The 144,179-nt window shown below is 37.7% G+C and overlaps 1 long non-coding RNA gene across 1 annotated transcript; it reads left to right on the plus strand.

Annotated features, from left to right (window-relative positions):
- The first annotated feature begins 30,776 nt into the window (after positions 1-30,776).
- Positions 30,777-114,173, plus strand: LOC129137122 (uncharacterized). The gene is made up of 3 exons (XR_008539290.2): positions 30,777-31,548; positions 32,970-33,028; positions 112,008-114,173. It is a non-coding gene; the product is annotated as an uncharacterized LOC129137122 (long non-coding RNA).
- Positions 114,174-144,179: the final 30,006 nt, after the last annotated feature.

The following is a 144,179-nucleotide window of genomic DNA, read 5'->3' on the forward strand; positions in this document are numbered from 1 at the left end:
GTGATTGCATTCCAGCCGACTTCCTGCTCTGCCCAATCCTATTGCTTTCACTCTTCCACAGGTGTTGGGAATATCATTTCAACCTCCTTGCATGCAAATCTCCAACTCGGAGTCGGCTTCCTAGGACACCTGACTGGTGATATCTCTATCACTATCACGGTACTTAGAGGGGAGCATCTTAAAATGATTGAAGGCTAACTGCCCTAACAGCACAGGCAGATGGTGGCTTAAAATAGAATTTAAGTGGATTTTAAAAAACATGAAAAAAGTTGACATTGCACGCTCATATGAGCTTATGGATCAAACCATGTGTATGATTTCTAAGATCCCTCGTGCAGTATATATTTGCACTGTTTATAAATGACATCCCCTTGAATTGAATTCAGTGCAATTCAAAACAGTAATTTGTGGGAAAAATTAGATATGCAGATAGCCTGGACTCTAGAGAGGGACACATCATTTGGAGAATAATAGTGAACCGGCTGGTCTATGAGGGAAGAAAACAGAGTGAATATAGACTATTAGTGAACAACGATATTTTCCCATGTATATTCAAATTAAGGTGAACTTCTTTAGAGAATTGTGCCTTAGAAAGAACAAGTATTTCCCTATATTTGAGTCCTCACAAGTTTTCCTACGATGAGTGCTTTTGTGATTATTTTGAATAACAAAGTAATATTTAAAGAAACTCTCTTGCCCTGAATGTACTTTACATCAATTGATGTTGCATATAGAGAGCATCAGAGTCAAGCCACAAGAAAAGGAAGAACATAACTTAGCAAAGACTTAGAGGATTAGTCCTAATAGTGTGAAATCAAAAGTTCAAGTGAGGGAATAAATGCAGCTTTTAATGATTACTTAAATGAAGTTTAACTCTAGCAGGATCTACAAGAAATTGGCAACCTTTGGCTTCAGTAACAGAAACTCAGGATATATGCCCTTCAGTGCCTTTGGATTCCACATCATATTGAGAGCGACTCCTTTAAACAAGCAATAAGAAACTTCCTGTGACAACATAATAAATTCAAAAAGTTCTGTAACTCAGACAATTTAGATAGAAGTGAGGACTTTGGTCTAGACAGCCCTGTTCACTCTAAAGATGGATTAAACGAGGAAAAAGATATTGATATCAAAAATTCAATCAGGAATTTGATTAAAGCATTTCATTAAATGTGATAATTTCTTAGTATATTATCTTACATATGCAATATTCATGTGTAACAAATTAAATACAAGTAAACATTTGAGCATATTATCTGCAGCATAATTCACATATCAATTTACATATTCAGTTTTGCTCACATGAAAACTTCGATCTTCTCAATAAGAAAATTTGTGAAATCTTTAATTCCTCATCCCCAGGAATGTAAATAAATAAATATAAATATTGTAAGTCAGTGATTTTTTCCTAGGAAGACAGTAAAATTACTTTACACGCCTTCTCATTGTAAACCTAAATAACAAACAGAGAAAGGTTCTCTAAAGGAAAAAGACACATCTTAGGGAGGAGGGCACTGCAATGGGAATATGCATGACAAAGCAAACTGTGTAGATTCAAATGGTAAAGGAAGACAACTCTTTAAAAGAAAAGCGATCAACCTGGAATTATGGGGGAGTAGAAAAAATAAATAAAGGAAAAATGAAGAGGCTTCTATAATTGTTTTGTTATAGTTATCTTTGACTATAAAGATCAACAACAAGGTCGATGTCAGTTGAAGTTTGAGCAGGTGGTTGCTGGATAGATGTCCTCACAGAAGCGTATTTTGTGTAAGGTTGCTATGGCCTTTGTGCAAGGTTGTGGATTTTGTAGTATTTTGTGATAGTTTCTATCAGACCTAGAAGCATGAGAACCCTCTCTTCAAGGCCTTCTCTGAATCTATTTGTCCAGGTTTTTTCTTTTCTTTTTAAAGATTAGTGACAGTTTTGATTCTGATAACTTTTATATCATGATCCCTAATTTCAAAAAAAAATTAAACGTGTAACTTTTTTATGATGTATTTGATAGGCTTGGATTTATGAATCACCTCTACTATCTATAGTGGTAGATATATCTGAGCCTACTTACACAGCACTTCCATCAGATTTTCTCTTCAGTGGAAGTGGAAGAGGGGAATTTTGGAGAACGGGATGAAGGAATTGTGCTGCATCAGAGGTCCCCACCTAACAGCACAGGGACTTTTTCTGCGCTCTTGCCAGGCCGTTGTATTAGGCTGATACAAAAGTAATTTTGGTTTTGTCATTGAAAGTAATGAGACCATCTGACTTACAATGTCTGTGCCGTAACCAACTCCTAATAGCCTCCTAGGACAGCTTTGCCCTGACATACACTGTCCTGGAACCACGTCTGCTTTGTAACTCCTGAGGTAGCTGCCACCATGACCAATACCTTCTCATCTTTACTCTACATGCAGGTAACAGTTATAATTATATCTCTGTGTATTCACAGAACATTTAGTACATCTGGGACTTCTACAAAATTTCCCTAGCTGATTTTGGTGTTCTAGTGTCCTGGCAGCTCTAGCCAGGAAGGGATGATGCTTTATCAGCATTACTGTTGAGTTTTTTGCTTTTTCTCACAAACTGATTCCACTTTTCCCACATACGTTTGACAATTCATTTGAACTCATTTATTCTAAACCCATTATTTTTTGTCTATTATTTAATAGGGTGGGGGGCGAGGGATAAAAGATAACAAATAAGGCGCAGTGTACACTGTTCGGGTGATAGGTGCACCCAAATCTCACAAATAACCAGTAAAGAAGTTATTCATGGAACCAAATACCACCGTACCCCAATAACCTATGGGAAAAAAAATAAAAAATACAATAAAAAAGAGTCAGAAAAAAAGAAAATAATCACTGTACTTACCATGACACTTAGAAATGGTAGCTAGCATTATTTGTGTCACCTAATAATATTATTATTTTTTCTTTATGCAACAAACTAGCTCTGCTATTACAATCACTACTATTTGAAGTGTTACTAAATTAAATTAAATTTATTGTATCCTTCTGGACTCAGAAATGGGGGTAAATGCTAAGACAATTTCAGAATATTATCACATATTAAAAGCATATTATATGGGGAAAATGTGATTTAAAAAAAATAGAAATTGGTAGAGAAACAGTTTTTGGGTCTCTTTAATTTCAGCACATTTTGCAAGTATGGACGCTGACTTTCTTGTTCCAAATGATTGTTTTCGAACATGTTTGTATAGAAAACAGCCTTGGAATAGAAAACCAGTACCTCCTTCTGGAACAAAGGAAAAGTTTATTTACTGTCTAGTATAATGCAGATAATTTCTCCCTCTTGGGAAGGGTACAGCCAAGTGAACTTCCCATAATACAAGTTGGGGTTTCTTGAGCTTGGGTTTTTCTTCCACAGTGTAATGTGCAGGTGCCACTTGGCTCTCTTCGTGTTATCCTGGGAAAGCTGATGGCTGTAGGTGCATGTTTATTTTGGGGTTCTCTATTCTGTTTCATTGGTCTTTGTGTCTGTTTTCATATCGCTACCATGCTATTTTGTCTATTGTGGCCTTAGGGTATAGTATGAAGTCAAGTAATGTGATGTCTCCAGCTTTGTTCTTCTTGCTTAGGTTTCCTTTGGTTGTCTGGGCTCTTTAAAAATCCATATGAAATTTAGAATATTTTTTTTTCTAATTCTGTGAAAAACGACATTGGTTGTTTCATAGGAATAGTGTTGAATATGTAGATTGCTTTTGACAGTATAGCCATTTTAACAATATTGATCTTTCTAATCCATGAGCATGGAATAGTTTTCCATTTGCTTTGTCATCTATGATTTCTTTCTGCAGTGTTTTGTAGTTCTCCTTTTAGATATCCTTTACCTCCTTGCTTAGACATATTCTTCTTTTCTTTTATTTTGGGGGTTGCTGTTGTAAACAGGATTGCACTCTTGATTTACCTCTCAGTTTAAACATTTTTGGTGTACAGAAATGATACTTCTTTCTATATGTTGATTTTTTTTAATCCTGAAAGTTTGCTGAAGTTTTTTTTTTATCAGTTCTAGGAGCCTTTTGGCACAGTCTTTAGGGATTTCTAGGTGTAGAATCATATCATCAGTGAAGAGAGATAATTTGACTTCATTTCCTATTTGGATGCCTTTTATCGCTTTCTCTTGCCTGATTGCTCTGGCTAGGACTTGTTAAACAGGAGTAGTGAGAACAGGCATCCCTATTTTATTCCTGTTCATAAGGGGAATGTGTTGGGAGAAAAGTTGAGTGTTGGAAGAGAAGCTGAGGCAGGGCCATATGTTTCTCATTCACTTGATACACCATTTCCTTTCAACCCCTAAATCCTCACCACCTGTTTGTTTGAGCACCAACAAATAGCGTGGGCTCCCAGAGCTTGGGGACTTTGCAGACTCCACACTCGTGATGGTCTCCTGATCCCACTTTCTCTCTCAAACTGTCTTTTTCTCATTCCTTTGACTCTGCTGGACTTCATCACCCCCATGACCTAGTGTTGGGTCTGATCACCCCAACATTCCTGGCACCCAACATGGGGTGACAAAGACCCGGTGAAGGAAGGCTGGAGCATGTGAAAGCAGAGGACACAACATCAAAAGACACCCGAGGACATACAAAGGTGGGGAATGAAATTTAGTACTTAGAATTTGTTATCACTCTTTAGTACAGTAAAGCAGTTTTGCCCATGGTTTCCAGAACAAAGGACTATGAAGTTGGATGAATGGGAGAGAATTGGAAGAGATTTTTTAAAAGGCATATAAAGATGGAGCAGAAATTCCAGTTTCTGTATGGTCAATGTGGGCACTAATAAAGGCAGCCCTTGAGCCATTTCAAACAGATGATGAGGCAGACTCAGATGAGGAAGAGGAGGATGAGTGTAAAAAACTAACTTCAAATTCTGAGTGTGGGGAGCAGCTACCAGAGGAGATTAAAGAAAAGAAAGAAAAACTTTAAAAAGTATGTTTTACTAGCCTGTTGGCTCCACCTGCTGAATTAAGTGAATGGCCACCTCCTCTCTCTCCTCTAAATGGGTGAGAAAATAAATTAGCTGAAAAACTTACTGCTCCTGTAGTTACAACATTAAAACCTGGAGCAATTGGTGGTGGTAGACAAAATTCTATTCAAAAAGCTAAGGCCAAGGGAGACCTTGAAACATGGCAATTTCCCGTTACTATAATCCAGCAAGTAGGACAGAATATAGCTAATTAGGCTGCTTTCTGTTGTAAGTTACTAAAGAATTTAAGCAAGCCATTAGTCAATATGGACTGAACTCTCTTTTTGTGCAAACTTTATTTAAAAATATGGCTCTTGATAATAGATTACTACCATATAATTAGGATACTTTGACAAAACCTGTTCTCACTCCATCTCAGTACTTGCAGTTTAAAACTTGGTAGGCTGATGAAGCTCAAACTCAGGCAAAAGAAAACACACAAGTGCAGCCACCTGTACCTGTTTTCTTTGATCAGTTAATATGAGTTGGCCCTAACTGGGGTTGATTAGAGAATCAAGCACTAATGGAAGATGTTGCCATTGTTCAGCTGTGCTTCATGTGCTTACATGCATAGAAAAGGATAAATGTTACAGGGGAAAAGTATCCTTATTTCAGTTCTGTCTGACAAGGACCTAAAGAACCATATATTAATTTTATTGCTCAGCTCCAAGAGGCTGTGTATAAAGCCGTAAATGATCAAAACAGTTCAGGATGTTGTAATACAGCTTCTTGCATACAATAATGCTAATGCAGAGTGTCAAACTGCTATTAGATCCCAGACAGAGAGGGCCCATTTAGCTAAATATATTAAGGCTTGCGATGGCATTGGAGATAACTTACATAAGGTTATTCTTTTAGCTCAGGCTGTGGCTAGATTAAGAGTAAGAAAAAATATGCTTCATTTCTCAGGCTCTTGCCTTAATTGTGGGCAAATTGGACACAAGAAAGGAATGTAGAAAGGAATTCAAATGACGAAAACTACTACCATCAATCAACAGAAAAGTCCCAATGTACGTCCCTGGTGTAAGAAAGGCAATCACTGGGCAAGTCCGTGTCATTCTAAATTTAGCAAAGATGGACAGCCTCTTTCAGGAAATAGGAAGAGGGACCCGCCTCAAGCCCCTCAACAAACTGAGGCATACCCAGCACAGCCACTGCCCTTACAGCAATTGTCCCCCGCCTCAGCAAGCAGTGCTGCTGTAGACCTCTACAGCACAATTCCCATCTCCTTACTTCCTGGGGAGCCACCAAAGAAGGTCCCCACAGGAGTTAGGGCACCCTTACCCTGAGGAACTGTTGGGAACAAGCCTCCCCAAATCTGGCCATAAACTGGCCCCAAAACTGGCCATAAACAAAATCTCTGCAGCACTGTGACATGTTCATGATGGCCATAACACCCACGCTGGAAGGTTGTGGGTTTACTGGAATGAGGACAAGGAATACCTGGCCCGTCCAGGGTGGAAAACCACTTAAAGGCATTCTTAAGCCACAAACAATAGCATGAGTGATCTGTGCCTTAAGAATAAGGAATACTTTTAGTTAATCTAATATCTATAGAAACAATGCTAATGACTGGCTTGCTGTTAATAAATACCTGGGTAAATCTCTGTTCAGGGCTCTGCTCTGAAGGCTGTAAGACCCCCCACTCCCCTATTTCCCACTTCACACCTCTATATTTCTGTGTGTGTGTCTTTAATTCCTCTAGTGCTTCTGGGTTAGGGTCTCTCCAACCGACCTGGTCTCAGCAAGTGGTGCCCATTCATGGGGGCTCGAATACAGGTCAAAGGATCGCTGGAGCAACGATTGGAGAATGTGGAACTAGCTGGAGGACACCCGAGTACTCTTAAAGCAATCCCCGTGGTGAGTAAGAAGGGGAGCTCGGAAGCATCAGGGTAGCAATAGGACAAGTGTGGGCTGTGGTTCATTCTACCTTGGAACTTTTTCACACTGATGATGAGGAGGAAGGAGAGTATAACAAAGTAACAGTAGAGGTTACAGACCAGGTTTATTTGTCACCTAAAGCTAAAGCAGAAAAGGAGGGAGAGGTTCATCCCTATCCTTCTGCACACCCTCATTATTATTTTGTAAAAACGACCCTCCAGATCTTTCTTTTCTGGAGGACACTGGGTGAAAAGTAGTTGCCCTGGTGACTGTTCAAGCAGCGCCTTGAGCGACTGCTCTTAGTTCTATTCAGGCAGGAATACAGCAAGCTAGACAAAAGTGGGATTTAGAAGCTTGGCAGTTCCCTGTTTGAATACACCCCCCAGATCAACAGGGAAATAGTATAGCTACATTTGAGCCTTTTCCTTTTAAATTACTCAAAAAAATTAAACAAGCTATAAATCAGTATGGACCAGGTTCTCCTTTTGAAATGGGACTGTTAAAGAATGTTGCTGTTTCCAGTCGGATGATTCCTACTGACTGGGACACTCTTACTCTAGCTTGTCTAACTCCTGCTCAGTTCTTACAATTTAAAACTTAGTGGGCAGATGAAGCTTCCATTCAGGCTGCTCACAATGCCTGGGCCCAACCTCAAATTAATATAACTGCAGACCAACTTTTGGGGGTTGGTGGCTGGGCTGGTTTACATGCACAAGTGGTCATGCAGGATGATGCCATAGAACAGCTTAGAGGAGTGTGCATTAGAGCTTGGAATAAATCACTTCATGTGGAGAACAATACCCTTCCTTTAGTGCTGTAAAACAGGGACCAAGAGAACCATATGTGGATTTTATAGCTTGGTTACAGGAGTCTCTTAAAAAGATGATTGAAGATTTGGCTGCTTAGGATATAGTGTTGCAGTTATTGGTTTTGACAATGCTAATCCCTATTGCCAGGCTGCTCTGCGACCTATCAGAGGGAAAGCACATTTAGTTGATTATAACAAGGCCTGTGATGATATCAGAGATAATCTACATAAAGCTACTTTGTTGGCACAGGCGATGGCAGGACTGAGAGTGGATAAAGGAAATACTCCATTTCCTGGAGCTTGTTTTAAGTGTGGGAAGCATGGTCATACTAAAAAGAATGTAAAAAAAAAAAAAATCACCGAGTCAGGCCACCAGATAGGGGAAAAAACAAAACTGCTCATCCTGAAATATGTCCAAAATGTAAAAAAGGAAAACTTTGGACTAATCAGTGTCACTCTAAGTTTGATAAAGAAGGGAACCCGATTTTGGGAAACTCCCCGAGGGGCCCATCCCAGGCCCTGTTCTAAACCAGGGCATTTCCAGCTCAGGCCATTCCCTCACCCCCATACGTTATCTGTCCCCCACCACAGCCCATAGTGCTGCAGTAGATTTATGCTGCACAAAAGCTGTGAGCCTTCTGCCTGGGGAACCCCCGCAAAACGTCCCAACAGGAGTCTGTGGACCGTTGCCAGCAGGGACAATGGGATTACTTTTAGGAATGTCTAGTTTAAGTTTAAAAGGGGTACAAATACACACTGGAGTCATTGATTCAGATTACAATGAGGAAATTCAAATTGTGATATTTAGTTCTGTTCCCTGGAAAGCACAGCCAGGAGTGCGCATAGCACAGCTCCTGAGTGAGCCGTATGTGGGAATGGGAAAAAGTGAAATTAAATGAACTGGAGGATTTGGAAGCACAAATAAAAAAGGCAAGGCAGCTTATTGGGTAAATCAAATTACTGATAAACATCCTACCTGTGAAATAACTATCCAAGGAAAGAACTTTAAAGGTTTGGTAGATACTATTTTTTTTTTTTTGGTAGGAGTGGACATTTCAATTATTTCTCTACAGCACTGGCCGTCCATGTGGCCAATTCAGCTCACTCAATTTAACACAGTGGAAACTGCTAAAGCTCTAGAAGTGTATCAAAGTAGCTATACTTTGCATTGTGAAGGGTCCGATGGACAACCTGGGACTCTTCAACCAATTGCAACTTCTGTACCTATAAAATTATGGGGGAGAGATTTATTATGACAATGGGGAGCACAAGTTCTAATTCCATAACAATTATACAGCCCTCAAAGTCAACATATGATGCACGAAATGGGGCATGTCCCTGGTATAGGAGTAGAAAAAAAATTGCAAGATTTGAAAGAACTGCTTCAAACGGAAAGACAAAGTTCCTGCCAAAGATTAGGATACCATTTTTGATGGTGGCCATAGTTAAGCCTCCAGAACATATACCTTTAAAATGGTTAACAGATAAGCCAATTTGGATAGAATAATGGCTGTTAAGCAAAGAGAAACTGGATGCTTTAGAGAAATTAGTTACTGAACAATTAGAAAATGGGCACATAGCTCCAACATTTTCCCCTTGGAATTCTCCAGTTTTCATAATTAAGAAAAAATCAGGTAAATGGAGAATGTTAACTGACTTAAGAGCCATCAATTCAGTTATACAACCAATGGAAATATAACAGCCAGGATTGCCTTCTCCTACTATAATTCCAAAAAATTGGCCTTTAATAGTCACAGATTTAAAAGACTGTTTCTTTACTACCCTTTTAGCTGAGCAAGACTGTGAACGGTTTGCATTTACAATTCCTGCAGTAAACAACCTGCAGCCTGCTAAGCGTTTTCATTGTTTCACAGATGGGTCTAGTAATGGTAAAGCTTCTTATTGTGGATCAAAAGGTAAAGTTTTCCAGACACCCTATACTTCAGCTCAAAAGGCGGAGCTTGTAGCTGTAATTGAGGTGTTGACTGCTTTTGATATGCCTGTTAATGTGATTTCTGATTCTTCATACATGGGTCATTCCACACAGTTAATTGAAAATGCTCAGTTAAGATTTCATACAGATGAACAACTGATAATAAAAACAAAAAAGGGGGAGAAACAGGGATTATGGTATAGCCCATACACAATTGAATCTTGCATTATTAACTTTCAAATTTTTGAGCCTGCCCAAAGGCCAGATGTGACCAGCAGCTGAACAGCATCTACAGAAACCAGCTGCAAAGACAGAAGCAGAACAACTGGTTTGGTGGAGAGATCCAATAACAAAAAGCTGGGAAATAGGTAAAATTATAACTTGGCATAGAGGTTATGCTTGTGTTTCTCCAGGACCGAATCAACAACTGATTTAGATACCATCAAGACACCTGAAATTTTATCATAAGCCAGATGCTGAGGAAGAGAGAAAAAGCACAATCATCATTGAAATTAGAGCTTCTGGCTGGGCGTGGTGGCTCACGCCTGTAATCCCAGCACTCTGGGAGGCCGAGGTGGGTGGATCACAAGGTCAGGAGATCGAGACCATCCTGGCTAACACGGTGAAACCCCGTCTCTACTAAAAATACAAAAAATTAGCTGGGTGAGGTGGCGGGCGCCTATAGTCCCAGCTACTCAGGAGGCTGAGGCAGGAGAATGGCATGAACCCGGGAGGCAAAACTTCAGGTTTTGCCAAGAATGACACTGTAAATGTAACAAAGCTTCTGTGCTTGTTAGTGAACACCAAATCAGCTACTCTCCTGTATTCGGAGATCAGGATGAAATGAAAAGAACAAGCAGGCCTGGCGCAGTGGCTCATGCCTGTAATGCCAACACTTTGGGAGGCTTAGGTGTGCGGATCACCCGAGGTTGGGAGTTCGAGACCAGCCTGACCAACATGGAGAAACCCCATCTCTACTAAAAGTGCAAAATGAGCTGGGCGTGGTGGCACAAGCCTGTAATCCCAGCTTGGGAGGCTGAGGCAGGATAAGTGCTTAAATCTGAGAGGCGGAGGTTGCAGTGAGGCAATATTGCACCATTGCACTCCAGCCTGGGCAACAAGAGTGAAACTCCATCTCAAAAAAAAAAATAAAATAAAAAATGACCCCCAACCTTGTCTAGACTGTGGGGTTTCAGTTTCACCCCAGGGGGGTCCTGTTTGGGTTAGAACCCTGAATCTGGTTTGAGTTCATATCCTAAAGAATAAAGGGAATAAAGGCTGTAGCCACTGAGCTACTCAATCTGGTCTCGTTCTGGCTTTTGTGTGTCTGTCTGTATTTTTGGTCTAAATATTTGGCCCAATAGAGGTTAAAGGCTTTGATGTTCTCAGCAAAAGCCTTGTGAGATCTCTAGTTTATCTGTGTGCTCAACTGGAACAAACAGACTCCATAAACTAGAAAAACCTAAAGAAAATGGCACGCGTGAAAAAATGAGAGCCAATTCCTGTTTCTTGTTCTGTCCACCTCCCTCTCTCACTCCTCCTTCTGCCTTTGCTGTGGTCCCATGGTGTTTCTGTCTTTCTGGGGACCTGAGATTCAGTGTAGGAGTGAAGTCCATGATTTTAAAGCCTTCATGTCTCTGCTTTTTAACTCTGCCTGCTTTGCTGAGCTCTTATAATTAGAAATAAACCATTCAGAACAGAAACAACAGGGCATCAGAAAACCAACTTCAGGCAGCGCTCCGGCAAGTACCTCCCTAGAAGGGAAGGGCCTACTAAAGGAGATTTAATCTTGAAAAGGTCAAAATGAGAAGCTCTAACCTTAAGCTTGCTAGGTTTTCTGGGTCTCGAGCTGGCTATATATTATGGACCATTCTAGCCACACACATACACACACACACACACACACACTTTTTTGAGACAGAGTCTTGCTCTGTTGCCCATGCTGGAGTGCAGTGGTGTGATCTTGGCTCACTGCAACCTCCACTTCCCAGATTCGAGCAATTCTCCTGTCTCAGCCTCCTGAGTAGCTGCGATTACAGGTGTGCACCATTATACCCGGCTAATTTTTGTGGTTTTAGTAGAGATGAGGTTTCACCATGTTGGACAGTCTGGTCTCAAACTCCTGATCTCAAGTGATCCACCTGCCTTGGCCTCCCAAACTGCTGGGATTACAGGCATGAGCCACTGTGCCCAGCCTATACATATATATATATACTTTTTTTTCTTTTTCTTTTTGACACAGTGTCTTGCTCTGTTGCCCAGGATGGAGTATGGTGGTACAATCGCGGCTCACTGCAACCTCCTCCTCCCAGGTTTGAGCGGTTATCCTGCCTCAGCCTCTTGAATAGCTGGGACTACAGGTGCACACCACCACACCCAGTTAATTTTTGTATTTTCAGTAGAGATGGGGTTTTGTCACGTTGGCCAGGCTGGTCTCAAACTCCTGGCCTCAAGTGATCCACCTGCCTCAGCCTCCCATAGTGTTGGGATTACACGCACACTTTAAACCTGATGGCCAAATTACATGAAAGAAAATTCAGAACTCAAATAGTTACTATTTTTAAAAACCCTAAAATGAAAAATTCTCAGTTCTTTTGCCTATCTATTTTTTTTCCCTGCCTGCTTTGAATCTGCTGATTTGTCTACTGGTGTTGAGATAAGACTTACTGTCTGTGGTGTTACCAATTCAAGGTTACTTGGCTGAAGAAAAACAAAAGAATGAAACAATTCTTTATTTTTTTTTCTCTTTTCAAAACAAGGTCTCACTCTAAGGTCTCACTCTGTTCCCCAGACTGGAGTGCAGTAGTGGGATCATAGCTCACTGTTATCTCAACCTCCCAGGCTCAAGCAATCCTCCTGTCTCATCCTCTCTAGTAGCTGGGACAATAGGCATGCACTACCATGCCTGGCAATTTTTTATCTTATTCTTAGTAGAGATTGGGTCTCACTATGTTGCCCAGGCTGGTCTCAAACTCCTGAGCTCAATGATCCTCTTGCCTCAGCCTCTCAAAGTGCTGGGATACAGTCATGAACCACTGTGCCCAGATAAAAGAGAGTTCTTTTATAAATACAAATAATTTAAAAAGTATTGATAAAATAAAAATAGAAATGTCTTCAGAATTGTCAGCATACATTTTTGACTGTGTTTTATATTTACATTTGCTAGATATTTTAAGGTGCTAGGGTTTGGCATGAAGGTTATAAAACTATAAGCACAGGAAAAAAAAGAATATTTGTTTATGTGATTTTTTAAATACATAAGACCAATTTAATACGGTTTGTTGAACAAAAATAATGGAATTTTCTGAGTTATTGGTAAAATACCCATGTATTTAACTTTGAAGTCCTCACTTATGTGAACACCTGATATTCACAGGCTATAACATGGTTAACAAGAAAAAAACCTAGAAATGATGACTAGCTTTGTCTAATACCTCAGTTCTCACAAATACTCTAGATAAACTGTCAAAAATAAATAAATGTAAATGGATAAATGTCTATACAAGACATCTTAATGTATTTTTGAAATTTTTTTGAGACAGTGTCTCTGTCTGTCACCCAGGCTGAAGTGCAGTGGCATGATCACAGCTCACTGCAACCTTGACCTCCTGCGCTCAAGGGATCCTCCCACCTCAGCCTCCCAAGTAGCTGTTAATTACAGGTATGCACCACCATGGTCAGCTAACTTTTATTTTTTTTTGTAGAGTCAGCATCTCACTATTTTGCTCAGGCTGGTCTCATGATACTCCTGCCTTGGCCTCCTAAAGTGTTGGGATTACAGGTGTGAGCCACCACGCCCAGCCTATTTTTGAAATTTTAGTTAGGTTAAATTAAATAATAGATATTCATTAAATATCTGGGTTATTTCCAATTTAAAACTTATGTTTTAGCCCAGGCACTGTGGATCATGCCTGTAATCCCTGCACTTTGGGAGGCCAAGGCGGGCGGCTCACCCGAGGTCAGGAGCTCAAGACCAGCCTGATCAACATAGTGAAACCCCATCTCTACTAAAAAATACAAAAAATTAGCCAGGTGTGGTGATGGGTTCCTGTAATCCCAGCTACTTGGGAGGCTGAGGCAGGAGAATTGCCTGAACCTGGGGGACGGAGGTTGCAGTGAGATGAGATCACACCATTGCACTCCAGCCTGGGCAACAAGAGTGAAAATCCATCTTAAAAAATATGTTTTAGGAACACATAATTCTAAATTATAAAATTATTCTCATATGTAAGATACTGCTATATGACAATTCAAGATTTCTTGCTTCCTAGGTTTTTTATTAAAATAAGGGTTACTAAGTGTTAATATGGTGGTAGATATATGTGATTAAGACTACTAGATACAAGAGAAACAATTCTGTATGCAAAATGTATACGGGTTTTTGTTTCAGAAAAAGTAAATTCGCTTAGAGATTTTTAAGGATTATTTTAAATTGAAGGAATAAAAAGATAGATAAAACTAAATGTGTATAAAAAGTTGGGAAAGATGAAAAAATTATACAAGGTTATTAAAAGTTTATGTAAATCTTACATCGAGGTCAAAACTGATTGAGATCAGATAGATTGTTTATAAAGTTTATTTAAATTAGCTGTAATATTAAAAACATAGTGATAAAAAACTAAAAATTTTGGTTAAAACAACAAGGTTTTCTTAAGGTATTTATTTGCTCATAATAAGAGGTAAAAAATATTGACTTTTAATCCTGAAAACTGTTACTATAAAAACTTTTCAGATTTGTATATCAGAAGTTCAACTTTTCCTGTACTTTCATGTTACACATGACTCACAGATCACATCATTTTCTCCTGTTCCTTCTTGAGAAGGAATAAAAGGCTTGGGTTTCCTGCTTGGCTGCGATGATAACTCCTTCAGGTTTTTCATCAGGTCTAATTTTGTACTCTTGGCTTTTAAATATGTCTTAATTACTTCATGTAACCAGGAAACTTCCATGCTATCATTGTGAGCTATGGATCCCCACTGCTCTATGCTCTGGTTTTCCTGTTTACATTCCTTTGTAATATTATGCTCACTCATGACCATGGACACACTCTTTCTATGTCTAATTAAATTCAAGTCTCCTTATCATCGGAATTGACTTCCAAGTGATTTAAATTAGCTTCCTGTAAGAAGACACAGTTATGCCACAGGAGTTTTACCCTTTAAATGACTGGCCTGTAATAAAGATTTTAGGTTTTATCAAGATAATCCATGTGTTGCCTTTATTTTTTTTAATTACTTGGGAAAACTGAGGGTTTTCAGTTTTCACGTCCATGTAACATTCTATGTTGCTTTTGATGTCTTTTGGTTGTCATGCTAATTAAATGAATGACTGTTACTTAAAAATGACATGTGGCTGTGTGCAGCGGCTCATGTCTGTAATTCCAGCCCTTTGGGAGGCCAAGGTGGGTGGATCACTTGAGCCCAGGAGTTCAAGTCCAGCCTAGGCAAAATGGCAAAACCCCATCTCTACTAAAAATACAAAAGCTAGCTAGGTGTGGTAGCAAGTGCTCATAGTCCTGGCTACTTGGGAGGCTAAGGTGGAGGATCACCTGAGCCTGGGAGGTTGAGGCTGCATTGAGCCATGATTTCACCACTGCACTCCAGCCTGGGCAACAGGGTGAGACCCTGTCTCAAAAAAATAATAAAATAAAAAACAATAAACTGTCATTCTGTTTTGGTCAAATGTTTTCAATTTTTTTAAATCTTTGCTAAAACTTAGTTGATAACATTGTATGGGAAGCATTGCCAAAAGATACGTCTAAATCTTCTTTTTTTTTTCTCTGAGACAGAATCTTGCTTTGTCACCCAGGCTGGAGTGCAGTGGCGTGATCTAGGTTCACTGCAACCTCTGCCCCAAGGTTCAAGCGATTCTCCTGCCTCAACCTCCCAAGTAGCTGGGACTACAGACACATTCCACCACGCCCGGCTAATTTTGTATTTTTAGTAGAGACAAGATTTCTCCATGTTGGCCAGGCTGGTGTCGAAGTCCTGACCTCTGAAGATCTGTCGAACTTGGCCTCCCAAAGTGTTGGGATTACAGGCATGAGCCACTGTGCCTGGTCTAAATCTTCTTTTGGTTACATTTATAGGTATATTATTAATATAAATATTTTAAATGTTATATAAATTATAAGAATCTAATATGGTATCAGTCATAATTTTGATGATGTTAAATATTCTCTAAAGTTGTATATGTATAGATATATTATTAATATAAATATTCTAAAGATTATATAAAATTTGTGGAAGTCTGATGGATCTGATGTGTTGCCGTCAGTCATGATTCTGGCTGTTATCTTAAAATGCTACATATAATAGAAATAACTAAATTTTCTCTCCAGTTGAGAACTTCCACTGGATTTTAACCAAAGGATATTCTAAGTTTTTGTCATCCATGGTGATTGTTTAAAGTTCTTCTCTAAAACCCTTTACAGGCCGGGCACACTGCTGGAGGCTGTGCAGGGTACGGTGCTGGGCATGGTGCAGGGCATGGTGGCTCACGCGTGTAAAAATCCCAGCACTTTGCAAGGCCGAGGTGGGTGAATTGCTTGAACTCAGAAGTTTGAAAGCATCCTGGGCAACATGGTAAAACCCTGTCTCTACAAAAATACAGAAATTAGCCAGCATGATGGTGCATGCCTATGGTCCCAGCTACTTTGGAGGCTGAGGTAGGAGGATGGCTTGAGTTTAGGAGGGAGAGATTGCGGTGAGACAAGGTCATGCCACTGCACTCCATCCTGAGTGATAGAGCCAGACAATGTCTCAAAAAAAAAAGCCTTTACAATCAGCTATCATCTAAATTACTTTTAATGGAAAGGACTCTGACAAGTTCTCTTAAATATGGTTTCAGATAAATTTGGGGATCATACTGTTGGACTAGGAAAATCTTCCAGGACTCTAAAAAGCCGAATGAGAATTTCCAATTGAAATCAAGAAAAACATAAAAAACTGAATGAGAATTGCTATTTGAAATCAAGCAGAACAAGATTTAGTTACATGGGACTGAACTTATAAGAGAAGGAAAATATTTTATTCATGGCCCTTCCATTGGAAACATTGTTGATTCTCTTTATGTTTTGTTTTCCAAAGTCAAGAATTTTTTTTCTTTTCAGCTATTTTTAACTTACCATACATTAGATAAACTACATTGTGAACAAAAATTTGAGCCATTTATCTGTCTCTCTAACTGATTTCTCCAGAATTCAGAAGCCATTCGTGAGCATTCCTAAATTATGGCAATATAATTATTTGCATAATTTCAATAAGAATCTATTTTTGGTAACAGGATTCAATTGGAGACACTGTTTGTTTTATCAAGGCTTTAACTCGAACGGCAGATACAACCAGACCACTTTAAGGAATTGAGGTTGACTTTATAGCACCAATACAAAGCCCCTTAGAATGACTGGTTTGGTGTCCTGTCTACAAGGGTCCTTTAGAAAGTTCCTGTCCTTGTGGTAAGAAGCAAAGAATGTCACTTTCTGATGGGCCCAGGAACCTCAAGTTATTTGGGGACCTTGAGAAGAGAGGACTACACCCATTCATAAAAGTATTACAGGAGAGCTGGCAAGATGTCTGAATAGGAACAGCTCCGGCCTGCAGCACCCAATGAGATCAACACAGAAGGCAGGTGGTTCATGCATTTCCAACAGCTTCCACTGGGATAGCCATGCAAACAGTGTCTGGAGTGGACCTCCAGCAAACTCGAGCAAACCTGCAGCAGAGGGACCTGACTGTTAGAAGGAAAACTAACAAACAGAAAGGAATAGTATCAATATCACCAATATCAAAGAGAAAAGGTAGATAAATCCACAAAGATGGGGAGAAACCAGTGCAAAAAGGCTGAAAACTCCAAAACCCAGAATGCCTCTTCTCCTCCAGAAGATCACAACTCCCCACCAGCAAGGGAACAAAACTGGACAGACAATGAGTTTGATGAATTGACAGAAGTAGGCTTTAGAAGGCGGGTAATAACAAACTCCTCCGAGCTAAAGGAGCATGTTGTAACCCAATGCAAGGAAGCTAAGAGCCTGAAAAAAAAGGTAGGACGAATTGTTAACTAGAATAACCGGCTTAGAGGAGAATATAAATGACCTGATGTAGCTGAAAAACCCAGCACAAGAACTTCATGAAGCATACACAAGTATCAATAGCTGAATCAATCAAGCAGGAGAAAGGATATCAGAGATTGAAGATCAACTCAATGAAATAAAGCAAGAAGACAAGATTAGAGAAAAAAGAGTGAGAGAAATGAACAAAGCCTCCAAGAAATAGAGGACTATGTTAAAAGACTGAATCTATGTTTGATTCGTGTACCTGAAAGTGACAGAGAGAATGGAACCAAGTTGGAAAACACTCTCAAGTATATTATCCAGGAGAACTTCCCCAACCTAGCAAGACAGGCCAACATTCAAATTCAGGAAATACAGAGAACACCACTAAGATACTCCTCAAGAAGAGCAACCCCAAGACACAAAATCATAAGATTCAGCAAGGTTGAAATGAAGGAAAAAAATATAAAGGGCAGCCAGAGAGAAAGGTTGAGTTACCCACAAAGGGAAGCCCATCAGACTAACAGTGGATCTCTTGGCAGAAAGCCTACAAGCCAGAAGACAGTGGGAGCCAATATACAACATTCCTAAAGAAAAGAATTTTCAAGCCAGAATTTCATATCCAGCCAAACTAAGCTTCATAATTGAAGGAGAAATAAAATCCTTTACAAGCAAATGCTGAGAGATATTGTCACCACCAGGCCTGCCTTACAAGAGCTTCTGAAGGAAGCACTAAACACGGAAAGGAACAACTGGTAACAGCCACTGCAAAAACATACCAAATTATAAAGACCATTGACACTATGAAAAAATTGCATCAACTAATGAGCAAAATAAGCAGCTAGTATCATAATGACAGGATCAAATTCATACATAACAATATAAACCTTAAATGTAAATGAGCTAAATGCCCCCAATTGAAAGACACAGACTGGCAAATTGGATAAAGAGTCAAGACCCATCAATGTGCTGTACTCAGGAGACCCATCTCATACACATAGGCTTAAAATAAATGGATGGAGGAACATTTACCAAGCAAGTGGAAAGCAACAAAAGGCAGGGGTTGCAATCCTAGCTTCTGATAAAACAGATCTTAAGCCAGCAAAGATCAAAAGAGACAAAGAAGGGCGTTACATAATGGTAAAGGGATCAATGCAACAAGAAGAGCTAACTATCCTAGACATATATGCACCCAATACAGGAGCACTCAGATTCATAAAGCAAGTTCTTAAAGACCTACAAAGAGACTTAGACTCCCACACAATAATAGTGGGAGACTTTAACACTCCACTGTCAATATTAGATCAATGAGACAGAAAATTAACAATAATATCCAGGACTTGAACTCAGTTCTGGACCAAGTGGACCTAAAAGATATCTACAGAGCTCTCCACCCCAAATCAACAGAATATACCTTATTCTCAGCACCACATTGCACTTATTCTAAAATTGACCACATAATTGGAAGTAAAACTCTCCTCAAGAAATGCAAAAGAATTGAAATCATAACAAATAGTCTCTCAGACCACAATGCATTCAAATTACTATGCAGGGTTAAGAAACTCACTCAAAACCTCACAACTACATGGAAACTGGGTGACCTGCTCCTGAATAACTACTGGGTAAATAACGAAATGAAGGCAGAAATAAAGATGTTCTTCAAAACCAATGAAAACAAAGACACAACGTCCCAGAATCTCTGGGACACATTTAAAGCAGTGTGTAGAGGGAAATTTATAGCACTAAATGTCCACAAGAGAAAGCAGGAAAGATCTAAAATTGACACCTTAACATCAAAATTAAAAGAACTGGAGAAGCAAGAACAAACAAATTCAAAAGCTAACAGGAGACAAGACACAAATAAGATCAGAGCAGAATTGAAGGAGATAGAGACACGAAAAACCCTTCAAAAAATCAATGAATCCAGGAGCTGATTTTTTGAAAAGATCAACAAAACAGACCACTAGCCAGACTAATAAAGAAGAAAAGAGAGAAGAATCAAATAGATGCAAGAAAACATGATTAAGGGGATATCACCACTGATCCCACAGAAATACAAATTATCATCAGAGAATACTACCAAGACTAAACCGGGAAGAAGTGAAATTCCTGAATAGACCAATAACAAGTTCTGAAATTGAGGCATTAATTATAGCCTACCAACCAAAAAAATTCCAGGACCAGACGGATTCACAGCTGAATTCTATGAGAGATACAAAGAGGAGCTGGTACCATTCCTTCTGAAACTATTCCAAACAATAGAAAAAGAGAGAATCCTCCCTAACTCATTTTATGAGGTCAGCATCACCTTGATACCAAAACCTCACAGGGACACAACAAAAAAAGAAAATTTTAGGCCAATATCCCTGATGAACATCGATGCAGAAATCCTGGATAAAATACTGGAAAACTGAATCCAGCAGCACATCAAAAAGCTTGTCCACCATGATCAAGTCGGCTTCACCCCTGGGATGCAAGGATTGTTCAACATATGCAAATCAATAAATGTAATCCATCACATAAAGGGAACCAATGACAAAAACTGCATGATTAGCTCAATAGATGCAGAAAGGGCCTTTGACAAAATTCAACAGCCCTTCATGATAAAAACTCTCAATAAACTGGTATTGATGGAACGTATCTCAAAATAGTAAGTGCTATTTATGACAAGCCCACAGCCAATAACATACTGAATGTGCAAAAACTGGAAGCATTCCCTTTGAAAATCAGCACAAGACAAGGATGCCCTCTCTCACTACTCCTATTCAACATAGTATTGGAAGTTCTGGCCAGGGCAATCAGGCAAGAGAAAGAAATAAAGGGTATTCAAATAGGAAAAGAGGAAGTCAAATGGTCTCTGTTTGCAGATGACATGATTGTATATTTAGAAAACCCCATCATCTCAGCCCAAAATCTCCTTAAGCTGATAAGCAACTTCAGCAAAGTTTCAAGATACAAAATCAATGTGCAAAAATCACAAGCATTCCTATACAGCAATAACAGACAAACAGAGAGCCAAACTGTGAGTGAACTCCCATTCACCATTGTTATAAAAAGAATGAAATACCTAGGAATACAACTTACAAGGATGTGAAGGACCTCTTCAAGGAGAACTACATATCACTCCTCAAGGAAATAAGAGAGGACACAAACAAATGGAAAATCATTCCATGCTCATAGATAGGAAGAATCAGTATCGTGAAAGTGGCCATACTGCCCAAAGTAATTTATAGATTCACTGCTATCCCCATTAAACTACCAATGACTTTCTCCACGGAATTGGAAAAATATACTTTAAATTTCATATGGAATCAAAAAAGAGCCCGAATAGCCAAGACAATCCTAACCAAAAAGAACAAAGCTGGAAGCATCATGGTACCTGACTTCAAACTATACTACAAGCTATGGTAACCAAAACAGCATGGTACTGGTACCAAAACAAATATATAGATCAAAGGAACAGAACAGAGGCCTCAGAAATAACACCACACATCTACAACCATCTGATCTTTGACAAACCTCAGAAAAACAATCACTGGGGAAAGGATTCCCTATTTAATAAATGATGTTGGGAAAACTGGCTAGCCATAGGCAGAAAGCTGAAACTGGATCCCTTCCTTACACCTTATACAAAAATTAACTCAAGATGGGTTAAAGACTTAAACATAAGACCTAAAGCCATAAAAACTATAGAGGAAAACCTAGGCAATACCATTCCGGACATAGGCATGGGCAAAGACTTCATGACTAAAACACCAAAAACAAAGGCAACAAAAGCCAAAATTGACAAATGGGACCTAATTAAACTAAAGAGCTTCTGGACAGAAAAAGAAACTATCAGAGTGAACGGGCAACCTACAAAATGGGAGAAAACTTTTGCAATCTATCTATCCATCTGACAAAGGGCTAATATCCAGAATCTACAAAGAACTTAAACAAATTTACAAGATAAAACAACCCCATTGAAAAGTGGGCGAAGGATGTGAACAGACACTTCTCAAAAGAGGACAATTATGCAACCAACAAACTTATGAAAAAAAAGCTCATCATCACTAGTCATTAGAGAAATGCAAATCAAAACCACAATGAGATACCATCTCATGCCAGTTAGAATGGCGATCATTAAAGAGTCAGGAAACAACAAATACTGGAGAGGGTGTGGAGAAATAGGAATGCTTTTACACTGTTGGTGGGAGTGTAAATTAGTTCAACCATTGTGGAAGACAGTGTGGCTATTCCTCAAGGATCTAGAACTAGAAATACCATTTGGTCCAGCAATCCCATTACTGGGTATATACCCAAAGGATTATAAATCATTCTACTATAAAGACACATGCACATGTATGTTTATTGCAGGACTGTTCACAATAACAAAGACTTGGAACCAACCCAAATGCCCATCAATGATAGACTGAATAAAGAAAATGTGGCACATATACACCATGGAATACTATGCAGCCATAAAAAAGGATGAGTTCATGTCCTTTGCAGGGACATGGAAGAAGCTGGAAACCATCATTCTCGGCAAACTAACACAAGAACAGAAAACCAAACACCACATGTTCTCACTCATAAGTGGGAGTTGAACAATGAGAACACATGGACACAGGGAGGGGAACATCACACACTGGGGCCTGTTGGGGGGTGGGGGAAGGGGGACGAATAGCATTAGGAGAAATGCCTAATATACGTAATGGGTTGATGGGTGCAGCAAACCACCACAGAATATATATACCTATGTAACAAACCTGCACTTTCTGCACATGTACCCCAGAACTTAAAGTATAATTTTAAAAAGTAGCTTAAAAAAGTATTACAGACACAGTCTGATGCAAATCTTTGACTTGGCTAGCTTCAAGGCTCTTAAAAGTCTAAGATTCCTTATTTAAAATTTCCAACAAAGCCAATTTTAAGAAGCCTATATGGCCAATAAATATTCTTGCTGCACTTTATGGAAATAATCAGGCCAGGTATGATAAGACTAAAATTTATTTTGCATACAAAATTGGTCCTACTATGATTTGTCTTTGATAAAATGATGGACTAGAGAGAAAATTTATGTTCCAAAAGAAAACTATGACATATGCTATTAGATTCCAACCCTGATCATTGTTTAAGAGTTTTTATTATTTGCCTATAATATGGGCTGAATCCTGAATTATTTCCTGGCTCCAAGTGTTCCCTAGTGAATCTGAATATAATATATTTTTTAAAACTTGTTTTATCCTGTTAGGAATGAGATGTATTTTCTGAAGGACTACTTAAACTAGCAATTACAATTCGATTGTTATGATTATAGAATCTCGGGATTTCTCTTCCTTCTTGTCAAGGTCTTTACCTGATGTTTGTCTCATTAAAAAAAAAATGAGACTGATTACACTCTACTCAAGACTGAAGACATGTACTTTAACCTGTCTCTGTTACCAGTAAACCAAAGCCTTAACTTTCAGAATATGTCAGGGACCCTGTGTGGTCCCTGGATCAACCACCCATGGGTTTATGAATATGTTGACCGCTGGCATATGAGAAGTAATTGTCTATTAGGTTATGTGACTCTTCCTTTTTCTATTTATAACTCCAATGTTTCTGAACACTGAAGTAATTCATCGAAATTACTTTCCAGGATTAGACAAACCATACCTGCACACCAAGGAGATGAATTTTGGCCTATGTTTGGCAGAAGTCACTTGCAATGGTGGGGAGTAACCTCTCATGAACGTATAATTAGAAATCTGTCAACCACTCTAGGGAACTTAGCAAATGAACTAGCTGAAGCCATAGCTACCAAACAAAGATCTTTAGACTCTTTAGCCAGGATAGTCATGGATGACGGAATAACTTTAGGCTACATAGTGGTGAAACAGGGAGAAATTCATATGGCAGCTTGCTAACACATCATGTTGTGTTTAGATCCATGCATCTTCTGAAGTTGAAACACATGTAAAAAAATAAGACAATATGAGAATTAATTATGACAAATCCTAGGGAAGAGGCTGAAAGAGCTGTAACACAAACAGGGCTGAGACATGCCCCTTGCTAGCCACATTGTGGGCAAAGAGAAGGAAAGAAGAGCTGTGACCCTTTGGGAAGCCCAGACCTGGGAGCTCCCCGTGCCAGGGCTGTGATTCCCTCTTTGGGGCCCTGTGGTTCCTGGTATCTCCAAGCTTCTGGGTGCCACTGTGTTCCCAGTGTGCCAGGTGTGGAAGCTGCTTGCGGTGCCCGTGGTCCAGCCACAGCCTTGTGGAGAGCTGGTACCCATGTTGGCACCTGGAGTTACCTGCCCCACTGCAGCAGCCAGGAAGTCTGACTGCACAGTGGCCACACCCCATGCTCGCTCACACACCCCTTGCCACTCCGCGCAGTCTCCCTTGGCAAACATGGGATCCAACCTGGTAGCATGAGCTGAGCACAGCCTGCCAGGCTGAGTGGGTGGGGCCCAAGCAAAACTGAGGTAAAGGTGCCACCAGCCATAGAGTTTTCTGTCCAGAAAAGTGACACTCCAAAGATCCCGTAACACCGCTACTCTTCCCAACCTCTGGAAACTCTCAGTCTACTCTCTATATTGATGAGTTCAATTGTTTTAATTTTTAGCTCCCACAAATGAGTGAGAACATGCAAAGTCTTTCTGTGCCTGGCTCATTGTACTTAACATAATGTCCCCTAGTTCCATCCACGTTGTTGCAAATGACAGAATCTTATTCTTTTTCATGGCCGAAGGGTACTCCATTGTGTACATGTACTACATTTTCTTTATCCCTTCATCTGTTGATGCACACTTAGGTTGCTTCCAAATCTTGGCTATTATGAATAGTGCTGAAATAAATATGGGAATGCAGATAAATCTTTGATATACTAATTTTCCCTCCCTTGGGTATATACCCAGCATTGCTGGGTTGCTGCATTGCAGGATTGCTGTATCATATGATAGTTCTATTTTTAATTTTTTGAGGGACCTCCATATTGTTCTCCATAGTGAATGTACTAATTTACATTCCCACCAACAGATGAAGAGGGTTCTCTTTTCCCCACATTCTTGCAAGCATTTGTTATTGCCTCTCTTTTGCATAAAAGCCATTTTAATGGGGGTAAGATGATATCTTATTGTAGTTTTGATTTGAAATGCTCTGATGATCAGTGATATTAAGCATCTTTTCATATACCTATTTGACATTTATATATCTTCGTTTTTGTTTTTGCTCATTTTTTGAGACAGGGTCTCACTCTGTCACCCAGGCTGGAGTGCAGTGGTATGATGATGGCTTACTGTAGTTTTGACTACCAGGGTTCAAGCAATCCTCCCACCTCAGCCTCCTGAGTAGCTGGGACCACAGGCATGCATCACCATGCCCAGATAGTTTTTAAAATTAGTTGCTATGTTTTTCAGTTTGGTCTTGAATTCCTGGGCTCAAGTGGTCCACCTGTCTTGGCTCCCCAAAATGCTGGAATTACAGGTGAGAGCCACTGCGCCTGACCTGTGTGCCTTCTTTTGAGAAATGTCTGTTCAGATTTTTTGCCCATTTAAATAATTGGATTATTAGTTTTTTTCTTATAGAGTTGTTTGAACTCCTTATATATTCTGGTTATTAATCCCTTGTCAGATATATAGTTTGCAAATATTTTTTTCCATTCTGTGGATTGTCCTTTCACTTTGTCCATTGTTTTCTTTACTATGCAGAAACTTTTGAACTTCATATGATACCATTTGTTCATTTCTGCTTTGGTTGCCTGGGCTTTTGGAGTATTACTCAAGAAATCTGTGCCCAGACCAATTTTCTGGAGAGTTTCCCTAATGTTTTCTTTCACTAGTTTCTTGTCCTTGATTTAAGTCTTTAACCCATTTGGATTTGATTTTTGTATATAGCGCAAGAGAGGGTTCTAGTTTAATTATTCTGCCAATGACTTTTGGAGGCTGAGGTGGGCAGATCATGAGGGCAGGATATCGAGACCATCCTGGCTAACACAGTGAAACTCCGTCTCTACTAAAAATACCAAAAAAAAAAATTAGCTGGGTGTGGTGGGGACACCTGTACTCCCAGCTACTTGGGAGGCTGAGGAGGAGAATGGTGTGAACCAGGGAGGTGGAGCTTGCAGTGAGCCCAGATCGTGCCACTGCACTGCAGCCTGAGCAACAGAGCTAGACTCAATCTCAAAAAAAAAAATTATTCTGCCAATGAATATCTAGTTTTCCCAGCACAATTTGTTGAAGAGACTGTCCTCTCCCCCATGTATATTCTTGGAACCTTCATTGAAAATGAGTTATTTGTAAATGTAAGGATTTATTTCTGGGTTCTCTTTTCTGTTCCATTGGTCTATGTGTCTGTTTTATGCCAGTATCATGCTGCTTTGTTTACAATTGCTCTGTAGTATAATTTAATGTCAGGTGATGTGATTCTTCCAGTTTTGTTCTTTTTGCTAAGGATGGCTTTGGGTATTCTGGGTCTTTTATGATTTCATATAAATTTTAGGATTTTTTTTCTGTTTCTGTGAACAGTGTTATTAGTATTTCAATAGGGATTGCATTGAATCTGTAGATTGCTTTGTGAAGTATGTGTATTTTAACAATATTTACTCTTCCATTCAATGAACATGGACTATCTTTCCATTTTTTTTTGGTGTCTTCTTTAATTTTTTTGCATTGGTGTTCTATAGTTTTCATCGTAGAGATCTTTCACTTCTTTTGTTACATTTATTCCTAGATATTTTATTTTGTTTGTAGCTATTGTAAATGGGATTATGTTCTTGATTTTCCACTTTAGATTGTTCATTTTTGGCATTTAGAAATGCTACTGAGTTTTGTATTTTGATTTTGTATCGTGTGACTCTGAATTTGTTAATCAGTTCTAATAGCTTTTTGGTGGAGTCCTTAGGTTCTTCCAAATATAAGATCAAACCACCTGAAAACAAGAAAACAATAATAATTTTACTTCTTTCAATTTGGATGCCCTTTATTGTTTTTCACTTTTCTGGATTGCTCTAGCTAGGACTTCCAGTACCATGTTGAGTAACAGTGTTGGAAGTGGACATTCTTGCCTTGTTCCAGATCTTAGAAGAAAGGCTTTCAGGTTATCTCTGTTCAGGATGATACTGGCGGTTGGTCTGTTGCATATGGTTTTTATTGTGTTGTGGTATGTTCCTTCTAAATCTAGTTTTTTTTAGGGTTTCTTTTTATCACAGGGATGTTGGATTTTATTAAATGCTTTTCAGCATCAATTGAAATTACCATTTTTTTTGTTCTTCATTCTGTTGATATGATGTGTCACATTGATTGATTTGCATATGCTGAACCATGTTAGCATCCTTGGGATGAATCCCACTTAGACATGATGAATAGTCTTTTTCATAGAATGATTTTGGAAATACTACAGCGTTCTCTGTTTTTTGGAATAGTTTGAGTAAGATTGATAGTAATTCTTCCTTCAATGTTTGGTAAAATTAATCAGTGAAGACATTGGATCCAGGCTTTTCTTTGCTAGGAGATGTTTTACTATGGGTTCAATCTCATTTATCCAGTTCTTCTAGTTTTTTTTTTTTTTGAGATGGAGTCTTGCTCTGTCACCCAGGATGGAGCTTGATACAATCTCAGCTCACTGCAACTTCTGCCTCCCAGGTTCAAGTGATTCTCCTGCCTCAGCCTCAGGAGTAGCTGGGAGTACAGGTGCACACCACCATGCCTGGCTAATTTTTGTATTTTTAGTAGAGATTGGGTTTCACCATGATGGCCAGGCTGGTCTTGAACTCCTGACCTCAGATGATCACCTGCCTTGTCCTCTCAAAGTGTTGGGATTACAGGCATGGGTCATGGTGCCTGGTCATTACTTGCAGGTTTTTCAATTTATTGGAATATAGTTGGTCATAATAGTTTCTAATGATTCTTTGAATTTCTGCAGTATCAGTTGTAGTGTCTCCTTTTTGATCTCTGGTTTTATGTATTTGAGTCTTCTCTCTTTTCTCTTAGTCTGGCTAAATGTTTGTTGATTTTGTTGATCTTTTAAAAAAATACTAACTTTTCATTTCATTGATATTTTATATTTTTCAATTTCAATTTCATTTATTTCTGCTCTGATCTTTGCTATGTTTCCTTCTACTAATTTTTTTTTTGGTTTGCTCTTGCTTTTCTAATTACTTAAGATGCATTATTAGGTTGTTTATTTGAAGTTTTTCTACTTTTTTTGATGTACATGCTTTTTGCTATAAACTTACTCCTTAGTACTGTTTTTGCTGTATCCCATGGTTTGTTTTTTGTTTTTTTGATTTTGTCTTTTTTTTTTTTTTGAGACAGAATCTCTCTCTGTTGCCCAGGCTGGAGTGCAGTGGTGCAATCTTGGTTTACTACAAGTTCTGCCTTCTGGGTTCATGCCATTCTGCCGCCTCAGCCTCCCGAGTAGCTGGGACTACAGGTGCCCACCACCATGCCCGGCTAATTTTTGTTTTTTGTATTTTTATAAGAGACAGGGTTTCACCGTGTTAGCCAGGATGGTCTCGATCTCCTGACCTCGTGATCCGCCCGACTTGGCCTCCCAAAGTGCTGGGATTACAGGTATGAGCCACTGCGCCTGGCCTGTATCCCATAGGGTTTGGTTTGACTTTAAAGTTTTTCTTTTCTCAAAAACTCAGTGTCGTGGTACCGGCTTCTAGTGCTTTGGGCAGTGAGACCCTTTTACTTGATAACAGTGGTAGCTGGGACAACTTGGCAACATAAATAAATAAACGGCATCTAGATTGGAAAGGAAGAAGTACAGTTATCTTTATGTACAGATGACATGATCTTGCATTTACAAAATCATAAGAAATTTACTAAAAAGTGTTAGGACTCATGAACAAATTTAGGAATGTAACACTATGTAAGATTGGTATACAAAAATAACTCTATTTCTTTACCAAGAAATCAAGAATCCAAAAATGGAATTACAAAAATAAATCTTGTTACAATAGAATTAAAGCTGGGGTAACTTTAACATAAGAAGCTTAAACTTGAACACTAAAAACTACAATACATGGTTAGTGTTGGAAACACCCAGGTACCATCCCTGAGCCTTCTCTCCTTGGCTCTGAGGACTTTACCTTCATGGGGTGAGGAATGGGGTTGCATTCTTGGCTTTTACATTATATTAGGTGGGTTCAGGGTGAGGTATCTGCAAGTCAAATGAGTATTACAATCTCTACTTTAATGTATAAGAGACTGAGGACCACAAAGAGAGAGAATGACAATCCATATCCTGGAAGGCGAATTGTCAGGCACTGATTTCCCCTATGTATACGCTGTCAATCATCGTGTATTCAAAGGATCCCCAGATACCTTACCAATAGGTGTTTGAGAGAGGTCTGTAATCTAGGCGTCTGAGAAAACAAGGCTAGAGATTCCAATATTGGAGACAACAGGGCTCTGGGAAGATTAAGGTTGAGTTTTCTGGATCTGCAGAATAGAGTCACTGAGGACCAATTGCAAGATCAGAGGAGGTGAAAGAACAAGTCAGGTCATGCTTAGAAAAGAGAATACCAGGGATAGCTTTTAGGCAAGAGTCACACTGAGGAAGGGCAGGTTCTTGGCATCGCTCAGGAAGGAATCCAAAAGCAAGCCTGTAGTGGAAGAAAGCAGCTCTACGGAGGCACTGGCGGTGTTACAGCCCTGCGTCTGCTCCTGCAGGGCAGGGAGCCCTCCGTGGGTTGTGCTCCCAGAGTAGCAGCCTAGGGGTGGCTTGCAGTCATTTTTATATTTCACTTTTAATGGCATGCTAATTAAGGAGCGGGTTATTCAGAAATAGCTAGAAATGGGCAGTAACTTCCAGCTGTTTCCATGGCAAGGGTTGGGGACTTCCCGTGCTGCCATGGCACTGGCAAACTGTCATGGCACTGGTGGGAGCATCTTCTGGTGATCTGAGGCTTGAGGTGCTTTCGCCGCCTCTCCCAGTTTCATGCGTGCCTCTTACCTGAAAGCCCTTCACACCCCCATCTACCCACCTACAAAGTTCCCTGCCCTTTCACCCCACCCCCATTTCACACGCACTCCCACATCAACCCTGAGCATTCAAGCCTGCGTTTCCCTGTTAGGAACCTCGGTGGTAGCCGGGGCTCTGAGAAACCCCTAGGCAGAAAGCCTTGCCTAGTTTGTGGCAGAAATCAGGGAAGGAAACAAATTTCAGGTCTTTCTCACAAATAAATAAAGATAGGGAGATTTGATTGATTGATGGATGGATGAAACGTGGGAGTTTACGGGCAAATATTTATCAGACACTGGAAGTGTAAGTTGTCACAAAGATTATGGAGTGCACCTGTCTTATGACCCTGTTAGCACTAGAACATATTTTCTAACTGTGTAAATTGAAGGCTCACAAATTAGTTTAGTGAGAGAAAAGATAACGGATTGGAAGAGAATTACCATATTCATTAGTTGTGTTTTTAAAATTTTAAAGTAAAATAGAGACATGATTTTTTTCACACTTTCGAATGCATCTATAAAAAATAGACTTGAGGGCTGGGCGCAGTGGCTCACGCCTGTAATTCCAGCACTTTGGGAGGCCGAGGAGGGCAGATCACGAGGTCAGGAGTTGGAGACCAGCCTGACCAACATGGTGAAAACCCGTCTCTACTAAAAATACAAAAATTAGGCGAGCGTGGCGGCGCGCCTGTAATCCCAGCTACTCAGGAGGCTGAGGCAGGAGAATCGCTTGAACCCGGGAAGCGGGGGTTGCAGTGAGCCGAGATCGCACCATTGCACTCCAGCCTGGGCGACAGAGTGAGACTCCGTCTCAAAAAAAAAAAAATAAGTTACTCATTAATAGCATAGACCAATTGGCCTCTATTGAAATTTCTCCTTTATTTTCACAATGTCCCAGGCTGTGAAATCAGGATTTAATAAAGAACCAGAATGCCACATCTGTGTCACCTGGGTAGGGACCAGTCCAGAACAATTAAGTCCGGGTCTCTGGGTAACTGGACTCAACTGCTGGGCTAAACAGAATGTCCGGCGTGGGTTCCTAACGGGGGACCACAGAGCCTCATGGGAAATGTAGTGTCACCTTCCAATGATGTTACCATCAAGGACTTTGGGAACCAGCTTTTCTCTCTGCGCATGCGCCGCCCGGCCCACTCCGCCACTTTCATCCGGAAGTGTGGCACACAGAGGCGGTCCTGTAGCTGGGCCGGCTTGGGGCTTGGTTCTATGTCCCTGCGGGTCGGTGCGAGGGCGAAGAGGAACCCGTGGGCCTCGGGGGATCCCGGGGGGCCGGATCAGTGTCCCCTAGTTGTGGGAGCAGACGCGTGGGTGCATCGCGGGCGGGCAAGGCCTGAAGTGCAGGTGCGGGCCGCGGACCCTGGCGGGGGCTGAGAGGATAGGCGTGGGGTCCCGGCAGTGAAGCGGGTTCTAGAGGCGCAGGAGCGGGTAGGCGAGGCCAGTGGCCCTAGGCCCGGAGTCTCCAGGCCGCGCTCCTGTCCTGCCGCTGAGGGACCCGGTTACGAACCCGCATGACGCTCAGTTTCCCATCTGTCCCAGTGCTAACACACAGTTCTCGGGAGACGTTCCCCATTCCCAGAGGAGTAGTGTGAAACGCGTGCGCCTCTAGTCTTAAACTTGGCGTTTGTATTAGTTGGGTTTCCTGGTGTCTCTTTAGCAAGTGAAATTTCTGGTTCCCTCCTTCACTGTGTGACCTGCCTAGTCCTCCTGGGTTGCATTTACAGAAGTTTATATGAGAACTAGTTTCCAGGGAAGAACTCACTGATTCCGCGAGGGAGATGGCGTAGTGGATGATGGTCTTCAGCCTTAAGGGTACTTCAGTCTTAACTGTGTGTTACAAAGTTTGAAAGGGAGGGTTCCCTATGAATAAGAAGCGCACTTGAAAGAACAGCTGTCTGGTCTAACCTCTCACTGGTGCTTCAGAGGAGGAAAAAAGGTCACAGGTGAGGATCCCAGTTTTCCTCGCTCAGGAAATATTAATTCTACTCCCTAGAATGCACAAGATTTGCAAAGACTAGGTGATAGTAGAAGGTTTGGACGAACTTTCAGAAGGTTGAGGTGAATTCAGCTGAGAAGAACAGGCAAGGACCTAGGAAATATTTCTTATTTGAAGGGGCCTGAAAGTGTGGTCTGGGGTACAGGAGTGACCTTTCATACTTGAGAAGATTAAAATACTCTCCAAACACAGTCCCATTCCTTCAACCTTAGCTCGTTTTTCCCTGCGTCTGAGATATATTAAACCTAGTCCATCACCAAATTTAGCATTAGATTGTGAAGTTCTATTGATTGTATTTGATTTGTAATTTAAGATTTTCTCCCCCTACGTAATTTTGTTAAAAACACAGAAGTGAATTCTGTTCACTTAGGTGTAACAGTTAATACTTGCTGTTTAAGGAACTAATTAAACCTTACTGGCTTATAAAAAACAACCACCATTTTGTTTGTTTGAAGTTCTGTGGATCTGCATTTTGGTGTGGTGGGTTCAGCTGGGTAGTTGATATATTTGTGTTGCCTGGATCACAAAAAGGCCTTAGTCACCTGGTACCTTGACTGAGCCTGGTTGGTTTAAGATAGTTTCCTTCACAATCTGGTGGTTTGTGGTGACTCTTGGCTAGGCCCTGTGTCTCCAACAGGGTAGCTCCAGACCTCTTCACAATATGACTGTGTCCAAAAAGGGAAGAACCAATGGATATTTGCATCACATTTTCCATTGTCCATTCACTGGACAAGTCAGATGGAAAAGTCCAATTTATTGTCAGAGCATAATATGAGGGCTTGGATAGAAGGAAAGGTGTTATTGGGAAACATGAGTACAATGGTGTACTGTAGGAAATACATACTATGTACATTTTAAAAAATGTAATTGTAGGCCAAAATTGCTGGTTTGCAAGATGCACTTTCCATGATGTTCAGGTATAGAAAAGCAAGATATACTGTCATGAGAACACTCATATGAAATTATTTGTGGAATCTACATATTAATAGGAAAATAGTTAATACGGCCCAGTATATTTCTATAAAACTTATTTTAGTGAACTTATAATGTTTCTTTGCATTAAATTTTTAGATTATATCTTTAGATAATATTGTTACTAAATTAGTAGGTAATACATATTTTTATTCAAAAATAAATTGTGCATCTAATGTCTACCAATTAATGTACTTGTAGATGTATCTTATCTTAACTTGAGTCTTTCCTGCCCCTAATGAGGCGTGAAGTACTCTTCTCCCATGGGGAAGTTTTTCTTTTTCAGGAGGGAGGAGGGATTTCCCAGGTAATGTGTCTAGAGTGTTGGGCAGAAGAATCTGGGACCACACCTCACCAGTTCTCTCCTTAATCCACGTCATTTGCCTTCTATCCCAGCTATGTTTCCAGTGTCCTCTGGGTGTTTCCAAGAGCAACAAGAAATTAATAAATCTCTGGTGAGTTGTTTATTTGTTCTTCACTTTGTTTTACACTGTATTTTCTGAGTTTATGGGTGTCTGTGAATTAAAAAGGAAAAGTAGAAATAAGTAAAACTCAGGTTGAAGGAAATATACATAAATAAGATAAAGCTGACCTGTAGATATAGGCAGGTTATAAGAGCTTAGAGTTGTCTAAGTTGGGTGCAAATTTTCCTCTGATCTTTCTGATGCCGAGACAAAAAAGGCAGTCATGTTTGTTACGTGATTGGAATGGAACCCGACAAGAGAGCATGCTGTGTTCTTGTGGGACAGGAAAGTTTGTGTGCACCAAGTCTAAACCACGACCTTCATTGGTGACATAGATTATGTGCTTGAACATATTTCACACCGGCCTGGCAGTAAACACTTGTAGTGTTGTGCAGTGGAAACGGTCATCTTCCACTAAAGCATGGCGTGTGGTGCAGTGGAAATGGTCATCTGACGCTAAAGCACGGCGTGTTGTGCAGTGGAAATGGTCATCTTCCGCTAAAGCACAGCTTCCATCGTAAGGTATGCTCCTTGCTCAAAGAGTGTGGTCCCAAACAGCTTTTGGGAGGTCCTCCTTGATTCATGGATGAAACCTGGAACATCTTGAGGACTGAGTTAACCATAGGTCCTTAAATAACTCTCCACACCTTTTTCTTAGTTTATCTCTACATGCAGGGTGTGCAGCAGCCTGTTCAAAGTCATATTTTCTGGGAAATATTTCCAGTGTTTATTTGCAATTTAGCCCACTCTGTGTAGTCTTAACTTATTTCTTCTAAACTCACCATTAACCTAAATAATAGTCAAATTTAGGGGGGCTGTATTTGCCTTACTCGAGTCTTCTACCATAGTTGAAACTGTCGTACCCAAGCGAGTTAGAGAGAAATGCCACACTTTGAGACGAATTCAGGAGTCCTTTATTAGCTGGTGACTGAGAGACGGCTAACACAGGAAATACTCTCGGCCCTAAAGAATGGGCTAGATTTTCTTTTATACATTGGTTTAGAGAGGGGAGGGGGGATTCCAGCTGCAATAAACTTACAGAAGAAAAAACAGACAAAAAACTTAAAAAGACAGATGGTTACAGGAAAACAAACTGTTCCAGGTGCAGAGGCTTTAAATTCACCACAAAGTGATGAGTGAGGGGGCTCTGGGCATTATCTGCCAGACAAATGTGGGGGCTTTATGATATTATCTCTGGGTAATTTGCTGGGAACTGCGGACATCACTTGCCTCAGCACTTTATCAGTTAATTGCACTCTTTGATATGTTGAAAATCAGCTTGCACAAGTTAAAGTCCTTGAGGAAAGGGGGTGGGTAAGGAGCCCTTGATGTCTTGTAAATGAAGGAGCCAAATGGAGTTTGTCTGGTTTTCTCAGCTGAGGGAGAGTCTATTCATATTAAAAACAAGGTTAGCTATCTAAGGAAGAGTCTATTCATGTTAATACAACGTTGGGTATTACAAAACGTCTGTTCATGATCTGGAAATTCTTCCGTGTTAGTTCTGTTAAAAGAAAAACTTTAAAGGAGTTTAATTGAGCAATAAACGATTCACGAATCGGAAAGTCCCCAGAATCACAGCAGATTCACAGAGACTCCAGCACAGTCATGTGGTGGAAGAAGATTTATAGACAAAAGGGAAGTGGCATACCAAAATCGGAAGTGAGGTACAGAAACAACTCAGCGTTTGCCTTGTTTGAGCACAGTTTGAACATTTGGCAGTGCCTGAGTGGTTGAAGTTTGGCCATTGGGATTGGCCAAGATGTAGCTGTTGTTTGAGGTGCATACACTCAAGTTAGGTTTTCATTCTTGTTTACCTATTAAGGTAGGTTGCAGGTCATCCACAAGGACTCATATATATAATTACGGAGTCCTTCTCAGGACATACTTAGTTCACTTTAACAATGCCTTCCCTTTGGTTATTCTCTCAATTTTGAGAGATTGGCCAAAACTTCAGTCACTGGTGTCACTATTACCGTTGCAAATGTACTTATTTGGTTTAGAAACCCACTGGGAAATAGAACAGTGAGATTTTAAAAGGTGGAACAAGGACTTGAGTAGAAGGTGTCTTCTTACGCTGGAACATCCTGTTTACAGGAGAAAAACAAAACCTGGTTTGTTCTAGGATTTATGTGTTTCCTTAAAGTCTTAGTTTGATTATGTTCCATTTAGCATGAGTGACTCCATTTTGGTTTGGTTTGTTCTGTTGGGACCTATTGCATGAGCTTAGTTCAAAACAATGGCCTCCCATAATTTTGCTTAAAAAATTCCTCCTTTTGGCTGGGTGCGGTGGCTCATGCCTGTAATCCCAGCACTTTGGGAGGCCGAGGTGGGCAGATCACGAGATCAGGAGATTGAGACCATCCTTTCTAATACGGTGAAACCTCTTCTCTACAAAATACACAAAAAAATAGCCAAGCATGCTGGCGGGTGCCTGTAGTCCCAGCTACTCAGGAGGCTGAGGCAGGAGAATGGCCTGAACCCGGGAGGCAGAGCTTGCAGTGAGCCGAGGTCATGCCACTGCACTCCACTCTGGGGGACAGAGCAAGACTCTGTCTCAGAAAAAAAAAAAAAAATTCCTCCTTTTCAGTCAAGTTCTCACTTAGTTGAGAGTGTGACCAAAATGTAGGGCCTTAGCCTCACTCTTAGTTACCATTGTTTTGGGTTTCCGGTTTAGCACATCACTCCCATTGTTTTGAGTAATGGTTTTAGCACGTCACTCCCATTGTTTTGGGTTCTGGTTTTAGCATGTTACTCCCATTGTTTTGGGTTTCTGGTTTAGCACGTCACTCCCATTGTTTTGGGTTCTGGTTTTAGTACATCACTCCCATTGTTTTGGGTTCCCGTTTTAGTACATCAGTCCCATTGTTTTGGGTTTCTGGTTTAGCATGTCACTCTCATTGTTTTGGGTTTCCGGTTTAGCATGTCACTCATAGGTTACGGTGTCCTTATGGTTGCACATTTTTTTAAATCTGTTGTCATTCCAGTTGAAGAGATACCATTTGACATTTTAGAGATGGCTGCATGCAAACTCTTAAAACATTTGAGTAAGTACAGTGCACCAGGGAGACTCTTATGACTATTGGGATAACACCAAGAATTTGGTATATGCTCCTTACTCAGGGTCCCTATAAATCAAACCACCTAAAATCAAATAGATTAAAGAATGAATTAGATAAAGAGTTTACTTGCTTAACTAAGTGGGTTTCTTTGTTAATTCCCTACAACCAAATCTTTATAATACCCGATGTTTTCTCCATATGCCATGTTAGCAGCTGCACAGATACTTAAGATAAGAGTCTCATGATAGTAGAGAAGTCTTGATCTGTGATCTTGGGAAAAGCTGTTCACATTAAGGATGCCATCTTCTTCTGGGGGGGAACTGTCCTTGTTAGCTTTACCTTAAGGGTTCCAAGGGGTGTATGGTTCCGAGTGTGGAGGGACCCTTCTGAGTTGTAAGACTATGAACCCAAAGTTTAAGGTTTTAAAGTTTTGCTGTCATGTGGATGGCAAGGGCAGTCCTCTGATGTTCTCAGAAGATCCAGTCATCAGATTCTAGATTGTGAAGGGGTTGGCTGTCCTCTGTGAACCATAAAAGGCTTTCTTTAGCTGGTGAAAATACACTTCAGCATAATAATCTACTGTTTTAACATCAACCCTCTTGCATGGAAGAGCTTTTATACAATCAGAAAATATGCACTGAAAATGACAACTGAATGAAATCCCTTTATAAAATGTTTAAATGGCCCATCAGGTAACCAAATGTACCTGAAGTTTTGATTGTTTTCCTAGGAATATAGGTTTGACAAACCAAACATTGATTATAAACTATTTTAGCAATTTAGAGATCACCACAGCAATATATTTAATTTGGATCATTTTCTCTTTCCATGATGAGTTATGGAATGCAGAACTTTTAATAACAAAAGTTTTAAGGACTTAAGACGGACAAGGTGGCCATCCTGGTTCTTCATAAGTCCGTGCTTAATTAACATTAGACTTACATCCTCTTGAATACCAGCTGTTTCTTCAAATTAGGTGCATGGCACTGGTAACTGATGAGTTATAGGTAATTTGGCTTAGACCATGGAGTTTATTTAAATTATATATCTAAACAATTTCAATATTGGTGATTTAGCATGCAAATCTGGCAAAATATTTCCTTGATATTCAATTTTTGTTTTACTTGGGTTAGCAGTTTTATAAACCAGTTGGTCTTCTTATTAAACTTTAGGATTTTTTTTTTTTTGAGACAGAGTCTCACTCTGTTACCTAGGTTGGAGTGCAGTGGCACAATCTTGGCTCACTACAACCTCTGCCTCCTGGGTTCAAGTGATTCTCCTGCCTCAGCCTCTCGAGTAGCTGGGATTACAGATGCATACCACCACACCCGGCTAATTTTTGTAGTTTTAGTAGAGGCGGGGTTTCCCCATTGGCCAGGCTGGTCTCAAACTCCTGACCTCAAGTGATCCACCGCCCTCAGCCTCCCAAAGTGCTGGGATTGCCAACATGAGCCACTGCACCCAGCCTAACTTTCGAGAATTCTTAACCTGTCCAATTATTGGGGGATCGGAGAACTTATGGGGAATTTTTACCCACGATATTAAAGTTATTATAAACCTGTGTTCCCGAGTGTTTTACATGGTCCTTTTCATTCTTTCATGAATCTTCTATTCTAGAATTTTGCATGCTTGTGAAGTTTTTAGAAACTGCATCACCATTAAGCAATTAACTGTGGAAATGACTTTAAATAGTTATAGTTAAAGACAATTGCTAAGGAAATTTGGTTATTTCTGTGGTCTACAATAACTTAATAACCATAATTAGGGTGGATGTGGTGGCTCATTCCTGTAATCCCAGCTCTTTTAGAGGTCAAGTTAGGTGGATCACCTGAGGTCAGGAGTTTGAGACAAGCCTGGCCAACATGGTAAAACCCTGTCTCTACTAAAAATTAAAAAATTAGCCAGATGTGGTGGCAGTTGTCTGTAATCCCAGCTACTTGGGAGGCTGAGGCAGGAGAAATGCTTGAACCCAGGAGGTGGAGGCTTCAGTGAGCCTAGATCACACCATTGCACTCCAGCCTAGGTGACAAGAGCGAAACTCTGTCTCCAAACAAACAAAACAGGTAATTATGATAGATAGCATATAGGCATATTAGAATTTTAGAATCCTGGCCAGGTGCAGTGGCTCACGCCTGTAATCCCAGCACTTTGGGAGGCCGAGGTGGAAGGATCACGAGGTCAGGAGATGAGAATATCCTGGCTAACACGGTGAAACCCCGTCTCTACTAAAAATATAAAAATTAGCTTGGCATGGTGGTGGATGCCTGTAGTCCCAGCTACTCGGGAGGCTGAAGCAGGAGAATGGCATGAACCCAGGAGGCGGAGGTTGCAGTGAGCCGAGATTGTGCCACTGTACTCCAGCCTGGGTGACAGAGCAAGACTCCTCAGAAAAAAAAAAAAAAAGAATTTTAGAAATCCTATACAATTTTAGAACGGGTTGATGACGTAAACTAAATATAACCTGTAGAAGGTTCAACATTATGTTTTATTTTGACAGTGCTACCCATGTGACTTAACATGTTAAATAGTCTTGTTTACCTCTCTTTTGGGTGCTTCAAGGGCCTCTGTAGTATCCCAAAGTTAGAGGTCAGAAAAGACAATTTTGAAGTTGAAATTTGATTTTGGGAAGCCTATTAAATATATTAAAAGTTTAAACACTTGATGTTATGAAATAGAATTCCAGGTCACCGTAAGTCATTCATTTACTTAAAATCATGACTTAAAAAAGTTTTAAAGGGCAAAAATCTTTACTCATTGATAGAGGGAAGACTTATCTTCACAAATGATCTGCCTCTTGTTTTTACTTTTTTTTTTTTTTGGTAGTTTATTTAAAAGACAAACAAATTTTTCATTATTTTTTAATATTACCTGAACATCTTCTTTAAAGAGAGAAAGCCAAATGTCACCCACTTTTTCATAAAACCTTATAGACAAACCTATTATTCTTTCTTTTTTTTTTTTGAGATGGATTTTCCCTCTTGTTGCCCAGGCTGGAGTGCAATGGTGTGATCTCGGTTCACTGCAACCCCCTGCCTCCCGGGTTCAAGCGATTCTCCTGCCCCAGCCTCCTGAGTAGCTGGGATTAGAGGCATGTGCCACCATGCCCAGCTAATTTTGTGTTTTTAGTAGAGACGGGGTTTTTCCTTGTTGGTCAGGCTGGCCCTGAACTCCTGACCTCAGGTGATCCACCTGCCTCAGCCTCCCCAAGTGTTGGGATTACAGGCATGAGCCACTGCACCTGGCCATTTTTTTTTTTAAGATTGCGTCTTGCTCTGTCACCCTCCTCACCACATTATAGCTCTGGGAACCAAGCTGCATCACAATGGAAAATCATGGAATCACAGGAAGAATCCACTCAGCTTTGCAAGATGCTGCCCAAGGGGTTGCTTGGAGCATCCAAATTAACATTTTTCATTCTGCCCAGAGCAAAATACATGTGACAAAACATAGACACGTGCCACTTTGCTCAGCACCCAATATCAAACTGGTAAGACTCAAACTTGCTCCCAGATGGGCTGTGCCATCTCTAAATCTTTTTAGAAGCTTCTGCATATTAATAGGCATCCCTAGATGAGACTAATTTGGGAGCCCTCATTTTTAAATGCACTTCAGGGCATTATTCATTTGGAATGTTCCACTGTAAGTCATCTTAATAAGATTTTGCCATTTCTGTAAGACTTTGCTGCCTCCCAGGCCTAATGTATTAGCCAGAAGGAGCTTAGTTTTCCAGAAATTAAGGATCCTATTTTTACCTAAAATATTGGCTTTACTCCCAGGTTCCCTTCATTAGCTTAGCCAATGATTTTTTTTTTCCTGCCTAAGCGTGCGAGAAAAATGAAACAAAGGGGTAGAACACAAAAATCCCTGTGAATTTTCAAAAGCCAAATGTTACAACCTTCCAATATTATCATTTACTACCACTTTCCTTCTGACCCAGTCAGATGTAGGAGGCCTCTAACTGGAACTGGATTCAAGCCAGTTAACTACTGGATCAAATCTGATCCTGGACCCGGTCCCTTTTCTGTCATAACTTCTAAAACATCCAGCCGGTCATGGCTGGACAGCAGTTTGGAACAGAAATTTGCTCAAAGAAACTCAGAGCTCAAATCACAAATCCATGGAGCTCTGAAATCCGAGAGAAAATTTACCATGATCCCCAGCTGCTCCGAGAGATCAAAGGACACAAGTGTTACAGAATCCTGAGGTGTCACTTTTCTGCCTGAAACCTCTGGCTGGTGGAGCGTTTACCTGTGTTTTGCTCGGGCCCACTGGGTTAGTTCTGTCCACTCCGCTCATGCTAGTGGTCTGGATCCCACACTTGCCAAGGGCGAGCTGGGTACAGAGCAGTGAGGGGTGTGTGAGAAAGCGAGCATGGGATCTGGCCACTGCACACAGCCAAGCATGCCAGCTGCAGTGGGGTGGGCAGCTCCAGGCACAGGTGCCAGCTCCCTGTGAGGCTGCAGCTGGACCAGGCCGACTGCAAACAGCTTCCACTGTGGGTATCAGGGAATGCAGTGGCACACAGAAGCTTGGAGATGCAGGACCTGCAGAGCCCCAAAGAAGGTGTCACAGCCCTGGCTGGGGGAGCTCCTAGGTCTGTGTTCCCTGAAGGGACACAGCTCTTCTCTCCTTCTCTCTTCTCTTCTTCTTGCCTGCAATTTGGCAAGCAAGGAGCGCGTTTCAGCCCTGTTTATGTTACACCTCTTTCAGCCCTGCTAGTTGGCAGGTCCCGAGTTCTTGTCCTGAGTCCAGGAAAAATGAGGTATGTGGACAAGTAGAAGGTGAGCAAGGTGAAGAGGTGCTTTATTGAGCCACAGTACAGCTCAGAGGAGACCTGCAGTGGGTAGCTCCTTTCTGCAGGCAGGTCATCCCAACGTCTGTTCAGCTCTCAGCAGCTGAGAGGAGACGCACGGTGGGTAGCTGTGCCCATAGTGCCCAGGCCTTCAAGCTGAGGAGGGCCTTCCGACCACTGCTGAGCCACTCTTAGCCCCACCTCAGCCTCCCTCCTGTGCTTGCCAGTGCCCAAAGTCTGGAGGGGGCCGAGGTGGCAGGGGGCTGGCATGTCAGCACTGCCCTGAGCTTGCACAAACTGGGCCGGGTTGTGACTGTGCCCAGGTTTGGCCTCAACTTGGATCCGAATTTGGAGTGGGCTCTGGAAGCAGAGAGACGCCAGGTGGCAGGACCAGGTACAACTGAGCCTGCAGGGCATGGGGGCTTGCTGGGCCTCTGATAGTGCAGAGATGCCCGGGTTTGCAGTCATGGCTGGATGGCTGCAGCTGTGCCTGGGAGGGCGTGGCTCCTGCCTGATAATTTAGAAGTGGCAGGTCTCCCACCCATTCCTGGCTCCCACGAGGTTTGAGGAGCGCACAGCCCCAGCCACTCCTCTCAATTGCAGCCAGTGTCTCCATAGCAACTGCTCCACGTGAGCCACTGCTGCCACCACAAACGGGTCCTTTCAGGTTCCTTCCTTGTACCTCAGCACTCTGGGGGTCATTAGAAGCCTTAGCAACACTGCTCACCACAGTATAGCTCCAGAGGCCCTAGCAGTCCTGCTCCCACAGATCCCACTTCTGACACCATCTATTAAAAGAAAATCTTCAGCTGAATTAAATTTAAAGGAACTTAATTGAGCAATGAATGATTCACGAATCAGGCAGCCCCCAGAATCACAGCAGATTTGGTGAGACTCCAGCACAGCTACATGGTGGAAGATTTATAGACAATAAAGGGAACGTGATGTACAGAAATCTGAAGTGAGGAGTGAGGTCCAGAAGCAACTGGGTCCCTTACTGTTCTCAGCAGTGAGGTCCAGAAACAACTGGACTAGTTACAGTGCTCAGCATTTGCCTTATTTGAACACAGCTGAACACTCAGCAGTGTGTGAGTGGCAGAAGTTTGGCTGTTGGGATTGGCCAGGACTCAGCTATAGTTACAGGCGCATACTCCTAAGTTAGGTTTTCAGTCTTTCTACCTATTAAGTTAGGTTGCAGTTTGTCCACAGGGACTCAAATCTAGAAGTACAGAGTCCTTCCCAGGCCATATTTAGTTCACTGTAACAGTTCCTATTATGACCTCACTGACAGTTCTTTTTCTCTGAATTCTCCTTTCTTCTCAACAGCTTATCCAAATGTTCCATTGGTCCCTGTTCATCTTGCCCTGCAGTTCTCCTTAACTGATTCAGCCCTTTGTGGTTTGCAGTCCTGTTTCTCTACAGCTTGGACCTCTTCAGTCTTTCCATCATAGGTTTAACTCTCTGTTGAATGCTTCTTTGTAGCTATCCAAATTTACCTTAAGATCAAAAAATTCGAAGTGAAAGCCACATCCTCTTCTCTTCCCTTATGTGTATGGCATTACTACCATGCAGCCAGTGACCCAAAATGGGATTTCTTCTGGGCTTTTCTTGCTTAGATTCAGGCTCATCTGGTGTCAAGCCTTGTTACTTTTGTTTCCTTGTTCTTTTATTTTTATTTTTTTTCTTTTGAGACAGAGGTTCGCTCTTGTTGCCCAGGCTAGAGCGCAGTGGTGTGATCTCAGCTCACCGCAGCCTCCACCTCCTGGGTTCAAGCAATTCTCCTGCCTCAGCTCCTGAGTAGCTGGTATTACAGGCATGTGCCACCACGCCCGGCTAATTTTGTATTTTTAGTAGAGATGGGGTTTCTCTGTTTTGATCAGGATGGTCTCGAACTCCCGACCTCAGGTGATCCACCCACCTCGGCCTCCCAAAGTGCTGGGATTACAGGCGTGAGCCACCGTGCCTGGCCTGCTTGTTGTTTTCATCTCATCCTGATTTCCGAATACAGGAGAGAAGCTGAGTTGGAGTTCACTAACAAGCACAGAAGCTTTGTTATATTAACAGTGTCATTCTTGGCAAAACCTGAAGGGTGTGTTTGCAGGGTGATGAGGTTCAGTCACCTGTGACCTGTGCATCTGGCCAGCACTGTGGTGACATCCTTAGGAATCCACGGGGAGAGAGAAAGCATTCAGGAGTTAGTGGGTCACGTTTGACAAGGGCCAATAAAGAAATATGCAAAGACAAAAAACAAGAAGAACATTGTCATATTTTCTACCTTTTGTTTATATAAATTTATGTCAATGATTTTAGCTTATGTTAATATGCAATGTATACAATATGCTAACATTTACAATATATGTTTATAGTTTAAACATTTCTGTCATATTTTCAGATTCTTTAAAGATTATATTATGCTTCCTATTTCAGATAGCTGCTTAAAATGAGTAAGGAAAAACGGATGTGTGCATCAGTTCCAACTGTTTATGGACTAAAACTAGTTGATTTCTTGGTTAAGAACAAAAAGTGACAACCTAATTAACTGAAAATTTTAAGTGGGCAATTATAGTTTTAGCTTTAACGTAAAATATTAACTATGCTCTATTCTTGCATTTTTAACCTAATACTCAATATAAATCGCCACATGCCATGTTTCAGATCAAGGTTTTACTTGGGATCTCTCATGAGTTTTTCAAAGTTTTAATTATCTGCAATGTAACAATGTACCAGTAACCTTACTGACTTAAACCAGCAATTTATTCTTTTTACATGTCACAATTTTCTGGGTCAAGACACTGGACAGGGCAGTGTGGGTTGGCTGCTTCATGATGTCCCTGGTCTCATCTGGAAGGACTCTAGTGGCTGGGGACGTGAAGCAGGCACCCAGAAGGACTCTAGTGGCTGGGGACATGGAGCAGGCACCAAGCCCTCTCTTTGTGGCCAGCACGGACTTCCTCCCAGTCTGGCAGTGTCAGGTAGTCAGGTTTGTCTGGCTTCTCCCAGGGCGTGTGTCCAAGAGGCCCAGGCAGAAGCTGTAAGGTCTCTCATGATCATCCCTCAGAAGTCCCAGAGCATCTCTCCTGCCACACTGTCCAGTCGTACTCATCACTGAGACCAGCCATGATTCAAGAGGGGAAGGTGATTAGATTCCACCTCTTGATGAGAAGCATAGTAGGAACCTGCAGCAGTCTTTAATACACCACAGTTTGTCCTCTGGCCACAAACTATTAACGTTTCTCCCACATGCAAATTATGCTTTGCCCCTCTCAAGAGTCCCAGAATGGTTTTCCTTATGGCACTGGCTGGTAGCCCAACTGAATCCTGAATCAGGTTGTGGTGGCCTGTCACCTGCACCCACACACACTCAGCCGCAGTGAGGACTGAATCAAGTTGTGGTGGCCTGTCATCTGCCCCCCCACACACAGCCACAGTGAGGACTGAATCAGGTTGTGGTGGCCTGTCGTCTGCCCCTGACGCACTCAGCCAGAGTGAGGACTGAATCAGGTTGTTGTGACCTATCATCTGTGCCCACACACTCAGCCGCAGTGAGGGGACTGGTGTGAAAACAGTCGGCATTTCCCTTTAGAAGCTGTTGGTGGGAGGCAGGAGGGAGGTGCTGCCCTGCAGGCCCCATCTAACCGTTGGTCATTCCCATGGGGCGCCTGTTAGAGTTCTGTGATTAGTGCCCAGTCCACAGATGGTGACAAGTTTGCAAAGCCTTTACTAGACTACTTGTGAGGCTAACTAGAGGCCAAGGAGCCAACACTGTCCCCGTCCTTACAGAGAGACCCTACAGAGGATTCCCAGATATACATGGAAGGACAACATCTTATCAGGTCCTCTCTGTGCAGATGTGGTTATCATTCCAAATGATGAGCTCCAGCCCCAAGACTGTTCCATCCTCAATTGCTTCGAATCGGCAATGTAGGCTCTCCACACACGAGCTATATGTAGGTTCCTTGGGTACCCAGATGGGAGCCGTGAAACACAAACCCTCCATGGTCAGGTCCGTATCTGTTTCCTGCCTTTTTCCCAGCAATCCCCAGGCCTCAGCAGCAGTGGTCTACCTCTGCTGATTCTCATTCAGAATCTAAACTTAGAAACAATTAGAACCTAGACCCAAATTCTACCCGAAAGTAACAGAATAACATAATCTATACTCTGCAGCATGACTGTTTGCCCAACGTAATGAGGATGAACTGAGAGATAATGAATGATCATGACCCTGGCCCAAGTAACAAGAATGAACTGTGAGATAAATGAATGATCTATTGGATTCTAAAGGTATAGTCTGAAAGGTCATGTCATTTGGACTATGCTTTGTTAGTAAAGCAAAAAAAACTAATATTAAACAAGAACTTAAATTTTCATATACCTGTGATTTCTTCTTTTCACTTCTTTTACACCTTTCTTGCTCTTCCTCTAAAGCCACTGGTAAGGTTTGTTCTGTTGATAAATTCATTGATTTAGTTCAAATGAACTAAGAAGAGTTAGATAAAGACTATAATCTTTATAAAAATAAATAGAGAATAACATTTCTTTGTATTTTATATTTTGAGAGTTTGAATGAAACAATGTTTACTGAAATATTTACTTCTGTAAGAAATACTTCTAATTATCCAAAACTTCAACAAACCACTTGGGGAGAAACCAGATATCACCAGATTCAAGCCATGCAAAATCTCAGGGTCACTCACAAATTGTTCCACCCAACATAAGTCAACAAAACTGTTGGAAACAAAACAGAAATTTGAAATACAGTCAAAATATACAATGTAATGCTTTACTATACTTCATAACAGTATCTTTTTAACAGGACACTAATTGAGTTGGCAGTTACTAATAATTTGCAAAATTATTGTTCTTTATACCTCAATTAGTGTGCACCCCATTTTTTACATCACAAATGTTTTCCCCTGCTATTCTGAAAAATTTATTTTCATCTTTTAAGACTCAGAAAGTAGGCTGGGCATAATAGCTCACATCTGTAATCCCAGCACTTTGGAAGGCCAAAATGGGAGAATTGCTCAAGGCCAAGAGTTTAAGACCAGCCTGGGAACCATAGGTAACCTTGACTCTACAAAAAATTAGACAGGTATGGTGATATGTTCCTGTTGTCCCCGCTACTCAAGAAGCTTAGATGAGAAGATCCCTCGAGCCCAGGAGTCTGAGGTTTCAGTGAGTCTCAATCATGCCATTGCACTCCAATCCTGGGTGATAGAGTAAGAACTTGTCTCCAAAAAGAGGGGGAAAAAAAGGCTCAGAATGCTATGTGAAATCTTCCTTGATTCTAGCTATCTTTCTCCACACACACAGGTGTCTGCTTCGTTGGGGTCCCTTAGTACCTTGTCAATTTTTCTAGTGTCACTTTACCACCTGACCTGCACATCATGTCTTTACATGTTGACCCCCTTTGCTGCTAGACTGTAGAGGACAATCTTTTGAATCATCTTTGTATAAACAGTCTTAATTTTGCTAAATAATTACTTATTGAGTTCCTGCTAAGTGTTAGGCACTGGGGAATAAGGAAGGAAAATAGAAGCTGTCAGGGATGGCTTTCCTAAAGATCATCCATGAGCTGAGACTTAGAGAGTGAGGTTAGCCAGATTAAGCGAGGCAGAGGGCAGGAAAGGGTGAGCACATGCCAGGCAGCAACAAGAGAGGAAGAGAAGCCTCCAAGAGAGTATGTATTTCTCTGCAGAAGACGAATGGTGAGGGGGCCTTTACCAGCAGCTCAGTAATTCCAGAGAAAAAGGCAGATGGGGAAAGGGATACAGATGGAGATTTGGGCAGAAATCAGTTTCCTTTTCTTTTCTTTTTTGGGACAAGGTTATACTCTGTCTCCCAGACTGGAGGGCAGTGGCATGATCTCAGCTCACTGCAACCCGGCCTCCCAGGTTCAAGTAATTCTCCTACCTCAGCCTCCTGAGTAGCTGAGATTACAGGCGCGTGCCACTACCACCTGCTAATTTTTGTATTTTATTAGAGATGGGGTTTCACCTTGTTGGCCAGGCTGGTCTTGAACTCCTGACCTCAAATGATCCACTTGCCTCAGCCTCCCAAAGTGCTGGGATCACAGACATGAGCCACCGTGCCCAACCCAGAAGTCAGTTTCTGAAATCCTTATATAAACATTTAAGATGCTTGGACATTAGGTATTCAGGAGTGGTTCACGGATCTATTTGCATTAGGGATAATTCACTCTAAATACTGTGAGGAGCATAAAATTCTGAGGCATATAAATCAATGAACAAAGATAAAACATAAGGCAATGTTGCAAAGATGATGCAGGCCTGAGGAGATGTTTTCAGAAATATTTAGGATATAGGTATCAGTGGCCATTATAAGAATAAATTTCTATTGAATAAATAAATGTATATATCTGGGTCCCTGGAGAAATACACTCTGCTCATTACTTTACAAATTTTATCAAATGAGAAGTAAAATAATATGCATAAACTCTTTCAGTTACTTGTATTTACTTTACCCTTTTTCTGTTTCAGTTTTACTGTACCAAGGAAATGCATTTGGGTTTTGTGGTGGTTGTTGTGGTTGTGGTTGTTTTTGTTTTTTGAGATGGAATTTCACTCTTCCTGCCCAGTCTGAAGTGCAGTGGTGTGATCTCAGCTCATGGCAACCTCTGCCTCCTGGGTTCAAGCGATTCTCCTGCCTCAGCCTCCCAAGTAGCTGGAATTACAGGCATGTGCCACCAACAACAGCTAATTTTGTGTTTTTAGTAGAGATGGGTTTCTCCATGTTGGTCAGGTTGGTCTCAAACTCCCAACCTCTGGTTATCTGTCCGCCTCAGCCTCCCAAAGTGCTGGGATTACAGGCACTAGCCACCACACCCAGCAACATATGGGGATTTTGTTTTAAAAGTTCTGTTTCCTGGATCTACCAAGCTCATGAGAAAATAGAGCAAACAAGTCATTTGCATAGGTAAGAAACTTTGGATTTATAGCTTGTCCTCACTACTCTAGAAGATTATCATCATGTTTTGCATAGCAAAATGTTAAACACAGACATAAGGGGAAAAAGAAATTAAAACTATAGGGGTGGGTGAAAAAATATTGCATAATTTATTACTGTTGACCTCATCATATGACTGATTAAGGGCACTGAATTTAACTTGGATGTGAAGTAGACCTCATATTAGCTGCAGTTAATCAGTAGACCAGGCGTCCTAGCAGAATTAAATTTGATGCTCCTGTGTTATCTTTAAATGACACAGCTTTTCTGAAAACCCTTACTCATAGTGCATGATTATCCATTAAGAAAAGGTGATGGAATATGTGAATACAGCTGAGGAGACACCATAAGGCAAATGCTCAGTGGTTCCCATTAATATTGGGAAAATCAACACTATAAAACAGAAAGCCATAGACATTATTTAATATTTGGTTTTGGGAGGTATTTTTAGTGACACTGCATACAGTTGTACCTAATAATTGCTACATTAGAGACGTAAAAGTAAAACAAAGGCACATTGTGTTTGAGTAGGAAATCTATAGACATCTAGCTGGTTTTCCCATTCAGCCACAAAATTCTAAATATAATCATGGTACCTGCACTCAAATTTATGTTAAATACCAACCTCAATGAAATCACTCTTTCTTCTCATTCTCTTTGTTATTTATATGTTGCCTTCCTTAAGGGAAGAATACAAATGCCTTGCTAAGAACCATTCTGTTTGGTTGTAGGCTGCATAAGGGGAGTAAACACAAAGTACATTTGACCACAAAATGACTTTTTAAAAGTCAGAACTATGGTAGCATGAAGCCAAACGAGGTAATCTAGAATAAAATTTTCTGTGCTTCTTTCCCTTCTTTGCTCTCTTTCTACTCTAATAACTGTGATTCACACAGATAATGAAAAGTGTAATTCCTTGATAGAAACACAGCTCCAAGATTAATCCTTTCTTTAACTATGAAGTTCGCGTGTCCAAAATCTCTGGTAGTTGCTGTCTGATTTTTGATCACTGATGGTGATACAGATATTTATCATCAACTCACAACTTCCCAAATCTTTGAAAAGTCTTACTATTGATGGTTCAACTAGTAGAAACATGATGTAAAATATCTGAAAATAAAGTTTTTATTTATTAGAATGTAAATAATAATACAAATTGTAATAAGGTGTAAAAGTTGTTCTTCACTGAAGCAGTACCATGTTGTCCTCTACCCCACAAATGCACTACTCCCCCGTGGTCTAATGTATTTTAAAAGTCCTGTAATTGCTATTAACTCAGACAAGTTTACTTAACTTGTTCTAAGCTTCTGGTATTTACTACAGTTTACTTTCAATCACTCAACCATCTCTGTTATATATGTTGTTTTCCATGAGAAATTTGTTTATTAGTAATTAAGATTCTTCAGGGAGAAGAAAATATTTGAATAACTAAGTTTGTGCATAAACACATTAAGGTCAAATACCCATGACATTATTTTGTGTTTCTGTGTACTAGAGACAAAAACTTCAAAAAAATTTTAATGAATATATGTTAAATTAAAAACTGCTTTCATTAAACTGAGATAATCTTCCCTCAATGCATGAATACCTTCAGAATTCAGATAGACCAAAGAATTGTATAAAATATAATAGCATTAAAAATCTTATTTGTAGCTGGCACAGTGGCTCCCACCTGTAATCCCAGCATATTGGCAAGCCGAGGTGGGCAGATCACCTGAGGTCAGGAGTTCAAGAGCAGCCTGGCCAAACTGGTGAAACCTCATCTCTACTAAAAATAGAAAAATTAGCAGGGTATGGTAGCACGTGCATGTAGTATCAGCTACTCGAGGGACTGAGGCAGGAGAATTGCTTGAATTCGAGAGGCAGAGGTGGTAATGAGCCAAGACTGAGCCACTGCACTCCAGCCTTGGTGACAGAGCAAGACTCTGTCTCAAAAACACAAACAAAAAAAAAAAACCTAATTGTTCCCATATAAGTCTATCTTCATACAAGATCTGAAGAGTACACAACACCGTGAGACAGGACAGATATATTTTAAAAGTTATCCTCCTGGTTTCTGTAAAAATAAAATAGTTGAATTAAAGCTATCAAGACAAGTCAACTAAAAGAGCAAAAAATGCAAAAGTGAAACTCGAAAGGTCATTTCCCCATCAAGGGCTCATGATCACTGGACATTCACGAACTATACTGTTCAGAACATTAGATCTGAATTTTCATTTGAGTATCCCTTTAGTAGCAGTTTCATTCAAGGATGTCCAAGAGGTAAAATAAGACAATATCATTTTCTATTTTCAGATTTCTTTTCTGAGAATAGCCCAGCATTCTTCTTCAGAGAAATGAATTGTCCACCCAGTCTATCCTTACCGCACATCTGTGCAGTGGGACCCTCCTGCTGGCCCACGTGGCTGCCAGAGCCCATGCTGGCACCACACTCCAGCACATCAGCGTCCCTGCGGGCCACACTACCGGTGACATGGCTAGCATGACCCTCCTTCCTGGCAGCGACACTGTTGATGTGAACCCCAGTTTCACATCTGTCATTTGTAAATAGGTCCATTTTCCCTTTTCGCCCTCCCTTCCATTCACAGGGCTTTTCATTCTCTCTGTTTCTGCCTCCGTTTCAGATATTTACTCACCTTTTTCTCTCTCACTATGTCTGCCGTGGTCTCCATGAGAGTGCGCCACATAAGATTCCCCCATTAAAAGTCATGAATTGAGTGGCTTTTAGTATACCTGTGGTTGTGCACATTCAATTATAATTCGCAATCCATTGTAGAACGTCTTATCACCCCCGACCAGAGAAAAACCCTGTAGACATTAGTCACTCCTCATTCTGCCTCAAACCCTCTCCCTGACCCTCAGCCCTAGGTAGCAACTACCTAGTGCGATCAATCCCATATGCATAGATTTCCATATTGTGGACATTTCCTATAAACGGAATTGCACAATAGGTGAGCTGTTATGACTGACATAACACGCAGCACAATATTTTCAAGATTAATCCACATTGTAGGCTTACCCACAGGGGGAAACCATTTTTTGGGGGGGTTTTAGTAACACCGTTGTTTTCTGCTTCCTTTCGCCATTCTTTCCTTCCTTCCTTCCTTCCTTCCTTCCTACCTTCTTTCCTTCCTTCCTTCCTTCCTCCTATTTCTCTCTTACTCCTTCTGCCCTCTCTCTTTCATATGCCTTAGGTGCATCCCACATTCTGCGTTTTTTGCGGGAAATCCTCGACAGCTGCAGGAAAATTGTGTTATCGTAACTATTTACCGCTATCTCTCTTTCACGGCTCTCCATCAGTTGTGAACATCTATTGGTTTATCCCAAGTCACTAAGCATATTTTTATTAGGTACACCTGTTTTTCCTTGTACAGCTGTTTCTGGAATATAGGGTCGCTTACTCATAAACCCAGTGTAACTCAGAAACGCATCTAATATTCCAATAAACCCATCATAACGTTGAAAAATCATAAATCAAACCATCATAAGTCACGGTTTCTCCGTGGATGTGGGCGTCATCAATTCCATTGTATTCAGTAATGCTGTACACCATTAACAATGGCAGACTGATGGGGAGTGGATATTGATAGCATTATAAAAGTCAGTTATTAGAGGGATACATCTTTAACCTGACTGAAGAACTGATCGAATGGCTTTAGTACAGTGCATGATTATGTGAGATGTTTTGAGACAGAGTAGTACATTTGTGAATGAAATTTTATGGCTTGTTCTCACTTAGCAGGAACGATTGTGTGTGGAAAAGTGAGAAAATTGCTTTCTGCTGTAGTGTCTGGCATTCATTGTAGATTTAAGCTTATTTTTCTGTGAGCAAATCTTATTCAATAAAATACTACTCTTTATACTAAAAAACAAAAACAGTGGCGATGTGTGGTCATTATCCTCAGCAAACTAATCCAGGGAAAGAAAACCAAACGCCACATTCTCACTGATAATGGGAGCTGAAAAATGAGATCACATGGACACAGGAAGGGGAACGACACACACTGGGGCCTTTCAGGAGGCAGAGCGTTAAGAAAAACAGCTACTGCACGCTGGGCTTAATACCTAGGTGATGGGTTGACAGGTGCAGCAAACCACCATGGCACACGTTTACCTTAGTAACAAATCTGCACATCCTGCACATATACCCCAGAACTTAGAAACGAAACGAAACAAAAGAAAACGAAAAAGCAATAGCAAAACGCTAAAGGCAAACTAAAGTTTCAAACTCAGAACGTGACAGACCAATGTTGGGTTCAAATCATGCTTCTCAACCCAGGTGCCATAAGGTCAGGATAAAGAATTTGACTACATATTGTAAATAAGACATGCAGCAAATGACCAGAAAGATTATTCTCAACATATGTGTGTCTTCTAATTCAATGGTGACGCTATCTACCGGGACATAGCATTAGATTCCAAAGGGCCGAGTCCCGCCAGACAGGACTCCCACACTAATAACAATGGGAAGCCCTACGTTGCTTTACCTGTGCTTCTCAGCAACTGGCTATAAATCAGGCTGCCACCACTCCCAGATTTAGTTGCATTCATTTGCTGGAAGAGCTCACAGCACGCTGGGAAACACTTACACTTGCCGTTGTATTTTAGCGGACATTGCAAAAAGTTCAGAAATAAATGTGGGGCCCGGCATGTGGGGAGGGGCGCACTACCTTCCAGGAAGTGTTATCCAGAAGCTCTCTGAACCCAGTCCTTTTGGGTTTTTATGGAGACCTCATTCTATAGGCATGATGGGTTAAACCATAGGCTATTGGTGATCAACTCCAACTGAGGCTCTCAACCCTCCTTGGAAATTGGGGTTGAGGCTTTGCCATTCTCAGTCTGACTAAAAGAATTTACCCAAACGGAATTTTAAAACAGATGAGCATAACTGGAATCTTAATTAGATGATTGGATTATCTGGAGCCACACCTTGATATTCCTAACCCGAGAGCACCCTCATCCAACGAATGCTCCACCCAACTGGCTCCCAAGTCTCTACGTGGTTCCAGAGCAAAAGAATGTTTATACAACACATATCTCCACCTTTTCTTCAAAGTCTTTTCGCTTACACGGAAAGACTTCTTAAACTGCCATGCATCTGGGTCAGGGGGAGGTCTTGTTACAACACAGATATCTGGATCTCCGGGGTTTGATTGTGGCAAGGATGCTGCTGGTGTCACAACCACAACGTGGGAACCACAGAACCACTAGTTGGTTTTCAGTGTTTCCGTGCATACAATTCCTAATATATCTGGCCAAGAAAACTTGTAAGTTCTTAGATTGTCCCAAAGGTGGCGCATGAAATCAAAGCAGGAGAACAGTTTCCTACTAGGTGTAGCCTGGGAAAGTTGGGGGTGACTGATGGAAAGGAGGAGTGAAGCGCCGCCCTTTCTGCTGCTAGGCTGTGCCCGAGGCTATTCAAACCCACCCTGGCTGGCCTGTACTCAGATCTTCGCGGAGCGGATCAGCGGCCGGAGCGTTTGGCGGACTATCCGTGGACTTGGAGCTCACAGCGTCTTGCGACTTGGATGCGGATTCAGAGGACAGGACAGAACACTTGGGCAAGTGAACCTCTGTCTATCTGTCTGTCTGTCTCTCTGTCTCATTGGTTGGTTGATTTCCATTTTCCTAAGGGGCACATACCTCACACCGCACACACACAAACACACACACACACACACACACACACGCACACACACTCCTTCCTTCTGCGAGTTAGAAAATTAGTAGGGGCCCCTGGGACCTGCAGGTTTCCTAATCATGTCTGCACCTAAGAACAGTAGGGTCTTGTCTGGCTCTTCTTATGAACGGTCCCCCAGCCCGGACTCCCAAAGGTCCATGCGAGCCTCACCCAGCTTCTCCCTCTCCCCTCTCAGAAACTTAGGCTTAAGGGGAAGCTCCTCACCAGGGATCCGGAGCTACCATTCACCATACCCTAGGGCTTCATCACACTCACCTCTGTCATCACCAGAATCCCACAAGCTCCCATTTCCCTGTCCTCACCGTGATGGGCAATCAATGAAGCCATTGGGCTCTCCCGTGTCCTCCTCTGAGGATTCCTCAGAGTCCCCACGTTCATCAATAATATACCACAGGTTCTTACTGCCATCACCCAGCAGCTCACCCCCAGCTCTCGGGGGGTCTCCTGTGTCTCCCAGCTGCTCTCCAAACAACCCCAGATTTCAGCTGGAGTCAGCCCCCCACACCCAGGAATCACCTACAAACACACGAGCCTCACGGTGCTCCACCCCTGTGTCTTTCATCTCTTCACCCCCAGGCCTCAGGGACTCTCCTGTGGCTCCCAGTTACTCTCCAGCCATCCCCAGGTTCCTGCGGGCGTCAGTCCCATGCACCCAAGAGTCCCCCAGAGAATCACAGGTCTCGGGAGAATATGAGCGGTCCCCCAACCCTGACTCCTCAAGATTCATGCCTGCCTCACCCAGCTTCTCCCTCTCCCCTCCCAGAAACTCAGACCCAAGGGGCAGCTCCTCACCAGGGATGTGGAAGTACTCTACATCACCCCGCAGGGCTTCACCACTCTCACATCCATCATCAACAGAATTCCACAACTTTACGTTTCCCTTTCCTAACCAAGCAGGACAGTCACTCATGTCATTGTGTTCTCCCGTGTCCTCCTCTGGAGATTCTCCACAGTCACCTCATTCATCAATAATATACCATATGTTCTTACTGCCATCATCCAGCAGCTCACCCCCCGCCACCCACGACTCTCCTGTCTGTCCCAGCTACTCTCCAACTACGCCCAGATTTCAGCGGGTGTCTGTACCCCACACCCTAGAAACACCTACAAACTCACAGACCTCACTGAGATCCTCGCCAGTCTCTCTAACTTCTTCATCCCCAGCCCTTACGGACCCTCCAGTCTGTCCCAGCTACTCTCCTGAACCACGCCCACATTTCAGCGCGGCTCAGTTCCAGGAACCCAGGGATCACCACCAAGCCCACCACTTTCACTGAGTTACTCCCCAGTCTCTAGCACGTCTTTATCTCCAACCCTCAGGGACTCGCCTGTCTGTCCCAGCTACTCTCCAAACACGCCCACACTTCAGCGGGAGTCCGTTGCAGGCACCCAGAAATCACCACCAAACTCACCAATTTCACTACGTTACTCCCCAGTCTCTCTCATGTCTTCACCAACCCTCAGGGACTCTCCCGTCTGTCCCAGCTACTCTCCAACCACGCCCACGTTTCAGCTGGAGTCAGTTCCAGGCACCCCGGAATCACCACCAAACTCACCAATTTCACTCAGTTACTCCTCAGTCTCTAGCACGTCTTTATCTCCAACCCTCAGGGACTCGCCTGTGTGTCCCAGCTACTCTCCAACCATGCCCACACTTCAGCGGGAGTCAGTTCCAGGGACCCACGATACACCACCGAACTCACGAATTTCACTGACTTACTCCCCAGTCTCCCTCATGTTCTCACCCCCAGCCCTCAGGGACTCTTCTGTCTCTCTCAGCTACTCTCCAACCATCTCCAGATTTCACCTGGAGTCAGCTTCCCGCACCCAGGAATCACCTACAAACTCACAGACCTTACTGCAACCCTCCCCCATTTCTTTCACCTCTTCACCCCCTGCCTTCAGGGACTCTCCTGGGTCTCCCAGCTTCTCTCCAGCCTTCCCCAGATTTCTGCCACAGTCAGCCCCAGGCACCCAGGACAACCCTAGACACTCACAGGCCTCACGAGACTATCTCCCTATGACCTGTACCTATACAGGGATGGCTCCCACGCATCCCTCAGTGACCCCAAACCCATCTCCACTTACACTCAGACACTCCCAGGGCCTGACAGCTACTCCCCGTTACTGTCCTTCAGTTCGAAGCCCTGGCCAATCTACTAGCCCACATGATGCAGTTACCTGGCCATTTCTCCACGGTTCCCCTGAGGGCCCCACACCCAGCCGCACAAGAGCCCCTCCTGCATTCCGTCCTCACACGCAGGCCTGTCCATCTACTTGCTACTGTCACACTCTTGCCAGCAGAAGAGGCCCCTGTAATAGCCGATATCACCACCCAGTCTCTCCTCATCCCACAGCTGTGCAGCGGGACCCTCCTGCTGGCCCAGATGGCTGCCAGAGCCCATGCTGGCACCACGCTTCAGCACGTCGGCGTCCCTGCGGGCCACACTACCGGTGACATGGCTAGCATGACCCTCCTTCCTGGCAGTGACACTGTTGATGTGAACCCCAGTTTCACATCTGTCATTTGTAAATAGGACCATTTTCCCTTTTCGCTCTCCCTTCCATTCACAGAGCTTTTCATTCTCTCTGTTTCTGCCTCCGTTTCAGATATTTACTCACCTTTTTCTCTCTCACTATGTCTGCCGTGGTCTCCATGAGAGTGCGCCACATAAGATTCCCCCATTAAAAGTCATGAATTGAGTGGCTTTTAGTATATCTGTGGTTGTGCACATTCAATTATAATTCGCAATCCATTGTAGAACGTCTTATCACCCCCGACCAGAGAAAAACCCTGTAGACATTAGTCACTCCTCATTCTGTCTCAAACCCTCTCCCTGACCCTCAGCCCTAGGTAGCAACTACCTAGTGCGATCAATCCCATATGCATAGATTTCCATATTGTGGACATTTCCTATAAACGGAATTGCACAATAGGTGAGCTGTTATGACTGACACAACACGTAGCACAATATTTTCAAGATTAATCCACATTGTAGGCTTACCCACAGGGGGAAACCATTTTTGGGGGGGGTTTTAGTGACACCGGGTGTTTTCTCCTTCCTTTCGTCCTTCTTTCCTTCCTTCCTTCCTTCCTTCCTTCCTACCTTCCTTCCTTCTTTCCTTCCTTCCTTCCTTCCTCCTATTTCTCTCTTACTCCTTCTGCCCTCTCTCTTTCATATGCCTTAGGTGCATCCCACATTCTGCGTTTTTTTGGGGAAATCCTCGACAGGTGCAGGAAAATTGTGTTATCGTAACTATTTACCGCTATCTCACTTTCACGGCTCTCCATCAGTTCTGAACATCTATTGGTTTATCCCAAGTCACTAAGCATATTTTTATTAGGTACACCTGTTTTTCCTTGTACAGCTGTATCTAGAGTATAGGGTCGCTTACTCATAAACCCAGTGTAACTCAGAAACGCATCTAATATTCCAATAAACCCATCATAACGTTGAGAAATCATAAATCATACCATCATAAGTCACGGTGTGTCCGTGGATATGGGCGTCATCAATTCCATTGTATTCAGTAATGCTGTACACCATTAACAATGGCAGACTGATTGGGAGTGGATATTGATAGCATTATAAAAGTCAATTATTAGAGGGATACATCTTTAACCTGACTGAAGAACTGATCGAATGGCTTTAGTACAGTGCATGATTATGTGAGATGTTTTGAGACAGAGTAGTACATTTGTGAATGAAATTTTATGGCTTGTTCTCACTTAGCAGGAACGATTGTGTGTGGAAAAGCGAGAAAATTGCTTTCTGCTGTAGTGTCTGGCATTCATTGTAGATTTAAGCTTATTTATCTGTGAGCAAATCTTATTCAATAAAATACTTCTCTTTATACTAAAAAACAAAAACAGTGGCGATGTGTGGTCATTATCCTCAGCAAACTAATCCAGGGAAAGAAAACCAAACGCCACATTCTCACTGATAATGGGAGCTGAAAAATGAGATCACATGGACACAGGAAGGGGAACGACACACACTGGGGCCTTTCGGGAGGCAGAGCGTTAAGAAAAACAGCTACTGCATGCTGGGCTTAATACCTAGGTGATGGGTTGACAGGTGCAGCAAGCAAATATGGCACATATTTACATATAAATATTTATGCAGATATCTGAATAAACATATAAATATTCATACAAATACCTGTATTAACATATAAATATTTATACAGATATCTGTATTAACATATAAATATTTATAAAGATATCTGTATAAACATATAAATATTAATACAGATATCTGTACAAACATAAAAATATTTATACAGATATCTGTATAAACATATGAATACTATTTATACAGATATATGTACAAAAGTATAAATATTTCTACAGATAGCAGTATAAACATATAATTATTTATACAGATATCTGTATAAACATATAAATTTTATTTATACACATAACTATATAAACATATAAATATTATTTATACACATACCTGTATAAACATATAAATATTATTTATACACATACCTGTATAAACATATAAATATTATTTATACAGATATCTGTATAAACATATAAATATTATTTATGCAGATATCTCTATAATCATATAAATATTATTTATACAGATATCTCCATAAACATATAAATATCTTTACACACTTATCTGTATAAACATGTAAATATTATTTATACTGTTATCTGTATAAACAAATAAATATTTATACCGATATCTGTATAAACATATAAATATATATACAGATATCTGTATAAACATGTAAATATTTAAACAGATAACTGTATAAATATATAAATATTATTTATACACATAACTATATAAACATATAAATATTATTTATACACATATCTGTATAAACATATAAATATTATTTATACAGATATCTGTATAAACATAAACATTATATAAACAGATATCTGTATAAACATATAAAGATTATTTATACAGATATCTGTATAAACATATAACTATTTATAGAGATATATGTGTAAACATATAAATATTATTTATAAAGAACTGTGTATAAACATACAAATATTATTTATACAGATATCTGTATAAACATATAAATAGTTTTACACATATCAGTATAAACATATAAATATTTAGACAGATATATTTATAAACGTATAACTATTTATACAGATATCTGTATAAACATGTAAATATTTATAGAAATATATTTGTAAACTTATAAATATTATTTATACAGATATCTGTATAAACATAAATATTATTTATACAGATATCTGTGTAAACTTATAAATATTATTTATACAGATATGTGTGTAAACATATAAATATTATTTATACACATATCTGTATAAACATATAAACATTACTTATACAGATATCTGTATAAACATAAATATATATACAGATGTCTGTATAAACATAAATATTATTTATAAAGTTATATGTATAAACATATAAATATTTATACAGATATCTGTATAAACATATAAATATTTATAGACATATCTGTATATACAAACAAATATTTATACAGATATCTTCAAAAACATATAAATATATATAGAGATATCTGTATAAATATGTAATTATTTATACAGAAATCTGTATACACATAAAAATGTTATTTATACAGATATCTGCATAAACATAAATATTATTTATTCAGATATCTGTATAAACATATAAATATTATTTATAAAGATATCTGTATAAACAAATAAATATTATTTATAGAGATATCGGTATAAATATATTTATTATTTATACAGATATCTGTATAAACATATAAATATTATTTATACAGATATCTGTGTAAGCATATAATATTATCTTACAGAAATCTGCATAAACATATAAATATTTATACAGATATCTGTATAAACATATAAATATTATTTACAGATATCTGTATAAACATATAAATATTATTTATACAGCTATCTTTATAAACACATAAATATTTACCCAGATGTCTGTATAAACATATATAAATTTATACAGATACCTGTATAATCATAGAAGTATTTATACATATTTCTCTATAAACACATGAATATTTATACAGATATCTGTATAAACATAGAAATATTTATAAACATATCAGTATAAAGATATGAATTTTTATACAGATATCTGTATGAACATATAAATATTTATACAGGTATCTGTATAAACATATAAATATTATTCATACAGATATCTGTATAAACATATAAATATTATTTATACAGATGTCTGTATAAACATATAAATATTATTTATAGAGATATCCATATAAACATATAAATATTATTTATACATATGTCTGTATAAACATATAAATATTATTTATACAGATATCTTTATAAATATTTGAATATTATTTATGCAGATTTCTGTAGAAACATATAACTACTATTTATGCATATATCTGTACAAACATATAAATATAATTTATACAGATATCTGTAAAAAATATAAATATTATTTATAATGATATCTGTATAAACACATAAATATTATTTATACAGATATCCTTATAAACATATAAATATTATTTATAGAAATATCTGTATAAACATATAAATATTATTTATATATATATCTATAGATACATATAAATATTATTTATAGAGATATCTGTATAAATATATAAATATTATTTATACATTTTTCTGTATAAACATGTAAATATTATTTGTATAGATATCTGTATAAATATATATATTATTTATACAGATATCTGTATAAACATATAAGTATTATTTATTCAGAAATCAGTAGAAACATATAAATAATATTTATACTGATATCTTTATAAACATATAAATATTATTTATACCGATATCTGTTTAAACATATAAATATTTATACAGATATCTGTATAAGCATATAAATATATATACAGATATTGGTATAAACGTATAAATATTATTTACACAGATATCTGTATAAACATATAAATATTATTTATACATAACTGTGTAAAAATATATAAATATTATTTTTACAGATATCTGTAAAAACATATAAATAGTTTTACACATATCAGTATAAACATATAAATATTTAGACAGATATATGTATAAACGTATAACTATTTATACAGATATCTGTATAAACATGTAAATATTTATACAAATATCTTTGTAAACTTATAAATATTATTTATAAAGATATCTGTATAAACATATAAATATTATTTATACAGATATCTGTGTAAACTTATAAATATTATTTATATCGATATGTGTGTAAACATATAAATATTATTTATACACATATCTGTATAAACATATAACCATTAGTTATACAGATATCTGTATAAACATAAATAATTATACAGATGTCTGTATAAACATATAAATATTATTTATACTGTTATCTGTATAAGCATATGAATACTTACACAGATATCTGTATAAACATATAAATATTTATAGACATATCTGTATATACATACAAATATTTATACAGATATCTTCAAAAACATATAAATATATATAGAGATATCTGTATAAATATGTAATTACTTATACAGAAATCTGTATACACATATAAATGATATTTATACAGATATCGGCATAAACATAAATATTATTTATTCAGATATCTGTGTAAATATATAAATATTATTTATACAGATATCTGTATAAACAGATAAATATTATTTATACAGATATCGGTAAAAACATATTTATTATTCATACAGATATCTGTATAAACATATAAATATTATTTATACAGATATCTGTGTAAGCATATAAATACTATTTTACAGATATCTGTATAAACATAGAAATATTTATACAGATATCAGTATAAACATATAAATATTATTTATACAGATATCAATATAAACATATAAATATTTATACAGATGACTGTATAAACAGATAAATATTTATAGACATATCTGTATAAGAATGTAAATATTATTTATACAGATATCAATATAAACATATAAATATTTATACAGATGACTGTATAAACAGATAAATATTTATAGACATATCTGTATAAGCATGTAAATATTATTTATACATATATCTGTATAAACATATAAATATTATTTATACAGATATCTGTATAAACATATAAATATTATTTTTACAGCTTTCTGTATAAACATATAAGTATCTATACAGATATCTGTATAGACATGTAAATATTCATACAGATATCTGTATAAACATAGAAATATTTGTACAGATATCTGTATAAAGATATAAATATTTATACAGATATCTGTATAAACATATAAATATTTATAAAGATATCTGTATAAACATATAAATATTATTCAAAGAGATATCTGTATAAACATAAATATTATTTACACAAATATGTGTATAAACATAAATATTATTTATGCAGATATCTGTGTGAACATATAAATATAATTTATACAGGTATCTGTATAAAAATATAAGTGTTATTTATATTGATATCTGTATAAACATATAAATATTATTTATACAGATATCTGTATAAACATATAAATATTATTTATACAGATATCTGTATAAACATACTAATATTATTTACAGAGACATGTGTATATACATATAAATATTATTTATACATATATCTGTATAAACCAGTAAATATTATTTATACAGATATGTGTATAAACACGTAAATATTTATACAGATATCTGTATGAACACATAAATATTTATACAGATATCTGTATAATCATATAAATATATATGCAGATATCTGTATAAACATATAAATATTTATAGAGATATACATATAAAGATATAAATATTTATGTAGATATCTGTATAAACATACAATTATTTATACAAATATCTGTATAACATCAATATTATTCATAGGGATATCTGTATAAACATATAAATATTATTTATACAGATATCTGTATAAACATATGAAGATTATTTATACACATATCTGTATAAATATATAACTATAATTTACACAGATATCTGTATAAAAATATAAATATTATTTATACTTATTTATGTATAAACATACAAATATTATTTATACAGATATCTGTATAAACATATAAATAGTATTTATAGAGATAGCTGTATGAATATATAAATATTATTTATAAATATAGCTGTATAAACATGTGAATATTATTTATAAAGATATCAGTATAAACATGTAAATATTATTCATAAAGATATCTGTATAAATATATCTATTATTTATGCAGATATCTGTATAAACATATAAGTATTATTTATGCAGATAACACTATAAACGTATAAAAATTATTTATACAGATATCTGTATAAACATAGAAATATTACTTATTGAGATATCTCTATAAACATATAAATATTATATATACAGCTATCTGTATGAACATATAAATATTATTTATACAGGTATCTGTATAAACATATAAATATTATTTATACAGATATCTGTGTCAAAATATAAATGTTATTTTTACAGATATCTGTATAAATATATAAATATTATTTATACAGACACCTGTATAAATATATAAATATTATTTCTACAGATACCTGTATAAATATATAAATATTATTTATGCTGATATCTGTATAAACACATAAGTATTATTTATGCAGATATCTGTATAAACATATAAATATTATTTATACAGATATCTGTATAAATATATAAATATTATTTATGGAGATATCTGTATGAACATATAAATATTTAGACAGATATCTGTATGAACATATAAATATTTATACAGATATCTCTATAAACATATTATTATTTATGCAGATATCTGTATAAACATATAAATATTATTTATACAGGTATCTCTACAAACATATAAATATTATTTATACATATATCTGTATAAACGTATAAAGATTATTTATACCGATATCTGTATAAACATATAGATATTTAAACAGATATCTGTATAAACATATAACTATATATACAGATATCTGTATTAGCATGTAAATATTTATACAGATATCTGTATAAACATATAAATATTATTTATACACATAACTATATAAACATATAAATATTATTATACACATATCTGTATAAATATATAAATATTATTTATACAGATATCTGTATAAACACATAAATATTTTTATAGAGATATCAGTAAAATCACATAAATAGTATTTATACTGATATCTGTATGAACCTAAAAATATAATTTATACATATATCTGTATAAACGTATAAATATTATTTATACAGATATCTGTATAAACAAATGAATGTTTTTACAAATATCTGCATGAACATATAAATATACGGATATCTGTATAAATATATAATTATTTATACAGATATCTGTATAAACAAATAAATTTTATTTTTACAGATACCTGTATAAACATACAATAATTTATACGGATATCTGTAAAAACATGCAAATATTTATACAGATATCTGTATAAACATATAATTATTTGTGCAGATATCTGTATAAACGTATAAATATTATTTATACAGATATCTGTATAAACATATAAATATTATTTCTACAGTCATCTGTATAAACATATAAATATTATCTATATAGATATCTGCATACACATATAAATATTTATGCAGATATCTGTGTAAACATATGATTATTTATACAGATATATGTATAAACATATAAATATCTGCACAATTATCTATATAAACATATAAATATTTATACAGATATCTGTATAAACATAGAAATAATTCTACAGACATCTGTATAAACATAGAAATATTTATACAGATATCTGTATAAACATAGAAATATTTATACAGATATCTGTATAAACATATAAATATAATTTATACAGATACATGTATAAACATATAAATGTATATACAGATATCTGTATGAAATTACAAATATTTGTACAGTTATCTGTATAAACATATGAATATTATTTATACAGATACCTGTATGAACATATGAATACTATTTATACAGATATCTGTAAAACATATAAATATTATTTATACAGATATCTGTATAAACATATAAATATTATTTATACAGACATCCCTATAAATATATAAATATTATTTTTATAGATATCTGTATAAACATATAAATATTATTTAGAAAGATATGTTTATAAATATATAAATATTATTTAAACAATTCTGTATAAACATATAAATATAATTTATACAGATATTTGCATAAACATATAAATATTTATAAAAATATTTGTATAAACATAAATACTTATACAGATATTTGCATAAACATATAACTATTTATACAGATATCTGTATAAACATATACATATTATTTTTACAGATATCTGTATAAACATATAAATATTATTTATACCTCTATCTTTATAAACACATAAAATTTACCCAGATATCTGTATAAACATCTATATATTTATACGGATATCTGTATAATCATAGAAGTATTTACACATATTTCTCTATAAACATATGAATATTTATACTGATATCTGTATAAACATAAATATTTATAAACATATCAGTATAAAGATATAAATTTTTATACAGATACCTGTATGAACATATAAATATTTCTACAGATATCTGTATAAACATATAAATATTATTCATACAGATATCTGTATAAACATATAAATATTATTTATACAGTTATCTGTATAAATCTATAAATTTTATTTAAACAGATATCTGTATAAATATATAAATGTAATTAATACAGATATCTGTAAAAAATATAAATATTAATTATACTGATATCTGTATAAACATATAAATACTATTTATACAGCTATCTCTATAAACATATAAATATTATTTATAGAGATATCCGTATAAACATATAAATATTATTTATACATATGTCTGTATAAACATATAAATATTATTTATACAGATATCCTTATAAATATATGAATATTATTTATGCAGATATCTGTAGAAACATATAACTACTATTTATGCATATATCTGTACAAACATATAAATATAATTTATACAGATATCTGTAAAAAATATATTATTTATAATGATATCTGTATAAACATATAAATATTATTTATACAGATATCCATATAAACATATAAATATTATTTATAGAGATATCTGTATAAACATATAAATATTATTTATACATATACCTGTATAAACATATAAATATTATTTATAGGGATATCTGTATAAACATATAAATATTATTTATACATTTTTCTGTATAAACATGTAAATATTATTTATATACATATGTGTATAAATATGTAAATATTTATACAGTTATCTGTATAAATATGTATATATTATTTATACAGATATCTGTATAAACATATAAGTATTATTTATGCAGAAATCAGTAGAAACCTATAAATATTATTTATACTGATATCTTTATAAACATAAATATTATTTATACTGATATCTGTTTAAACATAAATATATTTATACAGATATCTGTATGAGCATATAAATATAGATACAGATATTGGTATAAACGTATAAATATTATTTACACAGATATCTGTATAAACATATAAATATTATTTATACAGATATATGTCTAAAAGTATAAATATTATTTATACAGATAACTCTATAAACACATAAATATTATTTTTACCATTATCTGTATGAACATATAAATATTAACACAAATATCTGTATAAACCTATAAATATTATTTATACAGATATCTTTATAAACATATAAATATTATTTATACAGCTATCTATATAAACATATAAATATCTACACAGATATCTGTATAATCCTATCAATATTTACACAAATATCTGTTTAAAGAGAAATATTTACAGAGATATCTGTATAAACATATGAATATATATACAGATCTCTGTATAAACATACAAATATTTATACAGTTATCTGTATGAACATATAAATATTTATTCAGATTTGTGTATAAACATATAAATATTAATACTGATATCTGCATAAAGATATAAATATTGATACAGATATCGGTATAAAGATATAAATATTTATACAGATATCTGCATAAACATGTAAGTATTTATACAGATATCTTTATAAACATATAAATATTATTTATACAGATATCTGTATAAACATAAAAATATTATTCATAATGCTGTATTTATAAACATATAAATATCTACACCGATATCCGTAAAAACATATATATATTTATACACATATCTGCATAATCTTAGAAATATTTATACAGATATCCCCATAAACATATAAATATTTATACAGATATCTGCAAAAGCTATAAATATTTATACAGATATCTGTATAAATATATAAATATTATTCATGCAGATATCTATATAAACATATAAATATTATTTATACACGTATCTGCATAAACATATAAATGTTATTTATACACACATCTGTATAAACATATACATATAATTTATAGAGTTATCTGTAAAAAATATAAATATTATTTATACTGATATCTGTATGAACATATAAATAGTATTTATACAGATATCTGTATAAACATATAAATATTATTTATTCAGATAACTGTATAAATGTATGAATATTATTTATTCAGATATCTGTATAAACATATAAGTATTATTTATGCTGATATCTGTACAAACATATTAACATAATTTATACAGATATCTGTAAAAAATATAAATATTTATACTGATATCTGTATAAACAGATAAATATTACTTATACAGATATCTGTATAAACATATAAATATTATTCATAGAGATACCAGTATAAACATATAAATATTATTTATTCAAGTATCTGAATAAACATATAAATATTAATTATACAGATATCTGTATAAACTTATAAATATTATTTATACAGATATCTGTATAAATATATGAATATTATTTATGCAGATATCTGCATAAATATATAAGTATTATTTATGCAGATATCTGCATAAATATATAAGTATTATTTATGCAGATATCTGCATAAATATATAAGTATTATTTATGCAGATATCTCAACAAACATATAAATATTATTTATACAGATATCTTTATAAACATATAAATATTATTTATACCGATATCTGTATAAATATATAAATAGATATCTGTATAAACTTATAATTATTATTTATACAGATAACTGTATGAACATATAAATATTATTTATACACATATCTTTATAAACATATAAATATTATTTGTACAGATATCTGTTTAAACATATTAATATTACACAAACAGATATCAGTAAAATATAGAAATATAATTTGTAGAGATATCTGTAAACATATAAATATCATTTATACAGATATATGTATAAACTTATAAATAGTATTTATAGAGATATACGTATAAACATTTAAATATTATTTATACAGCTATGTGTATAAATATAAAGATTATTTATAGAGATATCTGTATAAACATATAAATATTTTTACACATATCTCTATAAACATATAAATATTTAGACAGATATATGTATAAACATATAAATATTTATAGAGATACCTGTATAAATACATAATTATTTATAAAGATATCTGCATAAACATAAAAATTATTTTTATACAGATATCTGTATAAACATATAAATATTTATATAGATATCTGTATAAACATGTAAATATTTATGCAGATATCTCTATAAACATATAATTATTTATACAGATATCTGTATAAACATATATATATTATTTATACAGATATCTGTATAAACGTATAAATATTATTTATACAGATATCTGTATAAAAATATAAATATTATATGTACAGATATATCTAAAAATATATAAATGTTATTTCTACAGATATATGTGTAAACTTATAAATATTACTAATAAAGATATGTGTGTAACCATATAAAGATTATTTATACAGATATCTGTATAAACATATAAATATTATTTAAACAGATATCTGTACAAACATAGAAATATTTATACAGATATGTGTACAAACATATAAATATTATTTATACACATATGTGTATAAACATAGAAACATTATTTATGGAGATATCAGTATAAACATATAAATATTGTTTATATATTTTTCTCTATAAACATGTAAATATTATTTATATAGATATCTGTATAAACATGTAAATATTTATACAGATATCTGTAGAAATATATATATATTATTAATACAGATAGCTGTATAAACATATAAGTGTTATTAATGCAGAGATCTGTATAAATATATAAATATTATTTATACTGATATCTTTATAAACATATAAATATTATTTATACCGATATCTGTTTAAACATATAAATATTTATACAGATATCTGTATAAGCAAATAAATACATATATACAGATATACATATAAAGGTATAAATAGTATTTATACAGATATCGGTATAAACATATAAATATTGTTTATACAGATATCTGTAGAAACATATAAATATTATTTATAAAGATATCTGTATAAACATATTAATATTATTTATACAGATATCTGTACAAACATATAAATATTATTTATACAGATATCTGTATAAACATACAAATAATTATACACATATCTCTATAAACATATACATATTTAGACAGATATATGTATAAATGTATAAATATTTATGCAGATATCTGTATAATCATATAAATATTTATACAAATATATTTATACCCATATAAATATTATTTATACAGATATCAGTATAAACATATAAATATTATTTATACAGATATCTGTGTAAACTTATAAATATTATTTATACAGATATGTGTGTAAACACATAAATATTATTTATAGAGATATCTGTATAAACATATAAATATTATTTATACAGATATCTGTACAAATATATAATTATTTATACAGATAGCTCTTTAAACATATAAATATTATTTATACACATATCTGTATAAACATATAAATATTATTTATACATATATCTGTATAAACACAAAATTATATTTATTCAGATATCAGTAAAATCCTATAAATATTATTTATACAGATATCTATATAAACATATAAATACTATTTATATAGATATCTGTATAAACACATAAATATTAATTATAAGACTATCTGTATGAACATATAAATATTTATACAGATATCTGTATAAACATATAAATATTATTTATGCAGATATCTGTATAAACATATAACTATTATTTATGCAGATACCTGCATAAACATAAGTAGAATTTATGCAGATATCTGTATAAACATATAAATATTATTTATACAGATATCTGTATAAACGTATAAATATTTATGCAGATATCTGTATAAACATACAAATATTTATACAGATACCTTTATAAACATATTAATATTTATACATATATCTCCATAAACATACAATTGTTTATACACATATCAGTAGAAACATATAATTATTTATACAAATATCTGTATAAACACATAAATATTGTTTATACAGATATCTGTATAAACATATAAATATTATTTATACAGATATGTGTATAAATATATAAATATTATTTATAGAGATATCTGCATAAACATATAAAAATGATTATTCAGATATCTGTATAAACATATAAATATGATTATACACATATCAGTATAAACAAATAAATATGATTTATACAGATATCTGTATAAATATATAAATATGATTTAGACAGATATCTGTATAAAACATATAAATATTATTTATACAGATATCTGTATAAACATAAATATGATTTATACAGATATCTCTATAAACATATTAATATTATTTAAACAGGTATCTGTATAAACATATAAATATTATTTATACAGATATCTGTATAAACAAATAAATATTATTTATACAGATATCTGTATAAACAAATAAATATTTTACAGATATCTCTATAAAAATATAAATATACAGATATATGTAGAAATATATAATTATTAATACAGATATCTGTATAAAAAAAAATTTTATTTTAGAGATATCTGTATAAATATATAAATATTTATACAGATATCTGTATAAACATGTAAATATTTATACAGATATCTGTATAAACATAGAAATATTTATAAAGATATCTGCATAAACAAACAGTAATTTATATGGGTATCTGTATAAACATGTAAATATTTATACAGATATCTGTATAAACAGATAATTATTTATGCATATATCCATATAAACGTATAACTATTATTTATACAGATATCTGCATAAGCGTAGAAATATTATACAGATATCTCTATAAACATAAAACTATTATTTGTACAGATATCTGTATAAACATATAACTATTATTTGTACAGGTATCTGTATAAACATATAAATACTATTTCTACAGATATCTGTATAAACATATAAATATTATTTGTACAGATATCTGTATAAACATATAAATATTGTTTGTACAGATATCTGTATAAAAATATAAATATTATTTATACAGATATCTGTATAAACATATATATATACAATTATCTGTATTATCATATAAATATTTATATAGATATCTGTATAAACATTTAAATATTATTTAAAAAGATATCTGTTTAAACATATAAATATTATTTAAACCAATACCTGTACCAAGATATAAATATTATTTATACAGATATCAGTATAAACATATAAATATTATTTATACAGATATCTGTGTAAACTTATAAATATTATTTATTCAGATATGTGTGTAAACATAGAAATATTATGTATTCAGATATCTGTATAAACATTTAAATATTATTTATACAGATATCTGTATAAACCTATAAATATTTATGCAGAAATCTGTGCCAACATATAAATATTATTTATACAGATATCTGTAAATACATATAAATATTAAGTATAGTGATATGTGTCTAAATATATGAATATTATTTATATGTATATCTGTATAAACATAAATATTATTTATACAGGTATCTGTGTAAACATATAAATACTATTTATACAACAATCTGTATAAATGTATAAATATCTATTCAGATATTTGTATAAACATATAAATATTTATACAGTTGTCTGTATAAACATAAATATTTATACAAATATCTGTATAAACATATAAATATTATTTATACAGATATCTGAATTAACATATAATTATTATTTGTGCAGATATCTGTATAAACATATAAATATTATTTATAAAGATATCTGTATAAACATTTAAATATTTATACACCTATCTGTATAAACATATTAATATTTACAAAGATATCTGCAAAAACATATCAATATTTCTACAGATCTCTGTAAAAACATAACTATTTATACAGATATCTGTATAAACATACAATTATTTATACAGCTATCTGTATATACATCTATTTATATAAACATATAAATATGATTTATACAGATATCTGTATAAATATTTAAATATGATTTATACGGGTGTCTGTTTAAACATATAAATATTGTTTATACAGGTTTCTGTATATATATATAAATACTATTTTTACAGATACCTGTATAAACATATAAATATTATTTATACAGATATCTGTATAAACATATTAATATTGTTTAAACAGATATCTGTATAAACATATAAATATTATTTATACACATATCTGTATAAACATAAAGATTATTTATAGACATACCTGTATAAATACAAAAATATTTTTTATGGAGATATCAGTAAAATCATATAAATATTATTTATACAGATATCTGTATAAACATATAAATATTATTTATACAGATACCTGCATAAACATATAAATATTATTTATACAGTTATTCTATAATCATATAAATATTATTTTTACAGATATCTGAATAAACATATAAATATTATTTATACAGATATCTGTATAAACATGTAAATATTATTTATACAGATAGATTCATAAACATATAAATATTTATACAGATATCTGTATAAACATATAAATATTTATTCAGATATATGTATAAACATATAAATATTATTTCTACACATATCTCTATATACATATAAATATTATTTATACAGCTATCTGTATAAACATAAATATCTATACAGATATCTGTATAAACGTATGAATATTTATACAGATATCTGTAGAAACATAGAAATATTTACAAATATCTCTGTATGAACATAGAAATAATTATACAGATATCTGTATAAACAAATATTTATAGAGATACCTGTATAAACATATAAATATTATTATACAGATATCTGTATAAATATATAAATATTATTTATACAGATATTTGTAAAAATATGTAAATATTATTTATACAGATATCTTCAGATACATAGAAATATTTATACAGATATCTGTATAAACATATAAATATTTATACAGATATCTGTATAAACATATAACTATTTATACAGATATCTGTATAAACATATAAATATTATTTCTATGCATATCTCTATAAACATATAAATATTATTTATACACCTATCAGTATAAGCATATAAATATCTACACAGATATCTCTATAAACGCATGAATATTTATACAAATATCTGTAGAAAGATAGAAATATTTATACATATATCTGTATAAACATAGAAATATTTATATTGATATCTGTATATACATATAAATATTATTTCTACAGATATTTGTATAAACATATTAATATTATTTATACAGATATGTGTATAAACATGTAAATATTTTTATGAAGATATCTGTGTAAACCTATAAATTATATTTTTACAGATATCTGTAAAAACATATAAATATTATTTATACTGATATCTGTATAAATATATAAATATTATTTATACAGATAGCTGTATAAAAATATAAATATTTATACAGATATCTGTATTAAAATATATATATTTATGCAGATATCTGTATAAACATTTAAATATTTATACAGATATATTTATAAACATATAAATATTTATACAGATATCTGCATAAACATATAAATATTTATACAGATATCTGTATACACAAATATTTCTACAGATATCTCTATTAGCATATACATATTTATACAATTATCTGTATAGTCATATAAATATTTATACAGGTATCTGTATGAACATGTAAATATAGATAGAGATATCTGTATAAACGTATAAATATTTATACAGATACATTTATAAACGTGAAAATATTTATACACATATGTGTATAAACCTCTAAATATTTATACAGATATCTATATAAACATAGAAATATTTATAAAGATATCTGTATAATCATGTAAATATTTATACAGATATCTGGATGAACATATAAATATTTCTGCAGATATCTGTATAAACATAAATATTTCTACTCATATCTCTGTAAACACATAAATATTTCTAAAGATATCTGTATAAACCTATAAATATTTCTACAGATATCTGTATAAACATTTAAATATTTATACAGATATCTACATAAATATTATTTATACTGACATCTCTGTAAACATATAAATATTATTTATACAGATATCTCTATAAACATATAATTATTATTTATACAGATATGTGTATAAACATAAATATTATTAATACATTTATCTGTATGAACTTATAAATACATGCACAGATATCTGTATAATCACATAAATATTTATACAGATATCTGTATAAACATAAATATATATAGAGGTAACTTTATAAACTTAAATATTTATAGAGATATCTTTATTAACATATAAATATTGATACAGATATCTGTATAAACATATCAATATTGATACATATACCTGTACAAACATTTAAATATTTATACAGATAACTATACAAACATATAAATATTTATACTGATATCTGTATTAACATATAAATTTTTTCTGATATCTGTATAAACATATGAATATTTATACAGTTATCTGTATAAACATATAAATATTGATACAGATATCTGAATAAACATATAAATAGTTATACAAATATCAATACAAACATATAAATATTTATGCATATAACTGCACAAACATATAAATGTGTATAGAGATATATGTACAAACGTAAAGACATTTATGAAGATATCTATATGAACGTATAAATATTTATACACATATCTGTATAAACGTATAAATATTTATACAGATATCTGAATAATATATAAATATTTATACAGTTATCTGTATAAATGTATAAATATTTATACAGATATCTGTATAAACGTATGAATATTTTTACAGATATCTGTAAAAAGGTATAAATATTTATACAGTTATCTGTATAAACGTATAAATATTTACACAGATATCTGTATAAACGTATAGATATTTATACAGTTATCTGTGTAAACGTATAAATATTTTACAGATATCTGTATAAACCTGTAAAAATTTATACAGAAATCTGTATAAACCTATAAATATTAAAAGAGATATCTCTAGAAACATATAATTATTTATACAGCTCTCTGCATAATCATATAAATTTTATTTATGCAGATAATTGTATAAACATATAAATATTATTTATACAGATATCTGTATAAACACATAAATATTCATAAATATATCTGTATAAACATATAATTAATTATACAGATATCTGTATAAATATAAAAATATTATCTATAGAGATATCTGTATAGACATACAAAGATTATTTATAAAGATATCTGTATAAACATATAAATATTATTTATACAGATATCTCCATAAACATATCAATTTTATTTATACAGATATATGTAAAAACATACAAATATTTATATAGATATCTGTATAAACATATTAATATTATTTACACAGATATCTGTATAAACATATAAATATTTTTTATAAGCATATATTTGTAAACATATAAATTATATTTATACAGATATCTGTAAAAACATATAAATATTACTTATACTGATATCTGTATAAACATATAAATATTATTTATAGAGATAGCTGTATAAACCTATAAATATTTATACAGATATCTCTATAAACATATATATATTTATGCAGATATCTGTATAAACATTTAAGTATTTATTTATACAGGTACGTGAATAAACATATAAATATTTATGCAGATATCTGTATAAACATATATATATTTATACAGATATCTGTATAAACAAATATTTCTACAGATATCTGCATTAGCATATAAATATTTATACAAATATTTGTATAAACATATAAATATTTATACAAGTATCTGTATAAACATATAATATTTATACAGGTATCCGTATAAACACATAAATATAGATAGAGATATCTGTATAAACGTATAAATATTTATACAGATAAATGTACAAATGTGTAAATATTTATACAGATATCTCTATGAACGTATAAATATTTATACAGATATCTGTATAAACGTAAAAATATTTTTACAGATAACTGTATAAATGTAAAATATTTTTAAAGATATCTGTATAAACTTAAAAATATTTATAGATATGTGTATAAACGTGTAAATATGTATACAGATATCTATATAAACATAGAAATATTTATACAGATATCTGTATAATCATGTAAATATTTAAACAGATATCTGTATAAACATATAAATATTTCTGCAGATATCTGTATAAACAGATAAATACCTCTACACATATCTCTGTAAACATAAAAATATTTCTACAGATATCTGTATAAACCTATAAATATTTCTACAGATATCTGTATAAACATTTAAATATTTATACAGCAATTTATATTAATATTATTTATACCGGCATCTGTATAAACATATAAATATTATTTATGCAGACATCTGTATAAGCATATAATTATTATTTACACAGATATCTGTATAAACATAATTATTATTTATGCAGATATCTGTGTAAACATATAAATATTATTTATACATTTATGTGTATAAATACAAAAATATATGTACAGATATCTGTATATACATACAAATATTTATAGAGATATCTTTATAAACATATAAATATTGATACATATATCTGTACAAATAAATAAATATTTATACAGATAACTGTACAAACATATAAATATTTATACAGATATATGTACAAACCTATAAATCTTTAAACAGATATCTGCATAAACATATAAATATTTATACAGGTGTCTGTATTAAAGTATAAATATTTATACAGGTATCTGTATAAACGTATAAATATTTATACACATATCTGTATAAACGTATAAATATTTATACAGTTATCTGTATAAACGTATAAATATTTATACTGTTATCTGTATAAACGTATAAATATTTATACCGATATCTGCATAAACCTATAAATATTTACACAGATATCTGTAGAAAACTATTAATACTCATAAAGATATCTGTATAAACCTATAAATATTTATACAGATTTCTGTATAAACACATAATTATTTTTACAGATATCTGTATATTCATCTAAATTTTATTTATGGAGATATCTTTATAAAAATATAAATATTATTTACACAGATATCTGTATAAACATACAAATATTTTTTATGCATATATCTGTATAGACTTATACATATTATTTATACAGATAACTATAAACATATAAATATTATCTATACAGGTATCAGTATAATCATATAAATATTATGTAAACTGATATCTGTATAAACATAGTAATATTATTTATACAGATATCTGTATATACGTATAAAGTTTATTTATACCGATATCTCTATAAACATATAAATATTATTTATACAGATATCTCTATAAACATATAAATTTTATTTATACAGACATATGTATAAACATACAAATATTTATACAGATATCTGTATAAACATATAAATCTTTATACAGATACTCTTATAAACCTATAAATATTTATACAGATATCTGTATAATCATATAAATATTTATACAGATATCTGTATTAACATATAATTATTTATACAGATATCTGTATAAACAAATGAATATTTATACATTTATCTGTATAAACATACAAATATTGATACAAATATCTGTATAAACATATAAATATTTATGCAAATATCAGTAGAAACCTATAAATATTTATGCATATAACTGTACAAACATATAAATGTGTATACAGCTATATGTACATATGTATAAATATTTATAAAGATAACTACATAAACGTATAAATATTTACACAGATATCTGTATAAGCATACAAATATTTATACAGATATCTGAATAAACGTATAAATATTTACACAGATATCTGTATAAACGTATAAATATTTACACAGTTGTCTGTATAAACGTGTAACTATTTATACAGATTTCTGTATAAACCTATAAATATTTATACAGATATCTGTATAAACCTAAAAATATTAAAACAGCTATTTGAATAAACACATAATTATTTATACACATATCTGCATAATCATATGTTTTATTTATGCAGATATCTGTATAAACATATATATATTATTTTTACAAATATCTGTATAAATATATCAATATTCATAAATATATCTGTATAAACACATAATTTTTTATACAGCTATCTGCATAAATATAAAAATATTATCTATAGAGTTATCTGTATAAACATATAAAGATTATCTCTAAAGATATCTGTGTAAACATATCATTATTTATGCAGATATCTGTATAAACATATCAATTTTATTTATACAGATATCTGCATAAAAATACAATTATTATTTATACAGATATCTGTACAAACATGTAATTATTTATACAAATATCTGTATAAACATATAAATATTATTTATACAGATATCGGTATCAACGCATAAATATTGTTTATGCAGATATCTGTATAAACATACAATTATACAGATATCTGTATGAGCATATAAATATTATTCAGATATCTGTATAGACATAGAAATATTTATACAGATATCTGTATAAACATATAAATATTATTTATACAGATATCTGTATAAACATATAAAAGTTTATACAGATATCTGTATAAACATATAAATATTTATACAGATATTTGTTTGAACATATAAATATTTATACAGATATCTGTATAAACATATGAACCATATTCATGCAGATATCTCTATAAACATATAAATATTAATGCAGATATCTGTATAAACATTTAAATATTTTTTAAACAGTTATCTGCATAAACTATAAAAATAAAGTTTATACAGATATCTGTATAAACATTTAAATAAAATTTATGCGGATATCTGTATAAACATATAAATATTATTTATACGGATATCTGTATAAACATATAAATACTATTTTTTCAGATATCTGTATAAACATAAATATGATGTATACAGATATCTGTATAAACATATACATATTTTTACAGAAATCTGTATAAACATATATATTTATACAGATATCTGCATTAACATATAAATATAGAGATATCTATATAAACATATAAATATTGAGAAACATATCTGTATCAACATATAAATATTAATATAAATATCTGTACAAACATATAATTATACAGATATATGTACAAAGTATAAATATTTATAGAGATATCTGTATAAACGTATAAATATTTATACAGATATCTGTATAAACGTATAAATATTTTTACAAATATCACCTGTATAAATGGATAAATATTTATTCATATATCTGCATAAACCTATAAATATTTATATAGGTATCTGTTTAAACTTATTAATATTTATACAGTTATCTGTATAAACATATAAATATTTATACAAATATTTGTATAAACCTATAAATATTTAAAAAGATATCTGCACAGACCCATAAATATTTTTACAGATATCTGTATAAACCTATAAATATTTACACAGATATCTGTGTAAACAAATAATTATTTATACAGATATCTGTATAATCATACAAATTTTATTTATGCAGATATCTGTATAAACGTATAAATATTGTTTATACAGATATCTGAATAAACATATAAATATTATGTATACAGATATATGTATAAACATATAAATATTTATACAGATATCTGTATAAACATATAAATAACTATACAGAGATTTGTATAAGCTTATAAATATTTTTACAGATATCGGTATAAACATATTAATATTTATACCGATTTCCTCATTAACATATAAATATTTATACAGATATCTGTATAAACATATAAATGTTATTTATACAAATATCTTTATAAACATATAAATATTATTTATACTGATATCTGCATAAATATAGAAATATTATTTATAAAGATATCTGTATAAACATATAAATATTATTTATACAGATATCTGCATAAATATATAAATAAAATTTACACAGATATCTGTTTAAACCTATAAATAAAATTTATACGGATATCTGAGTAAACATATAAATATTATTTATACGGATATCTGTATAAACACATAAATATTATTTATGCAGATATCTGTCTAAACATATAAATCATATTCATGCAGATATCTGTATAAACATATACATATTATTAATGCAAATATCGGTATAAACATATTAATATTATTAATAAAGATATCTGTATAAACATAAATACTATTTATACACATATCTGAAAAAACATATAAATATATATACAGATATCTGTATAAACATATAAATATATATACATATATCTGTATAAACATATAAATATTTATACAAATATCTGTATAAACATATAAATGTTATTTATACAGTTATCTGTATAAACATATAAAGATTATACAGATATAAATATAAACATTTAAATATTTGTACTGATATCTGTATAAACATATAAATATTATTTATAGAGATATCTGTATAAACATATAAATAGTTTTACAGTTATCTGTAGAAACATAAATATTTCTACAAATATCTGTATAAACACATAATTAATATTTATACAGATATCTGCATAAACCTATAAATATTATTTATACACATATCTGTATAAATATATAAATATTTACACAGATATCTGTACAAACATACAAATGTTTATACAGATAACTGTATAAACATATAAATATTATTTATACACATATCTGTATAAACATATAAATATTTATACACATATCTGTATAAGCATATAAATACTATTTATGCAGATATCTGTATAAACATAGAAATAATATTTATACAGATATCTGTATGAACATATAAATATTATTTATACAGATATCTGTATAAACTTATAAATATTATTTATACAGATATCTGTATAAACCTATAAATATTATTTATACAGATATCTGTATAAACATATAAATATACAGATATCTGTATAAACATATACATATTTATACAGATATCTGTATAATCATATAAATATATGTACAAATATCTGTAGAAATATTTAAATATTTATACAGGTAACTGTATAAACATATAAATATTATTCTTACAGATATGTGTGTAAACATGTAAATATTTATGCAGATATCTGTATAAACATATAAATATTTATAAAGATATCTGTGTAAACATGTAAATACTATTTATACAGTTATCTTTCTAAACATATAAATATTATTTATACAGATATCTGTATAAACATATAAATATTATTTACACAGATATCTGTATAAACGTATAAATATTATTTATACAGGTATCCGTATAAAAATAGAAATATTTATGGAGATATCTGTATAAACATAGAAATATTCATAAAGATATCTGTATGAACATAGAAAAATTTATACAGATATCTGTATGAACATAGAATTATTTATACAGATATCTGTAGAAACATATAAGTATTTATACAGATATCTGTAGAAACATAAATGTTTTTAAAGATATGTTTATAAACATATAAATATATATACAGCTATCTGTATAAACTTATAAATATATATACAGATATCTGTATAAAGGTATAAATACGTATATAGATATCTGTATAAACATATAAATATTTCTACAGATATCTGTATAAATATTTATATGTTTATACAGATATCAGAATAAATAATATACATAAGTTTACGCAGATATCTGCATAAATGAAACATATGATTTTACAGTTGTCTGTAGAAATAATTATATGTTTACACAGATATCTGTATAAATATTTATAAGTTTATACAGATATCTGTATAAATATTTATACGTTTATACTGATAACTGTAGGAATTTTAATACATTGATACAGATATCTATATAAATGCATATAGGTTTATACAGATATCTGTATAAGTATTTATCCATTTATACAGATAATATCTGTAAAAATATTTATACGTTTATACAGATAACTGTAAAAACATTTGTACCTATATACAGATATCTCTGTAAATATTTATACCTTTGTACGTATATCTGTACCAATAATTATATGTTTTTACACATATCTGTATCAATATTTATATGTGTATACAGATATCTGTAACATATAAATATTAAATATGCTGATATCTGTATAAACATATAAATACTATTTATACAGATATCTCTATAAATATATAAATATTTAGAGAGATATCAGTATAAACATATAAATATTATTCATACAGATATCTGTATGAACATATAAGTATTATTTAAAAAGACATCTGTATCAACATATAAATATTACATATGCTGATATCTGTATAAACATATAAATACTACTTATACAGATATCTACATAAACATATAAATATTTATACAGATATCTGTATAAACATATAAATATTATTTATACAGATATCTGCATAAACATATATATATTATTCATGCAGATATCGGTATAAACACATAAAGATTATTTATACAAATATCTGTATAAACATATACATATTATTTTTACAGATAACTGTTTAAAGATATAAATATTGATTATAGAAATATCCGTATAAACAAATAAATATTATTTATACAGATATATGTATAAACATATAAATATTATTTATAGAGATATCTGCACAAACTTTTAAATATTATTTATACAGATATCTGTGAAAACATATAAATATTATCTATACAGATATCTGTATAAACTTTAAATATTATTTATGCAGATACATGTGTAAACATATAAATCTTATTCATGCAGATATTTGTATAAACATATCAATATTATTTATACAGATATCCATAAAAACATACAAATATTATTTATAAACATATCTGTACAAAACAATTATTATTTATACACATATGTGTACAACCATATAAATATATATACAGTCATCTGTGTAAACCTATAAATATATATACAGACGTCTGTAAAAACATATAAATATTTGTACAGATATCGGTATAACCATATAAATATTATTTATACAGGTATCTGCGTAAACATATATATATTATTCATACAGATATCTGTATAGACATATAAATATTATATATGCAGAGATCTGTATAAACATATAAATATTTATACAGATATCTCTATAAACATATAAATATTTATACAGATATCTGTATAAACATATAAATATTATTTACACACATATCTGTATAAACATATAAATATTATATATACAGATATCTGTATAAACACAAATATTATTTATAGAGATATCTCCATCAACATATAAATATTTATACTGATATCTGTATAAACATAGATGTATTATTTATAGAGATATTTGTATAAACATATCAATATTTATACTCTTATCGGTATAAACATGCAAATATTTATACAGATATGTGTATACACATATAATTACTATTTCTACAGATATCTGTATAAGCATATAAATGTTCTTTATACACATATCTGTATAAACATATAAATATTTACACAGATATCTGTATAAGCATATAAATATTCACACAGATATCTGTATAAACATATAAATATTTATACAGATATCTGTATAAACATATAAATATTATTTATACAGATATCCGTATAAACATATAAGTATACAGATATCTGTATAAACATATAAATATTATTTATAGAGTTATCTCTAAAACCATATAAATATTATTTATACATATATCTGTATAAACATATAAATAGTATTTATACAGATATCTCTGTAAACATATAAATATTTATACAGATATCTGTATTAACATATACATATATATACAGATAACTGTATAAATATTTAAATATTTATACGGATATCTGTATAAACGTATAAATATTATTTATACCGATATGTGTATAAAGATGTTAATATTTATGCAGATTCTGTAAAAACATATAAATATTTATACAGATATCTGTATAAACATATAATTATTTATACAGATATCTGTATAAACATATAAATATTATTTATACCGATAACTGTCAACATATAAATATTACTTACACAGATATCTGTATAAACATATAAATATTTATACAGATATCTGTATAAACATATAAATATTATTTATGCATATATCTGTATAGACATATAAATATTATTTATAAAGATATCTGTATAAACGTAGAAATATAACATATGCGGATATCTGTATAAACTTATAAATATTGTTTATATAGATATCTGTATAAACATAATTATTATTTATACAGATATCTGTATATACATATAAACATTATTTATACAGATATCTGAATAAACATATAAATACTATTTTTACAGATATCTGTATAAAGATATATATATTATTTTTAGAGATATCTGTAGAAAGATATAAATATTATTTATACTGATATCCGTATAAAAACATAAATATTATTTATACACATATCTGCATAAACATATAAATATTATTTATACAGATATCTGTATAAACATATAAATATTATTTATACAGATATCTTTATTAACATAGAAGTATTATTTATGCAGATATATGTGTGAACATATAAATCTTATTCATGCCGATAGCTGTATAAACAAATAAATATTATTAATGCAGACATCTGTATAAACATATAAATATTATTTATACAGATATCTGTATAAACGTATAAATATTATTTATAAACATATCTGTATATACATAAAAATGTGTATACAGATATCTGTATAAACATAAATATTTATACAGGTATCTGTATAAACATATAAACATTACATACGCAGATATCTGTATAAACAGAAATATTTATGCAGATATCTGTATAAACATAGAAACATTAATACAGATATCTGTATGAACATAGAAATATTTATATAGATATCTGTATAAACATAGAAATATTTATACAGATATCTGTATGAACATAGAAATATTTATACAGATATCTGTATAAACATGCAAATATTTATACAGATATCTGTATAAACATAAGTATTTTTAAAAATATATTTATAAACATATAAATATATATACAGTTATCTGTATAAACATATAAATATATATACACATATCTGTATAAATATATAAATACATAGATATCTGTATAAACATATAAATATTTCTACAGATATCTGTATAAATAATATTTATATGTTTATACACATATCTGTATAAATAATATTTATATGTTTATACAGATATCTGTATAAATAATATTTATATGTTTATGCAGATATCTGTATAAACAATATTTATATGTTTGTAAAGATATCTGTATAAATAATATTTATATGTTTATGCAGATATCTGTATAAATAATATTTATATGTTTATACGGATATCAGTATATGTAATATTTATATCTTTATACAGATATGTGTAAAAATAATATGTATATGTTTATACAGATACCAGTATAAATAATGTTTATATGTTTGTAGAGATATCTGTATGAATAATATATATATGTTTATACAGATATCTGTATAAATAATATTTATATGTTTATACAGGTATCTGTATAAATATTTATAGGTTTATACAGATATCTGTATAAATATTTATAGGTTTATACAGATATCTGCATAAATATTTATAGGTTTATACGGATATCTGTAAAAATATTTATACATTTATAGAGATAACTGTATAAATATTTATACCTATATACAGATATCTCTATAAATATACCTTCGTACATATATCTGTATAAATAATTATATGTTTTTACAGATATCTGTATCAATATTTATATGTGTATACGGATATCTGTAACATATAAATATTACCTATGCTGATATCTGTATAAACATGTAAATATTATTTATACAGGTATCTCTATAAATACATAAATATTTATAGAGATCTGTATAAGCATATAAATATTATTTATACAGATATCTGTATGAACGTATAAGAATTATTTATAAGGATATCTGTATCAACATATAAATATTACGTATGCTGATATCTGCATAAACATATACATGTTATTTATACAGATATTTCCATAAACATATAAATATTTACACAGATATCTGTATAAACATATAAATATTATTTATACAGATATCTGTATAAACATATAAATATTATTTATACAGATATCTGTATAAACATATAAATATTATTTATACAGATATCTGTATAAACATATATTTATTATTCATACAGATATCTGTATAAATAATATATCAAAAAGTACATTAAATATATTTTATATGCTGTACATATAATATCATCTAACAGAACACCAAATACACATTATATACTGTAAATGAAATATCAAATTTACAGTAAATATATATTACATACTGTACATAAAATATCAAAAAGTACACCAAATATATGTTATATACTCCAAATAAAATATCAAAAAGTACAGTAAATATATTTTATATACTGTACATATAATATTATGTAAAAGTACACCAAATTCATATTATATGCTGTAGTTAAATTATCAAAAAGTACGGTAAATATATATTACATGCTGTACATAAACTATCAAAAATTACACAAATATATATTGTATACTGTAAATGAAATATCAAAATGTACATTAAAAATAAATTACATACAGTACATAAAATATAAAAAAGTACACCAAATATATATTGTATACAGTAAATAATATATCAAAAACTACAGTAAATATATTTTATATACTGTACATAAAATATGAGAAAGTACACCAAATATATAATATACTGCAAATAAAATATAAAAAAGTACCTGAAATATATTTTATATACTGTACATAAACTATTATTTAACAGTACACCAAATACACATTATATACTGTAATGAAATATCAAAATTACAGTAAATATATATTACATACTGTACATAAAATATCAAAACGTACACGAAATATATGTTATATAATCCAAATGAAATATCAAAAAGTACAGAAAATATATTTTATATACTGTACATATAATATTGTCTAAAAGTACCCCAAATGCGTATTATATGATGTAGTTAAAATATCAAAAAGACAGTAAATATATATTACATACGATACAAAAAATATCAAAAATTACACCAAATGTATATTATATACTGTAAATGAAATATCAAAAAGTACAGTAAATATATATTACATACTGTACATAAAATATAAAACATTACAACAAATATGTATTGTATACTGTAAATAATATATCAAAAATTACAGTAAATACATTTTATATACTGTACATAAAATATCAAATAGTACACCAAATATATATTATGAACTGTAAATAAAATATCAAAAAATTCATTAAATATATTTTATATACTGTACATATAATAATATCTAACAGTACACCAAATACACATTATATACTTTAAATGAAATATCAAAATTACAGTAAATATATATTACATACTGTACACAAAATATCAAAAGTACACCAAATATATGTTATATACTCCAAATAAAATATCAAAAAGTACAGTAAATGTATATAACATACTATACAAAAAATATCGAAAATTACACCGAATATGTATTATATACTGTAAATGAAATATCAAAAAGTTCAGTAAATATATATTACACACTGTACATAAAATATCAAAAAGTACACTACATATGTTTTATACTCCAAATAAAATATCAAAAATACAGTAAATATATTTTATATACTGTACATATAATATTATCTAAAAGTACACCAAATACATATTATATGCTGCAGTTAAAATATCAAAAAGTACAATAAATATATATTACATACTGTACATAAAATATCAAAAATTACACCAAATATATATTATATACGGTAAATGAAATATCAAGTAGTACACTATATATATTACATACTGTACATAAGATATAAAGAAGTACACCAAATATATATTGTATACTGTAAATAATATATCAAAAACTACAGTAAATATATTTTATATACTGTACATAAAATATCAAATAGTACACCAAATATATATTATGTACTGTAAATAAAATATCAAAAAGTACATTAAATATATTTCATAAATATATTTTTTACACTGTATATATAATATTATCTAACAGTACCCCAAATACACATTATATACTGTAAATGAAATATCAAAATTACAGTAAATATATATTACATACTGTATACAAAATATCAAAAAGTACACCAAATATATGTTATATACTCCAAATAAAATATCAAAAATACAGTAAATATATTTTATATACTGTACATATAATATTATCTAAAAGTACACCAAATACATATTATATGCTGTAGTTAAAATATCAAAATGTACAGAAAGTATATATTATATACTGTACATAAAAGATCAAAAATTACACCAAATATATATTATATACTGTAAATGAAATATCAAAAAGTACAGTAAATATATATTACATACTGTACATAAAATATAAAAATGTACTCCTAATATATATTTTATACTGTAAATAATATATCAAAAACTACAGTAAATATATTATATATACTGTATATAAAATATCAAAAAGTACACCCATTATATATTATATAATTTAAATAAAATATCAAAAAGTACATTAAATACATTTTATACACTGTACATATAATATTATCTAACAGTACACCAAATACACATTATGTACTGTAAATGAAATATCAAAATTACAGTAAATATAGATTACATACTGTATATAAAATATCAAAAAGTACACCAAATATATGTTATATACTCCAAATAAAATATCAAAAAGTACAGTAAATATATTTTATATACTGTACATATAATATTATCTAAAAGTACCCCGAATACATATTATATGCTGTAGTTAAAATATCAAAAATACAGTAAATATATAATACATACTGTACATAAAATATCAAAAATTACATCAAATATATATTATATACTGTAAATGAAATATCAAAAAGTACAGTAAATATATATTACATACTGTACATAAAATATCAAAAATTACACCAAATATATATTATATACTGTAAATGAAATATCAAAAAGTACAGTAAATATCTATTACATTCTCTACATAAAATATAAAAAATACACCAAATATACATTGTATACTGTAAATAATATATCAAAAACTACAGTAAATGTATTTATATACTGTACATAAAAAATCAAAAAGTACACCAAATATATATTATATACTGTAAATAACATATCAAAAAGTACATTAAATATATTTTATATACTGTACATATAATATTATTTAACAGTACACCAAATACACATTATATACTGTAAATGAAATATCAATATTACGGTTAATATATATCACATACTGTACATAAAATATCGAAAAGTACACCAAATATATGGTATATAATCCAAATAAAATATGAAAAAGTACAGAAAATATATTTTATATACTGTACATATATTATCAAAAAGTACGCCAAATAGATATTATATGCTGTAGTTAAAATATCAAAAATACAGTAAATATATATTACATACTATACATAAAATATCAAAAATTACACCACATATATATTATATACTGTAAATGAAATATCAAAAAGTACACTAAATATATATTACACACTGTACATAAAATATCAAAAAGTACACTAAATATATGTTATATACTCCAAATAAAATATCAAAAATACAGTAAATATATTTCATATGCTGTACATGTAATATTATCTAAAAGTACACCAAATACATATTATGTGCTGCAGTTAAAATATCAAAAAGTACAGTAAATATATATTACATACTATACATAAAATATCAAAAATTACACCACATATATATTATATACCGTAAATGAAATATCAAAAATTACAGTAAATATATATTACATACTGTACATAAAATATAAAACAGTACACCAAATATGTATTGTATACTGTAAATAATATATCAAAAACTACAGAACATATATTTTATATACTGTACATAAAATATCAAAAAGTACACCAAATATGTATTATATACTGTAAATAATATATGAAAAATTGCATTAAATATATTTTATATACTGTACATATAATATTATCTAACAGTACACCAAATACACATTATACACTGTAAATGAAATATCAAAATTACAGTAAATATATATTACATACTGTACATAAAATATCAAAAAGTACACCAAGTATATGGTATATACTCTAAATAAAATATCAAAAATTACAGTAAATAAAATTTATATACTGTACATATAATATTATCTAAAAGTACACCAAACACATATTATATGCTGTAGTTAAAATGTCAAAATTACAGTAAATATATATTACATACTGTACATACAATATCAAAATTTACACCAAATATATATTATATACTGTAAATGAAACATCAAAAAGTACAGTAAATATATATTACATACTGTACATAAAATAAAAATGGTACACCAAATATATATTGTATGCTGTAAAAAATATATCAAAAACTACAGTAAATATATTTCATATACTGTACATAAAATATCAAAAATACAACAAATATATATTATATACTGTAAATAAAATATCAAAAAGTACATTAAATATATTTTATATACTGTACATATAATATCATCTAACAATACACCAAATACACATTATATACTGTAAATGAAATATCAAAATTACAGTAAATATATATTACATACTGTACATAAAATATCAAAAAGTACACCAAATATATGGTATATACTCTAAATAAAATATCAAAAAGTACAGTAAATATATTTTATATACTGTACATAAAATATTATCTAAAAGTACACCAAATACATATTATATGCTGTAGTTAAAATATCAAATAGTACAGTAAATATATATTACATACCATACATAAAATATCAAAAATTATACCAAATACATATTATATACTGTAAATGAAATATTAAGAAGTACACTAAATATATATTACACTATATATATTCTGGACATTCTGGCCAGCTCTTGTTTTCACCTTACTGACTTCTTCAGACACTAGGCTTTTGCTTTAGACCATTCCTGGTTTTTCTTCCTCTTCAAATCAGTAATCAATAAATCCTCTTCAAGTCAATAAATTTCCACTCCTATAGGAAACCCTGATATTCTGGTCATGCCAAGGTTTAATTAACTGGTTTGATTGTTTTTCTGTTTTCTTGCTTTTTTTTTCCTTCTTCCTGGGGGTTTCTAGTAATTCTAGTTTGATGTCTCACTTTCTCCATTTTTTATTTCATAGTTTTCTTCTGTGATTATTTTCACTGCAGCTGCAGGGCCTTATCCTGGGTTGGCAGAGAACTAGCACTTACTCTGCCCTAATTGGAATCCAGGAGAGATAGGAGGTGCCCTAGTGTGAAAATGTGTTTACTCCTCTCTGCTTCTGGTAGTCTCTCTGTAGGAGTTCTTTACATATTCTGAATGTTCACTTCTTATGTGATACATGATGAGCAACTATAGGTTGAATGTCTCTGATCCAAAAATCTGAAATCCCAAATGCTCCAAAGTCTGAAACTTTTTGAGTGCCAACATGACACTCAAAGGAAATGCTTATTGGAGCATCTCAGACTCAGGGGATTGAATTCGAGATGCTCAACCAGTAAGAATAATGCAACTATTACAAAATCTGAAACACATCCCAAGCATTTCAAATAAGGGACACTCAACTGGTATTTTCTTTTATTCTACAGTTTGCCTTTTACCCTGTTGGTTGTGACCTTTGAGGTACAGAAGTTTTTAGGTTTGATATATTTTTGCTTTTACTGCCTGAGCTTTTAATGTCATATCCTAAAAATTATTGACAAATTGATCGTCATAAAGCATTTTCCAAATTTGTTTTCCCTAGGAGTTTGATAGTTCTAGTTTTACATTTAGGTTTATAATTCACTTTGAATTAATTTTAACGTGGTGTAAGGTAAGAGTCCAACTTCATTGTTTTGCATGTAGATGTACAATTTTCCCAACACCATTTGTTGAAGAAAGTGTCCTTCGCCATTGAGTGGTCTTGGCATCCTTGTGGAAGATCATCGGACCATATATGCCAGGGTTGGTTTCTGAGGTCTCTGTTGTGTTGGTCCATAAGTGTGTCAAGAGTGTCTTTATGCCATGACCACATTTTTTTTTGGCTTATTGCAGTTTTGTAATTGTTTTGAGAACTTTAATTTCGTTCTGTTTCAAGATTGATTTGCCTATTCATGGTCCCTGGAGATTCCATATGAATTTTAGGATAGGTTTTTCTGTTTATCAAAAATGTCATTGGAATCTTTGTAAGGATTGTATTGAATCTAGGTCACTTCGAGTAGTGTTGACATCATTCCAAGATGAAATCATCTAATCGGCAAACCCAGCTTTTCTTTTCATTTATTTGTGTTTAATTTCTTTCAACAGTGTTTTGTAGTTTTCTGTGTCCAAATCTTTTGCCCTCTTGGTTAAGCTTATTTCTAATTTTTATAATGCTGTTCTAAATGTAATTCTGTTTTTTTTTTTTTTTTTTTTTTTTTTTTTTTGAGATGGAGGCTTGCTCTGTCTCCCAGGCTGGAGTGCAGTGGCACTATCTCAGGTCACTGCAACCTGCACCTTCCTTATTCAAGCGATTCTCCAACCTCAGCCTCTTAAGTACCTGGGATCACTGGTGCGCGCCACCACGCCCAGCTAATTTTTTGGTATTTTCCGTAGAGACAGGGTTTCTCCATGTTGAACAGGCTAGTCTTGAACTTGTGACCTCAGGTGATCTGCCCGCCTCGGCCTCCCAAGCTGCTGGGATTGCAGGCATGAACCACCGCACCCGGCCAAATGTTATTCTTTTTAAAAATTTCTTTTGTTTTCTCTTTCTCTTTCTTTTCTTTTCTTTCTGTCTCTTTCTTTCCTTTCTTTCTTTTTTTTTTTTGAGACTGTGTCTCACTCTGTTTCCTAAGCTGGAGCACAGTGGCACAATCTCAGCTGACTGCAACCTCCACCTTCCAAGTTCAAGCAATTCTCCTGCCACAGCCTCCCAAGTAGCTGGGACTACAGATGTCGGCACTATGCCCAGCTAATTTTTGTATTTTTAATAGAGATAGAGTTTTGCTATTTATATTAGAGATGGGGTTGGCCCAGCTGGTCACGAACTCCTGACCTCAGGTGGTCCACCCGCCTTGGCCTCCCAAAGTGCTGGGATTACAAGTGTGAGCCACTGCACCTGGCCTCTTTTTAAAATTTTATTTGCAGATTGTTCATTGTTAGTTTATAGAAATGCAACTGACTTGTGTGTGTTACTGTATCCTGAAACTTTGTTGAATTTCATTATTCTACCAGTATTTTGTAGAATTTCAGGATTTTTACACATTATATCCTGTTGTCTGTGAACAAAATTTTGTACTTTTTCCTTTCCAATTTGCATGCTTTTTATTACTTTCTGTTGCCTAATTATTCTGAGTAGAAATTCCAGTACTGTGATAAATAGAAGTGGCTGGAAGAGATGTTGCTATCTTATTCCTGATCCTAGAGGAAAAGATTTTAGTTTTTCACCATTGAGTATGATGTTAGCTGTGAGCTTTTCATGCATAATCTTTATTTACTGAGGAGTTTCTATATATTACTAATTCTTTGAGTGTTTTTATTAAAAAAGGTGTTCATCTGGCTCTGGAACCAGATAAATGTTGACCTGATAGAATGGATTGGAATGTCCCCTTCTGGTTTTTCAGCATTTTTGGAATATTTTGCAGAGGATTGGCATTAATTCTTCTTGAAATGTTTGGTAAAATTCTCCAGTGAAGTTATCTGGACTTGCAATTTTCTTTTTGGTGGGGTTTTTGATTACTGGTTGAATCTTCTTACTAGTTGCAGGTCTCTTTGGATTTTTTATTTCTCTGTGATGCAGTATGGTGGTTTGTGTTTCTAGGAATTTATAAATTTATTCTAGGTTGCCTAGTTTTGTGGCACATGGTTGCTCACATTAGTCTCTTGTAATCGTTTTCATTTCTGTGGCATCTGTTGTACTGTCACCTCTTTTATTTATGATTTTGGTATTTGAGATGTCTCTTTTTTTCTTAATATAGCTGTGAGTTTTAAAATTTTTACTGATCTTTAAAAAAACAAACTCTGTTTTTTTTTTTTCCATTTTTTCTGGTCTTATTCTGCTTATCTCTGCTCTAATCTGTTATTTTCTTCCTTTTGCTTGGTTTGTCACTAGTATTTTTTTCCCCTTCAGGTGTAATGTTAGGATATTGATTTGAGATCTTGCTTCTTTTTAATTTAAGCACCTGCAGCTGTAAGCTTCCCTTTAGCATGGGTTTGAGATCTTTCTTCTTTTTAATTTAAGCATCTGCAGCTGTAAGCTTCCCTTTAGCATGGGTTTGAGATCTTTCTTCTTTTTAATTTAAGCATCTGCAGCTGTAAGCTTCCCTTTAGCATGGGTTTGAGATCTTTCTTCTTTTTAATTTAAGCATCTGCAGCTGTAAGCTTCCCTTTAGCACTGCCTTTGTTGCCTCCTCCTGAGTTTTGGTATGTCACGGTTTTGTTTTCATTTGCTTAAACATTTTTTTGTCCTATTGTAATATAATTGTGTTGTTTTTAGTAAAGGTAATTAATGAAACACATAATGAATTGTACTTCTGTTTTTATAATATTTTAAGCATTCTTAACTCAGAAATGTAAATTTTAGAAAAAAATTCCAGGCCAGGCACAGTGGCTCACACCTGTAATCCCAGCAATTGAGGAGGCCGAGTGGGGCGGATCATCTGAGGTCAGGAGTTGGAGACCAGTCTGGCCAACATAGTGAAACCCTGTCTTTAATAAAAATAGAAAAAAAATATATAAAAGTTAGCTGGGTGTCGTGGTGGGTGCCTGTAATCCCAGCTACTCTGGAGGCTGAGGCAGGAGAATCACTTGAATCTGGGAGGTGGAGGTTGCAGTGAGCTGAGATTGCACCACTGCACTCCAGCCTGGGTGACAGAATGAGAATCCATCTCAAAAAAAAAGAAAAAAGAAAAAATTTCAGACATATTTATTTGTATTTCAATTTAGAAACTATGATCTCCTAAGTGTATTGACACAGCAACCTGACATAAAGATAAAGAATAATAAGCATATAACCAAACGGAAACTTGCAAATACCTGTTTTTTATTAATTTTTAATTATATATATTTAAAAATTGCCAGGTGCAGTGGCTTACACCTGTAATCCCAGCACTTTGGGAGGATAAGGTGGGCAGATCACATGAGTTCAGGAGTTTGAGACCAGCCTGGCCAACATGGTGAACCTCATCTCTATTAAAAATCAAAAAATTAGCCAGGCGTGATAGCATGCATCTGTAGTCCCAGCTACTAGGGAGACTGAGGCAGGAGAATTGCTTGAACATGGGAGGCAGAGGTTGCAGTGAGCCAAGATAGTGCCACTGCACTCCAGCCTGGGTGACAGAGTAAGACTCTGTCTCAAAAAAATAAAAATTGTCTGGGCGCAGTGGCTCACACCTGTAATCGCAGCACTTTGGGAAGCTGAGGCAGGCAGATCACGTAAGGAGATCGAGACCATCCGGGCTAACACGGTGAAACGCCATCTCTACTAAAAATACAAAAAATTAGCCGGGTGTGGTGGCAGGTGCCTGAAGTTCCAGCTACTCCGGAGGTTGAGGCAGGAGAATGGTGTGAACCTGGGAGGTGGAGCTTGCAGTGAGCGAGATTGCACCACTGGACTCCAGCCTGGGTGACAGAGCGAGACTCTGTCTCAAAAAAATAAAATAAAATAAAATAAAATAAAACTAAGGTGTGTTTGACATACAAAAATTACACATATTTAATATATACCGTGTGTGTGTGTGTGTGTGTGTGTGTGTGTGTGTGTGTGTGTGTGTTACAGAGGTTTTACTCTTGTTGCCCAGGCTGGAGTGCAGTGACACGATCTCAGCTCACTGCAACCTCCGCCTCCCGGGTTCAAGCAATTCTCCTGCCTCAGCCTCCTGAGAAGCTGGGATCGCAGGCATGCGCCCCCACGCCCAGCTAATTTTTGCACTTTTTTAGTAGAGACAGGGTTTCACCATGTTGGCTAGGCTGGTCTCGAACTCCTGACCTCAGACGACCACCTGCTTCGGCCTCTCAAAGTGCTGGGATTACAGGCGTGTGACACCGAATGTATACATCCTAATGAGTTTAGAGGTAAGTATTCGCCCCAGGACTCATCACAACAAATAATGCCGTAAACTTGACCATCACTCCCCATATATTTCTCATTCTCACCCTTTTTAAAAAATGAGACCGGGAATGGTGGCTCACACCTGTAATCCCAGCACTTTGGGAGGCCGAGGCAGGTGGATCACGAGGTCATGAGATCAAGACCATCCTGGCTCACACAGTGAAACCCCGTTTCTACTAAAAATACAGAAAATTAGCCGGGCCTGATGGAGGGCACCTGTAGTCCCACCTACTCGGGAGACTGAGGCAGGATAATGGTGTGAACTCGGGAGGCAGAGCTTGCAGTGAGCCGAGATCATGCCACTGCACTCCAGCCTGGGCAACAGAGTGAGACTCTGTCTCAAAAAAAAAACAAAATTAGATGACCCTTTCACCTAAAATATACCCTCTTAAGTTTCTTTTTAAGTGTACAATACAGGATGGCCATGCATCAGAGATATATGTGGGTTTGGTTCCAGACCACTGCAATAAAGTGAGTTATACAATTTCTTTTGGTTTCCCAGTGCATGTAAAAGTATGTTTATACTGTGCTGTATAAAGTGTGCAATAGCATATGTCTACAAAGTGTGCACACTTTAATTTACAAATACTTTATTGTTAACAAGTGCTAACAGTCATCTGAGCCTTCAGAAAGCTGCAATCTTTTTGTGTGTGTGTGACAGAGTTTTACTCTGTGGCTCAGGCTGGAGTAATTGCAGCCTCAACCTCATGCTCAATCAAACCCCCACCTCAGACTCCTGACTACCTGGGACTACAGGTGCATACCACCATGTCCAGCTAATTTTTGTATTTTTTTTTTTTTTGTAGAGATGGTGTTTTGCCATGTTGCCTTGACGTCCTGGGCTCAAGCAATCCACCCAACTTGGCCTCCCAAGGTGTTGGGATGACAGGTGTGAGCCACTGCACCTGGCCAAATTTCAGTCTTCTTGCTGATGGAGGGTCTTGCCTTAATGTAAGGTGGTGGTTGCTGAGCTTTGGGGTGGCTGTGGCAATTTCTTAAAATAAGACAACATTGCAGTTTTCTGTGTCAATTGATTCTTCCTTTCACGAAAGAATTATCTGTAGCATACGATGTTGTTTGATAGCTTTTTACCCACAGTAGAACTTTCAAAATTGGATTCAATCCTGTCAAACCTTCGTACTGCTGTACCAACTAAGTTTATGTATTATTGTAAATCATTGGGTTCAATCCTGTGAAGCCCTCCTTCTGCTGTACCAACTAAGTTTATTCTAAATCTGTTGTCATCTCAACATTGTTTACACTCTCTTCACCACGAGTAGATTTCATCTCAAGAAACCACTTTCTTTGCTCATCCGTGGAAGCAACTCATCCACTCACGTTTTCTGCGGAGCCTGCTGCAGTCTCGCCAGAACTTCAGGCTCTGTCTCTGATTCTAATGCTCTTGTTATTTCCACCATATCTGCAGTTACTTCCTCCACAGAAGTCGTGAACCCCTGTGTCATCTGTGAGGGTTGGAATAATCTTCCCAACTTCTCTCTCTCTCTCTTTTTTTTTTTTTTTTTTTTTGAGATGAAGTCTTGCCTGGGCTGGAGTGCAGTGATGCGATCTCAGCTCACTGCCACCTCCACCTCCTGGGTTCAAGCAATTCTCCTGCCTCAGCCTCCCAAGTATTTGGGATTACAGTCACCCCCGACCAGGCCCAGCTAATATTTTTTGTGTTTTTAGTACAGACAGGATTTCACTATGTTGGCCAGGCTGGTCTCAAATTCCTGACCTCATGATCAACGTGCCTTGGCCTCCCAAAGTGCTGGGATTACAGGCGTGAGCCACCAAGCCCGGCCCCAACTTCTCCTAATGTTGCTATTTTGATCTTCTTTTTTAAATCATGAATGTTCTCAATGGAATCTAGAATGGTGAATCCTTTCCAGTAGGTTTTCAATTATTTTGCTGAGATCCATCAAAGAAATCACTTTCTACAGAAGCTATAGCTTTATGAAATATATTTTTTAAGTGATAAGACTTGAAAGTTGAAATTATTCTTTGATCCAAGGGCACCAGAATGAATGTTGGGTTAGTAGGCATGAAAACAATATTCAGCTCTTTATACATCTCTGTAAAAGCCCTTGAGTACCAGGGGCATTGTCAGTGAGCGGTAATACTTTGAAAGGAATCTTATTTCTTGAGCAGTAGTTGTCGACAGTGGGCTTAAGATATTCAGTAAACCATATTTGTAAACCGATAGTCTGTCATCCAGGCTTTGTTCCCATTTGTAGAGTAGAGGCAGAGCTGTGTTTTATCATAATTCTTCAGGGCCCTTGGATTTTCAGAATAGTAAATCATCATTGGTTTCAAGTTAACATCACCAACTGCATTAGCCCTTAACAAAAGAGCCAGCATGTCCTTTGAAGCCTTAAATCCAGGCATCAACTCCTCTCTAGCTGGGAACATCCTAGATAGCATCTCCTTCTAGTAGAAGGCTGTTTTGTCTCCATTGCAAATCTGTTTAGTGTAGCCATCTTAATCAGTTATCTTCTAGATAGCTTTCTGCAGCTTTCCCAACAGTACTTACTGCTTTATCTTGCGCTTTTATGTTATGGAGATGACTTTTTTCCTTAAACCTCAAGAAACAAGCTCTTCTAGCTTCAGACTTTTCTTCTGCAGCTGCCTCACCTCTCTAAGTCTTCATAGAATTGAAGAGAGGCCAGGTGCGGTGGCTGTCACACCTGTAATCCTAGCACTTTGGGAGGCCAAGGCGGGCAGATCACCTGAGGTCAGGAGTCCGACACCAGTCTGACCAACGTGGAGAAACCCCGTCTCTACTAAAAATACAAAAAATTAGCCAGGCGTGGTGGTGCATGCCTGTAATCCCAGCTACTCGGGATGCTGAGGCAGGAGAATGGCTTGAACTTGGGAGGCAGAGGTTGTGATGAGCCAAGATCATGCCATTGCACTCCAGCTTGGGCAAGAAGAATGAAACTCTGTCTCAAAAACAAAGAAAAAAAAGGAAAAAGAGAGTTAGGCTTAGGCTTAATGGAATTTTTTTTTTATCTTCTATCTAGACCAATTAAACTTTCTTCATAACAGCAGCAAGATTGTTTAGCTTTTTATCATTCATGTGTTCACTGGAGTAGCACTTTAAATTTCTTTCCAGAACACTTCCTTTGCATTCACAACTCGGCTAATGTTTGCTGCATGAGGTCTAGCTACTGGCCTGTCTTGCTTGCAACATGCCTTCCTCACTAAGCTTAATTATTTCTTCCTTTTGGTTTAAAGTGACAGACATGCAACTCTTCTTTCACTTGAACATATAGAGGCTATTGTAGGGTTATTAATTGGCCACATTTTAATATTAATAAAAAGAAGCCTGAGAAAAAGAGAGAGAAAGAGAAATGGCCCGTTGGTGGGGCAGTCAGAACAAACGCATTTGTCAATTGTTTGCTGTCTTATCCTGGTGTGATTTGTGGTTCCCAAAACAATGACAACAGTAGCATTAAAGATCACTGATTACAGATCACCATAACGATTCAATAATAAAATGCTTAAAATACTGTGAAAATGACCGAAATGTGACACAGAGACGTGAAGTGAGCACGTGCTGTAGGAACAATGGTGCCAGTGAGACCTGCTGATTGCAGGGTTGCCACAAACCTTCAATATGTAAAACACATGGTCACAAAATACAATAAAGCAAAGTGCAGTGAAACAAGATGTGTCTGTCTTTTGATAGACTCTGACAATCTCTATCTTTGAATTGGTACATTCATAGCATTAACATTCAAAGTGATTATTGATATCATTGGATTAATATCTACTACATTTGTTACTGTTTTCTATTCATTCTCCTCAGTCTTCATTCTTTTGTCTACCACTCTTTTTCTGCCTTTTGCAGTTTTCATTGATGATTTTAGATGACTACATTTTCCCTGTCTTTCTTAGCATGTACTTCTATTTTTAAAACTTTTTTTAACTAGTTGCCACAGAATTTGCAATATACATTTACAACCAATTCAAGTCCACTTTCAAATAACACTATCTCACTATCCCACAAATAAGACTACCTGCTTAACAAACAAAACACCTAATTCCTCAGTAACATTTACAACCAATTCAAATCCACTTTCAAATAACACTATCCCACTATCCCACGAATAAGACTACCTGCTTAACAGACAAAACACCTAATTCCTCAGTAACATTTACTACCAATTCAAGTCCACTTTCAAATAACACTATCCCGCTATCCCACAAATGAGGCTACCTGCTTAACAAAGAACTCATCTAATTCCTCAATATACATTTACAACCAATTAAAGTCCACTTTCAGATAACACTATCCCACTTCACAGGTGACTACCTGCTTAACAAAGAAAACACCTGATTCCTCCCTCCCATCCTTCCATTCCATTCCTTGTATTATTGTTCCTTATTTCACTTGTGTAAAAGCATACACAATCTATCTGTGTGTATTTATTATTATCTACAAACTTATTGGTCAGATCAATTATGAATAAATACATGTTTTTATTGTACCACAATTCCTCCCTCCCATCCTTCCATTCCATTCCTTGTATTAGTGTTACTCATTTCACTTGTGTATAAGCATACATAATCTATCTGTGTGTATTTGTTATTGTCTATGAACTTCTTGGTCAGATCAATTAAGAATAAATACATAGGTTTTTATTGTACCACAATTCTTTCTTTAATGCTCTTTTTTAAAAAATGTTGATCCAGGTTTCAGTTATATATCTTTTGTTTCCCTCTAAAGAATTTCATTTAACATTTCTTGCAAGACAGGTCTCCTGGCAACAAGTTTCTTGAATTTTTATTTTTCTGAGGAAGGCCTTAATTCTCCTTCACTTTTGAAGGGTGTTTTCAGTGGGTACAGAAACTTAGGTTGGTGGGTTTTTTTCTGTCAATATTTGGAATTTTTCATTTCACTGTCTTCTTGCTTTCACAGTTTCTGCAATGTTGAATGCACTTCTTATCTTTGTGTCTCTGTAGGTAAGGGGTTTTCTGCCCCACCTCTGGTTTCTTTCAGAGTTTTCCTTTATCTTTTATTTCATATAGTTTGAAAATTATATGTCCAAGTGTAGGTTGCTGGCATTTATTCTGCCTGGTGTTCTCGGAGCTTCCTGGATCTTTGGTTTGGTGTCTGACATTAATACTGGAAGTTCTCAGACATGGTTGTTGCAGAACTTTCTTCTATTTCTTCTCCTCCTGGTATTCTCATTACTCTGTTTCACCTTTTGTAGTTGTCCCACAGTCTTGGATATCATCTTCTGTTCTTTTCAGTGTTTCTTTAGTTTTCAAAGTTTCTGATGATAAATCCTCAAGGTCAGAGATTCTTTACTCAGCTGAGTCCAGTCTACTAATAAGCCATCAGAGGTATTCTTCAGTTATTTACCACATTTTTTATCACTACATTATGTTGAAGGTTCTTACGATGTCCGTCTTTCTGATTACATTACCCATCTACACTTGAATGCTGTCTACTTCATTCATTAGGCCCTTAGCATATTCTCCAGAGGTTTAAAAAAAAATTCCAAAATCATATCTTTGTCTGCTTCTGAAGCTTGCTCTGTTGACACAAATTGTATTTTTTTCTTTTTTTTGGATTTTAGTATGCCTTGCAATTTTTTCCGTTTATTCTCATGCATGGAGCACCCACTAAAAGTGACTGTTGTTAGTATAGCTTCAGTAATGCAGTGATGAGGTGACAGGGCAGATGATGCTCTCTTAGTCTCTTTAGGCTAGTATAACAAAATACTTTAGACTGAGTAATTCATAAACAACAGAGATTATTGCTCACAGACCTGGAGGCTGGAAAGTCCAAGACTAAAGGGCCAGGATATTTGGTGTTTGGTGAAGGTCAAACATTCAGACACTCGCAACGACCATAGCGACAGCAGCAGTCTTCAGGAATCCTATGTGAGGGACAAACACTCAGAAGCCAGCTGGAGTGTTCTAGAATCCTATGTGAGGGACAAACATTCAGACCCCAGCAGTAGTGTTGTGGAATCCTATGTGAGGGACAAAAATTCAGAACCTCGTAGCAGTGTTCTGGAATCCTATTTGAGGAACAATCAGACCACAGCAGGAATGTTCTGGAATCCTATGTTAGGGACAAACATTCAGAGCCCAGCAGCAGTGTTCCGGAATCCTATGTGAGGGACAAACATTCAGACCACAGCAGGAGTGCTCTGTAATCCTATGTGAGGGACAAACATTTCAAAACCTCGTAGCAGTGTGCTGGAATGTTAGGTCAGGGACAGATATTTAGACCCTCGCAACAGTGTTCTGGAATCCCATCTGCGGGACATTCAAACACTCGCAGCAGTGTTCTGGGATTCTATGTGAGGGACAGACATTCAAACCCCAACAGCAGTGTTCTGGAATCTGATGTGAGGGACAGACGTCAGACCCCAGCAGCAGTGTTCTGGAATCCTATGTGAGGGACAAACTTTCAGACCCTCGTAGCAGTGTTCTGAAATCCTATGTGAGGGACAAACATTCAGACCCCAGCAGCAGTGTTCTGGAATCCTATGTGACAGACAAACATTCCGATCACAGCAGGAGAGTTCTGGAATCCTATGTGCGGTACAAACTTTCAGACCACAGCAGGAGAGTTCTGGAATCCTATGTGAGGGACACACATTCAGACCCCAGGAGCAGTGTTCTGAAATCCTATGTTAAGGGCAAGCATTCACATCCCAGCGTGAATGTTCTGGAATCCTAGGTGAGGGACAAACATTCAGACCACAGCAGGAGTGTTCTCAAATCCTATATGAGGAACAAACATTTAGACCAAAGCAGGAGTGTTCTGGAATACTATGTGAGGGACAAACATTCAGACCCTCTTACCAGTGTTCTGGAGTCCTATGTGATGAACAAACTTTCAGACCACAACAGGAGTGTTCTCGAATCCTATGTGAGGAACAAACATTCAGACCACAGCAGGAGTGTTCTGGAATACTATGTGAGGGACAAATATTCAGACCCTCTTAGCAGTGTTCTGGAGTCCTATGTGATGAACAAAATTTCAGACCACAGCAGGAGTGATCTGGAATCCTATGTGAGGGTCAAACATTCAGACCCCAGCAGTAGTGTTCTGGAATCCTGTGTGAGGGCAAACATTCAGACCCACGTGGCAGTGTTCTGGAATCCTATGTGAGGGACAAACATTCAGAACCTCATAGCAGTGTCCTGGAATCTTATGTGAGGGAGAGACATTTAGACCCTCGCAGCAGTGTTCTGGTATCCCATGTGAGGGACAAACATTCAGACCCTCCGAGCCATACATTCAGACCACGGCAGCAGTGTTCTGGAATGGTATGTGAAGGACAAACATTCAGACCACGGGAGCAGTGTTCTAGAATCCTATGTGAAGGACAAATATTAAGACTCTCGTAGCAGCGTCCTGGAATCATACGTGAGGAACAACCATTCAGACACCAGCAGAAGTGTTCTGGAATCCTAGGTGTGGGAAAAACATTCAGAACCTAGTAGCAGTGTTCTGGAATCCTATGTGAGGGACATACATTCAGACCACGGCAGCAGTGTTCTGGAATGGTATGTGAAGGACAAACATTCAGACCCTTGTAGCAGTGTTCCGGAATTCTATGTGAGGGACAAACATTCAGACCACAGCATCAGTGTTCTGGAATCCTATATGACGGACCAACATTCAGACCCTTGCAACAGTGTTCTGGAATACTAGGTGAAGGAGAAATATTCACACCCTTGTAGCAGTGTTCTGGAATTCTATGTGACTGACAAACATTCAGACTCCAGCAGCAGTGTTCTGTAATCTTATGTGAGGGACAAACATCCAGACCCCAAGAGCAGTGTTCTGAAATCCTATGTTAAGGGAAACATTGAGACCCCAGCATGAATGTTCTGGAATCCTATGTGAGAAACAAACATTCAGACCACAGCAGGAGTGTTCTGGAATCTTGTATGGGGGATAAGCATTCAGACCCTCGTAGCAGTGTTGTGGAATCCTATGTGAGGGAGAAGCATTCAGAGCACAGCAGGAGTGCTCTGGAATCCTATGTTAGGGACAAACTTTCAGAACCTCGTAACATTGTGCTGGAAACCTATGTGAGGGACAGACATTTAGACCCTCGCAGCAGTGTTCTGGAATCCCATGTGAGGGTCAAACATTCAGATCCTCGCAGCAGTGTTCTGGAATTCTATTTGAGTGACAAAGATTCAGACTCCAGCAGCAGTGTTCTGTATTCCTATGTGAAGGACAAACATTCAGAATCCAGGAGCAGTGTTTTGAAATCATATGTTAAGGGCAAACATACAGACCCTAACATCAATGTTCTAGAATCATATGTGAGGGACATACATTCAGACGTCGCAGCAGTGTTCTGGAATCCTAGATGGGGGACAAACATTCAGACCCCAGCAGCAGGCTTCTGGAATCCTATGTGGGGGACAAACGTTCAGACAATGGCAGCAGTGTTCTGGAATCCTATGTGAGGGACAAACACTCAGAGCCTTGTAGCAGTGTTCTGGAATCCTATGTGAGTGAGAGCGCCTGGAGTGTACTCAACCTGACACCCCCAAAGCCCTCAAAGGGTCTGACCTCCCAGCATGCACCTGCCTCTCCCTGAACCCCAGCTGCCCACCCTGCCTGTTCCCTGGCCTCCTCCATCCTGTGCAGCCCATAGACTGTGACCATATCTCCAGCCACTCTGGCCCTTCCTTTACCTTTGTCCTGTCAGAATCTCTGAGCAGGATCTCCCAGGTCCATCCAAACACGTGCTTTGTCCACTTTTGACTAGGCCCTTGGGCATCACTGCGCTATCCCAGCTGTCCACAGGGCCTTCAATAATGCACATTGCACCTGGCTTATCCAAGCAGTGCTCAGCAGCCCACATTGACCAGGTCCCTGTTGACCAGACCCCTCACATCAGGTCCTCCCTGACGACACCCTCACTGATTAGACCCTCATGACCAGGCCCCACTAACAAGGCCCCCACTGCCAGGCACACAATGACAAGGACTCCACTGACCAGGACCTTACTGACAAGACCTCACGGACCAAGTACTTACTGACAAGTCCTCACGGACTAGGTCATTATTGACAAGGCCTCACTGATCAGGTTCCACTGATCATGACCTCATTCCCTGGCCCCAAAGATGAGGCCCCACTGACCAGGCCTCCAGGGAACAGGTTGCCACTGATCAGGCCCCTAATAACCAGGCCTAAGGTCACCAGATGCCCCTGACTGGGACCCTAGTGAGTAGACCCCACTGAACTGGCACCAAATGCTGAGATCCCCGCTGACCAGGTCACCCTGTAGACCAGTGCTACAAAAGTCACCACTGACCAAGTCCTCTCTGACCAGGACGCTACAGATTAGGTCCCGCTGCAAGGCTGCCCTGACCAGGGCCCCACTGACAAGGGCCTCACTGATGAGGACACGCCCACCAGGGTCTGCTGACTGGGTCCCATGTGCCCAGTCCTCCACTGAATAGAACCCCTTGACCTGGTCACCAGTGCCCCAGCCCATGCTGACCAGGCCAGCACTAAGCCCCAGCTGACCAGGTCTCCACTGATCAAGCCCCACAGCCCAGGTTTGCACTGACCAGACACCAAACAACTGGCAGTCAATAGGTCCCCACTCACCAAAACCCCCACTACTAGACCCCACTAATGAGACCCTCTCTAAGCAGACCCCTGCTGACCACGATCCCACTAAATAGTCCTCACTCACCTAGGTCCACTGACCAGGCCCGCACTGATCAGGCCCCTCCTAACCACACCGGAAATCCAAGCGTCAATGACATGTTTCATATGGCAGAAGTTGGAACAAGACAGAGAGAGGAAAGAGGTTCCACAGCCTTTTAAACTACTAGATCTCATGAGAACTCACTCACTATCAGGAGGATGGCATTAAGGGCTTGGTGCTTTGCCATTTGTGAAGGATCCACTCCCACTCCTTTATGATTAAAGCTTTTTCCACCTAGGCCCAGACTCTAACATTAGGGAGTGTACTTTCACATGAGTTTTGGAAGGGGCATAGAGAAAAACCATATTATTCTGTCCCTGACCCCACAAATCTCATGTCCTTCTCACATTGCAAAATACAGTCATGCCTTGCCAGCAGTCTCCCAAAGTCCTAACTCATTTCAGCATTAACTCAAAGTTACAAAGTCCAAAGTCTCATCTGGGTCAAGGCTACATTCTCTTTTGCCTACGAGTCTCTGAAATAAAAAGCAAGTTCACTGTGTCTAAGGTACAATGATGGTACAGGCATTGTGTAAGCTTTCCATATCCAAAATGGAGACATTTTCCAGAAAGCTTCTTATTTTTATCTGAGGCCCCCTCAGCCTGGCCTTCACTGTCCATGTTTTTGTCAGCATTCTTGTCACAGCCATTTAACCAGTCTCTAAGATGGTCCAAAAATGTTCTCATCTGTCTGTCTTCTTTGGAGCCCTCCAAACTCTTCCAAACTCTACCCATTACCAAATTCTGAAGTTGCTTCCACATTTTCAGGTATCTTTATAGCAATGCTCCAGCCCTCATTTGCCATTTTTGGTAAGATTTATTTTGAAAAAGAGGTTTAATTGGCTCATGGTTCTGCAGAGTGGACAGGAAGCTTAGTGCTTCTGCTTCTGGGGGGCCTCAGAAATCTTTCAATCATTGTGCAAGGTAATGAAAGAGTGAATTGTCTCACATGGCAAGAGAAAATCACGGAGAGTAGGGAGTGATATAGAGTTTTCAGTGGCCAGATCTCAGGAGAAGTCACTCGTGATTGTGAGGACAGTACCAAGGGGATCGTGCTGAACCACTCATGAGAAATTTGCCTTCATGATTCAATCACCTTATACCAGGATCCACCTCCAACATTAGGAAGCATAACTCAACATGAGATTTGGTGGGGACACATATTCGAATTGCCTCATCAGTCTTTGAGTATAAAGACATCCATAGCAGGCTTTATCCAGCCAGCTTCTTTGGGATTCTTTATAGGGTTTCAGATCTATAGGATATCCACTAAAAATATTCCTACTTCAAAAGGCAATAAAGGAAGTGGTATTATCATTCTTCAAAAAGTTACAATAGTAGTGTAGGCATTCATAGTATGATTTAGTTCATTTGCTACTGTTTCTATTCTATCACCATATTAACACTTTCCTACACAATTCTATATTCAGCTGGCTTTCAGTTGAGCACAAAGTCATCCTTGTACTACCACCGATAGCTGGCACCAGCTCTTTGATACTGTTATCATTCTGCTGTAGAAAGTACCCGTGAACTGGAAAAAGTCCACAGTCGAATAGCTAGTCATTCAACACTATCAAATTTTAGGTGACTTTTTGAAAAAATAGTATCTCTTGTTGCAAGAAATGCTCCATCTGTGATTTCAAGTCTCTCACTTGAGTGAATTGGATGGAAGTGGTGAATTTCAGCCAAAGTGGCCAAAGAAATCCTGTTCCTGTCATAATGATGCCATCAGCCTCTGCACCTCTGTCTTCCCTTCTGCCACATGTTGTCTGTTCTCCGTGACTTTGGTAAGAGCTTCCTTGTGTATGTGGATGATGTCCAGGATGTTTGTCTTGTGTCCCTGAGACAGCACTAACAGGTCCATGGCTGGGTCCAGGTCCTTCCTGGACTGACTGGCAAGGAGCTTACTGATGTTCTTGAAGGCATATCTGGTGAAGTGGATGGCCTAGTCAAGTTCCAAGGCCTGGCTGAGGCTGAAGAAAAACTGGCCACCTTCTGATGCTCTTTCTAAAAGCCTGTCACTGTCATCTGCTTGCTTGTCAACTCATTGGCTGTGAGGTTGAGCTGAGTGGCCTGTGTCCATCTTCTTGGGGAAGCATTTGAAGCCATCAGTCTTTCTCTCCCACCCCTAAAGGTTGATGGTCATCACCTGGGGGTGTGCTGACGGTCAGAAAGAAGCCAGCACTCACTATCTCATCCTTCTCAGCCTTCCTCTTGCACTCTCTCCAGGCTGTCTCTTCAGTGGTGGTGGTATATATCAGAAAGTGATAGAAGATGTGGCACTGTGCCCACACCCAGAAGCTGGCCATGTGGTTGGCTCATCCGCCAGAATGGATGCTCTGGGTGCTCTTTGAGCCAACTTGGCCTTGCCTAGCATTCACAGGCTCCAGGTACCGACATGTTGCTCTGAGTGAGCTTGTCCTGCCTTGGGCCAAATTCTGTCAGGCCAGGGCCACAAAAGGCCGAGTCCCACGGGTGGTAATCCTGGCTGCTTTCTGCACTTCCATATAAAGACCTCCTGAAGATGGCCTGTGGTCTACCTCTTTGCAACCAAGAAGCCCGCAGTGCCATATGAATCCTCAGGCATGGACTGGAGCCCCCGAGGAAGCACACACCCTGCTCCTGAGCCTGCTGCTCATTTTCTCTGTGTGGCTCCATTTGTGTCACAGTTGTTGCACAGACTTGTGCATGCTGGGCAAGGCCAAGCTGGCTCAAAAAGCAACCAGCCACCTCTGCAAGGTTGTGCCAGGAGCCGGTGGACCGGCCACCAACCTCACTCACTGCTGGTCAGGTTACATCAGTTATTCTACCCTAGAGGTAGGGCCCCAGTGCCATATGCTTTTCCTCAGGCCTCTGCTCTATCAGTCATCAGGCGGCAACCACTCAGGCTGTGGGAACCTGGCCATCCCTCCTTCCTTGAGTAGCTGAGGTTGCTGGCTTGTCTGCCTACTACAGGCACAGCCTTGCAGATGTGGCTAGTTGCTCTGAGCCAGCTTGGCCTTGCCTGGCATGCATAGGCCCCAGGTACTGACACTCTGCTCCGAGTCAGCTTGTCCTGCCTTGGGTCAAATTCTAAGTCTGGCCAGGGCCACAGAAGGCCCAGTCCCCTGGGTGCTAATCTTGGCTGCTTTCTGCACTTGAACATAAAGTCCTCCTCAAGACAGCCTGTGTTCTGCCTCTTGGCGACCAAGAAGCCTACAGTGCCATACGAGCCCTGAGGCATGGACTGGAGCCACAAAGGCAGTGCACGCCCCGTTCCTGAGCCTGCTGATCATTTCCTCTATATGGCTCCATTTGTAGCACACTTGTTGCAGTGAGGCTTGTGCATGCCAGGCAAGGCCAAGCTGGCTCAAAGAGCAAGCAGCCACCTCTGCAAGGGTGTGCCAGGAGCAGATGGACCAGCCACCACCCTCACTCACTGCCAGACGTGGTACATCAGTTCTTCTACCCTAAAGGTGGGGCCAAGAGGCAGACCACAGGCCATCTTGAGGAGGACTTCATGTTCAAGTGCAGAAAGCAGGCAGGATTACCACCCTGGGTACTCGCCCTTCTGTGGCCCGCAGTGCCATATAAGCCATGAGGCATGGACTAGTGCCATCTGCTTTATACAAAAATTAACTTAAGATTGATTAAAGAGTTAAATATGCCACCTGCTTTTCCTCAGGCCTCTGCTCCATCAGGCATCAGGTGGCAGCTACTTATGCTGTTGGAACCTCGCCATCCAGGCTTCCTTGAGCGGGTGAGGTTGCTGGCTTGTCCGCCTGCTACAGGCACAGCCTTGCAGAGGTGGCTGGTTGCTCTGAGCCAGCTTGGCCTTGCCTGGCATGCATAGGCCCCAGGTACTGACACTCTTCTCCGAGTCAGCTTGTCCTGCCTTGGGCCAAATTCTAAGTCTGGAGAGGACCACAGAAGGCAGAGTCCCCTGGATGGTAATCCTGAGTACTTTCTGCACTTGAACATAAAGTCCTCCTCAAGAGAGCCTGTGGTCTGCAGCTAGGCAACCAAGAAACCCGCCATAGGAACCCTGAGGCATTGACTGGAGCCCCAAAGGCAGGGCACACCCTGCTTCTGAGCCTGCTGCTCGTTTCGTCTATGTGGCTCCGTTTGTTGCACAGTTATTACACTGAGGCTTGTGCATGCTGGGCAAATTCCAAGCCACTTAGAATTTGGTCCAAGGCAAAACAAGTTCACTGGGAGCAGCGTGTCGGTACCTGGGGCCTTTGCATGCCAGGCAAGGCCAAGCTGCCTTAAAGAGTAAACAGCCTCCTCTGCAAGGGTGTGCCAGGAGCCGGTGGACCCACCACCAACCTCACTCACTACCGGTCAGGGTACATCAGTTCTTCTACCCTAGAGGTAGGGCCCAACTGCCATCTGCTTTTCCTCAGGCCTCTGCTTGATCAGCCATCAGGCGGTGGCCATTCATGCTGTGGGAACCTGGCCATCCCTGCTTCCTTGTGTAGCTGAGGTTGCTGGCTGCTCCACCTCCTCCAGAAGCACCCTTGCAGTGGTAGCTGGTTACTCTTTGAGCCAGCTTAGCCTTGCCTAGCATGTACAGGCCCCAGCTACTGACACACTACTCCGAGTGAGCTGGTCCTGCTTTGAGCCAAATTCTAAGTCTGGCCTGGGCCACTGAAGGCCAAGTCCCCTGGGTGGTAAACCTGGCTGCTTTCTGCCCTTGAACATAAAGTCCTCCTCGGCTGGTCTATGGTCTACCTCTTGGCAACCAAGAATCCTGCAGTCCCATACAAGCCCTGAGGCATGGACTGGAGCCCCAAAGCAGTGCACACCCTGCTTCTGAGCTTGCTGCTCATTTCCTCTGTGTGGCTCCATTTTTAGCACAGTTGTTGCATTGAGGCTTGTGTATGCCGGGTAAGGCCAAGCTGGCTCAAAAGGAAACCAGCCACGTTTGCAAGGGTGTGCCTGAAGTGGTTGGACTAGCCATCAACGTTGCCCACTCAAGGAAGCAGGGAATGCACGTTTGTACCATGCATTTCACTACAGGTCATTTCCCCTGAGGTTGGTGGCCTAGGTTTTCTTCTAGATTTTTTATGGTTTTAGGTCTTACTTCTAACTCTTTCATCCATCTTACTTAATTTTTGTTTAAGGTGTATGGGTGTGGCCCAGTTTCAGTTTTCTGCATTTGGCTAGCCAGTTTTCCCAACACCATTTATTAAATAGGGTATCCTTTCCCATTGCTTGTTTTTGTCAGGTCTGTCAAAGATCAGATGCTTTTAGATGTGTGGTGTCATTTCTGAGACCTCTGTTCTGTTCCATTGGCCTATAGATCTGATTTGGTACCAGCCCCATGCTGTTTTGGTTACTGTAGCCTTGTAGAATAATTTGAAGTCAGGTACTGTGATGCCTCTAGCTTTGCTGTTTTTGCTTAGGATTGTCTTGGCTATGTGGGCTCTTTTTTGGTTCCATATGAAATTTAAATTAGTTTTTCTAACTCTGTGAAGAAAGTAATGGTAGCTTGATGGGGACAGCAATGAGTCTATAAATTACTTTGGGTGGTATAGCACTCAGGCACAGAAATGTCCTTGTGTTAGGCAATACCATTCAGGACATAGCCATGGGCAGAGTCTTCATCACTAGAACACCAAAAGCAATGGCTGCAAAAACCAAAATTTACAAATGGGATCTAACTAAACTTAAGAGTATCTGCAGCGCAAAAGAAACTATTATCAGAGTGAACAGGCAACCCACAGAATGGAAGAATATTGTTGCAATCTATCCATCTGACAAAGGGCTAATATGCAGAATCTACAAAGAACAAATTTACAAGAAAAAAAAAACCATCAGAAAGTGAGCAAAGGGTATGAACAGACACTTACCAAAGAAGACATTTATACAGCCAACGAACATGTGAAGCAAAGCACATCATCACTGGTCATTAGAGAAATGGAAATCAAAACCACAATGAGATACAATCTCACACCACTTAGAATGGTCATCGTTAAAAAATCAGGAAAGAACAGATGCTAGAGAGAATGTGGAGAAATAGGAAAGCTTTTACACAGTTGGTGGGAATATAAATTACTTCAACCATTGTGGAAGACAGTGTGACAATTCTTCAAGGATCTACAACCAGAAATATCATTTGATCCAGCAATCCCATTACTGGGTATATACCCCCAAAATTATAAATCATTCTAATATAAAGACACATGCACCTGTCTGTTTATTTCGGCACTGTTCACAACAGCAAAGACTTGGAACCAACCCAAATGCCCACCAATGATAGACTGGATAAAGAAAATGTGGCATATATACACCACGAAATACTATGCAGCCATAAAAAGGGATGAATTCACGTCATTTGCTGGGACATGAATGAAGCTGGAAACCATCATTTTCAGCTAACTAACAGAAGAACAGAAAACCAAACACCACATGTTCTCACTCATAACTGGGAGTTGAACAATGGGAACACATGGACACAGGAAGGGGAACATCACACACCAGGGCCTGTCAGGGTGGGGGGCTAGGAGAGGGATGGCATTAGGAGAAATAACTAATGTAGATCATGGGTTGATGGATGCAGCAAGCCACCATGGCATGTGTATACCTATGTAACCTGCATGTTCTGCACATGTACCCCAGAACTTAAAGTATAATTAAAAAAAAAGAAATTTGCTTTTAATTAAGCTTTTAATCATAGAACTTGTGAAGAAAATCCTTTTGAATCTTTTATTACCACATCATAGCTGGGACAAACTGCTGACGCTTTAAAAGTAACACAAATATCAAACAGAAAGAACTAGACTTAGGAACCAAACTCAGGTTTCTGTAGTGAACAGGGCAGAATCTTCACATTGGGTCACCACAACTACTCCTTCAGTTTAGCCTTGTCTAGCAAAAGGGTGGCCTTGTTATATAGATGAGACCACTTATGTAAAAAAAAAAAAAGTTTTAAAAAATAATTTCTGCTAATTGGAATGTTTTTTGTTGTTGTTTATTTGTTTGTTTGTTTGTTTGCAGCCATAGGAGTTTTAGCCAATTCAGAGGACTTGCTCCCCACAATTTGGAAAATTCCTTTGGATTTGACCAAGTCAGGAAGAGACGGGAGAAAAGTGAAACAACAACAATAAAGCCCCAAGTATAAACAAACAAAAAGAGTTAAGCAAAACAACAAATGCACAATTCATATGATTACTGAGTGTTCTAATGGTAAGGAGAAACTAAAAGCAGAAATTAAAAGCAGCTGGTGAGTAATCTTAAATTTTAGTCATTAAGGAAAAATTTTAAGACAAAACTCTAATTCAGCTACTTACCTGGAAACAAGGCTCAGGCTGGTGATCGTTCTCTGCCATCTTAGAAGCTGGAAATAACTTACACTCACCTTCCCTGTCAGAAGCAAGCTGAAACTCGGGAAAGGAGGTGCCTGCTCTCCATCACCACAGAAGCAGGAAAACTTGCCTTTGTTATGCCCAGACCGTTAGTTCCCCAAAGAAGACCACCAGAGTCCAGAGTCAAAGCCAAGCGGCAAGGATCTTTACTATAAGTTCGAACCTGGTCCCTCCATTCCACAGCATACAAGAGGGCCCTGAACAATGCGAGTGTTTGCTTTTTATAGCTTGAAAGTTACAGGGGAACAAAGGAATTCTTTTGGTTCCCGCTCTTTCAGTAAAACTTTGAACAGCTGTCCCCTTATCGGAGACTTTCCTGGTGGTGTTTGTACTGGGCTCAGGAAGTTTGAGAGATATATGGCGATATGTGGTGGGATGGGAGGATGGGATGTGTTTGTACTGGGCTTGTTTGTTTTGAGCCCGGGGCTGAGGAATGTGCCCGGCTCCTTTCACCTTCCTTGTTGGAAATGAGTAAAACTTCAGAAAAGGAGTTGTACAGCAAAATCAAACTTAGATCTCAACCAGATTTTGGGAGATCAGGGACTCTTTGCAGGGGAGAAGCTCCACAACCTCAGCAAATTATCCTGTTGGTTTGGGCAATAAAGATAGCCCAGGTTGGTATCAATCAATAATGAGATTTATCAAAGGTCAGGACCACCTTTGTAATGTCCTTCTCTGTCTTTTTTTATCTTTATTGGTATATACGTTTTGTCGAAACTGGGAGTGTAACACCTGATTTCTTCTGTTTTCCATTTGCTTGAAAGATTTTTCACCATTCCTTCATTTTGAGCCTATGTATGGCACTGCATGTGAGATGGGTTTCTTGGAGACGGCATACTCAAATGGGTCTTGGTTCTTTATCCAGCTTGCCCCCCTGTGTCTTTCAATCAGAGCATTTAGCCCATTTCCATTTAAGGTTAGTAATGGTATGTGTGGATTAGATCCTGTCGTCATGCTGTCAGCTAGTTATTTTGCAGACTTGTGTATGTGGTTGGTTTTTAGCATTACTGGTCTGTGTACTTCAGTGCATTTTTGTAGTGGCTGGTGATGGTCTTTTCTTTCCATATTTAGTGCTTCATTCAGGAGCTCTTGTAAGGTAGATCTGGTGATAATGAATTCTCTCAGCATTTGCTTGTCTGAAAAGGATCTTGTTTCTCCTTCACTTATGATGCTTAATTTTGCTGGACATGAAATTCTGGGTTGAAATTTCTTTTTCTTTTAACCATTTATAATAACACCATGTTATTATATGGTATATCTGTCTCTGCCATACTACGTGAAATTTCTTTTCCTTAAGAAGTTGAATATCTTTTCTGGCTTGTAGGGTTTCAGCTGAGAAGTCTGCTAAGGCTGATGGAATTCCCTTTGCAGGTGACGTTGCCTTTCTCCCTAGCTGCCTTTAACATTGTTTCTTTCATTTTGACCTTGGAGAATCTGATGATTATATGTCTTGGGGATGATCTTCTCGTGGCTTATCTTACTGAGGTTCTCTGGATTTCCTGAATTGGAATGTTGGCCTGTCTGGATAGGTTGGGGATATTCTCATGAATGATATTCTGAAGTATGTTTTCCAAGTTGGTTCCATTCTCCTCATCTCTTTCACGTACACTAATCAGAAATAGATTTGGTCGTTTATATAATCTCATATTTCTTGGATGTTTTGTTCATTCATTTTCCTTCTTTTTCCCCCCATTCTTGTCTGCCTGTTTTATTTCAGAAAGCCGGTTTTCAAGCTCTGGGATTCTTTCCTCTGCTTGGTCTATTCTGCTGGGTGGTCTTGCACATGAGATGGAGTTGGTGTGACCTCAGCACTCCTTAGTCTGCTTGCCTCTCCCAGGACCCCAGCCTGGCCACACCTGCTTACAGGGCAATCTCGGGTGCCCACACACACTACAATAATTTTCATAATGCAATCACACATAATCACTATGTGACTGCATTATGAAAATTCTTGTAGTGTGCTTTTCAGCTCTATTAGGTCGGTTATGTCTTCTTTATACTTGCTATTTTGTCTGTTAGCTCCTACAATGTTTTACAATGATTTTTAGCTCACTTGTATTGCATGACAACATACTTCTTTCACTCAGTGAACTTTGTTGCTACGCATATCCTGAACCCTGCTTGTATCATTCCAGACATCTCAGCCTCAGCCCAGTTCTGAACACTTGCTGGAGAGTTGATACAGTCATTTGGAGGAAAGAAGGCATGCTGACTTTTTGAGTTTTCAGTGTTCTTGCACAGATTCTTTCTCATCTTTATGGGCTTATCCACCTTCCATCTTTGAGGTTGCTGATCTTCGGACAGGGTATTTTCCTTTTATTGTATTTGATGATCTTGAGGGTTTCATTGTGGGATAAGGTGGATTCAACCAACTGGCTTTGTTTTCGGAGGATTTTAGGGGGGCCAATGTGCAGCTCCCAATTCCTGGACTGTGTGCTTTAACTCTGGGGAACTTGTCTTGGGCCCCAACTTTGTTCTCTGGCTCTTGGAGGTTTGGAGTCCACTGCACTGAGGGGACCAAAGTGTGGCAACTGTGGCAGAATGCTGTGGATGCAAAAGTCCCTGCCTCCCTGCAGGCGTTCACCCAGTGGTGGAGGCGAGACAGCTGGGGTGTGGACCAGGGGTCCCCTGCTGTGTGTGTGTTGCACTGGAGGTAGTGTTGGTTCATGGTGGGATGCTGGCCAGTGCAGGCCATGGTGCCTTCTCTGTGCCCCTCAAAGCAACAGTGGTCACTCAGGGTATAAGAAGGTCCCTTTTTCTCTGCACAGCATTAGCTCAAGGGTTAGGTGCTGGCAGGGATGGGGTTCTTGGTTCTGTGCCCACCAAGGCTCTGTCTTCAATGGCAGTTGGTGTGGGTTGAGGTGTGTCCTGCACTCCCCTGTGCTGTTAGGGCAAGTACAGCAAAACCCACATGTGTAAACACACACAGCAAAGTGATGTAGGAAGTTTCCATATAAAGGGCTGCAGTATGGAGAGGTAATGTGCAGGCTGGTGGTGGCTGTTGGGGCCACCTTGCTGCAGCTCTCCACTGATCAGGTACGGTCCACTAGCACGGAAGCTATGCTGTGGGCATCCGAGAGTGCCCTGTATGCAGGTGTGGCCAGGCTGGGGTCCTGGGAGAGGCAAGCAGACTAAGGAGTGCTGATATCAGACCAGCCCCATCTCATGTGCAAGACTGCCCAGCAGAGATCAGGTCTCAGAGGAGAACTCTCTCAAAAGTGAAACCCCGGCACAGCATAGCTGCTTTACACAAACATGGCCAGGCTTCTTTTTTAAGCAAGTCCCCTTTTTGAAGAGGGGAACTCTGGGACCTGATCTCTGCTGGGCAATCTTGAACATGAGATGGGGCTGATCTGAACTTAGCATTCCTAAAGTGCTGGGATAAAGTATCTCACAAGGGCACGTGGAGCCTAGAGAGATAGCTGTCCCTGCCCTCTGGGCTCCACATCACCTGACTTGCTGCTCCACCACTCTGCTTGTCTCCTGGGTACTCCATCCCATAGAGATGTGAGTTAGCAATCACTTAGCGTAATCAGCCCAGGATGGAGGGTCTGTGTTGTGAGGCCAAGCCAGTGTTCCCTCTCTGGTGATGAGCAGTGGGGGGTGTGTGGTACCCGTGGGAGATGGACTGGCTTGTTCATTGGGTCAACCGCAGCTTATTGGAGGTGTCAATATGGCACTTAGGGTCTTTGCTCCCTTGATATTCTGAGGGTAGCAAGGGCAGTTTCACTGCAGAGGCAATGGCAGAGAGAATTTCGTTTGCTCCTGGAAGCTCTGTCCAGGGAATTGCTGAGTTGCTACTGGCTGGATAGCTCTGATGGTGGACTGGCTGGAGACCCAGGTCAGTAGGACCTGCCCATCAAGTAGACTGTCTGGCCACTTTTCTGTCAGGCTGCTGTGGTATGCTGGGGGTCCCCTCCAGTCCCTAATTGCCTTGTATTTTCCAGGGAAGATGATAGCCTGCCCCTTCCTCTGGGAGCTCTGTGCCACTGAGGTACGAACTTGTTGCCAGTATGAACACACCTATAAAATGTGACTGGAGACAAGTTGAGAAGTCTTATCTAGTCAGGAGGAACAAAAGCAGGCACTGACTTAAAAAAAAAGTCTGGGCACGTTTTTCTAGAGCAGCTGTGCTATGCCGGGTGTTCACTTCCACTCCTGGTTGCCTCAGACACTCTGAAGCCCTAATGCTGAAATGGCTGAGTTGCCCCAACAGCAAAGACAACAGTCTGGTCCTCCCCCTGGGAGCTCTGACTCAGGGAGGCCTGAAACCTCTGTCGGCCAGAGAACAGCAGTGAAGGCAGCTGGAGACCCTGGTTGAAAGTCTTCACCTGCTGATTAGAAATGTGGTCGGGGACTGACTTAAACAAGAGTCTGGCCATGTTTTTGTAGTGTGGCCGTGCTGCGCTGAGGTTCCTTTTCCACCCCTTGTCACCTTGGGCTTCCCAAAGCCCGCAAACCAGAACGGCTAGTCACCCAAACAGCAAAGGTGGTGGCCTGCCCCTCTCTCTGGGAGCTCTGTCCCATGAACACTTCAAATTTCTATTGGCCAAGGAATGCTGGTGGCGGTAGCTGGAGGCCCCATTTGGGAGGTCCTGTACAGTGATGTGCAACAGGGTCGGGGGCCTGCTTACAGAAGCATTCTGGCCATGATTTGGTAAAGCAGCTATGCTGTGCTGTGGGATCTCTTCTGCCCCTTGTCGGTTTATACTCTCCAAAGCCCTCAGGCTGGAATGACTAAGTTGCCTGAACAGGAAAGATGGCGGCCTGCCCCATCTATTCTCTCAGAGTTCATCTTGTTTGATGGAGATTAATTTTTAGTCTGTTAATTTTACTGTCTACATTGGACTTGTTTGGAAAGAATCTGCTATCTTTTAGGTTAGATATATGAGAATTCATTGCTTTCTGTAAATAAACCTGTTCATGTCTTGTTCTCTGGAAAGAAATCTCTTTCAACTATCTGACTTTGGTCACAGTCATGTAGAGCAGTAGCCAGTCTATAATGACATAATTGAATTTCCATTTCCAGTGTTTTGTTTTTGTGTCTTACATTGTACGGTTCAGAAATGAGCATTTTATTCCCAATTGTCAAAATGCTAAGCTGTCCACTGTACTGAAATACTGTTTTTGTTAATGCTTCGTCATTCAATTTTGTTTAAGGTGAACACTTTTATCCAACTTTTCTCAAGTCAGAGTACAGGTAAGCCCTGGCTGCCTCGAGCCACTCTCAGGGAGACCAAAACCCTTCATACATTCCAAGTTGGGGTACAAAAAAGTGGGGCCATGAAGGCTAGTCATTCAAAATAAAACAAAATTTAAAAGTATTAAGGCAAAGATTTAAAAAATTTTGCATTACATAATTTACACAAAAGCAATGCTATCGCCTACCATGTGTGAACTCGGGAGAGGACTGGGGTGGGCCATTCTCCTTAGAGAGAAGTAGGGTGGCTTTTAGGAGGGCAAGGGGCTTCCTGAAACAATGCATCTCACAATATTTGGAATGACTATTGAAAAGAAGAACATTGTACAATCAAAGTCTTGGCGACATTGTAGAACTAACGGGTGCTGACCCCTGAGCCACAACCACAGTTCTGGGTTTGGGGTTTGGTAAAACCACCCCAAGGACAGAGTTCTGGGGCCGAGTTTTGGAGGAACCAAGGCGCCTCCCAGGGATGGTGTGTCACTCCTGCTTGCCATGAAATGTGCACACAGGCTGTCCCCCTGCCCATCCCATCCTGTTGGACAGGATGGAGGAAGTGAGGGAACAGGCAGGGTGGACAGCTGGAATTCAGGGAGAGGCAGGTGCATGCTGGGAGGTCAGGACCTGTGAGGGCTGTGGGGGCATCAGGTGGAGTGGGCTCCAGGTGCACCCTCAGTGCACAGGGCAGGTCTCAGGCCAGCCTCCCTGGACGCCGGCTGGGTGATGTGGTCACTCCCTGGGGGACTGCTGTCAGACCCTGGCCACCATCCCTGGGCAGCACCATCCCATCCCAGAACTGGACTTTCTGAGTCCTAAAACAGGACAGTGCTGCCCAGGCCTGACAGACTGGGAGGACCTGTGAAGTCCTCCATCCCTAGACCAGCCTCCCAACAGCAGGGACAGTCTCCTACCTTTACCTTCAGGGCAATGACTGATACATCTCATTCTAAGGCAACCAAGGCAGAGCTGAGGACCTGTGCCAGGCTGGGAGCCAGTTCTCTCCCTAAATGGGCCTTAGGGAAGCCTCATCCCTGTCCCAGTACACTGCAAGTTTCAGCCCAGGAGACACATAGGGAAGTGAGGACGGGGTCTCCCCACTGGCTGACCCTGGAAAAGCGGGACCTGGGAGAAGAGGGAGTGCAGGGCTGGCAGGGGATGGTCCAGGCCCATGGAGAACTCAGGCTGCACCAAGGGGCTGCCCCTCCTGGGCTGGAGGCTGTGCCCTCTACAGTATCTGAGGAAGTCCAGTCCTGAGATGGGACAGTGCTACCCAGGGTGGGTGGCCAGCACCTGACAACAGTCTCCCAGCAAGTGACAACATCACCCGGCCAAGGTCCAGGGAGCCTGGGCCAAGACCTGCCCAGTGCGCTGAGGGTGCATCTGGAGCCCACACCACCTGACGCCCCCACAACCCTCATAGGGTCTGACCTCCCAGCATGCACCTGCCTCTCCCTGAAACCAAGCTGCCCACCCTGCCTGTTCCCTGGCCTCCTCCATCCTGTGCAGACCGTAGACTGTGACTATCTCTCCGACCACCCTGGCCCTTCCTTTACCTTTGTCCTGTCAGAATCTCTGAGCAAGATCTCCCAGGTCCATCCAAACACCTGCTTTGTCCACTTTTGACTGGGCCATTGAACACCACTGGGCCACCCCAGCTGTCCACAGGCTCCTCGATAACATGCATTTCCCCTGACATCTCCCAGCAGTACTCAGCAGCCCCCACTGACCAGGTCCCTGGTGACCAGATCCAGCATATCACTTCCTCCCTGACCACACCCTCACTGATTAGAGCCCCATCACCAGGCCTCACTAACTAGATTCCCGCTGCCAGGCCCACAATGACCAGGACTCCACTGACGAGGACCTTACTGACAAGGCCTCACTGGCAAGGCCTCACTGGCAAGGCCTCACTGACGAGGTCCTTACTGACAAGGCCTCACTGATCAGGTTCCACCGATCATGACCCCATTGTCTGGTCCCACAGACGAGGCCCCACTGACCAGGCCTGCAGGGAATAGGCAGCCAGTGACCAGGCCCCTGCTAACCAGGACTGAGGTGACAAGATGCCCCTGACTGGGACCCTAATGACTACGCCCCACTGAACAGGCACGCACTGCTCAGATCCCCGCTGACCAGGTCACCCTGTAGACCAGTGCTACAAAAGCCACCAATGATCAAGTCCTCTCTGACCAGGCCCCCACTGATTAAGTTCCACGGACCAGCCTGCCCTGATCAGGGCCCCACTGACAAGCGTCTCTGCTGACTAGGTCCCAAGATCTCCACTGACCAAGTCCCACAGCCCAGGTTGGCACTGATCAGACACCAAACATTTGTCTACCACTATCAACCCACTCACCAAGACATGCACTACTAGATCCCTCTAATAAGACCCGCTCTAAGCAGACCCCTGCTGACCACCCCCCACTAAATAGGCCTCACTGACAAGTCCCAACTGACTAGGTCCACTGAGCAGGCCCACACTGATCAGGCCCCTCCTAACCATATCAGGAGACCAAGAGGCAATGAGATGTTTCATATGGCAGGAGTAGGAGCAAGACAGAGAGGGGAAAGAGGTGTGACATCCTGTTAGACAACCAGATCACATGAGAACTCACTATCAGGAGATCAGCATCAAGAAGACTAACCAATGGTGAAGGATTCTCCAACCACACCACTGCCCACTGCTTCCAGGCAGAAGCCTCCTGCAGAGGCAGAACCTATTATGAAACTTCCACTATGGCAGTGCAGAAGGAAAATATAGGCTTTGAGCCCCCACACAAGAGGCCACGATCCTCCAGACTCCAGATTAATCAGCCCACCAACAGCTCACACTGTCAGTATGGAAAAGCTACAGGCACTCAACACCAACCCAGCCCATGAGAGCAGCCATGGGGCTACACCCTGCAAAGCCACAGGTGCACTCTCCTAGTAGAGGTTTCCCATGAGCCTCTGCCTCTGCAGCAGGTTACTCCCACCCTCCCACCACCCTACTGATGGCCTACTCCTCCCCACACTATCCCTCCTTTTCCTTCCACCCCAACCCCCTCCCATCCAAGATTAAGTCACCTCCCACCTGGCCCACCTCCAACATTAAGGATGACACATGAGTTTTATAGGGACACACAGCCAACCCATATTATTCTGACCGTGATTCCCCAGAACCTCATGTCCTTCTCACAGAGCAAAACACAATCATGCCTTTTCAAAAGTTTCCAAAATTCTTAACTCATTCCGAATGTAAAAATTTCAAAATCTCATCTGAGACAAGGTTACAGTCCCTTCTGCCAATGAGTCCCTGAATTTAAAAGGGATTTCTTTTCCTTCAAGGTAGAACAGGCATTGGGTAAGGTTTCTCAATCCAAAGGGAAGAAGTTGCCCAGAAAAATAACACAAATGCGAGTCCAAAACCCAGCAGGACAGTATTCACTCAATCTCACAGCTCCAAAATCATCAAGAGAACTCACTGTCATGCGGACAGCATTAAGGAGATAGTGTTTACTCATTTGTGAAGAATCTGCCCCCAACCCTCACCTCTCACTCCCACCCACAAAATAATCTCTCCCATTCTCCCCACACCCCTACCTCCAACACCCACTCTTCTCCATGATTAAATCACCTCCCACCAGGTCCCACCTTTAACATTCCCCACTACAATTCCACATGAGTATTGGTAGGGACACAGAATCAAATCATATTATTCTGGCTCTTGCTCCCCAAATCTTGTATCCTTGTCACACTGCAAAATACACTGATGACTTCTCTACTGTCCCCCAATGACTTAACTCATTCCAGCATTTACTGAAATGTACAAGGACTTACAGACCCCATGCAAGTCAAAAACCCAGCAGGCCAGTCATTGAATCCTACAGCTCCAAATCATCTTTTCTGAATCTACATCTCACATCTAGAGCACAGGTGTGTGATGCCTGGGCTTCCAAGGCCTTGGGCAGCTCTGCACCTGTGGCTGTGCAGGGTCTATACCCCACAGCTGCCCTCATGGGCTGGGCTGAGGTTGAGTGCCTGTAGCATTTCCATACTAAGGGTGCCAGCTGTTGGTGAGTCTATGAATCTGGAGTCTGGAGAATGGTGCCTCCATATTTAGGGACTACAGCCCTAAATTCTCCTTCTGTACTGCCCTAGTAAAAGTTTCCCATGAGGCTCTGCCTCTTGGAAAAGATTCTGTGTGAACACCCAGGTTTTTCCGTACATACTCTGGAGTCTAGACAAAGGCTTGCAAGCGTCTGGTTTTGTGCTGTGTGCAGCTGCTGGCTTAACAGTATGTGGAAGCCACCAAGCCTTGAAGCTTGCACCCCTGAAGCAGTGATGCAAGCTGTACCTGTGCATCTTTCAGCCAAGGCTGGAGCTGGAGCTTCAGGAATGCAGCCAGCAGTGTCCTGAGGTTGGACATAGCAGCGGGGCCATGGGGCTGGAGAAGGAAACCATTCTTTTCTCCCAGGCCTCAGGGCCTGTGATAGCAAGGGCTGCTGCAAAAGTCTCTGAAATGCCTTCAAGACCTTTTTAATATTGTATTGGCTATCAGCACTGAACTCCTTTTTATGCACATTTCTGAAGACTTTTTGAACTTTCCCACTGATAATCAGCTTTCCTTTTTGGCCACTTGGCCAGGCTTCAAATTATCCAAACCTTTAAGCTCTCCTTCTCATTTAAATACAAGTTTCACCTTGAGGTCATTTCTTTGGTCACATATAGGACCACAGGCTGTTCGACACAGACAGGAAACCTCTTAAGCTTTGCTGCCTAAAATTTCATTCCACCAAATGCACTCTCAATTATCACCCTGATGTTCAAAATTTCACAGGTCTCCAGGTTAGGGGCATCGTGCAGCAACATTCTTTGCTAAGGAAAAAACAAAAGTGACCTTGACTCCTGTTCCCAGCAAGCTCCTCATTTTCATGTGAGACCTTCTAAGCCTGGTGATCACTGTCCATCCTTCTGTCACCTTTTTAATTATAACTATTTAACGAGTCTCTACACTGATCCAAACTTTTCCTCATCTTCCTGTCTTCTTCCAAGACCTCCAAACTCTCCAACCTCTGGCCATTACACACTTCTCAACCTGCTTCTACATTTTCAGCTACGTTTGTCACAGCCTGGCAATGTGGTAAAAGAAGAAAAGTCCATTTCAGGAGAAAAATTAATGCAGGCTTCACATATTTGCCTGAAAAGAAGCTGAGTGCTGATTGCCAAGAGAATAGGAAAAAGGCCTTGAAGGCATTTCATAGTTCCACTTTATAGCATTATTTTTCTGTATAATCAGAAAGAAAAGAGGTTGAACTGGCTCATGGTTCTGCAAGCTTTAAATAAATCATAGAGGCTTCTGCTTCTGGGAGGACTCAGGAAGCCTCCCAGTCATACCAGAAGACCAAGCAGCAATGGGATGTTTTATATGGCAGAAGTAGAAACAAAACAGAGAGAGGAAAAAGGTGCCACACGTTGTATAACCCTGTTATACAACCAGATTTCCTGAGAACTCACTATCACAAGGTCAGTATCAAGAAGATGTTGCTTAATCATTGGTGAAAGTTCTGTCCCCTACCACCCACACCCCTCACTGTTTCCAGGCAGAAGCCTGAGGAAGAGGCAGAGCCACTAGGAAAACCTCTAATAGGGCAGAGCAGAAAAAGTATATGGGCTTGGAGGCCCCACACAGGAGGTTACCATCCTCAGACCCCAGAATCATAGACTCACCATCAGCTTGCACTCTCAGTATGGAAAAGCTACAGGCACTCAACAACAGCCCAGCCTATGAGGGCAGCCATGGGGGCTACACCCTGCAAAGCCATAGGTGCACTGCCCTGGTAGAGGTTTTCCATGTGGCTCTGCCTCTGCAGCAGGCTGCTCCCCCTTACTACTGCCCACGAACCTCTCACCACCCTACTGCCAGCCTACTCCTCCCCATCCTACCCATTTGTTTTCCCTTCCACCCCTACCAACCTCCCGTTTGTGATTAAATCACCTCCCACCAGGCCCAACCTACAACTGTCAGGAATACAATTCCCCATGAGTTTTTGTAGGGAAACACAGCCAAACCATATTATCCTGACCCTGACAGCCCCACATCTCATGTCCTTCTCACACAGAAAAATACAAACATGCCTTTTCAAAAGTTTCAAAAAGCCTTAACTCATTCCAGCAGTAACTCAAATGTAGTAAGTTCAAGTCTCATCCAAGACAAGGCTGCAATCCCTTCTGCCTATGAGTCCCTGAATGTAAAAGACAATTCTTTTCTTTCAAGTTACAATGATGGCACAGGCACTGGGTAGGCTTTCTTAAACCAAAGGGAAGGTTTTCCCAGAAAAATAACACAAATGGGACACAGGCCCAATCCGACTCCAAAACCCAGCCGGACAGCATTCATTTATCACGAGAACTCACTATCACACAGACTGCATTAAGGAGATAGTATTTAACCATTTGTGAAGGATCTGCCACCCATCCCCATGTTTCACCCTCACCCACACCATGAACCTCCATTCTCCCACATCCCCCTTCCAACCCCCATTCTCTACCATAATTAAATCACCTTCTACCAAGCCCCACACTTAACATTCCCCATTATAATTCCACATGAGTTTTGGTAGGGACACAGAGCCAAATCGTATTATTCTCCGTTTGGCCCCCCAATCTCACATCCTTCTCATACTGCAAAATACAATGATGCATTCTCTACAGTCCCCCAATGTCTGAACTCATTCCAGCATTTACTCAAATGTCCATTTGTGAAGGATCTACCCCCTACCCCTGCCTTTCACCCCCAACCCCACCACAATCGCCCCCAACCCTCCCCACCCCTTAATCCCCCCAACCCTCCCCACCCCCCAACCATCTAACCTCCACTCTTCACCATGATTAACTCACCTTCCACTAGCCCCCACCTTTAACATTTCCCATTAAAATTCTACATGAGTTTTGGTAGAGACACAGAGCCAAAACATATTATTCTGTCCCTGGTCCCCCAAAGTTCATGTCTTTCTCACATTGCAAAATGCAGTGAGGCCTTCCCTAGAGTCCCCCAAATCTTAACTCATCCCAGCATTTACTCAAATGTCCAAAGACTCCTCTGAGACAAGGCTGCCATATCTTCTGCCCTGAGCCTCTGAAATACAAAGCAACTTAACCACTTCCAAGTTACAATGATTGTACAGGCATTGGGTAAGCATTCCAAGCCAAAAAGAAGAAATTTCCCAGAAAGAAGCACAAAATACAGATGGGACTTACAAACCCCCTGCAAGTCAAAAACCCAGCAGGCCAGACATTCCATCATACAGCTCCAAATCATCTTTTTGGAATCTATGTCCACATCCAGAGCACAGGGTTTTGTGATGGCTGGGATCCCAAGGCCTTGGGCAGCTCTGCACATGTGGCATTGCAGAATCTTCCCCCTACAGCTGCCCTCATTGGCTAGGCTGGTGTTGATTGCCTGTAGCTTTTCAACACTAAGGGGGCAAGCAGCTGGTGGGTCTATGATACTGGGGTCTGGAAAATGGTGCCTCCCTGTATGGGGACTCCGACCCTATACTTTCCTTTTGTACTGCCCGAGTAGAGGTTTACCATGAGGCTCTGCCTCTTGGAAAAGCTTCTGGCTAGACACTCAGGATTTCTGATATATCCTCTGGAGTCCAGATCAAGGCTCTGAAGCTTCTAGTCCTGTGCTTTATGCACCTGCTGGCTTAACACTATGTGGAAGCCACCAAGGCTTGGAGCTTGCATCCTCTGAAGCAGTGACGGAAGCTGTACCTGTGCATCTTTCATCCATGGCTGGAGCTGGAAAAGGAGCTGCAGGGATGCAGGCAGCAGTGTCCTGAGGCTGCACACAGCAGTGGAGCCATGGGGCTGGGCCAGGAAACTATTCTTTTCTCCTAAACCCCAGGGCCAGTGACAGCAAGGGCTGCTGCAAAGGTCTCTGAAACGCTTTCAAGGCCTTTTTCCCATTGTCTTGAATTATTAGCACTGGGCTCCTTTTTATGCAAATATCCGAAGGCTTCTTGATTTTCCCCCTGAAAATCAGCTTTTCTTTTTGACCATTTGTCCAGATTACAAATTTTCCAAATGTTGAAGCTCTGCTTCTCATTTAAATATAAGTTCCAACTTATGGTAATTTCTTTCATCACACATAGGAGCACAGGCTCTTCGACGTAGGCCGGACAACTCTTCAGCTTTGCTGCTTAGAAGTTCATTCCACCAGATACACCCTAAATCATCACCCTAAAGTTCAGTTTCACAGATCTCCAGGGGATGGTCACTGTGTAGCCAATTACTTTGCTAAGGCAAAAGAAAAAAACCTTGCCTCCTTTTCCCAGTAAGTTCCTCATTTTCATCTGAGACCTTACAAGCCTGGCCTTCAGTGTCCATCCTTCTGTCAGCCTTTTAATCATAACTATTTAACAAGTCTCAGCAATGGTCCAAACTTTCCCTCATCTTCCTATCTTCTTCCAAGCTCTCCAAACTCTCTAACCCCTGGCCATTACCCAATTTGGAACCTGCTTCTACACTGTCAGCTATCTTTGTTGCAGCCTGGCAATATGGTAAATGAAGAAAAGTCCATTATCAGGGGAAACATCAAGATGGCCTCCAATATTTGCATTGAAAAAAGCTCAGCGCTAATAGCCAAGAGAATGGGGGAAACGCCTAGAAGTCATTTCATAACTTCACTTCACAGCATTAATTTTCTGTATCTACATAAAGAAAAGAGGTCTAATTGACTCACAGTTCTTCAGGCTGTAAAGAAAGCATAGTGGTTTCTGCTTGTAGGAGGACTCAGAAAGCCTCCCAATTATACCACAAGGCCAAGTGGCAATGAAATATTTCATATGGCAGGAGTAGAAGCAAGACACAGAGAGGAAAGAGGTGCGACATCCTGTTATACAACTATATCTCATGAGAGCTCACTATCAGGAGATCAGCATCAAGAAGATTGTGCTTAACTGTTGGTGAAGGATCTGCCCACCTCCCCATATCCACCACCCACTGTTTCCAAGCAGAAGCCTGAGGCAGAGACAGATCCCCTTGGAAAACCTCTACTAGGGCAGTACAGAAGGAAAATATGGGCTTGGAGCCCCCATGCCACCATCCTCCAGACCCAAGAGTCATGGACCCACCAACAGCTCACACCCCTAGTATGGAAAAGCTTCAGGTACTCAACACCAGCCCAGCCCATGAGAGCAGCAGCAGGTGCTAAACCCTGCAAAGCCACAGGTGCAAAACCACAGGTGCACTGCCTTAGTAGAGGTTTTCCATGAGCCTCTGCCTCTGTGGCAGGCTACTCCCTTCCTGCTACACACCACCCTACAGCCAGCCTACTCCTCCCCACCTTACCCACCTGTTTTTACTTCCAACCCCACCCCTCTCCCATCCATGAATAAATCACCTCTCACCAGGCCCCACCTGCAACATTCGGGATTACAATTACATGTGAGTTTAGGTAGGGACACACAGCTAAACCATATTATTCTGACCCTGATCCCACAAATATCATATCCTTCTCACAGAGTAAAATACAATCATGCCCTTTCAAAAGTTGCCAAAAGTCTTAAGTCATTTCAGCATTAACTCGAATGTAAAAAGTTCCACGTCTCACCTGAGAAAAGGCTACAGTCCCTTTTGCCTATAAGTCCCTGAATTTAAAAGGGAGTTCTTTTCTTTCAAGGTACAATGATAGTACAGGCATTGGGTAAGTTTTCTCAATCCAAAGGTTAGAGGTTTGCCAGGAAAATAACACAAATGGGATCACAGGGCCAATACACGTCCAAAACCCAGGAGGCCAGTATCCATTCAATCTCACAGCTCCAAAATCATCACGAGAACTCACCATCATGAGGAAAGGATTAAGGAGATGGTGTTTAACTATTTGTGAGGGATCCTCCCCCCACCCCCGCTTTTCACCCCTCACCCCCAGCATAATCCACCTATCCTCCCCAATCTCCACCTTCCAACACCCAGTGCCCTCCATGATTAAATCACCTTCCACCTGGCCCCAATTTTAACATTTCTGATTACAATTCCACATGAGTTTCCATAGCGACACACAGCCGAATCTTATTATTCTGTCCCTGCCTCCCCAAATCTCATGTCCTTCTCACTTTGCAAAATACAGTGATGCCTTACTTACCATTCCCCAAGCCACTATGCTTTTTTTTTACAGCCTGCAGAACCATCAGCCGATTAAACCCCTTTTTGTTATGATCATACAGAAAATTAGTACTGTGAAGTGAAGCTATGAAACACCTTCAATGACTTTTCCCCATCGTCTTGGCTAAGACCTCCAAGGTCTTAACTCATTCCAGCATTTACTTCAATGTCTGAAGCCCAAAGTCTCATCTGAGACAAAGATGCAGTCCCTTCTGTTCCTGAGCCTCTGAAATACAAAGCAAGTTAACTATTTCCAAGGTATGATTGTCCAGGCATTGAGTAAGAATTCCCACCCTAAGGGAAGATTTTTGCCAGAGAGAACAACGAAACACAAACGGTACTTACAGGTCCCAGGAAAATCCAAAACCCAGCAGGCCAGTTACTCAAACTTACAGCTCCAAAGTCATCCTTTTTTAATCCTTGTCCCACATCCAGGGCACAAGGGCATGAGGGCTGGACTCCCAAGGCCTTGGGCAGGTCTGCACCTGTGGCTTTGCAGTTTTCAGTCCCCACAGCTGCCCTCATGGGCTGTGCTGGTGTTGAGTGCCTGTAGTTTTTACCCACAGAGTGTACAAAGCTCTTGGTGGGTCTATGAATCTGGGGTCTGCATATGGTGGCCTCCAGTGTGGGGGCTCCAACCCCATATTTTCCTTCTGCACTGCCCTAGTAGAGGTTTCCCAGGAGGCTCTGCTTTTTTGGCAGCCTTCTGTCTGGACACCCAGGCATTTTCATACATCTTCCAAAATCTATATGAAGGCTCTGAAGCCTCTGGGCTAGTGCTCTATGGACTTGCTGGCTTAAGACTATGTGGAAGCCGTGAAGCCTTATAGCTTGTACCTTCTGAAGCAGTGATGCAATCTGTACCTGTGCATCCTTCAGCCAAGGTCGGAGCAGGAGCTGCGGCTGCCGGGATGCAGGCAGCAGTGTCCTGAGGCTGCACACAGCAGCAGGGCCATGGGGCTGGCTCCAGAAACCATTCTTCTCTCCTAGGCCCCAGGGTCTGTGACACCAAGGGCTGCTGCAACCATCTCTGAAATGCCTCCAAGGCTTTTTCCCCCCATTGTCTTGGCTATTAGCACTGGCCTCCATTTTATGCAAATTTCTGGAGCCTTCATGAATTTGCCCCCTGAAAATCAGCTTTTCTTTTTAACCACTTGGCCAGGCTGCAAATGGTTCTAAACTTTCGAGCTCCGCTTGTCATTTAAATATAAGGTCCAACTTGAGGTCATTTCCTCGGTCACACATAACCTCGGTCACACAAGAACACGGACTGTTTGATGCAGACAGGATCCCCCTTGTGCTATGCTGCCTAGAAGTTCATTCCACCAGATTTGCACTAAATCATCACCCTCAAGTTTAAAGTTTCACAGATCTCGAGGGCAAGGTCGCCCTGCAGCCATGTTCTTTGCTACAGCAAAACAAAAGTAACCTTGGCTCCTGTTCCCAGTAATTTCCTCATTTTCATCTGAGACCTTGTAAGCCTGGCCTTCACTGTCCATCCTTCTGCCAGCCTTTTAATCACAACTATTCAACAAATGCCTACGATGGCCCAAAATTTCTTTCACCTTCCTGTCTTCTTTCAAGCTCTCCAAACTCTCCAACCTCTGGCTGTTACCCACTTCTGAACCTGCTTTACATTTTCAGCTATCTTTGTTGCAGCCTGACAGTGTAGAAGAAAAAGAAGTCCATTTTCAGGGGGAAACTTCAAGAAGGCTTCAGATATTTGCATTAAAAAGAAGTCCAGTGCTAATAGCCAAGACGATGGGGAAATGTCATTGAAGATCTTTCATAGCTCCACTTCACAGTACTTTATTTTCTGTATGATCATAATGAAAAGGGGTTTAATTGGCTCATGGTTCTGCAGGCTGTAAAGAAAGCATAGTGGCTTCTGCTTCTGGGAGGACTCAGGAAGACTCCCAATCATACCAATAGGAAAACAACAATGAAATATTTCATACGGCAGGAGTAGGAGCAAGGCTGAGAGAGGAAAGAGGTGCCACACCGTTAAATAACCAGATCTCGTGATAACTTACTATCACTAGGTAAGCATCAAGAAGATGGTGCTTAACCATTGGTGAAGGATCCGCCCCCCAACACAGCTCCACCTCCTAGTGTTCCAGACAGAAGCCTGCTGCAGAGGCAGAGGCTCTTGGGAATCCTGTACTATGGCAGTGCAGAAGGAAAATAAGGGCTTTGACTGCCTATGCAGGAGGCCACCATCCTCGAGACCCCAGATTCATAGACCTACCAACAGTTCACACCCTCAGTATGGAAAAGTGATAGGCTCTCAACACCAGCCCAGCCCATGAGAGCAGCCATGGGGGCTAAAGCCTGCAAAGCCACAGGTGCACTGCCCTGGTAGAAGTTTTCCATGAGCCTCGGCCTCTGCAGCAGGCTACTCCCCCTTCCTACTATCCATCACCCTCCCACCGCCCTACAGCCAGCCTATTCTTCCCCACCCTACCCACCCCTTTTTTCTTCCACCCCTACCCCTCCCATCCATGATTAAATAATCTCCCACCAGGCCCCATCTCCAAAATTTGGGATTACAATTCCACATGAGTTTTTCCAGGGGCACACAGCCAAATCATATTATGCTGACCTTGACCCCCCAAATATCATATCCTTTTCACAGAATAAAATACAATCATGCCTTTTCAAAGGTTTCCAAAAGGCTTAACTCCTTCCTGCATTAACTCAAATGTAAAAAGTTCTAAGTCTCATCTGAGACAAGGCTACAGTCTCTTCTGCCTATGAGTCCCTGAAGTTAAAAGGGTGTTTGTTTCTTTCAAGGTACAATGATGGTACAGGTACTGGGTAAACTTTCTCAATCCAAAGGGAAGAAATTTCCAAGAAAAATAACACAAATGGGACCACAGGCCCAATGGACATCCAAAATCCAGTACGTCAGTGTTCATTCAATCTCACAGCTCCAAAATCATGAAGAGAACTCACTATCAGTAGGACAGCATTAAGGAGATGGTGTTTAACCATTTTTGAAGGATCCACCCCCACCCCTGCCTTTCACCCCCAACCGCACCACAATCTCCTCCAACCCTCCCCACCCCCAATTCCCTCCAACCCTCTCCACCCCAGAATCCCCCCCACCCTCCCGGTGCCCCCAACCATCCAACCTCCACTCTCCACCATGATTAAATCACCTTCCATCAGTCCCCACCTTTAACATTTTGCATTAACATTCCACATGAGCTTTGGTAGAGACAGAGAGCCAAAACCTATTATTCTGTCTCTGGTCCCCCAAAGTTCATGTCTTTCTCACATTGCAAAATGTAATGATGCCTTCCCTAGAGTCTCTCAAATCTTAACTCATTCCAGCATTTACTCAAATGCACAAAGCCCAGAGTCTTATCTGAGACAAGTCTACAGTCCCTCCTGCCCATGAGCCAGTGAATTATAAAGCAAGTTTACTACTTCCAAGGTACAATGATTGTACAGGCAGTGGGTGACTCATAGGATACATAAGTGTCCAAAACCCAGCAGGCCAGTCACTTCATGCTACAGCTCCAAAATCACCATTTTTGAATCCTTGTCCCATATCCATGGCACAGGGCTGTGAGGGCTGAGCTCCCAAGGCCTTGGGCAGATCTGCACCTGTGGCTTGGAAGCGTTCAGCCTCCGTGGCTGTCTCTCATGGACAGGGCTGTTGTTGAGTGCCCATAGCTTTTCCACACTGAGGGTTCAAGCTGTTTATGGGTCTATGAATCTGGGGTTTAGAGAATGATGCCTCCCTGTGTGGGGGCTTCAACCCTATAGGTCCCTTCTTTGCTCCTCTAGTAGAGGTTCCCCATGAAGCTCTGCCTCTTGGAAAAGCTTCTTCCTGAATATCCAGGATTTTCTGTACATCTTCTGGAGTCTAGATGGGAGTTCCCAAGCCTCTAATCTCTTTCTCTGTGCACCTACTGGCTTAACACTATATGGAAACCATCAAGACTTTGAGCCACCTCTGAAGCAATGACCCAAGCTGTACCTGTGCATCTTTCAGCCATGGCTGATGCTGGAGCTGCACGGATGCCGGCAGCAGTGTCCTGCGGTTGAGCACAGCAGCAGGGCCATGGGACTGGCCTAGGAAACCATTCTTTTCTCCTAGGCCCCAAGGCCTGTGACAGCAAGGGCTGCTGCAGACATCTCTAAAATGCTTTCAAGGCCGGTTTCCCACTGTCTTGGCTTTTTGCACTGGGTTCCTTTTTATACAAATACCCTAAGCCTTCTTGAATTTTCCCCCTCAAAATCGGCTTTTCTTTTTGACCACTTAGCCAGGCTCCAAATTTTCCAAACTTTAGATCTCCACTTGAAGTTCCAACTTGAAGTCACTTCTTAGGTCACCCATAAGAACACAGGCTGTTCAATGCAGGCAGGACACCTCTTGTGCTATGCTGCCTAGATGTTCATTTCACCAGATACATCCTAAATCATCACCCCCAAGTTCATAGTTTCACAGATCTCCAGGGCAGGGTCCCCATGCAGCCAGCTTCTTTGCTAAGGCCAATCAAATGTAATCTTGGCTCCTGTTCATAGGAAATTCCTCATTTTCTTCTGAGAACTTTTAGGTCTGGACTTCAGTGTTTACACTTTTGTCAGCCTTCCTATCACAAGTATTTAACAATTCTCTATAGTGGTCCAATATTTTCCTCATCTTGCTGTCTTCTAAGCTTTCCCAACTCTTCTGACCTCTGTCTTTTACCCACTTCTGAACCTGGTTCTACATTGTCAGCTATCTTTATCACAGCCTGGCAATGTGGTAAAACAGAAAAGTCCATTTTCAGGGGGAAAGTTCATGAAGGATTCAGATATTTGCATGAAAAGAAGCTGAGTGCTGGTTGCCAAGACAAAGGGGAAAGGGCCTTGAAGGCATTTCATGGCTCCACTTCATAGTACTAATTTTCTGCATGATCATAAAGAAAAGAGGTTTAATTGGCTCACGGTCCAGCAGGCTGTAAAGGAAGCACAGTGGCTTCTGCTTCTGGGAGGATCAGATCAGGAAGCCTTCCAATCATACCAGAAGGCCAAGGGGCAATGAGATGTTTCAAATGGCAGGGGTAGAAGAAAGACTGAGAGAGGAAAGAGGTGCCACCCCCTGTTATATAACCAGATCTCGTGAGAACACACTATCATGAAGACAGCATCAAGAAGATGTTGCCTAACCATTGGTGAAGGATCTGCCTCCCACCCCCACCTCCCACTGTTTCCAGGCAGAAGCCTGCTGCAGATGAAGCACTCTTGGGAAACCTCTACTAGGGCAGTGCAGAAGGAAAATATGGACTTGGAGCCCCCATGCAGGGGGCCACCACCCTCCAGACCCCAGATACATAGACCCACCAACAGCTTGCACCCTCCGTGTGGAAAAGCTACAGGCACTCAACACTAGTCCAGTCCATGAGAGCAGCCATGGGGGCTCAAACCTGCAAAGCCACAGGTGTGCTTCCCTAGTAGGGATTTTCCATGAGACTGCCTCTGCAGCAGGCTACTACCCCTTCCTACTACCCACCACCCTCCCACCACCGTACAGCCAGTCTACTCCCTCCCACCCTACCCACCCCTTTTTCCCTTCCACATCCACCCCCACCCATCCATGATTAAATCACTCCCTCCCACTCCCTGTCATAATCTAATCCCTCCAAACCCTTCCAATCTTTGTTTGCTACCCACTACTGAGCCTGCTTCTACTTTTTCAGAAATCTGTATAGCAGGTTGGCTATGTAGCAATAACAAAAATCCCATTTAAGGGGAAACATTCAAGAAGATTTCAGAAATTGGCATATAAAGAAGCCCTGTGCTAATAGCCAAAACAAAGGGAAAAAGGCCTTGAAGGCATTTCACAGCTCCTCTCTGCAGTTCTACTTTTCTGTATTATTGTAAATAAAAGAGGTGTAATTGACTCATGGTTCTGCAAGCTGTGAAGGAAGTATAGTGTCTTCTGTTTCTGGGAGGAATCAGGAAGCCTCCTCATTATATCAGAAAGCCAAGGGACAATGAGATGTCTCCTAAAGCAGGAGCAGGAGGATGAGATCTGTTAACAACCAGATCTCATGGGAACTCACTCATTATCAGGAGGATAGCATCAAGGTCATGGTTCTTTATCATTCGTGAAGTATCTACCTGCACCATTTTATGACTAAATCTTTTTCCACCTAGACCTTGCCTGTAACATTACAAAATTTAATTCCACATGAGTTTTGGTAGGGACATAGACAAAAACCGTATTATTCTGTCCTTGACACGATGAATCTCATGTCCTTCTCACATTGCAAAATACAAACATGCCTTGCCAGCAGTCTCCCAAAGTCTTAACTCATTTCAGGATTAACTCAAAGTTACAAAGTCCAAAGTCTCATCTGGGTCAAGGCTACAGTCTCTTTTGCCTATGAGTCTCTGAAATAAAAAGCATGCATTGTGTAAGCTTTCCATATCCAAAAGGAAGACATTTTCCAGAAAGCTTCTTATTTCTCTCTGAGACCTCCTCAGCCTGGCCTTCACTGTCCATGTTTCTGTCAGGATTTTTGTCACAACCATTGAACCAGACTCTAAGATGGTCCAAAAGTTTTCTCATCTATCTTCTTTTGAGCCCTCCAAACTCTTCCAACCTCCATCCATTACCTGGTTCCAAAGCTGCTTCCACATTTCCAGGTATCTTTATAGCAATGCTCCAGTCCTCATTTGCCATTTTCTGTATGATTTATTTTGAAAAAGAGCTTTAATTGGCTCATGGTTCTAAGCACAGCGCTTCTGCTTCTAGGCCTCAGAAATCTTTCAATAATCATGGAAGGCAAAGAAAGAATCAATTGTTTCACATGGCAAGGGGAAAACATGGAGAGTGGGGAGGTGACATAGAGATTTCAGTGACTACATCTCATGAGAAGTCACTCATTATTGTGAGGATACTACAAGGGGATGGTGCTGAACCATTCATGAGAAATTTGCCTTCATAATTCAGTCACCTTATACCAGGATCCACCTTCCACATTAGGAAATATAATTCAACATGAGATTTGGTGGGGACACATATTCAAATTGCATCATCAATCTTTGAATATAAAGACATCCACAGCAGGCTTTATCCAGCCAACTTCTTTGAGACTCTTTATAGAGTTTGAAGTCTAGAGCATATACACTAAAATATTCATACTTCGAAAAGCAATAAAGTGGTATTATCATTTTTCCAAAAGTTACAGCAGTAGTTTAGGCATTCATAGTATGATTTAGTTCACGATTGCTACTGTTTCTATTCTATCACCATATTAACTGTTTCCTATACAATTCTGTATTCAGCTGGATTTCAGTTGAGCACAAAACCATCCTTGTACTAGCTCTTTGCTAGTGTTATTGTTCTGCTGTAGAAAGTATCCTTGAACTGGAAACCGTCCACGATTGAGTATCGAGTCATTCAACACTATCAATTCCTGGGTGACTTTTTGAAAAAGTAGTATCTCTTGTTGCAAGAAATGCTGCATCTGTGAGTCCATGTCTCTCACTGGAATTGGATGGAAGTGGTGAATTTCAGCCAAAGTGGCCAAAGAAATGCTGTTCCTGTGATTCTGACGTCATCAGCCTCTGCACCTCTGTCTTCCCTTCTGCCACATGTTGCCTGCTCTCCATGACTTTGGTAAGAGCTTCCTTGTGTATGTGGATGATGTCCAGGATGTTGGTCTGGTGTCCCTGAGACAGCACTAACAGGTCTATGGCTGGGTCCAGGTCCTCCTGGACTGACTGGCAAAGAGCTCACTGACAGAGTGGAAGGCATCTATACTGAAGTGGATGGCCTGGTCCAGCTCCAAGGCCTGGCTGAGGCTGAAGAAGAACTGTCAGGCTTCTGATGCTCTTTCTCAAAGCCTGCCACCACTCATTGGCTGTGAAGTTGAGCTGAGTACCCTGTTGTCCATCTTCTTGGTGAAGCACTTGAAGCCGTCAATCTTGCTCTCCCACTCCTAAAAGTTGAGTGTCACACTGAGGGTGGGCTCAGAGCCAGGAAGAATCTGGCACTCACCATCTCATCCTTCTCAGCCTTCCTCTTGCCCTGTCTCCAGGCTATCTCTTCAGTGCTGGTGGGGCACATCAGGAAGTGACAAAAAATGTGGCACTGCACCTGCATCCAGAAGCTGGCTGTGTGGTTCATCTACAAGATTGGGCCCTTTCTGCACTTGAACATAGATCCACTTCACCATAGATGCCTTCCACACTGTCAGTGAGCTCTTTGCCCATCAGCCCAGGCAGGACCTGGACCCAGTCATGGACCTGTTAGTGCTGTCTCAGGGACACCAGGCCAACATTCTGGACATCATCCACATACACAAGGAAGCTCTTACCAGAGTCCTCCTCAAGATGGCCTGTGGTCTGCCTCTTGGCACCCGAGAAGCCCACAGTGCTGTAGAAGCCCCAATGCTTGGACTGGAGCCCCAAAGGCAGCACACACCCCAGTTCTGAGCCTGCTGCTCATTTCCTCTATGTGGCTCCATTTGCAGCACATTTGTTGCACTGAGGCCTGTGCATGCCAGGCAAAGCCAAGCTGGCTCAAAGAGCAACCACCCACCTCTGCAAGGGTGTGCCAGGAGCCAGTGGACCAGCCACCAATGTCACTCCCTGCCAGTCAGGGTAAATCAGTTATTCTGCCCTGGAGGTGGAGCCCCAGTGCCATCTGCTTTTCCTCAGGCCTCCACTCCATCAGCTGTCAGGTGGTGGTCACTCAGACTGTGGGAAACTGGCCATCCCTATTTCCTTGAGTGGGTGAGGTTGGTGACTGCTCCACCTGCTCCTGGCACACCCTTGCAGAGGTGGCTGGTTGCTCTTTGAGCCAGCTTGACCTTGCCTGGCATGCACAGGCCCCAGGTACTGAGAAGTTGCTCCGAGTAAGTTTGTCTTGGGCCAAATTCTAAGTCTGGCCAGGGCCAAAGAAGGCTGAGTCCCCTGGGTGGTAATCCTGGCTGCTGCAGGGGGGCCCACGGTGCCCCTCCCCTCCCAGGGCTCAGGATGAGGTCCGACTGGGACAGGATGCTTTAGGTATGGGACTTGTGCCCCAGGAGGGGACCTCTGTCACACACGTTGGGTGAGAATATGTATGGCATGCTGCTGGCTGCCAGGGCTGTTGGGTTGCACGTTCACCCTTCCCTTCAGGGACCTCAAAGTGACCAGCTTCCCCTTTATGAATTACTTCGCAAGGCCCAGGAGCCATTTGGGGCTGCAGAGCAGCTGGCTGCATGCTGCCCTGGCTTCTTCCATGTTGTGCTGGTCACTACCTACCAAGGGGGGTCAGATGCAGGCACAATGTAGGACGATTGTCTCTGGACCTGTGTCTTGGTTATCATGGAGCTAGACTGGGCCTGGTGACAGGGCCCTGATGGGGTTGTCCTGTGTGGTCACGGAGGTGATCAGAAAAGATGCAGAATGGAATTGCTGCGAGGATGAATGAGATGACTGTCAGCACATAACAGGCAGCCGGTGAGTGTTCAGGGATTACCCTCAGTAGCTGCCCAGAGGCCAAAACCACCCACCTGATAGTGACTTTCCCCAAGCCAGGAGGAAGAGAAAAGAGCAGGTCCCACTCACCTGAGTCTGATCAGTGAGCTGTGTTGAGATGTGCCTCTCATCTAGAAAATGGTCTTTCATGCAGAGCTACTCACAGACACTGCTGTGTGTCTCTAACTGCTCCACAACACAGAGGCGATGGGGACTCAGCAACAGTGACATTGTGGGGTGACACAACCCACCACCATGGGAGTCTGCTTGGGTCAACAGGGCTCAGAGTCAGTGTCCTCTATCCCCTGAACTGACATGTGTGTATGCAATGTATTTGTGTATGCATGTGTGCCTGTGTGTGTGTGTGTGTGTGTGTGTGTGTGTGTGTGTGTATGTGTGTGTTTGTCTTGCTTCTCTGGACAGGCCTAGCTTCTCCACTCATGGGTGCACCCAGGTCCTCATCACTGTCACCTTAGAGCATTAGAGCCTCTATAGGTGCTCCCCAATCTCTGCCCTCCCCACCCATGGTGGTCCTGGGGATGCAGACAGAGGAGGGGCACTGCATAATGCTGAGAGGGCTGGCACCCTCTCTAGGTGGAACACAGGTCATTTGTAAAGTTGTAGGTTTGCCAAGCAGTATTGGATTCAACACATCTTCTCACCTTCTCTTTCCAGCCACCCTCCAGGGTGCTCTGACTCACTTTCCCTGCAGATGGAGGCAAGGAGGCTCCACAGACAACCCCCCTGCCTGAGGTCACATAGTGGCCAGCAGGCCAGCTACTGACCAACTGCCCCTGACCAGGTTCCCAGTGATGAGTGATGAGGCCCCTAATGACCACTCCTCCATTGACCAGGTCCCACTGATCAAGTCCCCACTGACCATGTCTTCCTAACCAGGCCCACACTTAATAGGCCTCACGGGCCAGACCCCACTGACCAATTTTCCACTGACCTGGTCCCCATTGACAAGACCAGGTTCCCACTGACAAGACCACAATTTACCAGGTTGCTGCTCACCCGACCCCCCACTGAACAATTCTCCATGAACGAGTACCCAGCTGACAGAGCCACCTCTGACCAGGCCCTCACTGACCAGGCTCCAAGCCACTAAGGCCCCACACTGACCAGGCCTGTGATATATTGCGTATGCCCCACCAACCAGTTTTTCATTGTTTATGTTCCAACAGATCAGGCCCCACTAATAAAGCCACCACTGACTAGGTCCCCCCACTGACCAGGCTTCCAATGACTAGGTCACCAGGTCCCCGCTGATGAGGCCTTTACTGAGGAGGCCGCCACTAACCAGGCCCCTGCTGATCAGGTCCCAAATGACTAGGTCCTGATGACCAGGTCATCTCTGACCATGGTCCACTGACCAGGCCCCGGAGCAACGGGGTTCAAAGTCTCATTACAATGTCCCCCTCAGCTCATAGACTCTCCCTCCCTGCATGTGTGCCCAGAGGTCAGGCCCTGGGGGTTTTTTGGGGACATGGCCTTTCCTCCAAGACACAGGGAGAGACAGTTGGCCTCAGGCTCCAGGTTCCCAGCTCCACACTCACCCCAAAGGCCCTCTGGGCCCACCTCAAAGGAGAAAGTGAGGTGGCCTGACACTGCCTGGACACACCATCTACCCTATTCCTGAGTGTCAGAGTGTGAGGAAGGGAGGGACATTTGGCAGATAAGGCACGCTGTGCTGTTGGGTCTCTCAGGGCCCTTCCCACAGAGCCCTGATCTAAAGACACAACACAGAGGCTACAGGAATACTAATCCAGAACCTCTGAGACAGCCAGGGACCACATGAGGACTCTCCCCAGACAGCCAGAAGGCCCTTTGCTAGTTTCTTGGTACCTCAGTGGATGTGGCAGTGGTTCTTCCGTTGAGGACCAGTGAGTACACACTGGGGAGGGCTCACCTGTGCTTCCTCAGTGGCTCCACCTCTGCTTCTAAAAAAAATTACTCATTCCAGAGCTGGCGCAGAGAAAATACAAGCTGAGCTTAGAACATCTGCCAGAAAGTAAAAAAGTGCCGACAAAGTAATGGAGACAAATCAAAGAGACATAAAGTCAGCTTGGAATGTCTACTACTGGCCTAATCTTGGGGAATTGGAGCATCAGAATCATGAGCTTTCCTTCTCCCTTATTTATTGGTTTTATTTCTCCATGTAGAACAAAGAAGAGAATAAGGAAATAATCATCTGGTAACCATCATAGTAATAATTGTTCAAACACAAGTCATCCATGAAATGCTAAATCTAGTGGGTTCTGAGGAGTAACCAGATATTTACAGAGCCTCAAAGTATCTCCATACAAAATACGGTTGAACTACAAAAATAAAATTGTAACATTAGCATGGACAAACCTGGCAGGTACTCCTTAACTCTCCTAAGTAATAAAAACTGTAAAATGCAAATAAGCCTTCGATGACCTTTACTAACTTTTACTAAAGTATCAATGATGACTTGGTTGTTTAAACAGCTGACATTTGGGCAATTTGAGTATGTCAAACTCAATAATACTGGTTTTCATTTGCAAGATCCACTTAAAACTTAAGGAGGCCAAAAAACATCATTTAAAATACCCTATAAATTATAATCATACATATGATACAAAAATATCCTACTTCAGTAAATATTGGAATGTTATATATTTTATGAGAAACAATTAAAATGTGTAAATAGCCCAGTAATAAAGTTTTATAATCCTTTAAATCATCATACAATTTTTCCTTAAGACTTTATGGTTAAATATTCTCTTCATTAGATATGGCTTACCCGTGGATTCTAGAGAAGAAAGTAGATGGGAGCAAGTGTCCAATACAGCAACAGCTGGAAAGAAAAATAAAGAATTTTGTTCTTTACCTAAAACACTTCAGTTAACTAAGTGTGAGTTTAAAAACTAAAGACTTGAGAACTTTATCACAGTTAATAAGAATGAGAAATATGTATGTACATTTACAATACAAAATTACTATTTAATAATTTACACATGGCATTAATTCTAATTGTGTTTAAATATCAGAGCTTTTTCAGTCTTCATTCATGTAATCAACAGCCACATGCTAAGGTACTAGAACCAGCACTGGAATTACAAGATGAAGATGGCATGGTCCACCTCTCAACAGTCATAAGCTATAACCTAAAAAACAGACAGGTAGGCAATGTCCATATAGAGTCATAGATACCATGACAGGTATACAGCAGGGCACTACTGAAACACAGAGAAGGGACATCTACCCACTTTTATGTCAATATCATGGGCTTTCTTGTGGAGGAGATAACATAGGTTGATACCTGAAGGACAAGGAAAAGCTTCCCAGATAGAGGGAAGAGGCAAAGGCAAAGAGCCTGAGATGAGGAAGAGCCCTGCAGAGTTCCACTCCATCCAGTTTGGTGCTAGAGCAAAGGGCAGAGTGCAGTAAGTGGTGAGAGACAAGGCTGAGTAACTTGACAAGAATTACATTGACATGGGTGTTTTTATTTCATGGTGAAAAATTTGGAACTTTTCCTGAGAACAAGTGTAAGCCAATGACACAGTAAATTAGAGGAGATTTAAAATGTCACCTGTCAAGTGACTGCTTATGAAGGGTTATTGCTCAGCTAAGTATTTCTGAATGAGTCTTAGGTCTGTTGGCCTTCAATCTCTACCAAAACCCTGAGAACTTGATGATGCCTTTGTTTTCTGAGAATCGTTTCAGTGTGCTGGCTGACAGTTCCATGAGGATGGCAAAACTTAAGAAAGTGTAGAGCCAGTGAAAAAGAGATGCACAGACTTCTTGGGAACTGTTTAAGCTTTGGAACATGATGAATTTATGGTGCATAAGTACAGTCTTCTCTGTGAAAGTTTTCGTTTTCACATCTTTCATTAGATGTGTGTAAGAAAAAAAATATTGATGTAGTATTTACTAACCCAAGAATGAAAAGGAATGCCATTTGCTTTTTACACTTTATGTCTAAAATAAACCTAAATTTAATTAATAAATTTTGTCAACGTACTTCTCTTTGTTTCTCTAATTATTCATTCTACACAGTCCGGCCCCATCTAAAATAAGTAAAAATAATAATAATGTCTAAATTAAACAAGAAACATTATCGTGAAAATCATGTATCACTTACAAAATGTGGCCTTTAGTATTTTTAGTGACTAGACATAACTTGAAGTTTGCTTAAATAGAAAAATAATCACATAAATAAAATAAAATTTCTACTTATTTTAAGTTGAGATAACAGGATGTATATGTGTAATGCTGTTTAGAGTAATCTGACAAAAATGCAGTTAATATTGATCTATTGCATATACATGATTTTAGAAAGGTAGTGTTTTATTAGTACAAAGGTTAAACAATGGCCAGGCATGGTGGCTCATACCTGTAATCCCAGCACTTGGGGAGGCCAAAGCAAGCAGATCACAAGGTCAGGAGATCGTGACCATCCTGGCCAACATGGGGAAACCCCATCTCTACTAAAAATACAAAAATTAGCTGGGCGTGGTGATGTGCACCTGTAGTCCCAGCAACTTGGGATACTAAGGCAGGAGAATTGCTTGAAGCCAGTAGGTGGAGGTTGCAGTGAGCCAAGACTTCACCACTGCACTCCAGCCTGGTGACAGAGTGAGACCCTGTCTCACACACACAAAAAAAAGATTAAGTAATTAAAGCCATCTTTTGCAATGAATGCATTGCTTTGAAATTCTTAGAAAACTCTGCCCTTTATAAAACTTTAATCCATTTTTTACTTCAATAAATTTTATCTTAAAAAGAAATTTCTGTTCTCTACTTATAGTAAACTTTTCTTTTTTTTTCTAGTTTGTATTCTAAATTAACGTGGTACCTCTGTAGGTTTCTTCCAAAGGCATATTGAGGGATACCGACGTTTGCAGTACAATTAAACCCATCACACAGGTTGTGAGCATAGGACCCAATAAGTAGTTTTTCAACCCTGGCCCTCCCCGTTCTTATTTCCCAGTGTCTATTATTCCCATCTTTATGACAATGTGCACCCAATATGTAGCTCCCACATGAGTGAAAACATGAGATATTTGGTTTCTGTTTCTGCGTTGGTTTTCTTAGGAGAGAGGATTCCAGCTGTATTCATGTTGCTGCAAATGACGTGATTTTGTTCTTTTCATGGCTGCATAGTATTCCATGGTATATATGGAATTTTCCAATCTACCTTGGATTTTCAATCTACCTTGGATGTACCTGGATTGACTCCACGTCTTTGCTATTGTGAATAGTGCTGCAATGAACATACATGTGTATACATGTTTTTGTTACAATGATTTATTGTCCTTTTGGTATACCCCTAGTATAGTAATGGGGTTGCTGCATCCAACAGTCATTCTTAGTTCTTAATTTCCAAACTGCTCTCCATAGTAGCTGAATTAATTTACATTGCCACAAACGGTTTCTGTTCCCTTTTCTCCACAGCCTCCCCAACATCCTTTTTTAAGTTTCTATTTATTATTTGTTTTTAACAAAAGTCATTGTGACTGGTGTGAAATGGTATCTCATTGATGTTTTGTTTGGCATTTTTCTGATGATTAGCAATGGTAAGCATTTGTTAATGTTTGTTGGCCACTTATGTGTGTTATTTTGAGAACTGTCTGTTCATGTCCTTTGCCCATTTTTAATGATCTTATTTATTTTTTGCTTGTTGATTTGTTTAGGTCTCTTATGGATTCTGGATAATAGGCGTTTGCTATATCCATACTTTGTGAATATTTTCTTCCATCTTTTAGGCTGTCTGTTTAATCCCGTGATCGTTTCTCATGCTGTGCAGAAGCTATTTAGCTAAATTAGATCACACTTGTCAATTTTTGTTATTCTTGCAATTGCTTTTGAGGACTTAGCCATAAATTAATTGACAAATATGATATCCAGAAGAGTATTTCCTAGGTTTTCTTCCAGGATTTTTATAGTCAGAAGATGTACTCTTATGTAAGGAAAGCACAAACCTTTTTTTTGTTTTGTTTTGAGACAGAGTCTCCATCACCAAGGCTATAGTGCAGTGGTATGATCTTGGCTTACTGCAACCTCTGTCTCCTGGGTTCAAGTGATTCTCCTGCCTCAGCCTCCTGAGTATCTGAGATTACACATGCCTGCCAACACACCTTGCTAATTTTTGTATTTTTACTAGAGATAGGTTTCATCATGTTGGCCAGGCTGGTCTCAAACTCCTGACCTCAGGTGATTCACCTGCCTTGGCGTCCCCAAATTTTGGGATTACAAGTGTGAGCCACCATGCCTGGCCAAGCACAAAGCTTTTAACATAAAAATGGAAATGAACATTTTAGTGTTTTGTTTAATTCATAAAATGCAATTATTTTGGATTCTACTAAATAATAAACATCCATATGTGGCAAAGTGTTTGGATGCCAATCATTCAGTTGTGATTATGGGTGGGAAGAATTGAGATGGTGCAAATAAACTTTTTTTAATTTTTTTTTATTTTCAAGATGGAGTCTTGCCCTGTCACCCAGGCTGGAGTGCAGTGGTGCAATCTCAGCTCCTGCAACCTCCGTCTCCCAGGTTCAAGCAATTCTCTGCCTCAGCCTTCCTAGTAGCTGGGATTACAGGTGCCCACCACCACACCAGGCTAATATTTTTTTTTGTACTTTTAGTAGAGATGGGGTTTCACCATCTTGGCCAGGCTGGTCTTGAACTCCTGACCTCGTGATACACCTGCCTCAGCCTCCCAAAGTGCTGGGATTACAGGCATGAGCCACCACACCTGGCTGGTGCAAAGAAACTTTAAAAGTGGCATGGGCCGGGTGCGGTGGCTCATGCCTGTAATCCCAGCACTTTGAGAGACTCAGGCAGGCAGATCACAAGGTCAGGAGTTCAAGAAGAGCCTGGCCAATATGGTGAAACCCTGTCTCTACTAAAAATGCAAACATTAGCTGGGTGTAATGGTGGGTGCTTGTAGTCTCAGCTACTCAGGAGGCTGAGGCAGGAGAATCACTTGAACCCGGGAGGTGGAGGTTGCAGTGA

This window comes from Pan troglodytes, chromosome 16 (genome assembly GCF_028858775.2).
Source record: "Pan troglodytes isolate AG18354 chromosome 16, NHGRI_mPanTro3-v2.0_pri, whole genome shotgun sequence".
NCBI classification, from domain to species: Eukaryota; Metazoa; Chordata; class Mammalia; order Primates; family Hominidae; genus Pan; species Pan troglodytes.